General features: G+C 42.9%; 5 protein-coding genes across 7 annotated transcripts in view; 3 read left to right on the top strand and 2 right to left on the bottom strand.

Moving 5' to 3' along the window:
• The window catches only part of SPSB3 (splA/ryanodine receptor domain and SOCS box containing 3), a 12,327-nt gene extending 1,123 nt beyond the window's left edge, over nucleotides 1–11,204 (top strand). The window contains exons 2-8 of one of the 3 annotated variants that reach the window (XM_063430638.1): nucleotides 1,077–1,183; nucleotides 1,351–1,500; nucleotides 4,553–4,727; nucleotides 4,814–5,001; nucleotides 6,283–6,385; nucleotides 7,410–7,535; nucleotides 8,608–11,204. In XM_063430638.1, the coding sequence (XP_063286708.1) occupies nucleotides 1,372–1,500; nucleotides 4,553–4,727; nucleotides 4,814–5,001; nucleotides 6,283–6,385; nucleotides 7,410–7,535; nucleotides 8,608–8,963 (1,077 nt within the window). In that variant the 5' untranslated portion in view covers nucleotides 1,077–1,183; nucleotides 1,351–1,371 and the 3' untranslated portion in view covers nucleotides 8,964–11,204. Of the gene's footprint in view, nucleotides 1–954; nucleotides 1,184–1,350; nucleotides 1,501–4,552; nucleotides 4,728–4,813; nucleotides 5,002–6,282; nucleotides 6,386–7,409; nucleotides 7,536–8,607 lie in introns of those variants that run through there. The other 2 variants (XM_063430637.1, XM_063430639.1) reach the window with 2 other exon arrangements.
• Nucleotides 11,205–31,002: 19,798 nt separating this feature from the next.
• On the bottom strand, nucleotides 31,003–36,057 carry EME2 (essential meiotic structure-specific endonuclease subunit 2). The gene is made up of 8 exons (XM_063430615.1): nucleotides 35,112–36,057; nucleotides 34,527–34,663; nucleotides 34,012–34,104; nucleotides 33,133–33,257; nucleotides 32,748–32,844; nucleotides 32,374–32,489; nucleotides 32,098–32,287; nucleotides 31,003–31,413 (listed from the first exon to the last, which is right to left on the bottom strand). The coding sequence occupies exons 1-8, from the start codon at nucleotides 35,614–35,616 to the stop codon at nucleotides 31,183–31,185; spliced, it is 1,494 nt and encodes a 497-aa protein (XP_063286685.1). The 5' UTR covers nucleotides 35,617–36,057; the 3' UTR covers nucleotides 31,003–31,182.
• Nucleotides 36,058–36,668: 611 nt separating this feature from the next.
• MRPS34 (mitochondrial ribosomal protein S34) lies at nucleotides 36,669–41,310 on the top strand. Its single transcript, XM_063428995.1, has 4 exons — nucleotides 36,669–36,866; nucleotides 38,679–38,882; nucleotides 39,996–40,038; nucleotides 40,794–41,310. The coding sequence occupies exons 1-4, from the start codon at nucleotides 36,753–36,755 to the stop codon at nucleotides 41,078–41,080; spliced, it is 648 nt and encodes a 215-aa protein (XP_063285065.1). The 5' UTR covers nucleotides 36,669–36,752; the 3' UTR covers nucleotides 41,081–41,310.
• Nucleotides 41,311–46,559: 5,249 nt separating this feature from the next.
• Nucleotides 46,560–56,846, top strand: NME3 (NME/NM23 nucleoside diphosphate kinase 3). The gene is made up of 5 exons (XM_063430614.1): nucleotides 46,560–46,808; nucleotides 49,140–49,270; nucleotides 52,221–52,322; nucleotides 53,247–53,359; nucleotides 55,135–56,846. Exons 1-5 carry the CDS (start codon nucleotides 46,763–46,765, stop codon nucleotides 55,250–55,252), a joined length of 510 nt encoding a protein of 169 aa, XP_063286684.1. The 5' UTR covers nucleotides 46,560–46,762; the 3' UTR covers nucleotides 55,253–56,846.
• A 5,036-nt stretch (nucleotides 56,847–61,882) lies between these two features.
• MAPK8IP3 (mitogen-activated protein kinase 8 interacting protein 3) lies at nucleotides 61,883–140,110 on the bottom strand. Its single transcript, XM_063430612.1, has 32 exons — nucleotides 140,020–140,110; nucleotides 138,623–139,013; nucleotides 120,329–120,449; nucleotides 119,261–119,331; nucleotides 116,908–116,999; nucleotides 111,398–111,542; nucleotides 109,125–109,362; nucleotides 107,748–107,850; nucleotides 106,935–107,053; nucleotides 102,396–102,413; nucleotides 101,373–101,430; nucleotides 100,870–101,022; nucleotides 100,552–100,606; nucleotides 99,273–99,421; nucleotides 98,738–98,794; nucleotides 98,203–98,373; nucleotides 97,338–97,464; nucleotides 96,273–96,368; nucleotides 95,838–95,996; nucleotides 73,741–73,906; nucleotides 72,675–72,860; nucleotides 71,640–71,823; nucleotides 71,202–71,321; nucleotides 70,968–71,048; nucleotides 70,338–70,405; nucleotides 68,952–69,100; nucleotides 68,495–68,666; nucleotides 67,496–67,609; nucleotides 67,039–67,077; nucleotides 64,188–64,367; nucleotides 63,896–64,042; nucleotides 61,883–62,780 (listed from the first exon to the last, which is right to left on the bottom strand). The coding sequence occupies exons 2-32, from the start codon at nucleotides 138,929–138,931 to the stop codon at nucleotides 62,656–62,658; spliced, it is 3,972 nt and encodes a 1,323-aa protein (XP_063286682.1). The 5' UTR covers nucleotides 138,932–139,013; nucleotides 140,020–140,110; the 3' UTR covers nucleotides 61,883–62,655.
• Nucleotides 140,111–144,179: the final 4,069 nt, after the last annotated feature.

The raw sequence follows: 144,179 nt of genomic DNA, 5'->3' as shown, positions 1-144,179 counted from the left end.
GGGGGTTTGGGACATTGCCAACAGGTGGGGGGAGGTCATTGCCAGGTGGGGGGGTTTGGGACATTGCCAACAGGTGGGGGTCATGACAGTATAGGGGGATTGGGGGCATTGCCTATGGGGGGGGGGGGGTCATAACACAGTATAGGGGCATTGCCAACAGGTGGGGGTCATAACACAGTATAGGGGGATTGGGGCATTGCCAACAGGTGGGGGGTCATAACACTGGATTGGGGCATTGCCAACAGGTGGGGTCATTACACAAGATAGGGGGGGTTGGGGCATTGCCAACAGGTGGGGGGGTCATAACACGGGATTGGGGCATTGCCAAAAGGTGGGGTCATTACACAGGAAAGGGGGGTTGGGGCATTGCCAATAGGGGGGTTGGGGCATTGCCAACAGGTGGGGGGTCATAACACGGGATTGGGGCATTGCCAAAAGGAGGGGTCATTACACAGGAAAGGGGGGTTGGGGCATTGCCAATAGGGGGGTTGGGGCATTGCCAATAGGGGGGTTGGGGCATTGCCAACAGGTGGGGGGTCATAACACGGGATTGGGGCATTGCCAACAGGTGGGGTCATTACACAGGAAAGGGGGGTTGGGGCATTGCCAACAGGTGGGGGGGCTGTCTTGATAACACCGGATTGGGGTATTGCCAACAGGTGGTGAGTTATAACACAGGGTAAAGGGATTGTGGTGTTGCCAACAGGTGGGGGTAATAACCAAGGATAGGGTCTAGCACAGTCATTCTTATCCCCCAAACTGCATCCCATGCTATTTCTCTTGGTCTCCAGTTATGTTTATCTGGCCACATGCAACTGCACACAAATTTTTTTTTTTTTACTGTTGCCTTGCCTTTAGCATTACTGTTGAGAAGGGTATAATTAAGGTGTAGTATGAAATAAAATGATTTGTCAAAACATTGTTTGTAAGTTAATGTCGGTCTAAGCAAATGTTAATAATCGCTGGTCTAGCACAAATCGTGCTTTAGATTCTTTATATTTAAGGCCAGTTATTTCTTCTTCTTAGCTGTGGATTTACCTTTCAATCTGTGGCGTTTTCAATATCCTCTCTTTTAGGGGAACGACTTTTCCGGACAGCTATGGAGGTTATGTGAAATGAAGAAATTCTGAGGCAAGGTTTTAAAATTGCAGCAATTGGCAGGGGCGTTCAGTTTGTTTCCAAGGTAACTTCTCCACTTTTAGAATGTTCCCTAGAATTACTTCTTATCCATGACCCTTCTGTATTTCAAAGTATCCCCTCTTTCACCCCGTGTTGTAAAAAACAGAAATTGGTACGAGACAATATTATTTCTTCCAAAGTGTGTTAAGTCTAATCATTTATTTTTTGTAGCCTTGTATTTCGTCACAAAAAATGGCGCGCCGTCCACGCAACAGCCGAGCCTGGCGTTTTGTGCTAAGTGGAGTGCGTAGAGACCAGGATGCCAGGCCACCTGTTTTACCAGCAGGGGAAGAGTCTTGGGGTTATGATTCTGATGGACAGGTGAGTGGTGAATAAGAGTGTTAAAACATGTCATCAAAATGTAGATTGTGGTAAATTGCAAGGAAACTGTTGTGTATTGTATATATGTAGTTTAAAAGGACACTGTAGCAATGAATCCACTGCAGCACAATGTGGTTACCTAGAGTGTTCTAGAGCCATTTCCTGTTTAAGTGTCCAACTGTTTAAAAGTGGTTTGACAAACCAAGGCAATGAAAGTGCTCCCTCTTCAGCTGCATTAAAATTTCTCTATTATCATTGTCCAATCTGCAGAGTGATTGGCTGAAAGCAGGTTATGGTATTTTAAGCTTATCAATATTGGCGGTAATTCTTGAACAGTCAGTCGAGCTGAAGATAGGGTGGTCTCCTGGTGAGATGGAAAGACCTTATTTTTGGCAAACCACATCTAAACATTTTTTGTGTAAAACCTGGGAGTGGTGCTTTGAGATTCTAGGTAACGTAACTACACTAGGCTGTAACTGTTATACAGTGAGTTTAACCCCTTAAGGACACATGACGTGTGACATGTCATGATTCTCTTTTATTCCAGAAGTTTGGTCCTTAAGGGGTTAAAACTAAGACAAACATTACCCTGAAAAACATAATCCAGTTATACTGACTGATATTTCAGCAACAGCCCTTTGAGACATTGTGTGCCCTAATTGTTGCTGGCTAGACATGTTTTAACAAGATACAGTGGAACCTCGGAACTCAAACTTAATCTGTTCCAGAAGGCTGTTCGAGAACCGAATCAACATTTCCCATAGGAATTAATGTAAAATTGATTAATCCGTTCCAGACCCCCCAAAATTACAGCATTTTGCATGGGCAGACATGGAATACAGCATTCAACGGTGTTGCAGTTCCAAAGATATAAAAGTGATAAATGATTATTTTAGCAATGTATTGTTTGGAGTCATAAAGCCACAGTGTGGGATATAATATTTTGTACGGATAGCCACATTTTTATATTTACTTTACATATTGCCGTTTATAATTGTCCCCTGGTAACTCCCTACCGTACTCCAGACCTGTGACACTATTAGTTAAGTACATAAAGAGATGGCCCTTACAAACGCACCCTTTTCTGACTTGAAAATGAGACATGGCTCTTTGTTGTATGTTTGGGTACCGAAGATTGTTCGCGTACCGAGACATTTTTTTTTTTTTTTAACTCAACATTTTTGTTCAACTTCTGAATTATACAAGAACGTGAGCATGCGAGTTCCGAGGTTCCACTGTAGTTAGATAAGATTTGAAAGGCTTTATTTGGGGACTCTGTGAGATCTAAACGCATGTAACCAGAAGTGAGAACTTTATGAAAGTTGATGTACTGCTAAGCAAATGCTTACATTAACGTGTAAGTATTACACAGTAGCATAAACCCAAGCATGTGCAATGCAAAATAAAATGTAGCAAATAAAGCCTTACCCATTATCACCACTCAGTGGTACCTCGGTTTACAAACGCCTCAGTTAACATAATTTTCAGTTTACAAATGAAAATCCATTGAAAATGTCTCGGTTTACGATTTTTTTTTATATAGCGCTGCCCTGTGCATGCTGGAGTCTGTGGGTAGCACGTGGCGTTGCGTGTGGAGATGTTTTTGCAGCGGTTTTGGGATTTTTTAAAAACTTTTTTGGGGTGCATTTCTCAATCGGTGGAAAGGTAGGGAGCAGAGCTTTGTCGTTTGCATGCCTTTTACTGTGTGTTTTGCATTGTGGGTTGGTTTCTATGCTAGTTCATTTTGACTTTTTTTTTTTTTCTTTTTTTTGACCTCCGGAACATATTAATTGGTTTTCAGTGCATTCCTATGGGAAACCACGTTTCAGTTTACAAACCTTTTGCAGTAAGAAAGGTCATTTTAAATTCGTAAACAGAGGTACCACCGTAGATGCAAAACTTTTCCAAGGACCAGACAGACTGTGAATGGTGGCCTATCTAACTCTGCTGCAGTTTGGATTTGATGTAAATAACCAGTCTGAATCTTTTTTAACCCCTTAAGGACACAAGACATGTGTGACATGTCATGATTCCCTTTTATTCCAGAAGTTTGGTCCTTAAGGGGTTAAATCCTGTGGGTTTTTTTGGGTGTTTTTTTTTTTTGTTTGTTTTTTTATGTAAAGACTTATTCTTGACTTTTGTAATCTTTAATATTTGCCACTAGATGAAGGCTTCATACTTAAACTAATCAGAAAAGTTGTTATGCTAACCGCTATATAAGAAATAGTTTTGTTATATTCAATTAGAAGTGCAAAGATAACAATGAAAATATTGCAAGGTGAACTATGTCCGTTTAATAGATTAATCACTCATGTTTGGAGAACAACATAAAGGTGCTCCTTGTATATAGATTAGCATAAGAACAATTGGATTCATGTTGTTCTGAACTTTGTATGTTTTATTTTAGAACTAAAAAGTGATTGTCTCTGCAGACAAGCACTTGGATTAATGGAACTCATTTACTAAAAATGTCAACATTACGCGAATACATGCTGAATAACCTTTGGACTATAATATCCCTAAAATAGAAAACTGTATTTCTTCAAAAACATTTTTATTAAGAGAGAATCCGGTTTATTTATTTTACATCATCCACCCATCTGTGCTGTATCTTTTGTAGACCCATCACAGCTGCTGCTGAGCATCCAGCGTGTGGAGGTCTCGGCCCATATGAAGAAATATACTGGCCATTTTGTACACACAAAGACCTTAGAAATGCAGCTTCCTATACGTGTTCCCAGATAGGAAAATAAAATCCACAAGGTGGATTGGACAGATGCCCCAAAGCAAAAAGTTTAATGCTTTCAACGCGAACACAGCAGATCGTGTTGCATGAGGAAAACCTATAAAAATGAAGTTCTTTCCTTTCCCAATATTTGTCAGGCACCAAAAAAAATCTAATTGTTTGTGTATCAAATATGTGATGCTGGTAGTCTTGGATTCCCCCCTCGCCCCCCCCCCCCCAAAACAACATAGTAGTGAATTAGTTAAGTCAATAGCAATGTTGTCTAACCAACAGAGGTAAAGGTTTTAAATGAGTCTCTCTTCACAGCACAGTAACAGTGATTCAGACAGTGATATACTCCAGCTGCCTCCATCCATACCCAGCGCTGTACCGGTAACTGGGGAGTCTTATTGTGGATGCGACAGTCAAAATGATGCGTACTGCTCCAGCTTACTCACTTTTCACCAAATGAAAAGCTGCCAGTGTGGAGAGGAGGATGAAGGTAAGCTCCCAACATGTCTACATATTGTGTCCTAAAGGCTTGATAACCCTTCTTATCTTTTCCTTATTTCTGTTTTTTGCTTGCAGATTTTGATTGGGTGTGGGATGACTGCAGTAAATCCACAGCCACACTCTTGAGCTGCGATAACCGCAAAGTAAGCTTCCACATGGAGTACAGCTGCGGAACAGCTGCCATACGTGGAAACAAAGTGCTGTCTGATGGTCAACACTTTTGGGAGATCAAGATGACTTCTCCAGTCTATGGCACTGACATGGTATGGGAATGTATGACATCCTCATTCATTGCACCAGTTCACGTCACCCTAAACAAACATCACGTGTGAAACTACTGCTGTTCTTGCAGAGATGCACAAGACGAGGGTTAGAATTTGTGGTGGCTTGGGTGTAAGGGCACTTTTGAAAAGTGTCCCGTCTGAGTGTAGACCTCAGACATGCTCAGTCTTATTCTAGAATTTAGTTAAGAGGTAATCAATTAAAGCTAGCTTAACTGGTTATACAGAGTGTGTTTTTCTTTTACCAGCAGGTAACCGAGCCTTTCACATGGCTATTCAAAGGTTATGAGTTCAATCCTTGCTTGGTTATGAGTTCAATCCGTGGCTTCAATTGTCTCCCACTAATTCATGTTGCTAAATTTAACATCCATTATAGTCTATTGTAATTGTCCTTATCTGTATTTATATTGTAAAATGCCTTGTATGTATTTTTAGTTTTTGAATACTGAACAATAGCACAATCTGCTGGCTCAGATGTATTCCTGTATATTAAACTCAACTAGTGATGTCCGAAATTGGTTCTAGCTGCAGAGTGCAGACTGATCACGTCTAAGGCTTGTTTTCAGACTTGCTATGTCCCACCTGGTGGACATATTGAGTTGTCTGGTGTTTTTGGTTTTTTGGGGGGTGGTGGGGTGTCGACAGCATTGTAAATTAGGTGGTTCCTAATTGACCTCCACCTATTGTATAGAGATGCACATTATGTCTAAGTAGGTAGATTGTATATTGGCGTTTGTCTGCCAAAAGGTGTTTCATCAATACCAGCAGCACTATTAAAGCATGTCTGCCAGAATATGCCAGGATTTCAAGGCTTCCTTTTTAGTTTTAATTTTGAATAATGCCTAAATGTATACTTGGTTAAAAAAAAACAACAAAAAAACCTAATTTTAAGTGTGAGAGGTGTGAAGCATATTTCAAATTTAATTTATTTAAAACCTTTTATCATCCTATTCAATCATCTGAAAAATGAGGAACCTATGAGAACGCAATGCTACTAGCGAGAAGCCTGTAAGGTCCCTCTGTTCATTCCTCTTCCCTTTTGTTTGCAGTCAGCGAAGTGAAAATTACAAACTTGGTAGCGGAGGCTTTCCCACCTTGCAGTTGAGTTGTAGTACTGTGTTATGGGAAAACCTGTTTCCATGGTTTAATTATTCTACCGCATTGGGGATAAGCAAATACTTAACTGCTCCATTAATGTCTTTAACGATGGCTGACCATGCTGGCTGTAGCCTCTGACGCACTTTTTTTTTTTTCTTTTTTCAGATGGTCGGCATTGGGACTTCAGATGTGAACCTGGATAAATACCGGCACACCTTTTGTAGCCTATTGGGTAAAGATGCAGAGAGCTGGGGGCTGTCTTACACAGGTAGGTGTAGTATTACATAATCTCAATAGTTAATTTCCTTTCCTCTGCCTACAGCCGAGACCAAACCCAGGCAGCCATTAGGCAAGTGCAGCCAGTATTTTATTTAAGGGGCTTGTCTAAGCCTTAAAGCTTGCATGGGGCCCTGTGGTTTCTAGTTACGCCTCTGCAGCCACACACAATCCCACTAGTAGCCCCCGTAAACAGCCCACATTCATAGGTATCCTACACGATACCACAAACTACTCCTGAACATACAACGTACAATATAATAGCTCATATACGCACAAATACGATACAAAGCAACTGCAGAATACGGCAACATGCACACCTCAATTTAAATAAATAGGACCGGCGCACTACGAGACATCACAATCCTATATCGGCACAGTGCTGCTGAAAGGTTGCCTACTCCGGTTATAGGGTCAGGAACACAAACCTGTATTCCTGACCTTATAGTGTTTAAACCACTTAGGTGGCTTACCCCCCTTAAAAGGTAAAAACTTACCTTTTTTTTTCAGCGCCGCACGATCTACCTCCTTGGCTGACATCACAACTGATCTAAATTTTCAACAGAAAAAGCATTTGATTGGGTGAGATCAAGGTCTGTCCAATCAGCATCTCCTCATAATGATGCATTGAATGAATGCATCTCTATGGGGAAAGTTCAGTGTCTCCATGCAGAGAGTGGAGATGCTGAATGTCAGTGCTACACTGACCCAGAAAGCACCTCTAGAGGCATTCAGATGAGTAGCCACTAGAGGTGTCCTGGATACTAATGTAATTAAAGGCAGTGTTAACTTCAAAAAGCCTGCAGGGGCAGACTAGACACCAGAACACCACTTACCATTTTTGCTGTGCTTGAAAATGTTGCATTAGTGATAGCTCTGTACTCTTTAAGCCAGTGGTTCTACCCAGTGTGTTGTAAGGACAAACTTAAAATGATTGTTTTAGGCAGCATTGGATGCTGACTGTAAATATTTGAAACCGCTGACAAACTTATGTTGTCTAACCATTTATCTTTTAGGGTTACTCCAGCACAAGGGTGACAAGAACAGCTTCTCAACACGTTTTGGCCAAGGTTCAATAATTGGGGTTCATCTGGATACGTGGCATGGAGTCCTTACTTTCTACAAAAATAGGAAGTGCATTGGTAAGCATTGACTTTTTCTGTGTTTAGGTGGCTGACTTTACAGCCCGTTATGCCATAAAACCACTTCGGCAGAACTGAGTGGTAAACATCCGGTACACGTGGTCATACAGGAACTGGCTGGGATATCCAAGCCAATCATAGATCTGTCACTTGCCTGGGATATGTTAATGGGATACTCCTGGCTTGAGATGATTCCTCCTGTTTAAAGTATCGTGTGGATAACACTTTTTCAAATAAATAATGCAAAAAAAATCTATACAAAATACACAAATAAAATCCGTGTTCCTTTATGCAAATCTAAGGAGTCCCTCTGTGAGGTGCATGGCATCACAGAGCTCTTGCTAAATGTTGCCTCTCTCGTATGATGGCAAGTAAGTAGGTGCAGTTGTTGCAGGTGCCCATATGAACATCAATGCATGTACAATTACCATGGGATTTTAAAAGGCGGTCTTTTTTCCTTATGAAACTAATCAATTCTATAGTTTTATTTAACTTCAAAAAAACTACTTCCAACTTGTATATGCATGTAATGTGTGTGGGTTTTATTATTTATTTTTTCCTATTTCTGCTTCCTCTTCCTTACCCCAGACCAGTCATGTTCTCCCTAATAACCTGTGCTGGTAAAACTAGGTGAATTTAAGTTGGAAAGAATTAGACTGGCCAACTCCAAACTCCCATCACAGGGAGAAATGTAGGGAAAGGTGGTAAAGCTAAGTGAATCTTGCCTTTGGTATCTTGCATAAAAACTGTTTTTTTTAGCTTCACTTTATTTTTCTTGTTGGATCCTGTTCTGCCTGTTAAAAGGTTCAGTAATCTGCATATCCTCTAGACAAATTTTTATTTATGACTGGATATTCTTCGGCTAATAATGGCATTCGCCCACTCACATACAATGTTATTGGGTCGATGCAATTACGGGTGGGGTATTCTGAGCTACTGATGGAAGTAGTTTTATCAGGCACCTATACCTTTAAAATTCACGAGTGTTTATTCTTTTGATAATTGTCTAATGCAGATCTTCAGTTATGAGGTGTGGGGAGATGTTTACTTTTTATTTATTTTTCTCTTCCAGGCGTTGCTGCTACTCAGTTGAGGAACAAGAAGCTATTCCCAATGGTGTGCTCCACCGCAGCGAAGAGTAGTATGAAAGTGATCCGGTCGTGCTGCTGCCGCACCTCTCTGCAATACTTGTGCTGTGCCCGTTTGCGCCAACTTCTTCCTGATTGTGTTGACTCTTTGGAAGCCCTGCCTCTGCCCCCAGGTCTCAAACAAGTCCTTGGCAACAAGCTAGGATGGGTTCTTCAGATGGGGACCAGCCAGCAATACAAAGATGACACCCAGGCTACCGCGTCCTGCGGGAGTGATTCGGACAGCAACTGCCCACCAAGGCCAGAGGACTGTCAACGCAAACGTTGCCGCAGGATTTAATGAATCTTGATGGAGTTAGAGGTTCTAATCACAGTGCCTCTTTCTCCACCTGGCTGTACCATCACACAATGAACTTCTGGAAGGACACACATGGGGATAAAAGGTATTTCCTTATGTGTAACAAACAAGAAGCCGATCAGGATATAAAGGACAGAAGCAAGAACACGAGATGGGTATTTATGCCATTGTGTTCCTATAACTGAAAATGACGGTTTTAAAAAAAAAAGACAATGGAAATTACCGGAGTATGTTTCTGACTTGGGATTAATACAAACCCGATCGCTTTACAAAGGACAGACGTTTTAACACTTGCCATGGAAACCACCGTACATTAATGTCTTAAAGGGAAATAACAGAGAAATATAAAAACTGCACCTGTAGGAAAGCACACTTGTAACAAATATTTTACAGGTTTCCATACCAAGTCACTGTTTGAACTGTGTGATTGTCTCCATCTCCCCTTTTCCAGAGCAAGAGCCGGTTGTTCAGCCCACTTGCTAAAATAATGTAAAAGAAGCATGTATACCATTGTGCTCCAACTGGGGGCTGATCCAGCCACCTGCCAGATGTCATGATATGAAAATGACATTTGAAGGGGTGCATTCATAGGTGCTTGATGTGGCACTCCCTGTACATACACTGCAGTTTGCCATGTATATGGTGGAGAACTTTTAGATAGGGCTCTGTGTGAAGTGTTTTTATTTTTTATGTCTTGAGAGAAAGCATACCATGTGATCCGTTATCATACGATTTTGAGTTTGCTAGCAGTTTTGTTTTAATTATACTTTGGCTGACATGTTTTGATTCCGGTTTTATTATACAGAAGCCTTTTTGGTATTGTTACAAAATGTCTTTATATACTGGTGCAGTTTGTTTACTTTTTAACCTTTTTGGTTTTTCTTTTTTCCTCTTGAGAGCTTTATTTCACCACTTTGTTCAGTGTCGGCTGACCTTTGGTACTTCACCTGTTATTGACGTTTACTTGGAGACTCAGACAACTTAGCCACAACAGCTGTAATGCCAAAGCTCGGCTCCCCCAGAGATTGGCAAGCCAGCGTTTACTCTGCTCAGACGGACCATTCTCTTAATGATTTAACAACCTCTCATGCTGAGCTGAATCAGAACTCAGTCTAAGCTGTTGCAGGTAAACATGCATTCGGCTATAAAATAACTTGTCGATTCTTGATTTTAGTCAGGAATTGTGGGAAGTGACAAGGAAACTGCATATTCAAAGCCAAAGTGGCCAAACTGAAAAAAATCTCCAATTCTACTACTCTGGCCTATTTAATTAGCAATTGCCTTTTTTTGGTCAGATTAATTTAACTGGAAATTGTAAACAATGGTCTGTGATCCCCATTTTTCATAGACTTCTTGCTGGTTCCCAAGAAAACTAAACTATGCATTATGAGTTTAGAACAGGCCAGTAGTCTGAGTCTTCTCTTTTCATGACACCATATAACTGTGTACAAGGCTTAGTGCCCAGTCTCATGTAGTTAATTAGTACATGGAGGAACTTTATGTATAGTATAAAATATATAAAGACGGTATGGATGCAGGTGCATACACACAATGCTTGGAAAAGAAGAAATCATATGTTATAGCTTCAGAGATCCTGGGTGTGATGTGCTTAGTGACCACTTTGGTCAGACTGGACACTCCAAGTACCATAGAAAAATACTTCACAGCAAAACAAAGTGCTCGAGAATTTCTTACAAGATTATTTACTAAACCATAGCTCGGAATTCACGTAAGAATTGCACATCAGCCGTCCAGCAGAACTGTGGAAATTACATTGAACCGAATTTACAGACAGACTGCTGATTCTGTAAAATGACCTGTGTATGTGTGTGTGGTTATCATTTTTTTGTTTCTGGGTTTGTCATTCAGTTGCATCCAGATCGTCTGAAACATGGTCTAAATTCAGTGTAATTCACAACTGTATTCCAAAATCCGGACCTTGGTAAATCTCTAACAATATTTGAGTTTTGGAGTCCTAATATCACTAAAAGATCCTGAATTATTTTTGATCATTTGGAGTATGGGCATTCAGGCTTCAGTGATTTAGCCATGTGCGGTTTCTTTTGTAACCGTTGGATACTTTCTAAAGCTGTGGAAAAGGGATAGATTTTATGGATTTCTGTTAAATGCTGTAAAAGATATCACATGTTCATCAAAGTGACTTGTTTGTGTGCAAGGAAATGAACATCTGTAACCTGCAATAAAAGGGATGCTGTTGTGGAACACACTTCTGTGGCTTTTTTTTTATTGTCAAAGAAACTCAATCCAAACAGTTTGCTAGTTCAGAATATTCCAGCACAAAACGGTACCAATGGATGTAGTTTAGAATAGCTGGATCTGCTAGCTATGACCTCCTGATGCAATTTGTTTTTGCTCAGCACGTCTTGAACTCTGACCTGTGTTTCTTAAAGTGGTCAATATGTAACTAGGACTGATTTCACATTGCCATTCAAATTCCAGAGAGATGCATCTTGGGAACTATAGGAAACATTCTCTTACTGACCCACACCCAGTTCAGCAATCATGTGATATGCAAACACAGCTCTGAGACTGGATAGTTATAGACCATTGTTCTTTGTCTTTAATGTGGCTCTATGTTCTGTGGCTTGTTCTAGCATACACTGACAGTGGTACTGTCAGAGAAACAAACTCTCTGCCTGCTAAACACAATCCTCTTCAAATAAGCTTATACATTTATTCAATAAAATAAAAAAAATGCAATTTGTTGCAATAAAAATCTAGAATCACCCACATTTTATTTGTAAGGGGGAGGGGAATATGTCCACTTCTCCTTTAAGAGAGGCCTACCATAAAGTCATTCAGTCACTGATTCCAAAACTTGACCTGTTTACTTGATAGGCTTAAAGGAAAACTATAGTACTGGGAAAACTTTATTTTTTTTTCTAGCACTAGAGCTCCCTTAAGTCCACCCATTTCCTCCCCTGTGCTGGAGGGGTTAAAAACGCCTTCATCACTTATCCGATTCCAGTGCATATGTCCCTTGATCTTGGTTCAGGCATTGGGTAGACATAACACACGTGGTGCTATCAAAAACTGCAGTAATTAAAATTGCAGGGTTAAGGGGCCTTTGACACTGCACCCAGACCACTTAAATGACCTGAAGTGGCATGGGTGCTTACAGTGTACCTTTAACCTCTTAAGACCGCAGCCAAATGTACAAGTTGTGATCCAAAAAAAAGGTAAACAAAACCTGGCATTTGCGCTATATGTCTGTCCAACCGTAATTCACCTCTTTTTCATATTAAATGCACCCACACTTATTATATATCATTTTATTCAGGGGAAACAGGGCTTTCATTTAACATCAAATATTTAGGTATGGAACATAACTTAATATGAATACAATATAAAAAAAGAGAGAAAATAAGATTTTTTTTACATTTTCTTAGTTCTATGTGACATTCTAACTGTGAATGTCATAATACTGTTTGCTTTTACTGCAATAAAATACACATATTTGTATTCAGTGATGTCTCACGTGTAAAACAGTACCCCCTATGTACAGGTTTTATGGTGTTTTGGGAAGTTACAGGGTCAAATAAAGCATGTTACACTTTTCAGTTTTTTCACATTGAAATTTGCCAGTTTGGTTACGTTGCCTTTGAGACTGTATGGTAGCCCAGGAATGAGAATTACCCCCATGATGGCATACCATTTGCAAAAGTAGACAACCCACGGTATTGCAAATGGGGTATGTCCAGTCTTTTTTAGTAGCCACTTGGTCACAAACACTAGCCAAAGTTAACGTTAATATTTGTTTGTGTGTGAAAAATGCAAAAAACTAATTTGAAAGCCAATTTTGGCCAGTGTTTGTGACTAAGTGGCTACTAAAAAAGACTGAACATACCCCATTTGCAATACCTTGGGTTGTCTACTTTTGCAAATGGTCTGCCATTATGGAGGTAATTCTTATTTCTTGGCTACTATACGGTCCCAAAGCCAACGTAACCAATCTGGCGAATTTCATTGTGAAAAAACTGAAACGCAAGCCTTATGTTTGACTCTGTAACTTTTGAAAACACCCTAAAACCTGTACATGAGGGGTACTGTTATACTCAGGAGACTTTGCTGAACACAAATTTGTGTTTCAAAACAGTAAAAAGTATTACAGCAAAAATATCGTCAGTGTAAGTGCCGTTTGTGTGCGAAAAATGCAATAAATTTCACTTTCCTTGACGATATCATTGTTGTAATACATTTTACGGTTTTGAAACCCAAATATTTGTGTTCAGCGATGTCTCCCGAGTAAAACCCCCCCCATGTACAGGTTTTATAGTGTCTTGGAAAGTTATAGGGTTAAATATAGTGCTAGCAAATTAAATTCCCTATACTTTCGGCCTGGGTTGTTAGGCAGGTCCCGCTAATTGTAATTAATAAGGATACCTAATTATGTAAAATTATTACATAAATATATATGTAAAATTATTATATATATATATGTATGTATGTAATTTTTTTACAATTATTTTTATTTATATATAGGTATACATATAGTGATGTATACGTATATACTTAGGTATATACATATATATTTAGTTCTACGTGTATTTTGATATCAATATATATATTGTGGTGGAATCTCGGTAAAAATAAATTTAGTAGGCCGAGATTACCACGTGGCATGTGTACGTGCATATGCTGACGTATCGATCAGTTGGTTGCACGAGGCAAGATACGATCAGTAGTGTACGGAGCATGTGCAAGAATAGAGGATATAGTATTCCCCCTCCTCCATTGTGCTGGACAAGCCATGCGGTCAAACAGGAAGTTAATTCTTATTGTGTTGATTGGTTAAGAGAATGTGCGGGTGGAGCTTAATATGGGAGGAGTTATATGCCTATATAAGGAGCCTGCACTATTGTCCGGGGCTCAGAACTTGCTGTATTTTGGTGACATTAGTCCCTCTGAGTCCCGATCGGTGATCCAATAAAGAATCTCTTCCTTCCTGAAGAAACCTGTGTCCATCTCTCTGTGCTTGGCTTCCGTCAGTTTCTCCGGTATCATTTGGTGCATTGGCCGGGAAGCTCATCGTTCAACGGTAGCTGAGAGGCAGAGGCGTGAGACGGTCTATCTTTGCCCACGTTCTCTACGGCTGCACCCCTGAACTTCTGCGTGGACCTCCCTTCGTCTCGGCGCCACTGGTCTGTTGTCCAGGAGATCATCGGCCTCTACGTGAGAAGTGCTGGGGTGTCCCCGTCGATGAGTGTGAACTCAGGTTCAGGAACGAGGAGGTAAGACCCACTAGGGGTATACCGATTGTGCGGTAGGCCCAAAGGGGTTTTGAATCTGTGTATCTGCCCCCTCTGTCGGAGGGAAGGAGCGAAGGCGCACCGCTCGATCGAACGCTCTTTAGTCAGACCGTTTGATTTGGTTAGTCAGGCGGGGTCCTGGTGTAAATAGCCCTAGCCGGACACCGGTGTCTTGTCTAGACTAGCGTTCTAGGGTGTATATTACGTTCGCTAGGTCGGAGGGACCGGGAGACTAAGCGGCGCCTGTGTAAATTCGGTTCGCTAGTTCTCATCCTATCTGGGCTAAGTGGGAAGGCGTGTAAATTTGGAACCCACTAGACTTTTGATAGTGCGACTAAGAGGCGCCTGTGTAAATTCGGTTCTCTAGCTCGCTATATATGTGGTGATTGGGCAGTGTGGCTAACCAAAACGGGTGTATATAGTTTTAGGTAGTCCATTCAAGGTACTGGCCAATAGTTTAGTTGGGAATTGTAAATGTGTTAACGATTGTTTTAGTAAAGTGTATATCTTGTTAGATAGCGCGAGCTCAGCCGTCTAGCGAGAGTGTTAATAGTGTGTTGCTGTATTATAGTGCACGGTACCATAACCCTGTATATTTACTGACACTGTATATAAGTACTAATCATTGTCGTCCATTGCATGTTTAACACCATAACCACTAATAATTGTATTGTGACCTTAACTTGTGCTTTGACCTATGCTAACCGTACTTTAACCGCTATTTGTAAAAGACGATGTTACTGGGGTGTGTTATAGACGGGTAATTCGTATATAGAGAATTATAGCGTGGGTGACTGTATAGTTACGCCAAAGGGCATAATATTGATTATATAGTGACTGGTGTAACAGCTGTGTGTGTACGGGAATTCCCTGAGTGTTTATTGTGTTATTGTGTACGTTTCACTTGGTAACCGTACCACGTGGTGCTGTTGCCAGAGGAAACGGGTGTGATTGTTGAATAGTACGTGTGTATAGTATTCGTTGTCGACGACGTTACATTGTTAAGTATGGGTGCGTCGCAGTCAACGATTCCGGATCCCTTAGGTTGTATGGTGAAGAATTTTAAAAAGGGATTCAAAACTTGTGATTTTGGGGTTAAGATGTCTCCTGTGCGTTTAGTTACTTTGTGCACTAGGGAGTGGCCTACTTTGGTTGCGGCATGGCCGCCACGTGGCAGTTTGGATCTAACTCTGGTACAGCGCTTACACGTGGCTGTATCAGGTAGGCCTGAACTTTACGGCCAGTTTCCTTATATTGACTGTTGGAGACAGGCCGTAAATGACTCGCCAAAATGGCTCCAGACATGCCACGAGGAGCAGTGTCGCCTCATGGTAGCTAGGACTTGTTCGTCCACTAGGACTGGTGTTAGGCCCATTTTGGACACGCCCCCTGAGTCCGAGATCCCTTTGCCGCCCCCTTACTTTCCGTTAAGAAGAAGTGACGCAAACGCAGGAAGCCCTGCACCCCTCCCCTCATTACCCTCATCCACTTCCGCTTCCTCCTCCAGTACAGGATCCACCCCCCCTCGTACTAAATCTCCCCTTCCGGAACCAGAACCCACCCCCATTAGAAACGAATATCCTGATTTGGCGCCACTTCAGACTTCCGGTCAAGCTTCATCTAGCTCGGCTCGAAGTGTTTTATTTACGACCTTTTCCCAAAACCAACCTCCCACATCCCCATACCCTATCTCTCCCCGACCGGAACCCATGACTGACGCCTCTCTACGTAGCCCCATCCAAACCCGACAGTTGACTGGTGCCCAACAATTAAAGCACTATCAGATGCCTCTTCGCCTAAATCCCGGGTCAGCTTATATCGATGCCGCAGGTCAAATGGCACACGCTGACCCAGTCTTCGTATATGTCCCATTTACCACTACCGACCTTTTAAACTGGAAGACCCATAATTCCTCGTATACTGAGAAACCACAAGCCATGACTGATCTGTTCACCTCAATAGTACAGACGCATAATCCGACATGGGCTGATTGCCAGCAGTTATTAATGACTTTATTTAACAATGAGGAAAGGACAAGAATAAATCAAGCAGCCATTAAAGCATTAGAAGATAGAGCCCGTGCTTTGAACCAAGCTAATCCAGCAGCATGGGCCGCAACACACTATCCCAACACTGATCCCGATTGGAACGTAAATGGTGCTGATATGGTTCAACTCAGAGCCTATAGAGACGCTATAATTGCTGGCATGAAAGCAGGAGGAAAGAAAGCCATTAACATGTCGAAGACAGTTGAGGTGATTCAGAAAAGCGATGAAGCGCCCAGTGTCTTTTATGACCGATTATTGGAGGCATACCGCTTGTATACCCCCTTTAATCCGGAAGACGCAGACAATTCCCGAATGGTTAACTCCGCCTTTGTCAGCCAAGCATACGGAGATATTAAGCGCAAGCTACAAAAATTAGAAGGGTTTGCAGGTATGTCCATCACCCAACTAATGGAGGTAGCTAATAAGGTTTATATGAACAGGGATACAGAAAGTAAGAAAGAGGAAGAGCGCAAGATGCGTAAAAAGGCTGATATGCTAGCGGTAGCGATCGCAGGCGTAGATAAACGGGGCCCAGATAGAGGCAATAATAGATGGAATAGGGAGCCTTTGAGTAGGGATCAGTGCGCGTATTGCAAGGAAGAAGGGCATTGGAGGAACGAATGTCCGCAAAGAGAGCAGTACGAGAGAGACCAACCCAGGGCAGGCTACGGAAACTTTAGAGGCAGAGCGAGAGGTAGAGGAGGCCCCGGAGGGAGTAATGGTTATAGAGGGAGTAATGGGAACAGAGGAAGTGTTAGGGAAGACAGGTATATTCCAGCAGCGCAAAGGTCCCGCGATAGAGAAGGTAGGGACTTCGTAGGATTGGCTGACACGGTCATGGAGGACTATTGATACCGACCGGGCTCCATCCCCCTTGGTCGAGCGGAGCCTATGGTCGATGTATCAATAGGGGGAAAAAGGAGTGCGTTCATGATCGACACTGGTGCTGAACATTCAGTGGTGACTAATCTAGTTGCTCCTCCATCTGGAAGGACTATTACTGTGATAGGAGCAACTGGAAGAAGTGCTGAAAAACCGGTTCTTAAAAGTCGACTCTGTACATTGGGAGGCCACGTAGTAAAACACCAATTCCTTTATATGCCTGAATGTCCAGTCCAATTGCTGGGACGTGATATGCTATCAAAATTACAAGCGCAGATTACGTTCCTACCAAATGGAACAACATCCTTAAAGTTTAATGGACCTTCAGGTATTATGACTTTATCCGTACCAAAGGAAGAAGAGTGGCGACTTTATACAGTGTTGACTAGCCAAAACCCTAGGAGTGATGAGACATTATTTAACATACCAGGAGTTTGGGCAGAGAACAACCCACCAGGACTGGCCCGCAATATTCCACCTATAAAAATTGAACTGAAACTTGGGGTTTATCCAGTAAGCCTAAGACAATACCACATCCCGCAGAAGGCTAAGAAGAACATCCAATCCTATCTGGATAAGTTCATACGGTATGGTATCCTAAAATTCTGTACTTCCCCCTGGAACACCCCATTGCTGCCTGTTCAAAAGCCCGGTACAGATGAGTATCGACCTGTGCAGGACTTGAGAGCAGTCAATGATGCGGTTGTTAGTATACATCCAGTTGTACCCAATCCATATAACCTGCTTGCTTTAATTCTGGGCGGGGCTACTTACTTCACAGTCTTAGATCTCAAAGATGCCTTCTTTTGCCTCCGAATTGCCGCAGAAAGTCAATGTATTTTCGCTTTCCAATGGGAGAATGCTGTAACGGGCTCAAAACGCCAGATGACTTGGACAAGACTGCCCCAAGGGTTTAAAAATTCACCTACCCTATTTGGTTCAGCCCTAAGTCAAGATCTATTGGATTTCGAGTCCATCCCAGGAGAGTGTGTCTTGTTACAATATGTAGATGACTTGTTGATAGCAGCAGTTACAAAAGAAATCTGTCAGCAAGCAACGCACGATCTACTACACATTCTCTGGAAGGCAGGATACAAGGTGTCCAGAAAGAAGGCTCAGTTGTGTTTGCCAACTGTCAAGTATCTGGGATTCCATATCTCTGAAGGTCAAAGGATTATGGGGCCAGAGAGAAAAGAAGCTGTCTGCCAAATACCAATACCCAAGAATAGAAGACAAGTGCGAGAATTCTTGGGGGCAGCAGGCTTCTGTAGGATATGGATTCCCAGCTATGCGATACTAGCAAAACCTCTGTACGCAGCCATCAAAGGTACAGAGCACGACCCCTTCTTATGGACCCAAGAACAGCAAACGGCATTTGAAGATGTGAAGAAGGCTTTGATGAGTGCCCCAGCATTAGGTCTACCTGATCACACACGACCATTCTACTTATATGTACACGAGCAAAGAAGAATGGCTGTGGGAGTATTGACACAGTACTTGGGATCATGGCAAAGACCTGTTGCCTACATGTCTAAGCAACTGGATGCAGTGGCCAGCGGACTTCCACCTTGTCTAAGAGCCGTAGCTGCAGCCGCCCTGCTAGTAGCTGAAGCCGATAAACTCACTCTGGGTCAAGAACTTTATGTACGAGTCCCACATGCAGTACAGACGTTGTTGGATTACAAAGGAAATCATTGGTTTAGTAACAGCCGTATGACCAAGTATCAAGCAATGTTGTGTGAAAACCCAAGAGTGCATTTAGAGACTGTAAACACCTTAAATCCAGCTACCCTTTTGCCGCAACCTACTGAAAGTCAACATGATTGTTTGGAAGTAATGGATGAAGTATTTTCAAGTAGACCAGATCTTCGTGATTTTCCCATCCAGAACCCCGATGTTCAATATTATACCGACGGCAGTAGTTATGTGAAAGAAGGGATCCGCTATGCAGGATATGCAGTAACAACAATAGACAAGGTGATAGAAGCTCGGCCACTGGCGAAAGGAACATCAGCACAAAAGGCAGAATTAATAGCACTAACACGAGCGTTACAATTGGCTGAAGGTTTAAGAGTGAATATCTATACGGACTCTAAGTATGCGTTCTTAACCACTCATGCCCACGGAGCTTTGTATAAAGAAAGAGGACTACTGAATTCAGAAGGCAAAGAAATCAAATACGCAGCCGAAATCCTACAACTATTGGAAGCAGTGTGGGAGCCGAAAGAAGTCGGTATCATACATTGTCGAGCGCATCTGAGAGGAGATGGTGATGTAACCAAGGGAAATCGGATGGCAGATAGTGCAGCTAAGCGTGCTGCTGAATCAGGAAGACAGGAGTATGTGGGGCATATAGCTGCTCTAATACCAACCCCACTGTCCCAATGGACTCCAGTTTATACAGCTCAAGAAGAGGAGTGGTTAAAGACTGAATCGGGAAAGTATTTGGAGAATAAGTGGTATCAGCTAGAAGATGGAAGAATAGTCATACCAGCATCACTAGCGGTAGAAATTGTCCAAAATTATCACAACGGGACACATTCTGGGAGAGACAGTACTGAAGAATCTCTCAGAAAACATTTCTACATACCAAGATTGTCCAACTTGACTCAGGCCATTGTACGAAGATGTGTAACGTGTGCTAAGAATAATGCAAGACAAGGACCAGTAAAGCCACCAGGAGTCCAGTTTATGGGGGGACTCCCCATGTCCGATCTACAAATAGACTTTACAGTGATGCCTAAATCGGGTGGACATCGTTACCTGCTGGTAATTGTGTGCACCTATTCAGGCTGGGTAGAAGCATGTCCTACTCGTACAGAGAAAGCAGGAGAAGTTGTGAAATTCCTGCTACGAGAAATAATACCCCGATATGGACTACCCTGTTCTATAGGATCGGACAATGGTCCAGCTTTTGTTCATCAGTGCCTACAACAACTGACTCATATGCTTGGTATAAAGTGGAGGCTTCATACTGCATATAGACCCCAGAGTTCTGGTAAGGTAGAGAGAATGAATAGAACTATTAAGAACCAGTTGGCTAAAATGTGTCAGGAAACCCAACTTAAGTGGAACGTTCTCTTACCCATAGCTCTATTGCGAATCCGCAGTACCCCTACCAGAAGGATGGGCCTCTCTCCTTTTGAAATTATGTATGGGCGACCACCTCCCGTACTTGGTAACTTAAGGGGGGATTTGAGTCAGTTGGGAGAAGGAATTACCCGGCAGCAGGTTGTAGAGTTGGGTAAGACTATGGAGGAGGTACAGAAATGGGTACAAGATAGATTACCTGTGAATATTTATCCCCCTGTTCATAGTTATCATCCAGGAGACCAAGTGTGGATTAAAGAGTGGAATAATGTACCGTTAGGGCCCAAGTGGAGAGGTCCTTATGTTGTTCTTTTGTCTACCCCTACAGCGATAAAAGTAGCCGAAGTGACTCCGTGGATACATCACTACAGGGTTAAGCCAGCAGCAGTCGATTCTTGGCAAGTTATAGCAGATCCAGAGAATCCCTGCAAGATCCGGTTGAAACGCACTACTCAGTCGGAGTAACGAGGAATTATTGTGGATTACAAATTTTATTGTTACAGGTGTGAGTGAGAAGGCCATAATAAAGCCTGTCCGCTTACCAACACATAGTGTATAAGCCAGGAAAGTCTCGAAGGGACACCTGTGAAGACGAGCAGAACTCCATTCCCTGCAGCCCTCACATCCTGGAAGCTGAGGTTCCATCGCACGGACGAAGACTGAGGATGACGGCGAAAGATGTGCTTTTGATTGTGTTTATTTACATGTGTTTTTATATTCAGGAAGATAGAGGTACCGACACTCCTAGCTGTGAGGTATGCATTAAGACTACGAGAACAGGTAACCATATTTCCCAAACCCTAATTTGGCATTCACAATACGAGTGTAAAGGAGATGTATCGAGATGTAGATACTTAAATATAGACTATAGTGTTTGCCATTTAGGAGTAGGAGAACCTAAGTGCTTCAGTCCGGAGTATCAACCTCGTACAATTTGGTTGACTCTCAGGAATGGAGATCCTCAGGGGACCCTAATTAATAAGACGGTGTTAGAATCCGTACATTCTTCGGGTGTTCTGCTATTTGATGCGTGTAAAGCAATATCGAGTGGTAGAAAACCGTGGAATGTATGTGGGGATCTTAGATGGGAGAGGACGTATGGGTCTAATGATAAATATATTTGTCCCAGTAGTAAAAATAAATATGTAAGTCCTAGATGCCCAAATAAAGACTATAACTTTTGCCCATATTGGTCTTGTGTGGGGTGGGCGACTTGGGGACAGACAGTAGATAAAGACATGATAGTGACTAAGTTGCCGACTAGCCCATATTGTAAGTCTATGGAATGCAACCCAGTCCATATACTTATTAATAACCCCGACAAGTTCTTAGATAAGTATGGAAATTTATTTGGGTTTCAGATATACGGGACGGGTTTAGATCCTGGGACATTATTGTTTATAGGAATAGAGACTGATACGGTATCCTCCCAGACTCATCAAGTATACCATTCCTTTTATGAAGAGATGAGTATAGATAATAAGATCCCCCATAACGCTAAGAACCTGTTCATTGACCTAGCTGAAAGTATTGCCGGTAGTCTTAATGTTACCAACTGCTATGTGTGTGGAGGTACTAACATGGGAGACCAATGGCCTTGGGAAGCAAAGGAGGTAATGTCCGGTTCTGAGGCAGTTGACCAATTAATATCTACACAAGCCGATTATCATATGAGTGTTAGAGGTAAATCTGAGTGGAGATTAAAGACCTCCATCATAGGTTATGTTTGCATAGCAAGGAAAGGAATAATGTATAATACTTCTGTAGGAGAATTAACTTGTCTAGGGCAAAAAGCTTATGATGATGATACAAAGAATACAACTTGGTGGTCGGCTTCAAATGTCTCAGAACCATCTAACCCGTTTGCTAGATACGCCAATTTAAAGGACGTGTGGTTTGATTTATCCATCACATCTACCTGGAGAGCCCCAGCAAATTTGTACTGGATCTGTGGTAAGAAAGCCTATTCGGAGTTGCCACAGGACTGGGAAGGGGCATGTGTGTTGGGTATGCTCAAACCATCTTTCTTCTTGTTACCAATTGAAACAGGTGAGACTTTAGGTGTTAAAGTGTATGATGTGAATCATAGGAAGAAAAGGGGACCCATAGAGATAGGCACCTGGGAAGATAATGAATGGCCTCCCCAGCGTATCATAGACTATTATGGGCCAGCCACGTGGGCTGAGGATGGTACCTTTGGTTATAGAACCCCTATTTATATGCTCAACCGTATTATAAGATTACAGGCGGTGGTTGAGATTATCACAAATGAGACATCACAAGCGCTCAATCTTCTAGCGAAGCATAACACCAGGATGAGGACAGCAGTCTACCAAAATAGATTAGCCTTGGATTACCTTTTGGCAGTAGAGGGAGGTGTATGTGGGAAGTTTAACCTAAGCAATTGCTGTCTTCAAATAGACGACGAAGGGCAAGCAATAGCTGAGCTTACTAGCCATATGGTTAAACTAGCGCATGTGCCTACTCAGGTATGGAAAGGGTATAATCCAAGTAGTTGGTTTGGTAGCTGGTATGAGTGGTTTGGAGGGCTTAAGGCAGTGGTAGGTGGAGTCCTACTGATTTTACTGTTGTGTCTACTCCTACCGTGTCTTATACCCTTAGTAGTTAGGTCTGTGCAAAGCCTGATAGGAAGTATAGCAGAGAGGAAGGCTGCTGCACAGATAATGGCGATATATAAGTATAAGGCTCTAGATCAAAGAGAACCAATGCAGGAAGATGAGTGTTAAAAGATTCACATCATAAGATAAGTCTGGTCTGGTTCAAGGTAACTTGCGGTGTAAGCAAAACTAAGGTTATGTGATGCCTCAAGTAATTGTAAAATATCAAGAGGCATCAAAGGGGGGAATGTGGTGGAATCTCGGTAAAAATAAATTTAGTAGGCCGAGATTACCACGTGGCATGTGTACGTGCATATGCTGACGTATCGATCAGTTGGTTGCACGAGGCAAGATACGATCAGTAGTGTACGGAGCATGTGCAAGAATACAGGATATAGTATTCCCCCTCCTCCATTGTGCTGGACAAGCCATGCGGTCAAACAGGAAGTTAATTCTTATTGTGTTGATTGGTTAAGAGAATGTGCGGGTGGAGCTTAATATGGGAGGAGTTATATGCCTATATAAGGAGCCTGCACTATTGTCCGGGGCTCAGAACTTGCTGTATTTTGGTGACATTAGTCCCTCTGAGTCCCGATCGGTGATCCAATAAAGAATCTCTTCCTTCCTGAAGAAACCTGTGTCCATCTCTCTGTGCTTGGCTTCCGTCAGTTTCTCCGGTATCAATATTAATATCAAAATACAGTTAGAACGAAATTACACACATATAGATTTTTTTTTTTTTTTAATTCTTTATTTTTGCAGTGCGATGTTTGTTACAGGCATACACATGGTACCCCAACGGCATTCCATATGTAGGTTACGATACATTAGTTACATCAGGGTGTCGATAAGTCATGCACTTTTTTTTTTTTATAAGTGGTAGGCCAATATAAAGGTCATGCGCTTGGTTAGGCTATACGTGGCATTTAGGTGGGCTATGTTTAACCATGTATTAGCTTCAATATATTTACTCAGGAGTTCTGAGGTTTAACATGCTCTTAAGATGGGTCTAGATGAGTAGTATCACCCAGGTTGGTCTGATTTGCGCATGCTGGTGTAGGCCCTGGGAAATGTCCGTGGGACGGAGAAGCTGCCTCTTCGATATGCGTCGCTTCTTGCACAGCTGATGTCTCGTTGGGCTAGATAGGGTTGCCGGGTACACTTTTCCACCAGAGTGGGAGTTTGGGCAGAGTCCAGTGTTTGGTGTCCTGCAGGCCACCCGGGTCGGGCCTCAGCTTGGCAGAGTCCATTGGGATACATTTTAAGTCCGAGGAGGTCTGTCGCTTGGTGTCGTCTGCGCCCCTTCGTTTGGGCTGCCGCCTTGCAGAGCTTATGGTCAGCGGGCAAGCTTGTGGTCAGTTTGTGAGGGCATGTCGCTGCGTGTAGTAGTCCCTGTACGCCATGGTAGGTAAGCACATTCAGCAGTTTCGTCCCACTACGTGCCCCGCTTACCCGTGGTGTCTCTCGGTGGCGGGATAGTGTAGACCTCGCTTGGTGAGCTATGGTGCGAGGTATGAGGGTCGCAGGCCTCTCCGCTACATCAAGGCTCCTGCCCGCAGTGCTGATCTTTGCTGAGGGCTCGTTGTGGTGGTGGCCCGTTTCTCCCGCTGCAGTGCACATGGCGTCCGCCATTTTAGGTAGTGCGCCCGGGTCCCCATGCGGGGCGACAATCTCCCTGGGCCTTGCTCGTGTAGCCTTTGGGTGAGGACCGGGATCACCCCCCCCGGCCCATAGGGGGGGGGAACGGGGCCGGTTCCGCCCGGGGTTGGGTCTCTGGCCGGGTGCTTTCTGGCAGGATAGTGGGGCAGCGGCCGTCTGCCCCACTCACCGCCGGTGAAGGCCTCGCCCGGTCTGACGGCGACCTTCCCTCCAGGGGACTGAAACTTGAATAGCCGGCCTCTCCCTGGAACCAGCACCTCCTCGGCATTGAGTACTGTTGCTGTCGGTCCAAAATTAACATTTTTTGTCGATTTATGCACGGTTTTGGCTGTAGATTAGCAGGAGCTGCTCTCTCATGCGACTTTCCCGCTCGGCGGTCCGGCCCCGCCCCCCACACAGATTTTTAATTCTTTTTTTATTTTTTTAACGTATTTATATTTTTATTATAAAATATATATATATATATATAATAATTATGTATATATTTAATCAATATCCTTCTACGTGTATTTTGATATTAATATATATATATAATTATATATATATAAATATTAAAATACACTTAGTAAGTGTGTGTATGTATGTATATATATATATATATATATATATATATATATATATATATATATATATAAATGATCTAAGTATATTTGATGCGTAACTGTAATTTATTTTATTTTGTAACATTAAGGGGTTAAGAGGGGAGCAGAGGGGCAGAGACAGTGTCAGCCAGTGATTTTACATCACTGGCTGACACACAGGATCAGTGATCACAGTGACAGGCTGTCACTGTGATCACCTCCTGCAGATCACGGTAATTGGCCACAGGGGGAGTGCCTGGGTGGCCAGGCATGCCCCCCACCGTGATCTGCAGGGGGATCCTGCCTGCAGTTACTATGGGTCAGCCAATAGGCTGACACATAGTAACCTCTGATCGCAGTGACAGGCTGTCACTGCGATCAGATCGCAGGGAGAGGCTGTCTCTGCATTCAGATCGCAGTGACAGCCTCTCACTGCGATCAGACTCTGCAGATTGCGGTCACTGACCGCAGGGGGACTGCCTGGGGGGCCAGGCATGTCCCCCGACCGCGATCTGCAGATTGAAAATGCCGCGGCTCCATGTGTCAGCCGATTTTAAAATCGGCTGACACATGGTAAATACCGATCGCAGTGACAGCGTGTCACTGCGATCGGAAGCTGCAGACCGCAGTCCCCAGGCACAGGGGGCTGCCTGGGGGGCCAGGCATGCCCCCCCGACCGCGATCTGCAGCGGACATGTGCCGCCGGCCACGTGGGTGGTAAGACCGCCCAGGACGTACTATGCCGTCCTGCGGCGTTTAGAGCCGCCCAAATAAGGACAGCATAGTACGTCCTGCGGTCTTAAGGGGTTAACTAATTAATTTTATACGGTATGGGTTTTGCACAACCATTATTTATTTTGAGACTTAACTCACCCTGCTCCACAGATGTATATAAACTATAAACCAGCTTTATTAAAGGGACACTATTGTCACCAAAACAATTTTTAGCATAATGAAGCGGTTTTGGTGTAAAAATCATGCAAATGAAGTCTCACTGCTCAATTCTTTGCTGTTCAGGAGTTAAATCACTTTGTTTCTGTTTATGCAGCCCTAGCCACACCTCCCCTGGCTTTGACTAAAACAGCCTGCATGAAAACAAAATGGTTTAATTTTCGATCAGATGTAACTTACCTTAAAAGTTTTTAACTCCTGCTCTGTAATTTGAACTTTAATTACATACAATATGCTACACCCTGCAGGGTGTAGCATTCAAAATTAAACCGTATTTGCAGCAAAGGAAGTGTAAATATTAGATGACTCCTTATAAGAAGTGTTTAGCCTGTGTAAGTCACATGGAGGGAGGTGTGCCTAAGGCTGCATAAACCAAGTGATTTAACTCCTAAATGGCAGAGAATTGAGCAGTGAGACTGCAGGGGCATGATCTATACACCAAAACTGCTTCATTAAGCTAAAGTTGTTTTGGTGACTTGTGTCCCTTTAAATATCAGTATTCTGGGTGACATTGGGGGACACTATAATCACCAGAACAACGTAATGTGGTTCTGGTTTGTATAGCCTAACCCTTCAGTCTTAGCACTGGAAACACTGCCTTGTGTGTACTTTGCTGCCTAGGAACACATCTAGGTACAGCCACTATTTCAGTGCTTCATTGTGTGTAGCATCTACATTCAGCAATTCACCGCTCTGCCAGGAGATGCTAAAAGCCCCTGTAGAGATGAATTGATTCAGTGCAGCTGAGGAGATGCTGATTGTGCAGCGTGTCATTTTGACATGCAATAGCCTCACAATGCCTTCCAAGGGAAAGTATTGAATTGGCTGATATCGGCAAGAGCAGCGCGCAATGGAGAAAAGGTAAGTAAAATAACTTTTTATTCTATGCTGAGAGGGCTGGACACCTAAATAGGTAGTCCAACACTATAGTGTCAGGTTTTGTATTACAGGTAGTCCTCATTTTACTTACCTGTTTAACGATGACTCAGACTTACGACCAGGTATAAGGAATTCCCCACATTAGAGAGCTTGTCTATGTTCAAGGAAATTTCCCTGACAGACCTGCAGTGTAGCGCATCCTCCCTTACGACTAAGTTGTAAGAACGGAACCCGGTCGGTAAGTGAGGAGAGCCTGTGCTAACACTAGTGTATCTTTAAATATTGGATTTGGAGACTTTTTTTTCCCCCCGGTTTAGCTGTTTTTGCTAAAACTGTTATATTGTGAGTTGTCAAGTATTCACACTATGAAATAACCTTAAGTGCAGAGCCATGTTTTTAGTCCAGGCTGCAAAAGCATCATGAGAGATGTAGTTGCCACCTACCGGTACCTGAGAATCTTTCACTGCCAATTATCTAGGAAGGTATAGATTTCAGACTTTTTTTTGTCTTTAAAGGATCACTATAGGGTCAGGAACACAAACATGTATTCCTGACCCTATAGTGTTAAAACCACCATCTAGCCCCCTAGCTCTATCTTGCCTCCCTAAATATAGTGAAATCATATTTGTATTAAAGTCTGCAGCTGCTGTCTCTGCCCCGGTCTGCCACAGACCTGCCTGTTATCGGCTGACATCAGCAGTGGTGGCCTGAGCCAATCATAATGCTTCCCCATAGGATTGCTTGAGACTGACAAAGAGGCAGAGCCAGCATGATTCAAACACAGCTCTGGCCAATCAGCATCTCCTCATAAAGATGAAATGAATCTCTATGAGGAAAGTTCAGTGTATGCATGCAGAGGGAGGAGACACTGGATGTGTGGATGCATTTTAGGCAGCCATGACCCACAAAGGATCTCTAACAGCCATCTGAGGAGTGGCCAGTGAAGTTATCACTAGGCTGTAATGTAAACACTGCATTTTCTCTGAAAAGACTGTGTACAGCAAAAAGCCTGAAGGTAATGATTCTACTCACCAGAACAAATTTAATAAGCTGTAGTTGTTCTGGTGACTTTAGTGTCCCTTTAACCCCTTAAGGACCAAACTTCTGGAATAAAAGGGAATCATGACATGTCATGTGTCCTTAAGGGGTTCAGGGTCATTTTCAGGCTATTTAATAAAAGCAAAGAAAGCTTGATATAAAATCATACCAAGGAAGACTGGCAGCTCCGTTAATCAAAGAATTTGCATAAGTAATTGACTCAAGATCAAAACTGTATTCTGAAGTTTATTTTTTTGCTTTTCAAGATTGTTTTAAAGGAGAACTGTCCCTTGACTTATTTTTTATTTATTTTCAAATAAATCTTCATTGGGGTTCTGACTATTTGCTGCTTATTAAACTTTTATTTATTTTTTGTCTAGCATTTGCAAGCACGTGTCCATTCTTCACATTCCTGTTTATGCAAATACATGTTTCAAAATCTAAAGCCAGATCATAAACCTTCATTGGCACTTTACCTCTAAAATAAAATAATGATCTTTAATAAAAACACTTTCTGGAGTGGAGCTTCTTTTCACAAGCTCCTGAAGAGTTATGGAAGACCCTTAGTTCCCACTGGATCATCCTTAGTGCATACGATTATACCATGAGGGGTAGGTGGCACGCGTTTTACTAGTTCGGGAGAGGAAATGCAAATCGCACGTAAGCAAAGTTGTCAGTCTAGTCGGGTAAAGCTGTATCTAAGTGAAGCACGGTATGGCGATCATGTTTTGGGGCGTAAACTATAAATGAAAACTTAAGAAATCTATCCGCAAGATACTGCAATATTGAATGGAACTTTCTGTGTGACTGGTTTCAGAACATGGATCATCTACTTGAATAGTGTCCGAATTATCAAAACTGTCAGTTGCATTTAACAGCAACTTGTTAAAACAATGGCTTACATCCCTCCTGCAGTCTACCTGCCAACCAGCTTTCTATGCAGTTCTGGGGGAGTGGGAACGAGGACTTTTCTTTTTCATCTGACCAGCATGGAGGGCAGAGGTAACCAAGCCATATACACATGTATAATTAATACAAATCTTAGTATTATATTGTGTTCAAGGCGTATGCATTAATACAATGTATTTGTTTATACTTATGACAAACTAACAGTAGCCTAATTTAACAACCAATATTTTTACATACTTGTCTGTGTGTTTTTTTTCCCACAATCACTAAAGAATAACCTTGTAAGAGGGTCATAATTATTTTACAATAAGATACAACACATTATAGGAAGAAAAACAATGTATGAGGTATAAGTCTTGGTTCAATAGATACTAGAGCCAAAAATGACCATTTCAAGTTAAATACAGATAAGAAATGCATTTTAATCTAAGCTGAATTTAGTTTTTTTTAAAGGAACACAAACATGTATTCCTGACCACATAGTGTTAAGAACACCATCTAGTCTCAACCTTAATACAGTAAAATCATACCTTCATTCAAGTCTGCTAGATCTGCCTCCTTGGCTGACATCAGAAGTTGTGACCAAAGCCAATCAAAATGCTTTACGATAGGTAAGCATTGAATTGGTTGAGCTTGTCAAGGAGGCAGATCAGGGGCAGAGCCAGCACACGCCAAACACAGCCCTGGCCAATCAACATTGCAACATAGAGATGAACTGAATCAATGCATGTCTATGAAGAAAGTTCAGTGTGTGCATGCAAAGGTTGGAGACACTGAATGTCATTGGTGCACACTGTGCAGCACTGCCCCAGGAAGCACCTCAAGTAGCCATATGAGGAGTGGGCGGTGAAGGTATTTCTCGACTATAATATAAACACTGCATTTTCTCTGAACAGACAGTGTTTACTGCAAAAAGCCTGAAAAAAACTGACTATACGCACCAGAACAAATACAATAAGCTGTAGAGTCCTTTAAGCATTTTAAAATGATCTTAAACAGTAGTCTAGTTATGAAGCAGCGGTCTACTTGGAATATCAAAATGCGATTCCACCCCCAAAAACTTGACCCATTAGTCCCTGTTAGGGCTATCCCACAACATTCCCCTAGTACTTCTATGCAAAGGACTATTTCCTACATCCCTGCCTTTCGTCTAGAAAAACTAAAGAAGCAAAGCCATGAGCTGAGACGATTATGTAGTTAGCACAGAATGCACACCGTGATTCACAGTAAAACTCATGGCAATCTTGGCACCATATCTATCATAAACAAAGATAACAAGAAGAGTGAGAAAATGATTATTACAGTAGTAGATACAAATGTCCAGGAACACAATGGTGTCTTATAAAAAAAAAAAAGTGAAAATGTTCCAACTAAAAACTGCCTTTTAGAAGAGACCATCTGGTGTGCCTGGACATTTGTATCGATTTCCATTGGACATTTTGGGATACTTGCCCTCCCTGCCTGGAGTTCCTTGGTGGAAGTATTCACCCTTATTTAGTTTGTGCATATTATTCTCTTCTATTGCAAAATTGTATTATAGAATAATTTAATGAACAAATGATGAAAAGAAAAATCTGGGAAGTGGCCCGTTTTTAAAAAAAATATATACACAAGACAAGGTTAGTGAAGTCAAAACAATCTTCTGGTCTTAAAATTTCAACTCCTACACCACTGACCAGACCATTAACCCTAAATAGTCTCTGCTGCAAGCCCGCAGGGGCCCTGGCACATTCACTAGGGGTAAATCTATACTCGCCCGTGGCAAGTGAAAAATTTCAGCCCTGTTGTATTTGTAATGTGTTAACAGAGGCTTTACGAAACCCAAATTGACAACTTCCATATCTCTTTTCATGATAATAGAGTTTTGTTAACAAAAAGCATCTTCAGGTGTCCAGTTTGATACATTATTGAGCCCAATGGACACGGATCTTGAACTGTCATTTCTTTTAAGGATTTACTGTAAAATGATTCATTTTGGGGGTCTAATTGACCCCCAGAGGTGATGGGAGGACATCTCCCATCATGCTCTGCTTAGACAATTTGTAGATGTAATTCACTGCACTTGGAATGCAAACAATTACATCCGCTTGATCGAATGGCCCTGAAGGAAACTGTTCACCAAAGCATCCCTTTTTACACATCCAATTAGTAATCTCCACGGCCACTTGCTTAAGTGCCACATTCCAGGTAGAGCTGTCACCACTTGTAGCTTAAAGTCAGATGTCCATATCAGACCTGACTGCTCTCAAACCACATCTGCCTTGTGACCATCTGTGCTAGGAATTCAAGTCCAGCACAAGATCAGGATTGAGTGATGTCATGAAGAGCCAAATTCGGCGAGACAAATCAGGCCCTATGCGTCTTTCTTTTCCTGGGGCTTGGTCGACCCCAAAAGCAATCTCTGCACCCTCAACATCATCTGTGGCCCCTGCATTATGATCCTGAGGAACTCGGAGGTTGGAAAGCAGTGTTATTTTCTCACGCTCTGTGCCACATTTCTCATAGGCCTGGAGGAGAGGAGACAGGAGAAACAAAGCAGGTGGAGGAAAGCAAGAAAACTGGACAAACAAATGAAGTCGAAATGCATGAGGAGAAAATAAAATTGAGATTCTTCATTGGTTTTGACAAATAGACAAAACTTTTATATCATTTAAAAATCTCTTTGATTGTAAGCTCTTGGACCATCTTGCCAAGTACTTTGTGTAAAAGTGCTATATATCTGATACAGTCACATTATCTGTTCCTTTTCTACTGGTACGTTGTATTATTTTAAAGGATCTGTAATCCCTTAGTTGTGCCTAGTCATTGGGTTTCTTTTGGGGTCCTGTAATAGAGCTGTTATAAGGTACTTTCATTCCCCTTTTCTGGGGACAAAGTCACAGATCAGAAAACTTCATGCTAGTTAATCCCTTAAGGACACAACTTCTGGAATTAAAGGGAATCATGACGGAATAGTTCCGTCATGTGTCCTTATGGGGTTAAGGTTCTCTTCAGTATTGTAGGGTTAACCTGCTTTACTCGTTTCCATATTACTTACGTCAGCAGAGACACTTCTCTTCCTCAATAATGGTTCCATAACTATACAGATTTCTGTAGGGACCTCTGTAAGATTGAGTGATAGCGACATCCTACACTTGCATTGTTCTGCGTCATATCAATGTGCAGCCAGAGAGCATTTTATTGGGCCTCACCTTCATAAGCAGCTGGGGAGAGGGATAGGCATCTGTCACAGCTGCGGCCATTGCAGGACTTACTCTGTTGAGCTGTTGGATTTGTCTCTTCCAGGAGAGAGGCAATCCATTGAGGGCCCCTCGAGGGCCCCACCCTTTCCATGTGCCTGCCGAGGTGCAGAATGAGAAGCTCTGGGATTCCCAGTGCTTCCTGAGTAGAGACAGAGAGGAGTCTGAGTAATATGCTCCAACTGACCAAACCCCAGATTGTACATGCAAATGAATTGCTACACTCACCGGGAAGGTCGTTGTGCCAAGCTTTTGGTCACAGCGCACACGTGCTGTCCTAAATCTCTCCACGTGTCCATGAACAGCACCTCTGCTTTTAAAGAAAGCTGCAGAAAGACAAGGGCCTAGACCCCCAAACAAGGACAATGGTAAGCAAAGGAGATTAATCAGATCTGCAGCCAACAAATAGTTCTAGGAAGAACGATCAGTGAGGATTGCACACTAAAACCTGAAATGTAGACATAAATGCCATTGCACACCCATAATGCATTGCTTTAATACCACAAAGTATGGCCAACAGGCCCTGTCAGTCACGGAGTCATGTTCTTTAGAAAATGGAAGTGGAACTGTGAGGGAGAGAAAGCCACATTCTCAAAGTTTACCTCATTTATCTGCTTCCTTGTCACAGAGCCCTCATCAATGTCACAGTCCTTCTGCTCCAACGAGTGTCTTTCCATCTGACGAGAAAGTTTATGACACCTACAGACAGACACGGGGGTCACCTTTTATTACAAAAAAAATGTGTTTATTAAAAAAAAAGACAGTGAATTGCAGAGAAATGGTCTTTAAACGAAAATGTAGGTAGATATTTTATTCTAATAGATATTTGGGCAAATATTACAATTCAGCCGAGGAATCACAATCCACTGTTTAGTGTACAAACCTATCCTTCCTACATATACAATAACAAAAAAAAAAAAAAAACAGTTATGAAATTCCATAAAACACAGTTAAAATTGGACACAGTAGTTTTTGTTAAAAACCCACCATTGATATTCTTTAAATCCAATAACAACCAAGGTGGTTTTCTTTAGATGGAGTTGTTTTGATATCCCAAAAAGAGATCCCAAGACTTCAAAACTCTGATCCCCAATGCTGGAGTACTTTGAGGACTAGAATTGATAAATAAATGGTTAGAGTATATTAGTATGTACAACCCAGTATATACACACATAAAAGCAACGAGAATACTTAAATCGGCAATAGTAAAGGGTTTTAAAGGGAATCCAGATGATATGCAGGTTTATCTACTGTGTTAACCAAAGATCTTGAAATTGCAATGATTAACAAATATATTAAAAAATAAAAAGTACTAGTGTCTAGTAGCACAAAAGTTCTGCAAATGCTTCACCCGGTTTGCTATATCCGCTAACCTCTCCTGAAGAGCTTTTGAAGATCTAGAACATTAAATAAAGTCTGTTCATGTTTTCCAATAACGAGAAAAGAAAAAGAAAAAAACACAAAAAACAGACACAATGCTACATGCACTGTAAACTTTACGTCTAAAATCGATAAAACGTAAATAAAGACACATACACCAAGTGTTTCTGAACTTAGTTCGCACTACCCTCAGTCCAAAAAAAAAAAAAAAACAATATACTCAGAATGTACTTTTTTTTTTTTTTTTTTAACCTCTTATTAAAACTCACTGCAAATAATAAAATAAAAATAAGTAAAGTCACATGATGAAATTTAAGTAAGCATCCCTGATTTGGAAAAAAAAATTCTCCAGCGCAGTTAGTCACATCTTTGCTCTTCAAGTTTTAAATGCTTCTATTCAGATTTGAATTCAGTGTTTAGTGAATGAAGTCAATATGCGAGATCTCTAAAATTAGCCACTTACTAAAATCCCTCCTCGGGTACTACCTGAGCAAATCCGGAGACACTCCTTGAAAAGTCACCTGGCTGCACCACAATCAAAATGCAGTCCTCTTCTCCCACACTCAACTCCAGGCCCTCCTGAAAGTGAAATGAAGAAAGGCTTTGTATGTATCTCCAAAAATACCAAACTGAGAAAAGGACACTTTATCTTCATGGTATGTAGCAGTGGATATGGCCAGTGGATGGCACGGTTTCTGGATGTTTCAGAATTCTAGAACTACGTTCTAAAAGATATAAATGGCTAATTTGGAGCACTGTCGAAGAATCTTTTACTTAAGCAAACCAATTCTAAAAACACACGTACTGTAATTTAGAAATCTTCTGAAATTTGTCAGATTGCTTTGGGGCTCTATGATCTAATCATATACAACAAACCTTTGGAGCTCATAGAAAATGAGTGGTAACCCCGGTAGAAAAGAGGGATATTTGGGACACATGTTTTTATACTGTTGGATTTTACTTGCAGATAGGGAAACACTTAAAACACATTACCCACTTACAACACATGTCCAGTCTGAAGGCATCTCTCTTCTCCATGTGAAACTCTGGGGTACAGAATGTGGTTCTATTGAGTATGCATACCCAGAGGATCTCAGGACTTCCAAAACATCCTCTGACCCGGTGTCTTCAAGAAGACCTGGAAAAAAAGAGTTCATACTGTTTGAAAATGGCAAGGACTCAATAATGGTGCGTGTCTGTGTAGATAGATAGACAATCAGAGTTAGGCTTAAGACAGCATTCCCTGGTTCTCAGACAATCCATGTTTGATCCGACACACTCATCCAGTGAATGAGTTTGAAATGCGGATGAAGTTTATATTAATGTGGATGTGTAAGTTGAGAAATAGAAGAAGTGCAGGGTGTGTCGGCAGTGGGTGCCAATGGAAACAGATTGGAACAAACACTGTGGGTTTGCATCCTAATTGCACTGGTGGCATGCAGCATTTACAATGCTTAGGCTGCTCTTTTAATAAGGTTTTAATAGATACGAAGTAAAAATGCTGTTTTGGCATGGCTATTCCCCATTCCTTGACAATTCTTAATGTAGTGAAGACAAATGTGACTAAACTAAGGCTATATACTGACCTGCATCCACCTGAACAATCATGTACTTCACACACTGATCTGGTCTCAGAAGCTTCAAAGCTGCAGCAGTATGTTTTCGCCTCTCCTTCTCCAACCGCTCAAGATCCCTTTTCCTCGCTTTCTCTTGCTTTTTTGCCTCTCTAGCCTTTTTCTTTTCCTCTGCTTCTACCTTTTCAGCTTCCAATTCTTCTGAAGTCTTCTTCTTTCTTGTCCTTTTGACTGGACTAGGAGTGGTACCACCTGGAAGGGGTACAGGCAAGGCTGGACCACTAGACTCAACAAAAGGCACTGGTTCCTGAGCTTCTTCTTCAACACCACTTGACATTACATTTGGTTCATTTGTGTCTATCTGAAGAACAGGGCACGCATGGTGCTCTCTTGGGTCTTCTCCTTGATCTTCCTCATTTTCGGATTCAGAGAGCTCCCAAGTGATGGGTCTTTTGACAAGTTTGCTGGGAGATGCAGCAGAACCAATGCTTGAGAGATCGTTCGGCCCCTCTTCCATACTTAACCCACTTTACACCAATATTCAAGAACAAAAACTCTCTCAGGCTATTCACCTTTTGTAAAATATAACATACATTTATTTAGGTCATAGAGGACTTTTGTGTTTTATTTCATCAATAGGATAAAAATTAAAACAAATTAAAGAAACTTTAAAGCATGAAACCCCTAAATACCAAAAACAAAAATGAATTATTCTAAAGCACAATATTACAACAGCAACCAAAAGGCGACAACTTTCAACATATTTATGAAACGGAAGCAATACCAAACTTAACCTTTTACATGATTATAATGAAGCATAGATTCAATGATCACAATTCCATTGTTACAAATAAACTCTCTTGATACGTCAGATCGCTACATTTTTGCACAAATTCTAATTTCCACAATATGACCCTCCCTGGCCACCATTAAACAAAGATAAGAGTGAAGCTAGAGAACTAAAATAAATAATTACTACCAGTCTGGCCTCACACTTTTTTATCTCCATTTCCTGTGGGCAGGTGTGTAATATCCCAAATACTAGGAACCCAAATAACAGCCAGGTCCCTCCAGGTGTAAAGAGTGACTGCTCAGTCTGGGCCCAGGATGCTCCTTCCTGCCATAGAAACCCATCTTTAAGGGACATTGAGTCCTGAAATCTATCTCTATGAATTAGATGGAGCAGTAACCATTATGTTGCTCAGTTCTCTCCCCATGGTGTCTGCTTCCTGTAAGACCCTTTAAACCCAGCACAAACTTTAACACACGGAACCGGAAATGACGCGCTCTCTAGCAAACTCCTGCCCGCGCAATGCCCGCGGCCGCCATCTTTGTTATGGGCAATATTATCACAGCTTGCACAATTTCTCAGATTTAGAGCACATGAGAAAAAATGTTCAAATATATTCAACTGGTACGTTAATCGGAGTCTTATAGTATGCTGTGTACCCTCAGGGCAAGCTGAGGGAGGAATGCAACCGGTTGTTAATAAAGTTTGTTTAATTTTTTTTTTTTTTTTTTTTTTTTAAACGCGGATGCGTTCCTAGTTGCTAGGCACTGGGATCACGTGTGAGCGCGCTGACAGGACTCTGACGTCATCCGCGCGCGCCGTTGTGTGTCTGTAGCTAGGTGACCTCGCCGAGCTCGGGGACCATGGCCAGGAGGAAGAACCTGCGGCCCATCGCCGAGATGGCCAGGAAGATCCGGGCTTACCGGGAGCTGAAGGACCGGCCACGGGACAGCCAGCGCTATGCCTTGGACTACCAGGTGTGTGACTGCCCAATCCCTCCATTAAAGGGGCCGGGCAACGTGTCCACCCGGCCTGGGCACACCGGGCTATTCACTGAAAGGAGAAATCACAGCGGATCCCAAGCTTAACCCCTTAAGGACCAAACTTCTGAAATAAAAGGGAATCATGACATGTCATGTGTCCTTAAGGGGTTAAAGGACCACTACAGGCACCCAGACCACTTCAGCTCAGTGAAGTGGTCTGGGTGCCTGGCCCCCCTAGTTTTAACCCTGCAGCTGTAAACATAGCAGTATCAGAGAAACTGCTATGTTTACATTAGGGTTAATCCAGCCTCTAGTGGCTGTCTCATTGACAGCCGCTAGAGGCGCTTCCGCGCTTCAGTGAGAAGACGCCAGCATCCATAGGAAAGCATTGAGAATGCTTTCCTATGGACTGACTGCGCGCATGGCTTTTGACGCGCATGCGCATTCAGCCAGGGACGTCAGAAGAGGGAGGACAGTCCCCAGTGCCGAGGAAGCCCGGCGCTGGAAAAATGTAGGAATTTAACCCCTTCTTCCCCCTCGAGCCTGGCGGGAGGGGGACCCAGAGAGTGAGGGGGACCCCAGGACCCTATAGAGCTAGGAAAACGTGTATGTTTTCCTGGCACTATAGTGGTCCTTTAAGGTCAAAATAGCCAAACTGGAACAAAATGTGTGAGTCAGCTCTGCTCTCATTTTGATTACTCAGGCCTTACATAGGAAATTCACTCTGAATTCTCAATAAATAGCCCTCAAAGACCTGACTAAGGCCCTACCCGGTAGTAAAAACATGGCCAGGTCCACTAAATGGTGGAGTAAATGTCTTGCTGGTGTTACAGTTAATTTACTTTGTCAGCATTCTGAGGATCACACCTCACACTCTGTAATAAAAACTCAGAGAAGGGGCAGCAGTCACAATCTGAGGATAAAAGCAAACAGAATGTACAGAAATGCCACAATCTAACCAACAAGTAGAATAGCAGGCTGTAGCAGATACAAGTAAGCTGTGAAAATGGGACATCAAAATGTTATGAGGACAGCTATACAACACCCGAAACTAAATGTGACAGATGTATTAAAGAACACAACAAGAAAAACACATATAACATAAAATAAAAACATCTAGCGCACCAAGAATCCTAAAAAGAATGTTCAGAAACTAACCATTCTGTACAAAAGGTGAATAAAAAAAATGAATACGTTCACGCAAACAGAGTACCTGACCTCGGGGGTCCACTCCGCAAATGCAGACACCCTCAACCTTTCATTGGCCACCAATTCACAGAACTTTGGGATTAAACTTTTGGAAAATATTTTAACCCAACAAAGTAAGGCAGCGTTCAGGACCTCCAGACCGATAAAAACTTAATTGAGATTAAGTTCTTATGGTACCCGGAGCGGTCCTTTAATGTCAAGTTATCAATGTTTAGGTACACACAGACCAGAAATTATTAATGAAGTCTACGTATTAATGAATATACCTAGTCTGTGTACCTACCTAGACCGTGATACCAGATCTGTGTGTAGCCAGACATTAATTCTGGATTCTGTTGACCCCCTCAATATTAAAACTGTGGTCTCTGTGCACTTGGACTTAATTCCAGGTACGTGTATCCACATAGACATTGATGGATCTAAGCACACACACACACAGCAGTTATGCACATAGACTTATACACATTGATTACAGGTTATTTACCAGAACAAAATTAAGCACAAGTTCATGCACCGTACAAATGTACCATGCTGATTTAGTTTCAGAAATAAGGAATGCTAAGCAAGTCAATCTAATAATTGTTCCTTACACACTAGACCATGACTCGGCCATTTACTGGTAAGCGCTTGCCAGTGCTGGCTTGGGAGGACGTGAAGAATGAAAACCGCCTTTTCACATTGCTTGCCGGTCACAGGATGTTTGGAGTGGGAAGAATGGTAACCAGAAAGTCCTGGCTTGAGACGTACGAAGAACCCTGTTACTGGACAATCACGAAGGTCAAAGTAGATTACACAGCTGAGGTAAGAGAAGTGTGTTTGAGAAGCTTGTTATTGAACTTGGATTTCAAGACAAAGTCACATATATTTCTTACCATACCACTTTCTGAAACATCTCAGACGGTGTTAAAGTGGCACTGCTACATAAAGATTTGTTTGTATTTTACTTTAAAACATCAATCTATATAGCTTTTCATCTAATCTATCGTACGTTTAGCAGGAGTCACCTGTTAAAGATCTCTCGTTGTATTGTGGAGGCAGCCATCTTGGAATTGTATCCTGATTTTCAAATCTTGATTGACAATTACTGATGTAGAAATAAAACTAAAGAGCTCGTGTCGTGTCAGCTAGCCAATCAGAAACCATAATGTGCAAAGTGGCTCCCAATTTTTCATTGTGCATGAAGCAGGGAATGGTTGTTTGAGGTTTGTGGTATTGCTGGAAACCCTTTGTGATTTTGACAAAGCACTTTAATTTTGAACTTTAAAGTATTAATTTTATTAAAAACACTCTCGTGATATTTTCTGGCTGAGCATCATGGAGTTCATGCATCTACAAAAGATGGCTACTATACCTTTTGGTATTTCAATGCACAGCTTGATTTTTCTTCTCCAGCAGGGTCACCAGCACAAACCTCTAAAATAACCCTCATAATAGACCTTATATGACGTAATGCACTAAAGTGGCTACAAGACGTGATCACCAGAGAGAGTCACTTCCCAGCATTTTATGGCCACCCATATCTTGCAAGTCTGCAGTGTCTGGATGCTGCCTTTTCCTGTAGTTCTGCAAACTGATATGTTGCTTTTTAATTGGCTTGGAAGACCTCGAAGGTCTCTAAACTGGGAATCATGGTGTATTAGAAATGTTGGCCAAAAAATAGCCAAATTAGAGAGAACCCCCCACTAAACTAAACTACATTACCAGCACAAACATTTTACCTTGAATGTTGCATTTCATGTGCCATATTCCCAAAGAGCTCTGTTAAGTGCGTAAGCCAAACTGTAGTCTTGACTACATTTATATTAACACCATTATTCAAACAGTAATTGCCATTCTATTTATACAATATTTGCTACTTTGATATTCTTTTTCACTAACTCAACATTAAAATTATATATTTTAATTTCTTTACAGAATATGGATCATGGAAAGGCATGGGGATTCTTAACATTTCGAGGTAGGAAACCTTTAAAAGAACACTACCATAACCAGTACAACCCGCTGTAGTGGTTATGGTGCCAAGTCTGCCCTGGTGTCTTCCCAGGTTAAGTAATCATCAAATCATTTGAGAATGTAAAGTATTGCAGGACTAAGACTGCCTTTAGTGACTGTCAATCAGAAAACCACTAGAGGCACTTGCTAGGCCACTTTTGGTCGCCTGACGCTGGATGTCCTCACACTCTGCATGATGACTTTGAGTGTCAGTTGAATCCCCACAGGAAAGCACTCACGCACATGTGCATTAGCCCCCCACATGTCAGGTGACGTCGCAGCACCGAGGGGGATCAACAGTTGCATCGGCTAAGTGTTACAGAGGTGATCGGGTGGGGGGGTGTATTCCTTGCACTATAGGATCCCTTTAACAGTTTGAATACTAACAGACTGTGTAAAGCCTGCCTTTAACTATCCTAATGACTGTAAAGAACGCCTGCTAGGCACATCATTATTGTTTAAGCTTTATTAAAAGATGGACATGCATTGTGGTGAAACTTTTCTGGTAACGGTATACAGGGGGTGAAGGGAAGCAGTTTAGAAAAATGAGACGCAGTTTAAGGGACCAGCAACCACCAGGTCAAACAATAATAACCCTTGGGTGTCGGCACCCAGGCTTACGCAGCAATGGGAACAAACTACTGGAGCTGCAGAATTTGAAGATTATTTGAAATACAAAAAACACTATTTTGTTTATTATCTGCTCTTATTTTCACACAGGCAAACCTGAGACTGAAGTAAAGGAAATACCCAAAGTCATGTATCATGACTGGCGTCTTGTGCCACGTCACGAAGAGAACGACTTCAAGAAGTTCACCCCTGTGGCTGAGCCAGAATCTGTCCGCTATGTTCCATATCCTCCTCTCCTGCGAGCCATGATTCTAGCCCAGTGGCAGAAAGCAGGGAAGCCTTTAACAGAACCCATGCTTGACCTCCAGCGAAATCGCTTCTTTGGCAAAGACTACTTCGAGAAAGAAAGACAAGCGAAGGAAGGAACGGCGGTCTAACATGATCGATTGGACTCATTTCGGCCATGGGATACATGGCCAGGAGCAACACAAGAATTTAAACTGCCATATATTTCAGAACCTATGTATCAAACAAAAGACTTTCTCAACTGTTTATTACCAGTATCTATCGTAAATCTGAATATAATGCATTTAAACCCCTTAATATCCAGAAAGATACATCATGTATTGTGTAACTTCCATTAAAAATATAATTATTTTCATTATAAGGTTTTTCCTTACTGACTTTGTGCCACATACAGGGCAAAATAACAGAATTTGTTAAATTAATTTCAGCTCATTCAATTTGCAAAGGTTTTTGCCACTGGACTATTTTGGCTGAAATATTGCCCGGTCCCTCTTAGTGGATAAACCTATATAAATCTTCAGAGCAGTGATTCTTGACGCAGACCAGTGATCTAGGTTTTGTTAATACCCCTATAGGAAGAGAACATAATGTGTAAACCCAATACTGTTGTTCGTGGATAGATAGAGAACCACTGGCTTGGAGAAAGGCCAGGCAGCTGCGGCCTTTAGCTGTTCTTAGCATCATAGATTCTGGCTGAGGTTGATGGGAGATATAGATCTACGAGATAAACTATATACCTGATATTTGGTTCCAGTACTGGGGAGCGGTTAGAAATGGGAACGTTTCTTGCTCATGATTGTCTTTCCAGTTAAGTTAATATTTTATACGCTGTACCTAAAGAACATCCATTTTGATAAAACACTTGGTGTCACAATAAGAGACAAGTTTGCGTAAAATATTTTCTTTTGTTGCTTACATAGCTATACTGATGGCTGTCTTCAGCAACTTGGTTCTTTCAGAACTGCATTACCGGTTATCCTTAGCCAGCCTTACAATTGAGTGTTCTACAAACATCTCCATTTACTGCTCCATCCTGAACATCATTTATTGCAAACCCAGTCTTCATATATAGAAACAATTCCTGTTTTTAGGCTAGTTGGTATAAATTATCTTCAAATGATGGTCATATGAAGCACCTGAAATCAGAGGCGTAGCGTGGGGGGTGCAGGGGGGGCCGGGCGCAACATCTGGGGGGGCGCCAGTGCTCGAGTCCTGCAGAAGCAGGAACGCCGTTCCCGTTTGTGGTCCTGCAGGCACTCAGGGGCTGCAAAAAATGCCGCCCCCAAATGCCCCTGTGTTCCCCCTGTCATGGGGGGCCCAAGAGGTGGCCTAATGGCCACCTGAAGGACCCCCCGGCCGGCTCTTGTCTCGCTGTCAGACACGGCGAGGGAGCTGTGTCCTCTCTGCTCCCTCTCGCCGCGCTGTTTGCTGATGCTGGGAGCCGGAATATGACGTAATTTCCGGCTCCCGGCATCAGCAGACAGCCCGCGCGGCGAGAGGGAGCAGAGAGAACACAGCTCCCTTGCCGCGTCTGACAGCAAGACAAGAGCCGGCCGCACTGAAGCCTCACTAGACCCCAGGGACAGGTCCACGCCAGCTCTCCAGATAGGGAGGCTGGGTGGACATTTTTAATTTTAAAAAAAATATACAAATGATTTTTGTGTATGTGTGTGTGTGTGTGTGTGTGTGTTTGTGAGTGAGTGTGTCTGGGAGTGTATGTGTGAGTGTGTGTCTGTGAGTGTATGTATGTATCTGTGTGTGTGTGTATGTGTCTGGAAGTGAGTGTGTGTCTGTGAGTGTATCTATGTGTGTGTCTGTGAGTGTGTGTATGTATGTGTGTATGTGTGTGTCTGTGAGAGTATGTGTGTCTATCTGTGAATTTGTGTGTGTGTGTCTGTGAGTATACGTGTGTGTCTGTAAGTGTATGTGTGCACCTGAGTGTGTGTACGCGTTTATATATGCATACAAGTTTTTTTTTTGGTGGTGGAGTGGGGGTGGAACTCGAGTGAGTTCCCACACTTTATTCCCCAGGACTTGACCCCTGGGGGGCGTGCTCGCACTTGCAGCTCTCTCGCAGCTCTCTAGTATTTTCATAACAAACAATACATGTGCTTGGGGGGTAAGGGTTTCTTTAACTAATCTAGTGGAAGAGACTCGAGTGCTAAAATCCACGGGTTAGGGGGCGCAAATTACTTGCCGTGCCCCGGGTGCTGACAACCCACGCTACGCCACTGCCTGAAATTAAACAAACCGTAAAGATAGTTTTATGGACAATCAGTCTTTTATCCAACCGAGTTCTAGCCACAACCTTTCAATTTGGATTCCATTTGTGTAGTAGTTGTGTTTTGTCTAACCTAAAACATGATCTTGGCAAGTTCCAGACTCGAGTATCAGGTATTTATACTATGATCTTAGCAAGTTCCAGACTCGAGTATCAGGTATTTATACTATGATCTTGGCAAGTTCCAGGCTCGAGTATCAGGTATTTATACTATGATCTTGGCAAGTTCCAGGCTCGAGTATCAGGTATTTATACTATGATCTTGGCAAGTTCCAGACTCGAGTATCAGGTATTTATACTATGATCTTGGCAAGTTCCAGGCTCGAGTATCAGGTATTTATACTATGATCTTGGCAAGTTCCAGACTCGAGTATCAGGTATTTATACTAGGATAAGAAATACAATATGTGTGGGATTCAGCTGAATATGTGCGCTCTATTGGTGCCTCCCCCGATGTTTTGGGGGGCTAGTATCTCCCTCTTAGGATCAAGTATCACCCGTTATCAGGAACCATTCAGGACTCCGACAAGTAGATAGGTAAAAAGGAGGATTATTGGTATAAAAAGGATTGGTCTTACGCGTTTCGTACACCAGGGGACTTCTATAGCAGGAAATATTACATTTCTAAAACTGTATTATGCTATGTTTTATTTGATTCTAGATTCATCAGTTGAATCCCACACATATTGTATTTCTTGGCTTGTTCAGACGTAACACTACTTGGGAGGTATTCAGTGGGAAGCTGTTTTTCTGTTTACTAATAAGTATTTTATTTTTGTAGTTTTTTTCCTGTTGTTGATTTATACTATGATCTTGGCAAGTTCCAGACTCGAGTATCAGGTATTTATACTGTGATATTCTCTACAGTTTACACAGCAGCTCATATACAGTAGACGGCAGTTCCATGTCATGGCTGCCACCTTTGTGCAAAATGCCAAACACACTATATAATTCATGATCAACAGTTGAATAAATAATTATTTGTTTGCTGGGCAAACTTACCAACGCAAACATGGAATTTGGATTAAATGGGTTTATTCACTCTAAATACCAAATTGTTCTATATTAAAATTCAAATATTAACGTTTGGGGAGAAATGGTAGGATTTGTAAAGGACAATGTGAAATAATGTTTTTACTGTAAAATAGCGGAGTTGCAGAATTTTTCATGCTCATCTATTTTGGGCTAAATTTCAGATTTATCCTGTGAATTCCCTTATGGCATTCTTTGCAGTTCATGTGAATAAGCACTACCTTCTTCAGTTGCATTAACACAATCCTAGAAGGCTTATAGTGTTAAACGTGTTTAATCCCCAGATCTCCTTTACTAGAACACTGGTATTATCCCAGCACAGAGAGGCTGCCATAAGTGCTTTTCATTCATTACCACTTTTCATGTCAAAATGAAATCCTCTGACCTGTTTTAAATAGAAAATCACATTAAGTGGATACAAGCGTGTGCGACCCACACTGTACTTCTTAAGAAAAACTGCCTCTTGCTGTTTCAACAGACCAATGATTTTCTCTGACCTTCTGATCCCCGAGTATGTCTGCTCTGTCAGACAGGGATGGGAGGAATTAGGGAAAGTGCAGAGTGTGAGCATGATTAAACGCATTTACAATGCACTTTTGATGAGTTTCAGGGTATTTAAATAAGCACTCCAGGCACCATAATAATTTAATCAGAATGAAGTTGTTATGGTGCGAGGAGGTCCTCGGGCATGGTTTATGTCAAGTGGTTAAACTGTTAATGAATGGTTTAATCCCAAAGTGTTGAATTTGAGGTATGATCACTCTGCCCATGACCATCTGCCGCAATCAGAGGCTTTAGTCATTCGTCATGAATGTGTGTGTATGTATGTTTATGAATGTGTGTTTGTGTATGTGTGTGTATATGAATGCAAGTATGAGATGCGTTAAGTGCACAGTGAGTCAAAAAATTATTCTACAGGGGTGTGATTCAATGCATTTCTACGAGGAGTTGCTGATTTTTCTATGGGAAAGCATTGGATTGTGTGAGATCATGAAGAACTGGCGTAATAGCATAGAAAAGGTTCTTAAAATCACCTTTTAATTCCACAGAGAGGGGGTTCCGAGTCATAATCATGTATCCCAGCACTATAGTGTTCCTTTAAAGACACATTACTGGGAGTATTATTGCTGTAGAGCTCTGTTATACACTCAGACACATTACTGGGAGTATTATTGCTGTAGAACTCTGTTATACACTCAGACACATTACTGGGAGTATTATTTCTGTAGAGCTCTGTTATACACTCAGACTCATTACTGGGAGTATTATTGCTGTGGGGCTCTGTTATACACTCACACGTTACTGGGAGTATTATTACTGTGGAGCTCTGTTATACACTCAGACGCGTTACTGGGAGTATTATTGCTATGGAGCTCTGTAATACACTTAGACACATTACTGGGAGTTTTATTACTGTGGAGCTCTGTTATACACTCAGAAACATTACTGGGAGTATTATTACTGTGGAGCTCTGTTATACACTCAGACACATTACTGGGAATATTATTTCTGTAGAGCTCTGTTATACACTTAGACACGTTACTGGGAGTATTATTACTGTGGAGCTCTGTTATACACTCAGACACGTTACTGGGAGTATTATTGCTATGGAGCTCTGTAATGCACTCAGACACATTACTGGGAGTATTGTTGCTGTGGAGCTCTGTTATACACTCAGGCACATTACTGGGAGTATTATTGCTGTGGAGCTCTGTAATACACTCAGGCACATTACTGGGAGTATTATGGCTGTGGAGCTCTGTTATACACTCAGACACATTACTGGGAGTATTATGGCTGTGGAGCTCTGTTATACACTAAGACACATTACTGGGAGTATTATTGCTGTGGAGCTCTGTTATAAACTCAGACACATTACTGGGAGTATTATTGCTGTGGAGCTCTGTAATACACTCAGGCACATTACTGGGAGTATTATGGCTGTGGAGCTCTGTTATACACTAAGACACATTACTGGGAGTATTATTGCTGTGTAGCTCTGTTATACACTAAGACACATTACTGGGAGTATTATTGCTGTGGAGCTCTGCTATACACTCAGAACCCCCAACAATATGGAGCTCCTAGAAAAGAGGGACATTAGGACAGAAAAGAAGGACAGAAATTTGGGCCCAATATAGGGACAGTTTGGGGGTATGCGTACCTAGATTGTAAGCTCTTTCAAGTAGAGTACTGAGCTTGCTTACAGGTCTGTCCATCGATCCCCATTATTGCAGGGATACTCTTACTATTGCTTGTACACACACTGATATTCCTATTAGTCCTATTATACATCAAGAAGTCCTCCAAACATGAATGCAACTCCCATCACAGGCTGACGGCCATGAGACTTGTAGTGCCCATGTATGGCCTGGCTCTGGCACTCCTGGGATCAGCATCCCAACCCTGTCCTCCCAGTAATGCAGACTATGCCGCACTGCGCATGCGGTTACTTTAAGAGGCGGCGTGCGCGCTCCCGCTTCTCCTCGTTGTTCTCGCCATGATCTGCCTGGTGCTCACCATCTTCGCTCACATCTTCCCGACAGGTGAGACCCCGCAGGGTACCATGGGAGCGTGCTCAGAGGGACCCCCGCAACAGGGAAACACGGGGAGGAACACTGAGGGGATCCCCACTCACACAGTGAGCATTTAAAGGGATACACACCCAGTATCCGGGGCGGGGAGTGTCTGCCTCTCGGTATTCATAGTATTAACAATAGAGCATATAACCTGCAGGATATTGGGGTACACTTAGGGACAAACAGGGGGGTGGTAGGATAGCACCTAAACGGCCTTTACACCCCTCACTCATGCTCACGTTGTTTAGCTTTTCTTTAGAGTGGGACCCTCACTCATTCTCAGTATTTATTTATAGTGTGACACTCACTCTGTTTTTATTTGTAGTGAGACCCCTCACTCATTCTCAGTATTTATAGTGGGACCCTCACTCATTCTCAGTATCTATTTATAGTGGGACCCTCACTCACTCTGTTTTTATTTATAGTGGGACCCTCACTCATTCTCAGTATCCATTTATAGTGGGACCCTCACTCATGCTCTGTATTTATTTATAGTGGGACCCTCACTCACTCTCAGTTTTTATTTGTAGTGAGACCCCCTCACTCATTCTCAGTATCTATTTATAGTGGGACCCTCACTCATTCTCAGTATCTATTTATAGTGGGACCCTCACTCATTCTCAGTATTTATTTATAGTGGGACCCTCACTCATTCTCAGTATTTATTTATAGTGTGACACTCACTCTGTTTTTATTTGTAGTGAGACCCCTCACTCATTCTCAGTATTTATAGTGGGACCCTCACTCATTCTCAGTATCTATTTATAGTGGGACCCTCACTCACTCTCAGTTTTTATTTATAGTGGAACCCTCACTCATTCTCAGTATCCATTTATAGTGGGACCCTCACTCATGCTCTGTATTTATTTATAGTGGGACCCTCACTCACTCTGTTTTTATTTGTAGTGAGACCCCCTCACTCATTCTCAGTATCTATTTATAGTGGGACCCTCACTCATTCTCAGTATTTATTTATAGTGGGACCCTCACTCATTCTCAGTATTTATTTATAGTGGGACCCTCACTCATTCTCAGTATCTATTTATAGTGGGACCCTCACTCATTCTCAGTATCTATTTATAGTGGGACCCTCACTCATTCTCAGTATCTATTTATAGTGGGACCCTCACTCATTCTCTGTATGTATTTATAGTGGGGCCCTCACTCATTCTCAGTATGTATTTATAGTGGGGCCCTCACTCATTCTCAGTATGTATTTATAGTGGGGCCCTCACTCATTCTCAGTATTTATTTATAGTGGGACCCTCACTCATTCTCAGTATTTATTTATAGTGGGACCCTCACTCATTCTCAGTATTTATTTATAGTGGGACCCTCACTCATTCTCAGTATTTATTTATAGTGGGACCCTCACTCATTCTCAGTATTTATTTATAGTGGGACCCTCACTCATTCTCAGTATTTATTTATAGTGGGACCCTCACTCATTCTCAGTATTTATTTATAGTGGGACCCTCACTCATTCTCAGTATTTATTTATAGTGGGACCCTCACTCATTCTCAGTATTTATTTATAGTGGGACCCTCACTCATTCTCAGTATTTATTTATAGTGGGACCCTCACTCATTCTCAGTATTTATTTATAGTGGGACCCTCACTCATTCTCAGTATTTATTTATAGTGGGACCCTCACTCATTCTCAGTATTTATTTATAGTGGGACCCTCACTCATTCTCAGTATTTATTTATAGTGAGACCCTCAATCATTCTCAGTATTTATTTATAGTAAGACCCTCAATCATTCTCAGTTTTTATTTGTATTGAGACCCCTCACTCATGCTCACCTTGTTTAGCTTTCCTGGAGTCCCTCACAGATATTTTACATTCCCCCCTAACTCATTCTCTGCTTCTGTGATGTATCCAGGTCCCCTTACTCATACCCATCTTGGTATCATTGTATCCAATAAACATTCTCAGCTTGATCAGTCAGCCAGAGATCCCACAATGAGATGAGAGGCCCACAGGCAACCCTGACCTTCACTACTTCCAATCCCTCTGAAATGAACCGGGTGGCATAGGATGACCAAGGCCTAGTCAGTCCTGCTGCTTGTCCTGAAATCCAATTCTGATATCTGTGTTCCTACATCGGCTGGAATATCTTCCCAGAATATTGGTCACTATTCGGAGATAGATGGCCCAGCTCCATATTAATGGCCATACATTGTCACTGTCCATATCAGTGACAATGTGGTGTATTTGTAAAGTGTGCATTATGTTACAATGCTTTTCAAAATCTACTTCCACACCCTGCATCTACTGTCACCATCTCTTTCCAGCATGGACCGGGATAAATGAGCGCACTTTCCTGGCCATAAAGCCTGATGGGTGCCAGCGGCGCCTCGTTGGCGAGATCATCCGACGCTTTGAGCGGAAGGGGTTCCACTTGGTTGCGATGAAGATGATGCAGGTTGGTGTACATCCAACAGATTACAAACACTGACTTACAATTCACTAATGTCATGTTTACTAATAACAAGTGGTTTTGTGATGCTATAACTTGACAGGGAACTGTCACTTGTGATATAGATTATTTTAAAACTAAACAAATATGTTCAAATGTCTATCTGTTCCTGTCCAAATCTGAGATGATTAAATTGCGTATACGCAGAAGTAAATTCACACTGACACACGGAGTTCAGGTTAAAATAACTTCGAGGAAATTTAATGGCATCTGGTTAAAAGTGGCTCGCAGACCCTTATAAGAGCAAAATTACATCATCATTGAATATCAAGATAACAACAAATAAACATCATTAATTGGATTAGGTGTTAAGTGGCTATGTCAGTGTCCACCCATCAATATTATTAATTGGCTCAAGTACTAAGTGGCTGACTAGGTGTCCTCCCACCGGGAGGTGGCGTCATTTTGGACACGGGTGTGGACAGATGGCTCAAGCGCCATCTTACCCAGCACGAGGCTTACTCGGTGGGAAGGGGTGCTTGGGCGTCATTTTGGGTAGTTAGTGATGTCAGACTCTGGGTCAGGTTCAGGGTCTTTTTTATGAAAGAACATTTCATTAGAGCAGTTTTCTCATGGCCTAGCTATAGTATACTTTGTTACATATTACAGGAACTTGGTAATTCCGGTGTTAGTCATGTCCTTCTAGAAAATACATTCTCTATCTAGTATTCTAAATGCTGTTAGGAAATCTGTCATGTAATGAAATTAAAATGGAGTTAGTACAGAAATTCAATACAGGATTAATAGAGGTTTTTAATAATTCTACATCACTTGTGTGCTTGTTACCCCATGGAATAAAACATTAAAAATAACAAGTGACTGTCCCCACTTAAGGAGGGGACCCCCTTGGTATCAGAACTGCAACCCTGAATCTTCTAACATGCTTCCCCAAACTCTGGCCCTCCAGATGTTGCTGAACTTCAACTCCCATGATTCTACGAATGAAATAGGCTGAGAATCATGGGAGTTGTAGTTCAGGAACATCTGGAGGGCCCAAGTTTGGGAAAGCCTGTTCTAGAACCTCATGCAAGAAATCCTCTAAGAAAATGTTACGATAAATGTTTTATGGAAAAAATGTAAATATCTCTGGCACCGTATCATCGCTCCCTTGTCATATTTCCAAAGACAACTCTGCCGAGTGGTTTGTCCTTCACGTGCATGGGATGTAAAGTAAGACCATTTTCAGGAGTTTCGAACTTACTTGGAATAAAATGAAGTAGAAACGCTTGTGTAAGTAAATAGCAGTTTTAATCACATGATCAGAGTCTAGGACTGTGATGGCTGCCATTGGTTTCCATGACGATCTGCAGCCTTGAGAACGTTGTTCTCTAGCAATAGAATCATTATGGTATAATATCAGGTCTATCGACTGAAGTGTGAATTCACATTCAATTTCCAACAGTGTTTTTGATTAACCCTGATCTACACATTTGCTCGAGGTCTGTTTGGCTGACTGTATGAATGAGACAAAACTGCATTGTGATGCATTGCTGAGACCCTGAAATGCTAACCTGCCCCCTCGGATGCCATGCAGTGTGAGAGAATAGCTTAGAATGCAGATTATATAGCATTGCAACTGAAAAACCTTAGCCTGTCTGGTCATTTTATATCTAAACTGTTCTTTCTTTTTGCAATCAAGTGAATAAGGCAGACGTACAAGAAGCATTGAGTAAATACACCATTTGCAACTTCCCTGAATTTGTAGCAGAAAAATAACCAGTTTTATACAAGGAAAGCAATGCTATATTTTTAATGCTCCGACCTATACCACAGCGCAGTCCAACATTAAATAACTTTCTTACAAGTTTATATTGATATGCTGTTCGTCCTCCAACTTAAATCATACCAGTGTAGCTGGATATTTATACTGCATTGTGTAAAATAATGTGGTTGTTTTTTGTTAATTTTTTTAAAAATCTTTTTTTGGGAGGGTGGGATAAATCTCTTAAAGGAACACTATAGGGACAGGAACACAAACATGTATTCCTGACCCTATAGTGTTAAGACCACCATCTAGCCCTCCTGACCCCCTCTTGCCTCCCTAAATATAGTAATATCTTACTTGTATTAAAGTCTGCAGCTGCTGCCTCTGCCCCTGTCTGCCACAGACCTGCCTGTTGTCTGCTGACATCATCAGAAGTGGTGGTCTGAGCCAATAACAATGCTTCCCCATAGGATTGGCTGAGACTGACAAAGAGGCAGATCAGGGGCAGAGCCAGCACAAGTCTAACACAGCCCTGGCCAATCAGCATCTCCTCATAGAGATGAATTGAATCAATGCATCTCTATGAGGAAAGTTCAGTGTCTGTATGCAAAGAGAGGGCGGAGACACTGAATGGCAGTGCTGCTTACCCTGCAGCACTGTCCCAAGGAAGCAGCTTTATCAGCCATCTCAGGAGTGATAGGTGGAGGTATCCCTAGGCTGTAATGTAAACACTGCAGTTTCTCTGTAAAGACACCGTTTACAGCAAAAAGCCTGAAGGGAATAATTCTACGCGACAGAACAAATGCAATAAACTGTAGTTGTTCTGGTGACTATAGTGTCCCTTTAATTTGGAAGAAATTCATGAGTACTTCACTTTAAATTTCCAAGTGTTTTTCACCTGGATGTATAGTAGAGACATTTTAAACACCCCTGAGTCATGAGAAATTTAGATTAATCTGCGGTTGAGTGTTCCTGGACAAGCTGCTGCTTTGTCCCTTTAGCGGAAGTGGAAATCTCTTTGAAGTTTTATTTTATTTATTTCCGGTATTTATAAAGTGCCAACAGATTCCTCAGCGCTGTACAATTAGTGGATATCGTATAATATACAGATTGTGTTCTATTTGTTGTTGTCTCTGTGCTATTTACACAATATTTCTGGCTTTGTGTACTGATATAGCTGTCTGTTTGCAGGCGTCCGAGACACTGTTAAAGGAACATTATTCAGCTCTGCGGGACAAACCGTTCTATGGCCGCCTGGTGAAGTATATGAGTTCTGGACCGGTTGTTGCTATGGTAAGTAACTGCAGCATTTACTATGACAGTCATCCATATGGACACAATCATATCCTGTACCACTTATTATTATTATTATTATTATTATTATTTTATACATATGGTTTTTATTATTTATATAGCGCCCACATATTCCGCAACGCTTTACAATTCTAGAATGGGAATAATTGATATAGCAAATATTAACAGAGACAAAAGCTGAAGAAGACGCAGCTCAAACATGCTTACAATGTATAAGGAAGGAGCAAAGACAACGAGAGAAATAACAGCATGTCAGAGGGGAGGAGGGACTGATGGATAAGACGCCCGTGTCGGAATATCCTAGTAACAGTGGTGTTTGGAAGGAGGCAGAGTGAGCTGGGTAATTTTAATAAGAGGAGTGTCACCCAGGAAAAATGCTATTACTTCCTAAAGAGGGGTGTTTTTAGTGACCTCTTAACGGGCTGGAGGCTAGGGGATAGTCTGATGGCATGGTGTAAGGAGTTCCATTACAATAGGCCAACCTTGACAAATCCTGCAGATGAGAGTTGGCAGGGTGGGAACGAGCAGATGTGACATGTGATTGTGTTTAAGTCAGGCCCTACAGGATAAGATGCATGCCGAAATAAAAAATACAATTTACTCCTACCTATAAAAGTCCACTAGATGGTGCTACTGCAGGTCAGAATGGTCAGGAACTTCTCTACCCAAGTATTGCATCATACAAAACACATGATTGCTAAACTGGCTGTATTAAAGGGATTCTATAGTTTTAGGAATACAAACACAAAATAGTGCCCTCTGGTGCCCCCTCCCTGGTAATGCAGAGCGTTTATTTATTTTTAGTCTATGCTACATTTTAAGAATAGAACGGTTTACAAATGTTGCTATTTATGAAGCACATTACATGGTTTCTTACAATTGTTGTGATAATTTATTGCACAGGTTTGGCAGGGTTTGAATGTGGTGAAGACTGCCCGTGTTATGTTAGGGGAGACTAATCCTGCAGATTCCTTACCAGGAACTATCAGAGGAGATTTCTGTGTGGACATCAGCAGGTAAGAAACACATTTTATTATTATGTTATTTATATAGCGCCAACAAATTCTGCAGCGCTTTACAGTGGTTGGACGAACAAACATTTAGTTAAAGGAGAACTCTTTTATATCCCAAAATGCGTTGTGGTTTTGTTCTTGTGATTTTAGGTAAATGTATAGAACTGGAGCTAAATATACGCATTTTATTTAACCCCTTAAGGACCAAACTTCTGGAATAAAAGGGAATCATGACATGTCACACATGCCATGTGTCCTTAAGGGGTTAAAGGGACACTCCAGTGCCAGGAAAACAATCCGTTTTCCTGGCACTACAGGTGCCCATCTCCCTCCCACCCCCCAATCCCCGGTTGCTGAAGGGGTGAAAACCCCTTCAGTCACTTACTTGAGACCCCTGCCGGTGTCCCTCGGCGGTGGTTTCTGCTGGCCGCCGCTCCTCCTCCTCATTACGTTGGCCGGTGGGCGAGACTGATCCTGCCCGCCGGCCGTGGAGACCTAATACGCAGCAATGCTGCGCATTAGAGCTCTCAATAGGAAAATGCTTTCCTATGGGGAATTGAGCAACGCTGGAGGTCCTCACACAGCATGAGGATGTCCAGCGACGCTCTAGCACAGGTTTTCTGTGCCATGGACCAGGAAGTGCCCTCTAGTGGCTGTCCTGCAAGGTAATTTATTGCAGTTTATAAAAAAAAAAAAAAACTGCAATAATTACACTTGCAGGGTTAAGGGTAGTGGGAGTTGGCACCCAGACCAGTCCAATGGGCAGAAGTGGTCTGGGTGCCTGGAGTGTCCCTTTAACAGGTTCTGGTGATTATGAAAATCCACCACTTCGGCAATAACTTAGTTTTTATAGTTGATCGATCAATGAGAGGAAAAAATACAAAATATATATTATTTAAAAAATAAAAATCATATTATTAGGGCTCTGTTAGATCAAGTGCTGTGAAGCCGTTTTTAACTCCCTCAGCCATGATCAGAGAAGGTTTTCCTTTGTCTGCATGTCCCAAATCCTCCCCTTTAGTTGCAAGATTTAAACTAAAAGCTGTGGTTATAGCTGTTGCAAAAAAAATAAAATTCCCGATCTCTAATTCTGGTTTCAATTCGCTACAATTTGTATTTCTGAAATTAAATAATAAATTGCACAGAGTCCCTAAAGTTGTTAGGAATAATTTTGTTTTCAATAATAGGCAGCCTCTAATAAATAACCCTCTTGGTGAGTTAAAGGAACGCTCCAAGAACCATAACCACTACAGCGTGCTGTTTTAGAACAGTTTGACTTTTTCCTTGGGGTCTGCCAGGTGCCACTCCCTGCATCCATTACCATCGGCCCGGCCGTGTTGTCTCTCCTGAGCTGGGCCCTGGAAAGCGGAGCTTAACTCATTGGCTGAGAGTGTCTAATGATCAGTCCGTTAGTTAAGCCTGGTACTGTAGGAAGTACCTACCTATGAACTTTAAGCAGAGAGTGGTACTCTTAAACTATTTTCAGACCTGTATTTCAACTTTTCTTCATTTGATACGAATAGGACGGACGATTGAATGCTTTACACACGACACACAGCATTATTTCCTCTGTCTTCTTATCCAGGAAAGCCTTGTGAAAAATACTCTGAGCTTAGTGTCACTTCTTAAATATGTAATGTGTATTTCTTATTATAAAGATGGTAAATTTTCCTGTAAAAAAATAAATGATGACTTTTTTTTTGTCTATTCAGTTTCACCTGCCTCTTACAACTTCTCACCTGATTTATAACTGATCCCTCTTTCTTTCCTTCCTCCAGAAACGTGATCCACGGCAGCGACTCGTTTGAGAGTGCCCAGCGTGAAATCTCTCTGTGGTTCCAGCCGGAGGAGTTAGTCTGCTGGCAAGGCGCCTCTGAAAGCTGGATCTACGAGTAAATGAAGCGCTCTCTGGAACATTTTAAGGAAGGGGTTGGGGGTAGGGCATTCTAGAAAAGAGCATCATTATGGTAGAGCGGTTTGTTTAAACCGCAGCAAATTTTGAGGCTATTAGTTGTGGGGTTGAGAAGGCAGTCTTTGGCTGTAAATTATGTGGGGTTAAAAAAAATAAATCAAAAAATCAATTATTCCGTCCTACAGACGAAAGCATTAATTTACTGTATCCAAAGCCAGACCTCCTGTGGCAGTGATGGACATCCATGACACTAAATTCTGGCTAAGCATTATGGGAAGTGTAGTTCAGACATATTTGCAAGGTTAACAATCATAGGGTTGCACTAATTAGCATCTCTGTACCTCTGTTTACCAATTAGCACTTTTTTGATGCAAATACAGGGGGCAGTGGTACCTGTTCTAGATCACATGAATGATTTATGTAACTTGCAGATTGGAATGTTTTAGATCTTCTCGTTCTAAAGATGTAAGTATAGTGATGTATTTATGGCAATATTGTTTCTCAGGCAGCGAGCGCTTTATTCCCTCCTCATAAGAAAGCATTGACTCAATGCTTTAATGCTTTCCTATGGGGATTCAACTGCCGCTGGATGTTCGCGTGAGGACGTCCAGCTTTATTTAGGCAACCTATAGTTCAGTAAAATCCACGAGAGGCTGTCTTAGTGCTGCAATGTAAATGTAGTTTCTCCAAAACGGCAATGATTTACATTGCAGAACTAAGTGTGACAGGGACGCTGCTCTCAGACCACATCAACGAGCTGCAGTGGTCTGGGTGCCTATAGTGTCCCTTTAAGCCGTTCTGTCAAGGGGGATTTAATGCTCGCCATTTTTAAATGCTGAGTTATATACATGAATGGCAAAACATTTGCATCAGGGTTTCATGTAAGTCCTACAAGAAAATGGAGAGAGAGCTTGAAAGAGTTAATAATTAAGTGCACTAACTTAACCTGAAAAAAATGGAAGAACCACTAATTTTTTTTTTTTCTCTAAGCGTCAGGGTTAGATGGATCTGGTTATAGTTCAATAAATCATGAGATCCATGATTGTATACGCTCCTCTGTATCTAACGAGTCATCAAACATCTTGGAATTGAAGGGAACTACAAGTTAAAGACCAAGGTGGCCAAACTGGAAGAATTCTCCAGATATTATTACAAAAACACTGAAACAGAAACATTCTCCAACTAGCTCGGCTAGTATGGCCTTAATATAACTTGTCTAATGCAGTATTCACTATATACATGTATAGAATGTCTGTGCAAGGCTGGAAAGGTATCATTGAGATTTGCCAACTGAGGGAAGTTGTCTCAGGTCAGGAGAGCAGAGTTACTGACAGACTGAGGCGTTTATCTAGGAAACAGCGAGTTTGTTACTTCTAAAAACATTGGATGACATGTTAACGCAAACACCCACAGAGAATATGAATGTAACACCCAGCTTTGCACATTCTGGCTTCAGATCTGACATGCATTTAGCAGTTTATGGGATAAAAAAAACAGGAATTTGTTACTTGGGCTGCAAAGAAAATAACTTTCGTATTTTTTATTTTTTCTTTTGTAATAAAAAAAATTGCAGAGTAACTCTTTCCATGCTTGATTTTTCTGTCGGTGACTGGATGGCTCTGTGTAAATGGTTTATGTATGCGTATGTGTGCCTTTTTATTTTCACAGGCACATCTTTTCAGGATTTCAGATCTTGTATCTTCATTACACTATAAATATATAGATCTATGTATTTATGAAGATGGAGGTTTGTGACAGCGTATGTGTGGGGTTCCTGATATCAAGGCGATACTCAGACATATGTCCTGACTTTCCAAGGTTAGAAGTTACACTAGTCTCTTTATGATGTGCAGGTAGGGGCTGGGGAGATGGTGGCAGGTAGATTTTATCTGCATATCCCTAAAGGGAGAGGGGCTGAATTGAAGACAGGATTGTAACTCCTGCCAATCTTTTGCAGTCTGGGGTATGTATCTGGTGTGGCCCTACGTATATAAAATCATAGTATTGATGGCACCTGCTGATTGTAGCATTCAATCCATTTTATAACGGTTTGACTTCTTACATAGGGTAAGACCTGATCCTGATGAAAGTCCCGAACGTTGACTGAAACATTGGTCCCATTTTAAATGAATTCTCATTAAAGTCTACAACTTTTCAGCACAGGCAGTCCTCCTGCAGGCAGATACTTGGACGCCTATTGCTGTTAGAGCGATCACATGGCCGCAGGGGGCCTAATTTGCTGAGGGGGAACTGTCTGGGCTGTCAGGCAGTCCCCCCACACCGAGAGCAACGCCGATCTCCGCCGTGGCGGTCCAGTAAGTAAATATTAGCGTTCTGAAGGTTTAGGACCGTCATCGGTCCTCAAGGGGATGTTTCCGATTACGGTCCTAAACCGTCATCGGTCCTGAAGGGGTTAAACAAATGGAGGTTATTTAGTTTCTCCAATGGCCATGAGAGCGTTTAGCCCACCTGCCACGTCAAGGAAAACCTCTCAGGTGGGTCCTACACTAACCTTTCACCTTGCTGCCTTGAGCTTCTGGCAAATATATTTCTAATGAGACAGGAAGCGGGTATTTTTTTTTTATATATATACACCCCTACATGCTTATTAATACCCACCTGAGAAGTTTGCCTTGACGTGGCAGGTGGGCTAAACTCTCATGGCAATTGGAGAAACCAAATAACCCCCATTTGTTTAAATATGCATATTAAATTCCCTTCCCCTTTAAACCTGACTAAACAAATACTTTCCTTGCTGAATCAGGAAACCGCGCAGCGATCTGTCTGCTCCCGCTTTGAAAGACATTAAGATAGAATGATATATATATTAGATATTGTGTTTATATGTCCAAACGAGCGTCAATATGCCCACTTTGTGTGTGAGGTGGCTTATTTTGAAGCAAGCTGGGATAGGACATTTTATTTCCTCAACTATTACGTATTTGTGAGGTGTTAAAAATAAAATGTTATGTAGAATTTCAAATTTCTTTATCCTGCAACTGGGTGTTTACATCTTAGCTCACTGTCAATCATTGTTATAGGTTTTGTCTGCCACGTTTTATTCCTTTTTGAGATTTCTGCTCCTTTTCTTCCTGATAATTTTTATTATACATTGGCAAAATATGACTAATGGTTAGAAAAGTCACACTTGCAGGGGAAAAGTCACACTTGCAGGGGAAAAGTTACACTTGCAATCTGAAGAATTTTTCAACCCTTAAACAAAACGCAAGATTGCCAAAGCTGCCGTCTTGTCACAGAAAACCGCCACACTGACAGTGGTTGGCAAATTGTCAGAAACACAAGGGACGCTCTAGCGACTCTTTTTTATATAAAGTGTCAGCGCTACTATTTAAAAACACAAAAAAGAGGAGCAGGACAACAAACCTTTTGTGAAGAACCAAACAGGAAAAATGCGGAGCACTTGAGAAAAAATATTGGCGCAAACAAGATTTTGGTTTGAAAATAGTCACAACACTTTTATACATATGCCGCAATGTTTCTATTCATCTTATTAATTCATAACGTCTATCGCGACTTTGCCTGAAATCTAGTCTGAAATCGAGTCTGACTCACTACTAAAAACATTGTAGAAACAAGATTTCTGGAGTTTCTATGCCCATGAAGGACTTCTCAAAGTCCAGCTTGTGATATGCAGGTGATACATGACAATAACAGTAATTTATGTATTTTGACTGAGGGGAGTTTTATTGTCTTTGGTCTCAACAAGATTTTTTTTGGTGTATGCTCTCACAGAGACTTTAACTTACAGACCAGAGCAGACGCCATAGCTGGTTTCTGGTCACTGGATTATGATGTCATTTGTTAACGCTTTAATATACATTTTAAAGAAAACAGAATCTGAAAAAAGGTTAGCACAAGTTATATATGATTTTTAATGTTGTATTCTGTGGTGTACGTTCTGCCTACGTGATGGTTTCTCTTTAAATAGGTTCTGCATGCTTAGAAAGAGTTTGTTAAATGTTTCTGTTGCATCTGTTCAAAAGCATGTTAAAACATACTTTATGTTTATTTATTTTTCAAAAGACCTTCGGACAACTTACTGAAGGATTTTTTTTAATCAACCAATTCTTTCCTTTTGCGGAGGGTAGCTGCTGATATGTCGGGGAAGATCTATACCGTGGTGTAATCTTCTGGCGGCTTGGGTTTGTTTCTGCTAGCGCGTAGGATGTGTTAATGTGGTAGTAATGTGCGCGCAGGAGGATGTCCCTAGTCTGGTAGGTGGCGCGGGCGAGGTACTCGGTGCACCCTGTCCAGTAACAGCATGTCGGACGGGACCTCTGGAGCATAAGCACTCAGCAGGCATCTTACATATGCTTGCAGCTCAGTCGGGAGTACTGTCTCTGGAATGCCCCGCAGCCCCAGGTTGTTTCGCCTTGATCTATCCTCCATGTCCGCTAATTTTGATTCTGTGAGTAGCAGTTTTTCTTCTAGGTTTTCCACATGTGCTGCTAGGTAGTTATGTGCTGCCGCTACTTCATCCATTTTCGATTCCATGTGCGATGTTCTTCTGCCTATTTCTTGGACATCCTTACGAAGGGAGTCCATGGAATGTTGCCAGTAGCCAATTAACTTTTGGGAGAGGGTCTCCAACGCTTGGGTTAAGTAGCCTTTCATCAGAGCTTCCCCAGGTCCTGGGTGGCTGTGTTGTGTGCTTTCATCGTCCGTGCCGTCGTCGCAATCTTGGCTGGCAGTTTGTAGGCCCGAATGTGGTAGATTAGTTTTTTTGGCTGAAGAAGTTCAGTTTTTCTGCTTTTGTCGTACTCTTCTTGCCTTTGTGTTGCGACATATTTCTTATTGGGGTTTTGATCGTGTTCTGTGTGTTAAGATTGAGTCGGATTGTCAGCCCTTGTGCCGGAGCTAAGGATTATGCATCCATCTTGTCCGGTGGTTAGCCACGCCCCCCAACAAGTGTTTTTTAACCTGCACTAAGATGTGTTGGTGAATAGCACTGTATACTGAAACTCTTGGGGTCGGTTTATTCACAAACCTTTTGCAATTTACAGAGCTCCCAGTTTAGCCCCGCCATTTTTTTCCACCATATTTTCGGCCAACCTGCATTTTGCCATCTCCGACACAGCGCAGAACACGCTACTGTAAGTCAAGAATAACGCTCAGCCGTTTGTAATACATTTATTACATACATAACAATTACATATTGTTCATGTCACAAGGGGGAGAGAAAGCAGAGGTTGTTATTCACACAGCTGTTTTTACATAATGCCACCATTAAGACCAGAAGACAAACGACACACACTGCGGAGTTTACAGGCTTTAAAGAGACACGTTGGGTACGCCCCTTGTGACACATACAGGGAACCTTTACACTGCTCTAGGTAGGATGAGCTTAAACCAAGCAGATTACATCTTGTTGGCTGCAAAGAATGTGCTTTTGTATTAACCCCTGATCTCCCAGGGGCCCCGCAGCAAACTGAGCCATAGGCTGCTCTGGCAGTGCAGGGGTAAGGGGATTTCATGCAATAAAATAATCTAGGAAAAAAATAGCGCTTCTAGATTAGATTGAGTCTTTCCCAGCAGCATTACCCCTGGTATTAGTACAATTAGAATTAAATGCGTCGACGAGCTTATAATGTAGATTTTTCTTACCGAAAATGGTGTTAATGCATAGAATTTTTCACGCATCCATAGTTGGTACATTTTAAAATGTTTCTTATAGCTTAATCAGCTTGGAAAGCTCATGCGTAGAACAAAAAACAAAAAAAATCTCGTTTTGTATTTATCATATTAATAAAAACGTCAGAAAGGTGTCTTGGTTTCCGCAGTGAGCCATTATTAACCCTTTCCCAGCTAAAAGCCAGCAATCTATTTAGTGCACAGCAGGCCCACCAGTCAACAAAGATAATTACAGGATATTACATCGGCTGTATACAGTAGAGAAATACAATTTGGGATATGAAATCCTGTCCTAGACGAAGCAAATTTGCTAATTAAAAAATTGGCAATACTGTCAGAACATGGCAAATATTATTTCATTGTTCAGATGGGATATTGAAAACTGATAAACTGGTGGCGATAATGATTGCTATAAGACAGGTGCAAATTAATTGTATTTCTTACAGGATTGGTGCGTTAATCTCTTAAGGCTAAGGTGCCTCTGCAATAATTGTCGTTTTGTAAATGTTGATCTGTGGCAGAACTTAAGTATGACCTATATAATATACGGTTGAGTTTTTGTTTTGTTTTTATAATCACAGTGCAACCATGTTTGTGGGGCTCTCTCAAGCCACCAATAATGGTCCCCCTGGGCAAAACCAAGCTCTTCTATAAGGCACACATTGCCCTTGCCTAACGTTCTGCTTTCAGGGTGCAGTGATAGGCAAACGGGTGTGTATTAAAACAATCAAGATCCACACGTTCTGCCAACTGCTTTTGGCAATTCATATTTTTTTACTTTTTCTTTTTACCAACTTTCACATCATTTTTTTTCTTTCAAGGGTTCGAAGGGGACCAGCAGTATTTTTCCCCATGGGGGTACCAGGACATAGATTGGTTAGAGTCTGTTTAACCCCTTAAGGACACATGACGTGCCTGACACGTCATGATTCCCTTTTATTCCAGAAGTTTGGTCCTTAAGGGGTTAATATCATGCACCTAGTTATGATGTGATCAGATGTTCCTTATAAGTATTCTTAATTTAAGTAGGAACACAAGTAAACATCTTGCAGGTCAGCAATGATTTACAAAGCGGACCCACAGAGTATATTTTACACAAATATCCCCTGTAGAAGATGTTATCTGGTTCCCCGACATAGGAGTAAATTTTACTTTACATTTTTTTAATCATTATAACTCAAGGGAACATGACAATTGCTTTATGGTTGATGCTGACTTGGTACGTTCAAAGGATGAGCCTTAACGATTATTGTTAAATAAGGCAACGTAAGATAACATTATATCCTTCAAAACATCATAACTCCTTCCAATGAACCGAAGGCTAAGGCCAATGGCAAAATAGAGGGGTCCACCATTGACCACTGTATGGTATACTTTTGTGAAAGGAAGCAAAGATTACACCAATATAACTTTCCAAAACCTTTCAGATTGTCACATCCAATTGCACTGAAGGTGTTCGATTGCTCAAGTTTTGGTGGGTCCTCTGACACAGATAATCACAAGAGTCTTCTTAATGTAACAGATTCTCTGGATCTTCTCATTATTGTGGGTTTACCGAGCTTCAAAGCTTAGGGAGATGCAATAAAGGCAGACTGTAACAGGGAGAAAATTGATCAGTGTGAGCCATGAACCTACACCGATTGGGGTCAAAGTCTGAATTTGGTTTTTCCAGCAGAAGGAGGGATGCAGGAGGCGTTATGGCATTCTGGGTCGAGGGATAAGAGGAAGGCTGGTCTCATTCTGGAACGTACGACACCTGCCATACAATAATGTGGCTTCTTTCTGCTTTAGAGAGCATGGGTTTGGTTTGGTTCTCATCATCAGTTGGATGTTCTTCTGTTTCGTCATCTTCTCCATCACCTAAGAAAAGGAAAGAACATACTCCATTATACCTAAAATCATGATAAAATGGATGAAAATCCTACTCCGTCCCATAAATGTCAGGACAAGTATTGAATGGATTTATCAATAGGCAAACCTTGACACTTTCTAAATTTAGCCTGGAGGTTTAACTATGTAGTGCCAGGAGTTGTACAGTATATTAATGGTGCTTGGAGCATCCTTTTAAGTTAAAGCGAATGACACAAGCAGAATTGACCAATGTCCAGCTTAACTGAAAGTTTGAGAAGTGCTAACCCTACTTTTGGGCAACATGAGTACACCCAACCACAGCATCCAATATATAATATATTTTATATATATATATATATATTTATATATAAAAATGTTATAAAGGAGTGTCATTAGAGCATGCTACATATAGGATATACATTATTATTATTATTATGATGATGATATTTATATAGCGCCATCAAATTCTGCAGCGCTTTACAATGGGTGGACGAACAGACATGTAATTGTAACCAGACAAGTTGGAACACACAGGAAGAGAGGGGTTGAGGGCCCTGCTCAATGAGCTTACATGCTAGAGGGAGTGGGGTAAAATGACACAAAAAGGTAAGGATAGTATTAGACTGGTGACAGTTGCAGAAGAGGAATCAGTCAGGAGCTATTAACAGTTTAATTGATACGCTTTTATGAAGAAGTGGGTTTTTAACGATTTTTTGAAGGAGTGGAGACTGGGTGAAAGTCTAATGGAGGAGGGAAGCGAGGTGGGAGTACAGACAGAAGATAGACGTATCCGTGGCATTAGTATATAGCTTATAAAGCCATGGCTTTAGAACATCCTATATATAGGCTAAAAAAATATAATTTTACCAATAGCTTTACAAATAGCCATTAACTGTTTGGAGTGCTGAATCATAATACTGATGTAATATACACGTAAGACTGAGGTTTGGTAAGATCGAGAAGTTGTGTAATCCACTATACCACAGAAGGATTTCTAAATAAAACTTGTTTTGAGCCAGAACCTTAAGAGGTTCTGGCTCAAAACAAGTTTTATTTAGAAATCCTTCTGTGGTATAGTCCTCATCCCAAAACAAAAGTATGTCCCTCACAGAGTGTGCACTTACCAATGCGGAAATCAATATATCCCTCTCCTCCACTTAATACCAGGACATTCTTGAGTTGTTGTTGTACTTCGGTCTCTGCGGATGGGGTACCTGGGTTTTCAGATGGGCTGTCTAGAACGCTGCCATTCAATGTTGCAAGAACATTTCCTGAGATTGAAAGAAACTAACCAGTTTGAAGACAGAATGGATAAATAATCCCCTTTGAATCAGAAACATAACATAGTATCGCTGGCTACAACTTATCATAGGAAAACCCACCCAGACTGGATAGGTCCACATTTTGCACAATTACCTGGTACAGATACAAAGAACTTGACGGCATCCCGGTGTCCATGGAAACACAGCTGGGCCTGTGCCATCGAGCAGTAAGGAATGAAACTACCGGCAGATTTATCGCTGTTGTCGTCACTATACACGTGAATGACACCTCCTGGTCTCGAACCTTCCCCAGACGTGGGAGACGTTTTGTTGGCTGGAGATATGGACATGGGATTAGTTTCACAGAAGTATCTCAATGTTTATTCAGTAAACATAGCTATCTGGGTGAACGTCAGAGTAATCTTAAATTATAGCTCGAAATCAGTGGTTTTAGACTGGTTTCTGTTTACAGAAATCCCCTTTAGATTAAATCTAGCAATGCTTCAATCTTCAGGTGTTTTCGTAGACTTGACACATTGCTCCCCAGAACATTTCAGTTTAGGCAGAGGGTCATTTTTGATTTCGTTATACGACTAATTTGCTAAAATTCTAGATATCTGGCTCATTTTTGGCAGTCTGATCCAGACTTTCGCCCACATTAAGTGACTTGGACATTAAGATGATATTTGATCCATCAAATGTGCAAAATAATAACAGGACAGAATCAGTGTTATCAAGCACACAACACAATTCACTCCACTGTTAGAGCTGTCTCTACCAAAATGGTACTGTATGCACGGATGCATGCGCGTTCATGACACCATACATCAGTGGTTCCCGACACATTTCTCAGTTTTGAACCAATAGTTCAGGATTTCGGTATTTCACAGTTCTGATACTCAGGGGCCTTGAGAACAGGCTGAAAACCACTGAAATGGAATGTTAGAAGTAATCTTGAGATCTCCTGCTGTTCCTAATGCATGTCTTACCCTGGTTGGAAAGTACATAGAAGCTGTTTGTCTAAACATCTAATCAGAACAATTTCACAGGTCATGTATGATAAAAACTATACCAAAACCCATCACCACGGCATGATTATGATTTTAAAAGAAAAGAGACTATATCTGCCTTCAGGGTTTGTGACAGAGTTGACAACGCACATTTAACCAATAGGAACTCCCCAAAGGGAAATAATTGCCTTGCTGGAGATAATGTTAAGTAAATGTGGCGCAGTAAAAAACAAAAGTATGTGTATATCCATGGTATGGATTTGGGTTCTTTTGGGTGGGAAACAAATCCAACTCCAATATAGTGACAGCTTGGCTATTTAAAAAAATAAATAAATATTCACTGGCTTTTCAATTCAGTATTTAGTGGATAAAACCCCAGACACAAAATTAAATATGCTATATTAACACAGTTACACAAAATACTTAATCTCATAAACCAATTAATGGCTGCTTTGTCTTACGTCTTGGTTACATGTTCCACTAGCTAAAATTTGTGAATAGTGAATGCAATCATTAATGAATGAGCTGGGATATGTTTTATAGAAAACTGCTGACTTCTCGATTGGCTAACAACAAAATGCTTTGGAAGTATTAATATTTAATTCTTCAGTAATATGGACACGACTTTTTATTATGTCCAGCCAGCGAACAAAGACTACAAAGGCTGGAAAGCGGAATGTTAGCGATAATTGTACATGCAATCCACGAATTCATAATGCATAAGTATGGGGATTATATCAACACACAGAATGGAAGGTACAACGTTTTAGGAACCATATGTGTTGCAAATCTCAAAGTCCATTTCTAATTTCGAGAGTAGGAACGTTCTAGAAAGGGTGGTTTTATCTCCGATACCTGAACAGTATCTAGTCTCTTTTCTTTAAGATGGGTTTGTATGATAAAGAAACGGCCAAAACACAATGTGGGTGATGCATTAGTGAAGCATTGGGAAAAGATGTGACCTTGTTAAGAAATGCAGATCATCTTCGTAACAGACAGTGCAAGATTTTAATGGCTAGACACCAGAATTCAAGTTATAAATATTAACTGTTATAAGCTAAGTCTGCTTAACCCCTTAAGGACCAAACTTCTGGAATAAAAGGGAATCATGACATGTCACACATGTCGTGTGTCCTTAAGGGGTTAAAGGAACTCTCTAAGCAAAAAAAGACAACAACTTTAGCTTAGTGAAATGGTTTAGGTGTATAGACCTGGTTCCTAAACCAGGCCGTCCTACTAGCTCAATTCTCTGCCCCTTTTTTTTTATGCACAGCTAGTCACACGTTCCCTGCATGTGACCTACACAGTCTCCCTACACACTGACTGCAAAGAGAGATCTAATGTTTAAACTCCCTTTACTGCACAGTCTGTTTAATTTAGAATTTCGTACTACTCTGTTAATTGTCTGCGTGTGTTATTAAAGTTCAATTAACAGAGCAGGATATAAGAGTGTCTAAAGTTAACACACTGTGCTGTCACATCTGATTTATAATGAAACAATTTTTTCATGGAAGCTGTGAGAGTGACAGACAGGAAAGGTGTGGTTCGGGCTGCATAAACAGTAACAAAAATGATTTAAGTCCTAAATTTCAGAGAATTAAGAAGTGAAACTGCAGGGGAATGATCTCTACACCAAAACGGCTTTATTAAGTTAAAGTTGTTTTTGATGTTGTTTAGAGTGTCCCTTTAAACATTTCTTGTGTTTATTTGTACAGGGCCAAATGTGTTTGATGCTCTGCATGGTGTAAGAGTCCTGGAAGTCAGGTATATTCTATTGTATGACTTTTAACATGATCGGCAGAGCTTCTAAAAGGTAGTTGTTTTAATGAAACCTGGAGTGAGTCCATCGATATAATAGAAGTAAACTATATAACTATATACAAGTGTTCTCTTAGGTTTGAAAAGGTTTATGAATTATGAGCGTAGAAAGAGAAGGTTGTATGGAAGGATGGGATGAGGTGAGACTAATGGAAAGATAAAAGGTCCTGGACTTACCCCTCAGGCCCAGCAGCTGGCCCCGGTGTAGGACTACCGCTAGCAGAGGTGGAAGGGGGTGGGGATAGTCAAAGGGAAAGGAGGAAGAGAGGGAACAGCCAGGGAAGGTAGGATAAGCATGGAGAACACAAAAGAAGAATACATTATTGCAAGGGCTTTCAGGAAATCATTTTTGAAATTTGGGATTTCACTTTAACTTGCTTAATAAAATTCTAAATCCTCATACAGAATTTAACAAATGTAAATGACCGTACATTATACGCATCACTCAAGTATTCTGTTTACAACTGTGACAAGAAAAAATTGGAAATATTGATAAAGCTACTGAAATCAAACACACTCCATAATTTGCAGTCCAGAAACCTTCCAATGCTGACTCATTAGAAAAAGCCTAACAGAAAGAGATTAATCAAAACATTTAGAAGATCCACGATCATGACGTATCTCCACTACTCACTTTCTGTAAGTGGGATCGAGATGACGACTCCATTGCCCGTCCCCACCCAGAGGCGATTGCCAGCAATCAGAAGTGCCGTAATACGGACAAACGAGAAACCCAGCTTGCCCGTGCCTGGAAAACATCACATTGTTAGTTAGCGCTACTGGCTCTGCGGGGAAACACCACAACCTTTATACTGAGGGAATATAAGAAGTTCAAGACGTAGGACAGATTTTCTTTAATGGAAATCAGGAATAGGCATTAAAGTTATTTGTCATGCAAAAAAAAATCCCATCTTTATTTAAAGGGTTACTCCAAGCACCATGACCATGTCATTTGTTTGAAATGGCCATGGTGGTTAAAGTCTGTATGAGCAGGATTTTGCATTGAATGCTGCACATATGGAGTTCAACCCCACCTGTTGCCAGAGGTGTAATTACTCCCCTGATAGCGTCATTGGGGTGACATCCGCAGACTATTGTGACGAGTCATTGCTGGACCACGAATGGCAGCGGCCGCATGGTGCCCAAGTAAAGGGGCAAACCGTTGCTAATCTGGCTGTAGTGGTTACGATGATTTAAGATCATCATCAGTTTCACTTTATCAATGTGTAGTACAAGCCAAATTGTAGCAGGTGTCTAGATACAGTGTTAATGGCAAACTTTCAGGGTGATTCACTAACTGTTATTTACAAATTTAACATCACAATAGCCAAAAAGGGAGAAAAAAAATAAATCTCAAAATCATTTAATTTTTAGCTCAGCTATTTTTCCATAAAATGTCAAATTCTTTGTTGAACCTCCAGTTGTTCCTGGTTTAGTGTATGGCCCTCTTTGTTTTCAAAATTGACATCAATGTATTTACCATAAAGATAAAAACTACAAATATGGCCACCAACATGAGCATGTGTGCATCCACTCCGGCGTTCAATTTAAGGGAAGAAGTAGAATGTTTGGCATCTAATTTTGTGACATTATACATAAATACATATAGAGGCAAATATATAAAAGCACGCACCTAACATTTTGCTAACATAAGGTTCAATATCTACATCCTGAAGGTGCTGATGAGTGTGTGCGTGGTACAGCCGTAATGTTGAGTCAAGCCGTATGGATACCCATACACCATCTCCGATCCATGCCAGCTGCCGTACCTGGCTCTCTCTGCGAGGGTGAGCATCGAATGATTTCTGCAGAGAAGGACAAAGACTTAAAATTGGTTTCTGAAATCTCAGTAAAATTTGTAAAGACATCCAATGATATCAAATAACTCCACGTTTACTTAGACACAAATTCCCAAAAATTCCACAAAACATGGATGTGAGAACATTCTTTAACAATATGAAAGGAACATATTGCACGATATCACCAACTAAGAGACGGGATGGAAAACCACAGAACCGCTTTCCACATTTTGGCTCAATCGGGAGTTGATTGGATTTCCCACCTCGGTTTAAAAAGGTTGGGTGACGTACCTCTATTTGCATGGTTTTGGGCTGAATCACATGTATTTTGTTCTTGTACCCACACCAGACTCGATCATACACTACAGCCATGCAACGGATGGAGTGATGCGTGTGTCCTAAATCCATCAGATGGTAGTTACTGAGATCCCACTGTCGGTCTAAAAGAAAGGAAACCAAGAGGGAATGTTAGTGAAATTAAGTCCTATCAGCTGCTTGGTGACACATACATCTTTGTTAATCAATTTAGGTTTATTGTTCTGATTACTAAAGATACAAAGGGACAGAATTTATAAGAATCTCACTCACATAAAAGAAGTACCGATATATATATAGTATTAGTTCTAGAATTGGGGAAATCACCATGGAAACCAATGATATCAGGAACATTCTACACGTTTCCAAGGTGATTGCTCTATTTGTAGAACATCAATATGAATATTCTACACGTTTCCAAGGTGATTGCTCTATTTGTAGAACATCAATATGAACATTCTACACGTTTCCAAGGTGATTGCTCTATTTGTAGAACATCAATATGAACATTCTACACGTTTCCAAGGTGATTGCTCTATTTGTAGAACATCAATATGAACATTCTACACGTTTCCAAGGTGATTGCTCTATTTGTAGAACATCAATATGAACATTCTACACGTTTCCAAGGTGATTGCTCTATTTGTAGAACATCAATATGAACATTCTACACATTTCCAAAGTGATTGCTCTATTTGTAGAACATCAATATGAACATTCTATACGTTTCCAAGGTGATTGTTCTATTTGTAGAACATCAATATGAACATTCTATACGTTTCCAAGGTGATTGCTCTATTTGTAGAACATCAATATGAACATTCTACACGTTTCCAAGGTGATTGCTCTATTTGTAGAACATCAATATGAACATTCTATACGTTTCCAAGGTGATTGCTCTATTTGTAGAACATCAATATGAACATTCTATACGTTTCCAAGGTGATTGCTCTATTTGTAGAACATCAATATGAACATTCTATACGTTTCCAAGGTGATTGCTCTATTTGTAGAACATCAATATGAACATTCTTCACGTTTCCAAGGTGATTGCTCTATTTATAGAACATTAATATAAACATTCTGTTACTGCTTTACTTATAAAACATTATTATTGCTATCAATAGGAACATTCTACTGGTTTCCAAGGTGACTACTTTACTTCAATACGAAGGTTCTACTGGTTTCCAAGGTGACTTTTCTACTTAAAGAACTTTACCCAACTTGCCCCTTTTATTATAATGCTCATTTAACGCTGTAAAACAAAGTGATTGAACTATCAAACCAGCTGTTATATTCTGTATCCCTACTAGCTGAGCATTTATACAATAGGAGGACTGTTACAAAGTGAAACACAATTACCTTCTCCCCGATGGAATATAGCAAGGGTTCCATCCGCAAGAGCCACGAGAACCCGTCCTTTTACATGTCTAAGAGTCAAAGAGTCAAGACATCATTAAATAGGGCAGCTTTAAAAATCTGCCACATGATACCGGCACAAGGTACATCTGGCACATGTATCGTACATATTAAACTTCAATCTGAACTGAGATCTATGTGAAGACGGACATTCGGCTCTCTGGTAATTTAAGGTGTGATTGTCTGGGTGCCTCAGAGCTTCCCTCCCTAATGCAGCATTGAGATAACTAATCAACAAAGCTCTTTAAGGATCTTTCCTTTATTAATGGATTGATTCCCTCCCTGCAGCATGCAAATTCAATGTACTGTCGAGAAGCACCCTTCATACAATTCTTAATGATACATAGACGTGAAATATTTTCAGAAAAGCAACGTGGATCAGGGAACCAAAAACTAAATAGACAATTTTTACAGACTCTTATATTTTTACTTTAAATAATCCATTCTGGGATCACCTCTTTGTCATACGTATTTTTATCCCACTTCCCCATCACAGAACATGTGTCATGGCTGGATGTATACCTGTATATGGGCCACTAATATAAAGAAAAAATGTTCCGATTTGATACGTACACAAGACTTAGCACGGAATCTTTTAGTTTAATGGAATGCAGGCACTTTTTCCAGTTGGAAACCGCAGAGTGTACATACAGCCTGTAACGAAAACCATGTATTAATATCAAGTGATCTCATGTTGCTGATACTTGGGACTGTCTTGGTGACATTGACATATTTATAGACTGGTCCTGTGTTTCCAGTTCAAAGGTTAAAATGGACAGGCACTTAGTGGTGAGACATGGATCATACCAGCCGTTCTGGGCTCCTAGCCACATTGTGGGGGCAGCACTGGTTCCTGAGACGTTCTCGGCGTTTTGCTCACTTTCCTGTTGCGTTGTTGTCACCTCTGCTTTCAAAAGGCCATTTTCACTGGATTAACAGATACATAGAACATTTTAATATCTGCACACCAACTGCTGGCTATGCACCTCCACCTACAACATCATAATTTGTATGTTTTTGACCATCTCTTTATTCAGAACAGGATCATTGTGACAATTTATAAAGATTGACAGTCTTTGGAACATAACATTTGTATCATACTACAATATATTGCAATGTAACATAAAAGACATGCCTTTCAACATATGCAGGGTTTGCACTATTAACGTGTTCTGATTATTAAAACTAATCTGAGCTTGTTGGTGATTCTATAAGATAAGTTTCAAATCCTGCATATCCTCGTACCTGCATAGACGGCCATTGGCCAAAGGAGCTGGGTCTGTGAAGACATGTTCGGTCAGGAGCCCAGGCCGCACCTGGGCAGGCTCTGCTTCATTGGCTGAAGATTCTGGAACCTCGAGTGCTTCTGTGGCTTCCTCTGCAGACTGGTGTTGGTTCAGTTTACCGTTGCTGACTGTAGAAACTTCTCCTGGTTTTAACAATAGATGCTATTATTAGATGCTGTTATTACCCAACTTAGTAATGCACGTCTAATTGACCTTGGAAGGATAAAATTAAAAGTTGACCCAACTTGGAACTAAATGTGTGACTCTTAGATACTACTTTTGGAGTTTTACCCACTGAGCAATTTCTTTGACATATTGGTGTTTTTTCTGTGGGTTTGCCATTTTTCCACTGCACTTTTTTAATACAACTGTGCCTGTCTATTTTTCTCTGCTTCTAATTATTATCCACGCTAGTGCTGGCAGAACTGATATCTGCCTTGTTCATGATGCTGATGGAGTGATAAGTCATCTGATGAAGAGTGCAGATAGTGAGAGACATCATCTGTTGAACATCCAATGTGCAAGCATGGTCACAACTTAGCACAGCTGTACAATGTAACAACAGCACAATCTCGAGAAAGCTGACGAGGCCACGCAGGATTGTGCTAACCTTCCCGGCAATGCCTGAGGCAGGATGGGAGGAATTTGCGAGCTGATAAGGCCTATGCTCAGATTAAAACCTGGTTGGGTAAAACACAACTATATCTTTTTATTGTTTAGTTGTACAGTTTTATGTAGAAATTACATTAATCATTTGTGATAGCATGTGACCTTGAAATATCCAATGTGTACAGAAAACATTTTAACAAAATGAGATTTCATTTGTGTCATGCAGTTGTACAAAGTTCGTAACAGGTGGCAGAGCTCCTGTATAGGGGCGCTCCACCATAATGCAGCTCTTTGTAGTGGTTATGGTGCTATGACTCTACAGGCTAACCTATTAGGCATGGGTGATGGAGGTTATAGTTCTTTCATTGTCTCTTTGACTACTTGCCTTGTCCCTTGTCCAAAATAGGTGTATCTCCTCGGGATGAGCAGTTGCTCCGTGGTACATTGCATCTTGTGGCACATCCCACGAGGGTAATTCCTGCTAAAACTCCATCGGTATCCCCAGTGTCTTCCGGATTCACATCCCCCTCCAGGAATATCTCACCAGGTGGATAATCACCATCGCTGGCAGCTGTAATAATATAAATCCCACATTATATAGATAACATTGATCCGAGACAGGTTCAGCTTTTAATAATACAATATATTGCAAATAATATAAATCAATTTTTTTTTTTTTTTTAAAGATTTGCCTCCCTTGGTTAATAGTGGATTCAAATAGAGCAGTAAATTATGTTTAATTTAATTTGTAAAATAGTGTGAGAGAGCAAATCAGACCCCAGCTTGTATGAAAGGGTGAATCTAACTGGATTAGTGTATGTCTGCTCCAACAACATTTACGTTTTACAACCCAGAATTAGCTTTTTTTAGGCTTCTGAAACCACAACACCATCTAGTAAACAGCCCATGAAGCGCTCAGAGCTCCTAGTAAGACTCAGTACATGAATGGCATGTGGGTAACAAGGCCCAAACTGTACCAGACCAACCAAATACTGGATTGTTCTGAGCATGTTACAGCCAAGGCGATTATGATCATATCACGTAATCTACTTAAAGGGGGAGTTATGAAGAAGAAAACATATTCAATTTAGCAATGTGAAGCAAAGACCCAAACGCCTTTCTAGCGAGGTAATACAGACCCCAAAAACACAGTTTTGGTTGGAGCACACTCGTATAGTATTGTGCCACATCACAGCAAAGTTTCTATAAGCCCTGTTTCCTTTTTTTTTTTTTTACAAGTGTGAATTAGTAAAAAATCTCTGATTTTAAACTTAAAGAGACACATTGGAAAAAAAATCTTGTTTGGAAAGTTCAGCTAGGATTCTAGTTCAGCTGTTTTATCGTACGATGTAAAATTCACTGTGAATTCCTGACAATGCTGACTTTTGTAAATAACGTAGTGTATTTTGGAAATGTGGTCAGCAAGAGGATATCCGTGGCTATCCACATACCAGGAATACTGGAGATGCACAGGACGTGTGCGTTGCAGACAGTAAACTGGTCCACCAAGGTGCCAGGCTGGTTGGCATCGATGATCACCACCTTGCTGGTAGACAGGGTGCTGGTGAGGATCCACACACGGCTGGAAGTGGCATCAAATTCATGCAACTCTTTACTCTGCAATGAGATGTATTAGACTAACAGTGAAGACATGTCCATTTGTACTTCGTGCTCCAGCTCCCCACACCTCCTATAACCCACACTACCTGCTCCAGCTCCCCACACCTCCTATAACCCACACTACCTGCTCCAGCTCCCCACACCTCCTATAACCCACACTACCTGCTCCAGCTCCCCACACCTCCTCTAACCCACACTACCTGCTCCAGCTCCCCACACCTCCTATAACCCACACTACCTGCTCCACCTCCCCACACCTCCTATAACCCACACTACCTGCTCCAGCTCCCCACACCTCCTATAACCCACACTACCTGCTCCACCTCCCCACACCTCCTATAACCCACACTACCTGCTCCAGCTCCCCACACCTCTTATAACCCACACTACCTGCTGCAGCTTCCCACACCTCTTATAACCCACACTACCTGCTCCAGCTCCCCACATCTCCTATAACCCACACTACCTATAACCCACACTACCTGCTCCAGCTCCCCACATCTCCTATAACCCACACTACCTATAACCCACACTACCTGCTCCAGCTCCCCACACCTCCTATAACCCACACTACCTGATCCAGCTCCCACAACTCCTATAACACACACTACCTGAACAGCATGCTCACTCCAGCTCCCCACACCTCCTATAACCCACACTACCTGCTCCAGCTTCCCACACCTCCTATAACCCACACTACCTGTCCCAGCTCCCCACACCTCCTATAACCCACACTACCTACTCCAGCTCCCCACACCTCCTATAACCCACACTACCTACTCCAGCTCCACGCACGTCATATAACCCACACTACCTGCTCCAGCTCCCCACATCTCCCATAACCCACACTACCTACTCCAGCTCCCCACACCTCCTATAGCCCACACTACCTGCTCCAGCTTCCCACACCCCCTATAACCCACACTACCTGCTTTAGCTCCCCACACCTCCTATAACCCACACTACCTGCTCCAGCTCCCCACACCTCCTATAACCCACACTACCTACTCCAGCTCCCCACACCTCCTATAACCCACACTACCTGCTCCAGCTCCCCAAACCTCCTATAACCAACACTACCTGAGCAGCACCCAACACCTCCTATAACCCACACTACCTGCTCCAGCTCCCCACACCTCCTATAACCCACACTACCTGCTCCAGCCCCCCACACCTCCTATAACACACACTACCTGAGCAGCTCCCCACACCTCCTATAACCCACACTACCTACTCCAGCTCCCCACACCTCCTATAACCCACACTACCTGCTCCAGCTCCCCACACCTCCTATAACCCACACTACCTGCTTCAGCTCCCCACACCTTCTATAACCCACACTACCTGCTCCAGCTCCCACAACTCCTATAACACACACTACCTGTTCCAGCTCCCCACACCTCCTATAACCCACACTACCTACTCCAGCTCCCCACACCTCCTATAACCCACACTACCTACTCCAGCTCCACGCACGTCATATAACCCACACTACCTGCTCCAGCTCCCCACAACTCCTATAACCCACACTACCTACTCCAGCTCCCCACACCTCCTATAGCCCACACTACCTGCTCCAGCTTCCCACACCCCCTATAACCCACACTACCTGCTTTAGCTCCCCACACCTCCTATAACCCACACTACCTGCTCCAGCTCCCCACACCTCCTATAACCCACACTACCTACTCCAGCTCCCCACACCTCCTATAACCCACACTACCTGCTCCAGCTCCCCAAACCTCCTATAACCCACACTACCTGAGCAGCACCCAACACCTCCTATAACCCACACTACCTGCTCCAGCCCCCCACACCTCCTATAACACACACTACCTGAGCAGCTCCCCACACCTCCTTTAACCCACACTACCTACTCCAGCTCCCCACACCTCCTATAACCCACACTACCTGCTCCAGCTCCCCACACCTCCTATGACCCACACTACCTGCTTCAGCTCCCCACACCTTCTGTAACCCACACTACCTGCTCCAGCTCCCACAACTCCTATAACCCACACTACCTACTCCAGCTCCACGCACGTCATATAACCCACACTACCTGCTCCAGCTCCCCACAACTCCTATAACCCACACTACCTACTCCAGCTCCCCACACCTCCTATAGCCCACACTACCTGCTCTAGCTTACCACACCCCCTATAACCCACACTACCTGCTTTAGCTCCCCACACCTCCTATAACCCACACTACCTGCTCCAGCTCCCCACACCTCCTATAACCCACACTACCTGCTCCAGCTCCCCACATCTCCTATAACCCACACTACCTATAACCCACACTCCCTGCTCCAGCTCCCCACACCTCCTATAACCCACACTACCTGCTCCAGCTCCCCACACCTCCTATAACCCACACTACCTGCTCCAGCTCCCCACACCTCCTATAACCCACACTACCTGCTCCAGCTCCCCACATCTCCTATAACCCACACTACCTATAACCCACACTCCCTGCTCCAGCTCCCCACACCTCCTATAACCCACACTACCTGCTCCAGCTCCCCACACCTCCTATAACCCACACTACCTGCTCCAGCTCCCCACACCTCCTATAACCCACACTACCTATAACCCACACTACCTGCTCCAGCTCCCCACACCTCCTATAACCCACACTACCTGCTCCAGCTCCCCACACCTCCTATAACCCACACTACCTGCTCCAGCTCCCCACACCTCCTATAACCCACACTACCTATAACCCACACTACCTGCTCCAGCTCCCCACACCTCCTATAACCCACACTACCTGCTCCAGCTCCCCACACCTCTTATAACCCACACTACCTGCTCCAGCTTCCCACACCTCTTATAACCCACACTACCTGCTCCAGTTCCCCACACCTCCTATAACCCACACTACCTGCTCCAGCTCCCCACATCTCCTATAACCCACACTACCTATAACCCACACTACCTGCTCCAGCTCCCCACATCTCCTATAACCCACACTACCTATAACCCACACTACCTGCTCCAGCTCCCCACACCTCCTATAACCCACACTACCTGCTCCAGCTCCCACAACTCCTATAACACACACTACCTGAACAGCATGCTCACTCCAGCTCCCCACACCTCCTATAACCCACACTACCTGCTCCAGCTTCCCACACCTCCTATAACCCACACTACCTGTTCCAGCTCCCCACACCTCCTATAACCCACACTACCTACTCCAGCTCCCCACACCTCCTATAACCCACACTACCTACTCCAGCTCCACGCACGTCATATAACCCACACTACCTGCTCCAGCTCCCCACAACTCCTATAACCCACACTACCTACTCCAGCTCCCCACACCTCCTATAACCCACACTACCTGCTCCAGCTCCCCACACCTCCTATAACCCACACTACCTGCTCCAGCTCCCCACACCTCCTATAACCCACACTACCTGCTCCAGCTCCCCACACCTCCTCTAACCCACACTACCTGCTCCAGCTCCCCACACCTCCTATAACCCACACTACCTGCTCCAGCTCCCCACACCTCCTATAACCCACACTACCTGCTCCACCTCCCCACACCTCCTATAACCCACACTACCTGCTCCACCTCCCCACACCTCCTATAACCCACACTACCTGCTCCAGCTCCCCACACCTCCTATAACCCACACTACCTGCTCCACCTCCCCACACCTCCTATAACCCACACTACCTGCTCCAGCTCCCCACACCTCCTATAACCCACACTACCTGCTCCACCTCCCCACACCTCCTATAACCCACACTACCTGCTCCAGCTCCCCACACCTCCTATAACCCACACTACCTGCTCCAGCTCCCCCCACCTCCTCTAACCCACACTACCTGCTCCAGCTCCCCACACCTCCTATAACCCACACTACCTGCTCCACCTCCCCACACCTCCTATAACCCACACTACCTGCTCCAGCTCCCCACACCTCCTATAACCCACACTACCTGCTCCAGCTCCCCACACCTCCTATAACCCACACTACCTGCTCCACCTCCCCACACCTCCTATAACCCACACTACCTGCTCCACCTCCCCACACCTCCTATAACCCACACTACCTGCTCCAGCTCCCCACACCTCCTATAACCCACACTACCTGCTCCACCTCCCCACACCTCCTATAACCCACACTACCTGCTCCAGCTCCCCACACCTCCTATAACCCACACTACCTGCTCCAGCTCCACGCACGTCATATAACCCACACTACCTGCTCCAGCTCCCCACACCTCTTATAACCCACACTACCTGCTGCAGCTTCCCACACCTCCTATAACCCACACTACCTGCTCCAGCTCCCCACACCTCCTATAACCCACACTACCTGCTCCACCTCCCCACACCTCCTATAACCCACACTACCTGCTCCACCTCCCCACACCTCCTATAACCCACACTACCTGCTCCAGCTCCCCACACCTCCTTTAACCCACACTACCTGCTCCACCTCCCCACACCTCCTATAACCCACACTACCTGCTCCAGCTCCCCACACCTCCTATAACCCACACTACCTGCTCCAGCTCCACGCACGTCATATAACCCACACTACCTGCTCCAGCTCCCCACACCTCTTATAACCCACACTACCTGCTGCAGCTTCCCACACCTCTTATAACCCACACTACCTGCTCCAGCTCCCCACATCTCCTATAACCCACACTACCTATAACCCACACTACCTGCTCCAGCTCCCCACATCTCCTATAACCCACACTACCTATAACCCACACTACCTGCTCCAGCTCCCCACACCTCCTATAACCCACACTACCTGATCCAGCTCCCACAACTCCTATAACACACACTACCTGAACAGCATGCTCACTCCAGCTCCCCACACCTCCTATAACCCACACTACCTGCTCCAGCTTCCCACACCTCCTATAACCCACACTACCTGTCCCAGCTCCCCACACCTCCTATAACCCACACTACCTACTCCAGCTCCCCACACCTCCTATAACCCACACTACCTACTCCAGCTCCACGCACGTCATATAACCCACACTACCTGCTCCAGCTCCCCACATCTCCCATAACCCACACTACCTACTCCAGCTCCCCACACCTCCTATAGCCCACACTACCTGCTCCAGCTTCCCACACCCCCTATAACCCACACTACCTGCTTTAGCTCCCCACACCTCCTATAACCCACACTACCTGCTCCAGCTCCCCACACCTCCTATAACCCACACTACCTACTCCAGCTCCCCACACCTCCTATAACCCACACTACCTGCTCCAGCTCCCCAAACCTCCTATAACCCACACTACCTGAGCAGCACCCAACACCTCCTATAACCCACACTACCTGCTCCAGCTCCCCACACCTCCTATAACCCACACTACCTGCTCCAGCCCCCCACACCTCCTATAACACACACTACCTGAGCAGCTCCCCACACCTCCTATAACCCACACTACCTACTCCAGCTCCCCACACCTCCTATAACCCACACTACCTGCTCCAGCTCCCCACACCTCCTATAACCCACACTACCTGCTTCAGTTCCCCACACCTTCTATAACCCACACTACCTGCTCCAGCTCCCACAACTCCTATAACACACACTACCTGTTCCAGCTCCCCACACCTCCTATAACCCACACTACCTACTCCAGCTCCCCACACCTCCTATAACCCACACTACCTACTCCAGCTCCACGCACGTCATATAACCCACACTACCTGCTCCAGCTCCCCACAACTCCTATAACCCACACTACCTACTCCAGCTCCCCACACCTCCTATAGCCCACACTACCTGCTCCAGCTTCCCACACCCCCTATAACCCACACTACCTGCTTTAGCTCCCCACACCTCCTATAACCCACACTACCTGCTCCAGCTCCCCACACCTCCTATAACCCACACTACCTACTCCAGCTCCCCACACCTCCTATAACCCACACTACCTGCTCCAGCTCCCCAAACCTCCTATAACCCACACTACCTGAGCAGCACCCAACACCTCCTATAACCCACACTACCTGCTCCAGCCCCCCACACCTCCTATAACACACACTACCTGAGCAGCTCCCCACACCTCCTTTAACCCACACTACCTACTCCAGCTCCCCACACCTCCTATAACCCACACTACCTGCTCCAGCTCCCCACACCTCCTATAACCCACACTACCTGCTTCAGCTCCCCACACCTTCTGTAACCCACACTACCTGCTCCAGCTCCCACAACTCCTATAACCCACACTACCTACTCCAGCTCCACGCACGTCATATAACCCACACTACCTGCTCCAGCTCCCCACAACTCCTATAACCCACACTACCTACTCCAGCTCCCCACACCTCCTATAGCCCACACTACCTGCTCCAGCTTCCCACACCCCCTATAACCCACACTACCTGCTTTAGCTCCCCACACCTCCTATAACCCACACTACCTGCTCCAGCTCCCCACACCTCCTATAACCCACACTACCTGCTCCAGCTCCCCACATCTCCTATAACCCACACTACCTATAACCCACACTCCCTGCTCCAGCTCCCCACACCTCCTATAACCCACACTACCTGCTCCAGCTCCCCACACCTCCTATAACCCACACTACCTGCTCCAGCTCCCCACACCTCCTATAACCCACACTACCTGCTCCAGCTCCCCACATCTCCTATAACCCACACTACCTATAACCCACACTCCCTGCTCCAGCTCCCCACACCTCCTATAACCCACACTACCTGCTCCAGCTCCCCACACCTCCTATAACCCACACTACCTGCTCCAGCTCCCCACACCTCCTATAACCCACACTACCTATAACCCACACTACCTGCTCCAGCTCCCCACACCTCCTATAACCCACACTACCTGCTCCAGCTCCCCACACCTCCTATAACCCACACTACCTGCTCCAGCTCCCCACACCTCCTATAACCCACACTACCTATAACCCACACTACCTGCTCCAGCTCCCCACACCTCCTATAACCCACACTACCTGCTCCAGCTCCCCACACCTCTTATAACCCACACTACCTGCTCCAGCTTCCCACACCTCTTATAACCCACACTACCTGCTCCAGTTCCCCACACCTCCTATAACCCACACTACCTGCTCCAGCTCCCCACATCTCCTATAACCCACACTACCTATAACCCACACTACCTGCTCCAGCTCCCCACATCTCCTATAACCCACACTACCTATAACCCACACTACCTGCTCCAGCTCCCCACACCTCCTATAACCCACACTACCTGCTCCAGCTCCCACAACTCCTATAACACACACTACCTGAACAGCATGCTCACTCCAGCTCCCCACACCTCCTATAACCCACACTACCTGCTCCAGCTTCCCACACCTCCTATAACCCACACTACCTGTTCCAGCTCCCCACACCTCCTATAACCCACACTACCTACTCCAGCTCCCCACACCTCCTATAACCCACACTACCTACTCCAGCTCCACGCACGTCATATAACCCACACTACCTGCTCCAGCTCCCCACAACTCCTATAACCCACACTACCTACTCCAGCTCCCCACACCTCCTATAGCCCACACTACCTGCTCCAGCTTCCCACACCCCCTATAACCCACACTACCTGCTTTAGCTCCCCACACCTCCTATAACCCACACTACCTGCTCCAGCTCCCCACACCTCCTATAACCCACACTACCTACTCCAGCTCCCCACACCTCCTATAACCCACACTACCTGCTCCAGCTCCCCAAACCTCCTATAACCCACACTACCTGAGCAGCACCCAACACCTCCTATAACCCACACTACCTGCTCCAGCTCCCCACACCTCCTATAACCCACACTACCTGCTCCAGCCCCCCACACCTCCTATAACACACACTACCTGAGCAGCTCCCCACACTCCTATAACCCACACTACCTACTCCAGCTCCCCACACCTCCTATAACCCACACTACCTGCTCCAGCTCCCCACACCTCCTATAACCCACACTACCTGCTTCAGCTCCCCACACCTTCTATAACCCACACTACCTGCTCCAGCTCCCACAACTCCTATAACACACACTACCTGTTCCAGCTCCCCACACCTCCTATAACCCACACTACCTACTCCAGCTCCCCACACCTCCTATAACCAACACTACCTACTCCAGCTCCACGCACGTCATATAACCCACACTACCTGCTCCAGCTCCCCACAACTCCTATAACCCACACTACCTACTCCAGCTCCCCACACCTCCTATAGCCCACACTACCTGCTCCAGCTTCCCACACCCCCTATAACCCACACTACCTGCTTTAGCTCCCCACACCTCCTATAACCCACACTACCTGCTCCAGCTCCCCACACCTCCTATAACCCACACTACCTACTCCAGCTCCCCACACCTCCTATAACCCACACTACCTGCTCCAGCTCCCCAAACCTCCTATAACCCACACTACCTGAGCAGCACCCAACACCTCCTATAACCCACACTACCTGCTCCAGCCCCCCACACCTCCTATAACACACACTACCTGAGCAGCTCCCCACACCTCCTTTAACCCACACTACCTACTCCAGCTCCCCACACCTCATATAACCCACACTACCTGCTCCAGCTCCCCACACCTCCTATAACCCACACTACCTGCTTCAGCTCCCCACACCTTCTGTAACCCACACTACCTGCTCCAGCTCCCACAACTCCTATAACACACACTACCTGAACAGCATGCTCACTCCAGCTCCCCACACCTCCTATAACCCACACTACCTGCTCCAGCTTCCCACACCTCCTCTAACCCACACTACCTGTTCCAGCTCCCCACACATCCTATAACCCACACTACCTGCTTCAGCTCCCCACACCTTCTGTAACCCACACTACCTGCTCCAGCTCCCACAACTCCTATAACCCACACTACCTACTCCAGCTCCACACACGTCATATAACCCACACTACCTGCTCCAGCTCCCCACAACTCCTATAACCCACACTATCTACTCCAGCTCCCCACACCTCCTATAGCCCACACTACCTGCTCCAGCTTCCCACACCCCCTATAACCCACACTACCTGCTTTAGCTCCCCACACCTCCTATAACCCACACTACCTGCTCCAGCTCCCCAAACCTCCTATAACCCACACTACCTGAGCAGCACCCAACACCTCCTATAACCCACACTACCTGCTCCAGCCCCCCACACCTCCTATAACACACACTACCTGAGCAGCTCCCCACACCTCCTTTAACCCACACTACCTACTCCAGCTCCCCACACCTCCTATAACCCACACTACCTGCTCCAGCTCCCCACACCTCCTATGACCCACACTACCTGCTTCAGCTCCCCACACCTTCTGTAACCCACACTACCTGCTCCAGCTCCCACAACTCCTATAACCCACACTACCTACTCCAGCTCCACGCACGTCATATAACCCACACTACCTGCTCCAGCTCCCCACAACTCCTATAACCCACACTACCTACTCCAGCTCCCCACACCTCCTATAGCCCACACTACCTGCTCTAGCTTACCACACCCCCTATAACCCACACTACCTGCTTTAGCTCCCCACACCTCCTATAACCCACACTACCTGCTCCAGCTCCCCACACCTCCTATAACCCACACTACCTGCTCCAGCTCCCCACATCTCCTATAACCCACACTACCTATAACCCACACTCCCTGCTCCAGCTCCCCACACCTCCTATAACCCACACTACCTGCTCCAGCTCCCCACACCTCCTATAACCCACACTACCTGCTCCAGCTCCCCACACCTCCTATAACCCACACTACCTGCTCCAGCTCCCCACATCTCCTATAACCCACACTACCTATAACCCACACTCCCTGCTCCAGCTCCCCACACCTCCTATAACCCACACTACCTGCTCCAGCTCCCCACACCTCCTATAACCCACACTACCTGCTCCAGCTCCCCACACCTCCTATAACCCACACTACCTATAACCCACACTACCTGCTCCAGCTCCCCACACCTCCTATAACCCACACTACCTGCTCCAGCTCCCCACACCTCCTATAACCCACACTACCTGCTCCAGCTCCCCACACTCCTATAACCCACACTACCTACTCCAGCTCCCCACACCTCCTATAACCCACACTACCTGCTCCAGCTCCCCACACCTCCTATAACCCACACTACCTGCTTCAGCTCCCCACACCTTCTATAACCCACACTACCTGCTCCAGCTCCCACAACTCCTATAACACACACTACCTGTTCCAGCTCCCCACACCTCCTATAACCCACACTACCTACTCCAGCTCCCCACACCTCCTATAACCCACACTACCTACTCCAGCTCCACGCACGTCATATAACCCACACTACCTGCTCCAGCTCCCCACAACTCCTATAACCCACACTACCTACTCCAGCTCCCCACACCTCCTATAGCCCACACTACCTGCTCCAGCTTCCCACACCCCCTATAACCCACACTACCTGCTTTAGCTCCCCACACCTCCTATAACCCACACTACCTGCTCCAGCTCCCCACACCTCCTATAACCCACACTACCTACTCCAGCTCCCCACACCTCCTATAACCCACACTACCTGCTCCAGCTCCCCAAACCTCCTATAACCCACACTACCTGAGCAGCACCCAACACCTCCTATAACCCACACTACCTGCTCCAGCCCCCCACACCTCCTATAACACACACTACCTGAGCAGCTCCCCACACCTCCTTTAACCCACACTACCTACTCCAGCTCCCCACACCTCATATAACCCACACTACCTGCTCCAGCTCCCCACACCTCCTATAACCCACACTACCTGCTTCAGCTCCCCACACCTTCTGTAACCCACACTACCTGCTCCAGCTCCCACAACTCCTATAACACACACTACCTGAACAGCATGCTCACTCCAGCTCCCCACACCTCCTATAACCCACACTACCTGCTCCAGCTTCCCACACCTCCTCTAACCCACACTACCTGTTCCAGCTCCCCACACATCCTATAACCCACACTACCTGCTTCAGCTCCCCACACCTTCTGTAACCCACACTACCTGCTCCAGCTCCCACAACTCCTATAACCCACACTACCTACTCCAGCTCCACACACGTCATATAACCCACACTACCTGCTCCAGCTCCCCACAACTCCTATAACCCACACTATCTACTCCAGCTCCCCACACCTCCTATAGCCCACACTACCTGCTCCAGCTTCCCACACCCCCTATAACCCACACTACCTGCTTTAGCTCCCCACACCTCCTATAACCCACACTACCTGCTCCAGCTCCCCAAACCTCCTATAACCCACACTACCTGAGCAGCACCCAACACCTCCTATAACCCACACTACCTGCTCCAGCCCCCCACACCTCCTATAACACACACTACCTGAGCAGCTCCCCACACCTCCTTTAACCCACACTACCTACTCCAGCTCCCCACACCTCCTATAACCCACACTACCTGCTCCAGCTCCCCACACCTCCTATGACCCACACTACCTGCTTCAGCTCCCCACACCTTCTGTAACCCACACTACCTGCTCCAGCTCCCACAACTCCTATAACCCACACTACCTACTCCAGCTCCACGCACGTCATATAACCCACACTACCTGCTCCAGCTCCCCACAACTCCTATAACCCACACTACCTACTCCAGCTCCCCACACCTCCTATAGCCCACACTACCTGCTCTAGCTTACCACACCCCCTATAACCCACACTACCTGCTTTAGCTCCCCACACCTCCTATAACCCACACTACCTGCTCCAGCTCCCCACACCTCCTATAACCCACACTACCTGCTCCAGCTCCCCACATCTCCTATAACCCACACTACCTATAACCCACACTCCCTGCTCCAGCTCCCCACACCTCCTATAACCCACACTACCTGCTCCAGCTCCCCACACCTCCTATAACCCACACTACCTGCTCCAGCTCCCCACACCTCCTATAACCCACACTACCTGCTCCAGCTCCCCACATCTCCTATAACCCACACTACCTATAACCCACACTCCCTGCTCCAGCTCCCCACACCTCCTATAACCCACACTACCTGCTCCAGCTCCCCACACCTCCTATAACCCACACTACCTGCTCCAGCTCCCCACACCTCCTATAACCCACACTACCTATAACCCACACTACCTGCTCCAGCTCCCCACACCTCCTATAACCCACACTACCTGCTCCAGCTCCCCACACCTCCTATAACCCACACTACCTGCTCCAGCTCCCCACACCTCCTATAACCCACACTACCTATAACCCACACTACCTGCTCCAGCTCCCCACACCTCCTATAACCCACACTACCTGCTCCAGCTCCCCACACCTCTTATAACCCACACTACCTGCTCCAGCTTCCCACACCTCTTATAACCCACACTACCTGCTCCAGTTCCCCACACCTCCTATAACCCACACTACCTGCTCCAGCTCCCCACATCTCCTATAACCCACACTACCTATAACCCACACTACCTGCTCCAGCTCCCCACATCTCCTATAACCCACACTACCTATAACCCACACTACCTGCTCCAGCTCCCCACACCTCCTATAACCCACACTACCTGCTCCAGCTCCCACAACTCCTATAACACACACTACCTGAACAGCATGCTCACTCCAGCTCCCCACACCTCCTATAACCCACACTACCTGCTCCAGCTTCCCACACCTCCTATAACCCACACTACCTGTTCCAGCTCCCCACACCTCCTATAACCCACACTACCTACTCCAGCTCCCCACACCTCCTATAACCCACACTACCTACTCCAGCTCCACGCACATCATATAACCCACACTACCTGCTCCAGCTCCCCACAACTCCTATAACCCACACTACCTACTCCAGCTCCCCACACCTCCTATAACCCACACTACCTGCTCCAGCTCCCCACACCTCCTATAACCCACACTACCTGCTCAGGCTCCCCACACCTCCTATAACCCACACTACCTGCTCCAGCTCCCCACACCTCCTCTAACCCACACTACCTGCTCCAGCTCCCCACACCTCCTATAACCCACACTACCTGCTCCACCTCCCCACACCTCCTATAACCCACACTACCTGCTCCAGCTCCCCACACCTCCTATAACCCACACTACCTGCTCCACCTCCCCACACCTCCTATAACCCACACTACCTGCTCCACCTCCCCACACCTCCTATAACCCACACTACCTGCTCCAGCTCCCCACACCTCCTATAACCCACACTACCTGCTCCACCTCCCCACACCTCCTATAACCCACACTACCTGCTCCAGCTCCCCACACCTCCTATAACCCACACTACCTGCTCCACCTCCCCACACCTCCTATAACCCACACTACCTGCTCCAGCTCCCCACACCTCCTATAACCCACACTACCTGCTCCAGCTCCCCCCACGTCCTCTAACCCACACTACCTGCTCCAGCTCCCCACACCTCCTATAACCCACACTACCTGCTCCGCCTCCCCACACCTCCTATAACCCACACTACCTGCTCCAGCTCCCCACACCTCCTATAACCCACACTACCTGCTCCAGCTCCCCACACCTCCTATAACCCACACTACCTGCTCCACCTCCCCACACCTCCTATAACCCACACTACCTGCTCCACCTCCCCACACCTCCTATAACCCACACTACCTGCTCCAGCTCCCCACACCTCCTATAACCCACACTACCTGCTCCACCTCCCCACACCTCCTATAACCCACACTACCTGCTCCAGCTCCCCACACCTCCTATAACCCACACTACCTGCTCCACCTCCCCACACCTCCTATAACCCACACTACCTGCTCCAGCTCCCCACACCTCCTATAACCCACACTACCTGCTCCAGCTCCACGCACGTCATATAACCCACACTACCTGCTCCAGCTCCCCACACCTCTTATAACCCACACTACCTGCTGCAGCTTCCCACACCTCTTATAACCCACACTACCTGCTCCAGCTCCCCACATCTCCTATAACCCACACTACCTATAACCCACACTACCTGCTCCAGCTCCCCACATCTCCTATAACCCACACTACCTATAACCCACACTACCTGCTCCAGCTCCCCACACCTCCTATAACCCACACTACCTGATCCAGCTCCCACAACTCCTATAACACACACTACCTGAACAGCATGCTCACTCCAGCTCCCCACACCTCCTATAACCCACACTACCTGCTCCAGCTTCCCACACCTCCTATAACCCACACTACCTGTCCCAGCTCCCCACACCTCCTATAACCCACACTACCTACTCCAGCTCCCCACACCTCCTATAACCCACACTACCTACTCCAGCTCCACGCACGTCATATAACCCACACTACCTGCTCCAGCTCCCCACATCTCCCATAACCCACACTACCTACTCCAGCTCCCCACACCTCCTATAGCCCACACTACCTGCTCCAGCTTCCCACACCCCCTATAACCCACACTACCTGCTTTAGCTCCCCACACCTCCTATAACCCACACTACCTGCTCCAGCTCCCCACACCTCCTATAACCCACACTACCTACTCCAGCTCCCCACACCTCCTATAACCCACACTACCTGCTCCAGCTCCCCAAACCTCCTATAACCCACACTACCTGAGCAGCACCCAACACCTCCTATAACCCACACTACCTGCTCCAGCTCCCCACACCTCCTATAACCCACACTACCTGCTCCAGCCCCCCACACCTCCTATAACACACACTACCTGAGCAGCTCCCCACACCTCCTATAACCCACACTACCTACTCCAGCTCCCCACACCTCCTATAACCCACACTACCTGCTCCAGCTCCCCACACCTCCTATAACCCACACTACCTGCTTCAGCTCCCCACACCTTCTATAACCCACACTACCTGCTCCAGCTCCCACAACTCCTATAACACACACTACCTGTTCCAGCTCCCCACACCTCCTATAACCCACACTACCTACTCCAGCTCCCCACACCTCCTATAACCCACACTACCTACTCCAGCTCCACGCACGTCATATAACCCACACTACCTGCTCCAGCTCCCCACAACTCCTATAACCCACACTACCTACTCCAGCTCCCCACACCTCCTATAGCCCACACTACCTGCTCCAGCTTCCCACACCCCCTATAACCCACACTACCTGCTTTAGCTCCCCACACCTCCTATAACCCACACTACCTGCTCCAGCTCCCCACACCTCCTATAACCCACACTACCTACTCCAGCTCCCCACACCTCCTATAACCCACACTACCTGCTCCAGCTCCCCAAACCTCCTATAACCCACACTACCTGAGCAGCACCCAACACCTCCTATAACCCACACTACCTGCTCCAGCCCCCCACACCTCCTATAACACACACTACCTGAGCAGCTCCCCACACCTCCTTTAACCCACACTACCTACTCCAGCTCCCCACACCTCCTATAACCCACACTACCTGCTCCAGCTCCCCACACCTCCTATAACCCACACTACCTGCTTCAGCTCCCCACACCTTCTGTAACCCACACTACCTGCTCCAGCTCCCACAACTCCTATAACCCACACTACCTACTCCAGCTCCACGCACGTCATATAACCCACACTACCTGCTCCAGCTCCCCACAACTCCTATAACCCACACTACCTACTCCAGCTCCCCACACCTCCTATAGCCCACACTACCTGCTCCAGCTTCCCACACCCCCTATAACCCACACTACCTGCTTTAGCTCCCCACACCTCCTATAACCCACACTACCTGCTCCAGCTCCCCACACCTCCTATAACCCACACTACCTGCTCCAGCTCCCCACATCTCCTATAACCCACACTACCTATAACCCACACTCCCTGCTCCAGCTCCCCACACCTCCTATAACCCACACTACCTGCTCCAGCTCCCCACACCTCCTATAACCCACACTACCTGCTCCAGCTCCCCACACCTCCTATAACCCACACTACCTGCTCCAGCTCCCCACATCTCCTATAACCCACACTACCTATAACCCACACTCCCTGCTCCAGCTCCCCACACCTCCTATAACCCACACTACCTGCTCCAGCTCCCCACACCTCCTATAACCCACACTACCTGCTCCAGCTCCCCACACCTCCTATAACCCACACTACCTATAACCCACACTACCTGCTCCCGCTCCCCACACCTCCTATAACCCACACTACCTGCTCCAGCTCCCCACACCTCCTATAACCCACACTACCTGCTCCAGCTCCCCACACCTCCTATAGCCCACACTACCTGCTCCAGCTTCCCACACCCCCTATAACCCACACTACCTGCTTTAGCTCCCCACACCTCCTATAACCCACACTACCTGCTCCAGCTCCCCACACCTCCTATAACCCACACTACCTGCTCCAGCTCCCCACACCTCCTATAACCCACACTACCTACTCCAGCTCCCCACACCTCCTATAACCCACACTACCTGCTCCAGCTCCCCAAACCTCCTATAACCCACACTACCTGAGCAGCACCCAACACCTCCTATAACCCACACTACCTGCTCCAGCCCCCCACACCTCCTATAACACACACTACCTGAGCAGCTCCCCACACCTCCTTTAACCCACACTACCTACTCCAGCTCCCCACACCTCATATAACCCACACTACCTGCTCCAGCTCCCCACACCTCCTATAACCCACACTACCTGCTTCAGCTCCCCACACCTTCTGTAACCCACACTACCTGCTCCAGCTCCCACAAATCCTATAACACACACTACCTGAACAGCATGCTCACTCCAGCTCCCCACACCTCCTATAACCCACACTACCTGCTCCAGCTTCCCACACCTCCTATAACCCACACTACCTGTTCCAGCTCCCCACACATCCTATAACCCACACTACCTGCTTCAGCTCCCCACACCTTCTGTAACCCACACTACCTGCTCCAGCTCCCACAACTCCTATAACCCACACTACCTACTCCAGCTCCACACACGTCATATAACCCACACTACCTGCTCCAGCTCCCCACAACTCCTATAACCCACACTATCTACTCCAGCTCCCCACACCTCCTATAGCCCACACTACCTGCTCCAGCTTCCCACACCCCCTATAACCCACACTACCTGCTTTAGCTCCCCACACCTCCTATAACCCACACTACCTGCTCCAGCTCCCCACACCTCCTATAACCCACACTACCTGCTCCAGCTCCCCACACCTCCTATAACCCACACTACCTGCTTTAGCTCCCCACACCTCCTATAACCCACACTACCTGCTCCAGCTCCCCACACCTCCTATAACCCACACTACCTACTCCAGCTCCCCACACCTCCTATAACCCACACTACCTGCTCCAGCTCCCCACTCCTCCTATAACCCACACTACCTGCTCCAGCTCCCCAAACCTCCTATAACCCACACTACCTGAGCAGCACCCAACACCTCCTATAACCCACACTACCTGCTCCAGCTCCCCACACCTCCTATAACCCACACTAACTGCTCCAGCCCCCCACACCTCCTATAACACACACTACCTGAGCAGCTCCCCACACCTCCTATAACCCACACTACCTACTCCAGCTCCCCACACCTCCTATAACCCACACTACCTGCTCCAGCTCCCCACACCTCCTATAACCCACACTACCTGCTTCAGCTACCCACACCTTCTATAACACACACTACCTGCTCCAGCTCTTCACACCTCCTATAACCCACACTACCTGAACAGCATGCTCACTCCAGCTCCCCACACCTCCTATAACCCACACTACCTGATCCAGCTCCCACAACTCCTATAACACACACTACCTGAACAGCATGCTCACTCCAGCTCCCCACACCTCCTATAACCCACACTACCTGCTCCAGCTTCCCACACCTCCTATAACCCACACTACCTGTCCCAGCTCCCCACACCTCCTATAACCCACACTACCTACTCCAGCTCCCCACACCTCCTATAACCCACACTACCTACTCCAGCTCCACGCACGTCATATAACCCACACTACCTGCTCCAGCTCCCCACATCTCCCATAACCCACACTACCTACTCCAGCTCCCCACACCTCCTATAGCCCACACTACCTGCTCCAGCTTCCCACACCCCCTATAACCCACACTACCTGCTTTAGCTCCCCACACCTCCTATAACCCACACTACCTGCTCCAGCTCCCCACACCTCCTATAACCCACACTACCTACTCCAGCTCCCCACACCTCCTATAACCCACACTACCTGCTCCAGCTCCCCAAACCTCCTATAACCCACACTACCTGAGCAGCACCCAACACCTCCTATAACCCACACTACCTGCTCCAGCTCCCCACACCTCCTATAACCCACACTACCTGCTCCAGCCCCCCACACCTCCTATAACACACACTACCTGAGCAGCTCCCCACACCTCCTATAACCCACACTACCTACTCCAGCTCCCCACACCTCCTATAACCCACACTACCTGCTCCAGCTCCCCACACCTCCTATAACCCACACTACCTGCTTCAGCTCCCCACACCTTCTATAACCCACACTACCTGCTCCAGCTCCCACAACTCCTATAACACACACTACCTGTTCCAGCTCCCCACACCTCCTATAACCCACACTACCTACTCCAGCTCCCCACACCTCCTATAACCCACACTACCTACTCCAGCTCCACGCACGTCATATAACCCACACTACCTGCTCCAGCTCCCCACAACTCCTATAACCCACACTACCTACTCCAGCTCCCCACACCTCCTATAGCCCACACTACCTGCTCCAGCTTCCCACACCCCCTATAACCCACACTACCTGCTTTAGCTCCCCACACCTCCTATAACCCACACTACCTGCTCCAGCTCCCCACACCTCCTATAACCCACACTACCTACTCCAGCTCCCCACACCTCCTATAACCCACACTACCTGCTCCAGCTCCCCAAACCTCCTATAACCCACACTACCTGAGCAGCACCCAACACCTCCTATAACCCACACTACCTGCTCCAGCCCCCCACACCTCCTATAACACACACTACCTGAGCAGCTCCCCACACCTCCTTTAACCCACACTACCTACTCCAGCTCCCCACACCTCCTATAACCCACACTACCTGCTCCAGCTCCCCACACCTCCTATAACCCACACTACCTGCTTCAGCTCCCCACACCTTCTGTAACCCACACTACCTGCTCCAGCTCCCACAACTCCTATAACCCACACTACCTACTCCAGCTCCACGCACGTCATATAACCCACACTACCTGCTCCAGCTCCCCACAACTCCTATAACCCACACTACCTACTCCAGCTCCCCACACCTCCTATAGCCCACACTACCTGCTCCAGCTTCCCACACCCCCTATAACCCACACTACCTGCTTTAGCTCCCCACACCTCCTATAACCCACACTACCTGCTCCAGCTCCCCACACCTCCTATAACCCACACTACCTGCTCCAGCTCCCCACATCTCCTATAACCCACACTACCTATAACCCACACTCCCTGCTCCAGCTCCCCACACCTCCTATAACCCACACTACCTGCTCCAGCTCCCCACACCTCCTATAACCCACACTACCTGCTCCAGCTCCCCACACCTCCTATAACCCACACTACCTGCTCCAGCTCCCCACATCTCCTATAACCCACACTACCTATAACCCACACTCCCTGCTCCAGCTCCCCACACCTCCTATAACCCACACTACCTGCTCCAGCTCCCCACACCTCCTATAACCCACACTACCTGCTCCAGCTCCCCACACCTCCTATAACCCACACTACCTATAACCCACACTACCTGCTCCAGCTCCCCACACCTCCTATAACCCACACTACCTGCTCCAGCTCCCCACACCTCCTATAACCCACACTACCTGCTCCAGCTCCCCACACCTCCTATAGCCCACACTACCTGCTCCAGCTTCCCACACCCCCTATAACCCACACTACCTGCTTTAGCTCCCCACACCTCCTATAACCCACACTACCTGCTCCAGCTCCCCACACCTCCTATAACCCACACTACCTGCTCCAGCTCCCCACACCTCCTATAACCCACACTACCTACTCCAGCTCCCCACACCTCCTATAACCCACACTACCTGCTCCAGCTCCCCAAACCTCCTATAACCCACACTACCTGAGCAGCACCCAACACCTCCTATAACCCACACTACCTGCTCCAGCCCCCCACACCTCCTATAACACACACTACCTGAGCAGCTCCCCACACCTCCTTTAACCCACACTACCTACTCCAGCTCCCCACACCTCATATAACCCACACTACCTGCTCCAGCTCCCCACACCTCCTATAACCCACACTACCTGCTTCAGCTCCCCACACCTTCTGTAACCCACACTACCTGCTCCAGCTCCCACAACTCCTATAACACACACTACCTGAACAGCATGCTCACTCCAGCTCCCCACACCTCCTATAACCCACACTACCTGCTCCAGCTTCCCACACCTCCTATAACCCACACTACCTGTTCCAGCTCCCCACACATCCTATAACCCACACTACCTGCTTCAGCTCCCCACACCTTCTGTAACCCACACTACCTGCTCCAGCTCCCACAACTCCTATAACCCACACTACCTACTCCAGCTCCACACACGTCATATAACCCACACTACCTGCTCCAGCTCCCCACAACTCCTATAACCCACACTATCTACTCCAGCTCCCCACACCTCCTATAGCCCACACTACCTGCTCCAGCTTCCCACACCCCCTATAACCCACACTACCTGCTTTAGCTCCCCACACCTCCTATAACCCACACTACCTGCTCCAGCTCCCCACACCTCCTATAACCCACACTACCTGCTCCAGCTCCCCACACCTCCTATAACCCACACTACCTGCTTTAGCTCCCCACACCTCCTATAACCCACACTACCTGCTCCAGCTCCCCACACCTCCTATAACCCACACTACCTACTCCAGCTCCCCACACCTCCTATAACCCACACTACCTGCTCCAGCTCCCCACTCCTCCTATAACCCACACTACCTGCTCCAGCTCCCCAAACCTCCTATAACCCACACTACCTGAGCAGCACCCAACACCTCCTATAACCCACACTACCTGCTCCAGCTCCCCACACCTCCTATAACCCACACTACCTGCTCCAGCCCCCCACACCTCCTATAACACACACTACCTGAGCAGCTCCCCACACCTCCTATAACCCACACTACCTACTCCAGCTCCCCACACTTCCTATAACCCACACTACCTGCTCCAGCTCCCCACACCTCCTATAACCCACACTACCTGCTTCAGCTACCCACACCTTCTATAACACACACTACCTGCTCCAGCTCTTCACACCTCCTATAACCCACACTACCTGCTCCAGCTCCCCACACCTCCTATAACACACACTACCTGAGCAGCTCCCCACACCTTCTATAACACACACTACCTGCTCCAGCTCCTCACACCTCCTATAACCCACACTACCTGCTCCAGCTCTCCACACCTCCTATAACACACACTACCTATAACCCACTCCTCCTATAACCCACACTACCTGCTTCAGCTCCCCACACCTCCTATAACACACACTACCTGCTCCAGCTCCTCACACCTCCTATAACCCACACTACCTGCTCCAGCTCTCCACACCTCCTATAACACACACTACCTATAACCCACACCTCCTATAACCCACACTGCCTGAGCTTTAGTTTCACCTTTGAATCATAGATCCTGATTCAATAAAAATGTACGTAATAGAACCTTCCATACACTCATGCCATTGTCTACAAGTCTTGGGAACCGTGGTTGCAAAACTTGCCTTCCCATTTAGATCTGCCTTTTCACCATTCCTTTGTACCTTAGAAAATCATCAGTATTCTCCTTCCAATACTCATATCTAGAATAGGCATGCGTTTATGGGTCTCATTGCCAATTAAAATAACACTTTCCATCCACCTTTTTCTTCTCTGGGGATGTGTGCGTGCTCTTGCTTTCTCCTTCCACTTCTCGATCACAAGTCAAAGGATCGCGTCCTGATATTGGTTTGGTTCCGTTCAAGCATTCTTCCTCAGATGGCTTCCAGCCTGCCAAGTCTACTCCAGCAGCACACCACAGCTGGGAGAAAGATCACAGTAAGCACTACCACTTTTCAAATTGTTTGACCAAAATCCAAGTTCACCCAGTACACTAACCGCATCCCCTATTGCTGCCGCTATCTTAGTAAGTTCACTTCCTCATTATCTGCTCAGGTTTGGATGGCCATTAAAGTCTGAGATCATGGGGGGTTGCATAGACTAGACATTTTACGTTTTCTCATGGACTTAAGTTATTTTAAACATACAATATAAAAACGCCAAATTTTCAGCCAAATATTGTTTGTTGTACTATTACCTTCATGGTGGGATCCTTCTCTACCAGGGGCCTGCAATATACCGGGACGGGCACATTCTTCATACGGTTGTCCTCTTGACCTCCATTTGGACTTAGCTGCCATAGTTAAGGAAATTGAAAATTTACTGGTATGAGGTTGGTAAAGTCTTCTCTGTGAAATAGTCACAAAAATGTCCAATGGACTGGTATTCCTGCTTGTAGAACCATGTTGGGAAAGGATTGTAACTGGAAAACTCATCATTCTCTCTGAGGCCATCAGAATGATCAGGTTTAGGATAAAGTGCAGAATGGGGTTCGTGGTCAACCTGTATAATGGCTAATGTAACACATGTAGAGGAAACTGAGATATTAGAAAAAATACACCAGGGGTAGCCAACCTTCATCACTCCAGATGTTGTGGTCTATATCTCCAAAAATAATATTGGCAAAGCATCATGGTAGATGTGATCCATAACATCTAGAAAAGCCTACCCCGGGACAACCCTTTCAGAAAATTAATTTAAAGCAATTGCTAACCTTGAATACTGCTGGGTGATCCGTGTGGCTATACCAGTGCTCATGAAATTGTTATATAATACAATGATTAATTAACTATTTAGGGTTTATTCATTAAATGAGGAGTGATGGAGAGCTGACAAAGAATTGCAGGTTTTAGGTCCAAATTTGTGAAATGGAAACACTTTTTTACCACTTTGGCTGTATTGGTCTAAAATCTGCAATTCTCTTGTCCGTTCTCCACAATTTTCAGTTTAAAGAATACATCTATTAATACATCTGTGGGCATAGGCAGCACTATTGTCCATGACAATGAATTAAAAAATGTGCCTTTATCCCCACAGATGTCCAACTAAGTGGTGGTCACTATTCGTGAACGTGGACATAAGTGGTGTGCAGCCATTAAAAGGAAGTGCTGACCACGGAAACCTGTTTGTATTTTTTTTGCCGCAAACATCCAAACGCTGTTGGCATTAACAATGCCTGACGCCTGTTTTTTACTTTCTTGAAAAATAACACTTTGAAGAAGAAACGTGGGCAACAAAACCCACGTAGGACTTTATCACTAACCTGCTTGTATTTAGCAGGGAGGCTCCAGCCACAGGCTTGGAGGCGCCCATCATCATTGCGCACATGCTCCCGCACTTGGCGGTACTGCTCACGTTTTTGTTCCCGTCGAGCAGTAGACGTGCAGTCACTGAGGAGAGAAGCCACAGTGTTACTTCTCAATCTATGTGGAGAGAAGAAAAGAGAGAGAGGGTGCAGAGCGTCAAGGGAGAGAGCCAAAAGCTAAGCAGCAAGGATTAGTGGCGGTAAGTAAGCCGGCAAGCGGAGGGGACCGAGTGCAAGAGGAAATAAAAATCAAAGCATCGTCCAATCAGCCTTTAGAAATGCTCAGACATATGTGAAGGTGTTTTCTTTAATAAACATAATGTCACTTTTGTCATCATTAGAAGGAACATCAAAAACTTATTTTACACAGAATGATATTCATTCACTAAACAGAGAGCTTTAGAGAATTGACAACAAATTTCAACTTTAGACCAAAATAGTCAAATTGGAAAAACTGATTCAATCTAGCCAAGTTGGAAAATTAGTTTCCTGCTCAGATACTTTCGTCTAAATTTTCCAACACTTGTCAATTCCCTAAACTTACTATTTACGGAACAAAACCATGTTTTGAGCTCATTACAACCATTGGCTTCCTTAATGGAGACTAGAATGGAAGCTTTAACGTAATAATTAAATGAGATGTTCTGTTAATGCTTGCTGATATTTTTTCCTTTCTTTGTGGCGTACCCAAAAATGTATATCTTATCCATAAAACGTTAAAGGTCTCCATGTACCATGCCACCTAATACCCAATGATGTAAGTACGGTAGTTAATGGTTAGTAGCGGTACATTATGAAACACATGACTACGTTTAGAACTTACTCGTCAGGGAAGAACTCGATGGTGCGGCCCCCAGAGGAGATCTGGCACATTGTGTGACTGCGGCGCTGGCTGAATCCTGCAGGAGTGGGAGACTTGTAGTGGATGTTGACCGAGGGGTAAGACCTCTTAGCAGGAGGTGGGCTGGATGAGGAACTGAACAGTCTGCTGAAACTGCAAAACAGAGACAAAATGTATATGAGTTCTCTAGACTTTTATTCTGTGTCAGAAGATGACCTGTAAAATGAATTCACAGTGTGTTAAAGTGGAGCTGTGCAGCGTATGAAGTGACATTTCTTTAGACCATCCTTTTCCCGTAAATGTGAGCAGGTCAAGCATCAGCAGAGCAATGCTGTACGAGCGCCTTTGATGGTGCTATGCATCCATGCACTCATCCTGCACTGAATGGATTAAATAAATGTATAAGTCATGCCAGGGCAGTGCCAGCACTGTCAGGAATGCCATATCATTAAGAAAAGAAAAGTGAATGGAATTAAAAAAAAAAAAAAAAAATAAACAGAAAACTCAGAACACTAACAATTGCCAAATGGTTGACTTCTTCTTCTCTTGGACAGACGGGTGTTCCCGGGAGGCTCTGCAATAAAAAAGATAGTTGGAAACCAATAAATAAATATATCGGTAATTTAATGGATTTTCTTACAGATCGAATTGGACACATATTATCATCGATAAACATAGTTTACTGATGGGATATCATGTTAAAACCGGTCATAACCTATTGCTTTATGAAATGAATTGTATACCTCGTATACAGCGATAGATTTAAGATGGAGTAGACTAACGCATTCAGTTCAGACACACCAATAAAACACACCAATAAAATAAACATATTTTACAACAATCTTCTTTTTCACTCTTTTGGGATAACATGAACCACATACGTTTAAAGAAACACTAAGCACCGTAACCATTCCAGAACACTACACTTAATTCTTTACCACAAGCTACACTATGTATAACATTTGCGTGTGCTTTGAGTGTCAATTTAATGAATCCTTATCATTCCTGGATCATGGGTCAGAGAAAGGACAAAGTGACACATTTGTTTTCACCTGATCATTTCCGTCCATCGAACAGCCTCCTGTAGCTCCATGAGTCTTTCCTTATACTGGTTTCTTTCCATCAGAACACGAGCCATCTCCACTCGGGTGAACCTTCTACGCTGCGCTATGGGGATGTTATCCTGCAGAGGTGAGGAGCTCTTTGATCGGGGAGAGTGAAAGAGTAAAAAGAAAAAATATTCTATTAAACAGAATTAGAATCTTCTCAGGAATCCTCTTTGTCCATGCTCCCATATTCCCATATTTGTGGTTCCACCATACACCATGACACACCTTTTATCCTATGCCAGGAAGCAGGATCAAGTATACGCCATTTATAAGATCTAAGTACATTTAAGGGCTGAAGAAAAGGAGACTTCCTCTACTCAATGAAAATTGGGTGGTATTTGGATGAATAAAGAGTGGTGTACGGGCTGGGACTATCAAAGTGAAGCTACACAAATACTCAGTGCTCAAACAACGGGGCAACGCACAAACCATTAACCATGTATTATAACCATACATCACTAGAATTGGCCAAGACATTCCAGTTCTTCACTAAACCCCAGAATAAATTTATAGTATGTACAACATACATCCTTAGGATAATTTGTGAAGCTCTCGGATAATAAAACTAATGTACACTACATTCTACAATATTGGCACCCAACATGCACATATCACTCAGCTGTCAGTGTGTTTAAAGGACCACTCTAGGCACCCAGACCACTTCAGCTTAATGAGGTGGTCTGGGTGCCAGGTCCAGCTAGGGTTAACCCATTTTTTTATAAACATAGCAGTTTCAGAGAAACTGCTATGTTTATTAATGGGTTAAGCCTTCCCCCAAATCCTCTAGTGGCTGTCTCATTGACAGCCGCTAAAGGCGCTTGCGTGATTCTCACTGTGAAAATCACAGTGAGAGCACGCAAGCGTCCATAGGAAAGCATTCATAATGCTTTCCTATGCAACCGGCTGAATGCGCGCGCAGCTCTTGTAGAGATCTCCCCGCCCAGCGCTGGAAAAAGGTAAGTTTTACCCCTTTTCCCCTTTCCAGAGCCGGGCGGGAGGGGGACCCAGAGGGTGGGGGCACCCTCAGGGCACTCTAGTGCCAGGAAAACGAGTATGTTTTCCTGGCACTAGAGTGGTCCTTTAATCAACAGACACATGTCTATGTTCATTCTATTGCAATTTACCATCGCCATACCCATTCAAAATTGAACAAAAAATGTAAACTGGAAGGGGAAGTATGTACGGAAGTCCATAGTAGAATTGCGAGGGAAATTATACTCACCTCTTCTACCTCCTCTTTGGGTTCTTGTAGGGCCACAATAGCTTCTGATTTTACCCTTTAAAAGAAGAAAGGTTATCAAAAACACACCTAAACTAAATGACATCATGAGGAACTGTTTGTTTACAGGAAGCACAAAGCTTCTCCAACTGGGTATGTTTTATACAGTTTTATAAGAATACAGTAACAGAATAACATCAGAGAAAGGGAAATAAGGTAATGGTTTTACAAAGCAGCCGCTGTAAGCCTTGTTCTACATAAAAACTTCAATACACGAACCACCAAAACGTGATGACTTTACAGACTGCATGAGGTCCATACCGTTTAAGTTCTTCCTCCAGCTCTTTAACGCGGGTCTCAATTTTCAACTTGGCCTGTTTTGTCGCTTCCAGCTCCCCCTTTAGTACATCATGCTCCCCATTGAGCTGGTCCACCTTTGCTATTAAATCATTCTTAACCACATTCAAAGCATTCCTATCAAAAGTGAAATACAATAACATTTGAGAGGAATATATCATATACATTATTCAGTGATGACTAACATTCAGTATTCAGTCAACAGAGTCTAGGCTATAGTGCCATATTAATCACCATGGACATAAATAATAGCAAAAAGTATATAGTTCCATTTGGTGTTCCGAAAACCGAACCTTGTGGGCTTCTAATGGAAAAGAATATTATCGCCTACTGGATGGATAGCATCTAACAGTCCATCAAAAATATATCAAAGCAAATTCGAAATGCCATTAATAACTTCCTTATTAAAAACACACATCTAAGTAAACTTAATTTAAAATACAGTGGTATATTGAATAGTCCCTTACTTGGTCTCCAGTAACTGGGAGTTCTCCAACAGTAGATTGCCCACCTCTTTTCCCATTCCTAAAACGGTAAAGGTGTAGTAAATATTAGTTGTTTCATTTTGAAAGGTTGCAACGGAGACTAGAGCCAGTATATCAGTAGCAATCGATTAGCCTACACACCCCTAAGGTAGAACAAATTGTGTGACTATGGTATGGGGGTGACAATTCAGTATAATGCCATAACACCCCAATAATAGCAAAACAAAACCCAGAGAGATAAAAGATGTTATTATGAGGCAACATTTTGGATGGTTTAATATCATTTAAAGAGTCAATATTTTTTTTTTGCTATTGATTCATTGTTGCCACATTAACGAAAACTCAGAGTCACAATTAAGAAAACGTCAGCAGCACAGACTTGCTGCCACACAGTGTGTTAACACGAGTGGCAAAAAACGGTTCCAGAAATTAGTGTTTCAGTGGCTGCCATTACTGGAGAGATTTCAAGAGACCAATATGAGGCCATCTTGTTTTGTGAAGTGGCTTTTTATTGGCTTCGAGATGTGTGACGGATGTTGACATTTATACTTGGGGTCTATATTTGATTCTAGTTAATGCGGTTTGTTTGTTTTTATTGAGAATGGGCTCAACTTATTGCTTCAGGTGTATTGTTTTCTTGTGCATACAGCTCTCAGAGATGCCAAGTTGAGATGGGTGAGTTGATCCTTCAAATTACGTTTTAGTTGGGACGTAATGTTATTTTGCTGCACCACTGACGTCAAAAAACAGACCATAATACTTCTCAATTTTTGAACTATGGAATTTTATAGAAAAACAAGCTAGAAGCCAAAAATCAAACACCCACTTCACTACCTAAATCAATATCCTGAAATCTCTGTGGTTTTTCACATCTCGTATATAAAAAGGGATAAAACGTCCCCACTCAGCAGCAATGAAAATTAGATTGAATAGCCTCTCTTACAAGCAGAATATGCAGCAACATATAGAAAGCTTGAAATACAGATACACAGGCATGGGCCTTACCAAAGAAATCATCCCGCACTGCCAGAGCAGCCCACACAAGGAGAGAGAGGGAAGCAGTAGAGAGGAAAAGGAAAAAAGAGCAGCTGTTAGGATAAGTTGGATACCAGCCATTATGTCCATGCAGCGGAACCCTTGAAGTGCACGTACGTCTAGAATTCTATTACGCATGTTCCACCACTGGCCAACCCAACAGGCTGAACACACTGTGTGAGTCCTTATGGGAGTCCACCTACTCTAGTCTAATAACAGAAACAGGTTTAATGTTTTTTTTCAAGTTGATCAGTCACGTTATTATTTTGAAGGGTTTTTTTTTATATTACAAATTAATTAATAAAAACTATTTGACTATGTGTTCACTCGGAAGGCTTATTAACTTTCAGTGCTTAAATCCTACTCAGATTTGTCACAAGTAAGTTAACTTGACTGCTGGTTGACATCAGCTTTCCAGTTAAACAGCAGGGGAAGTCAGTGGACATTCAATCAGTACTACCAGAAAGTGAAGACTATACATTTATAGGGTTCTTACATTTAAAACAATATGTCAAAAGAAGAGAATAAAAAAAAATGATCAGATATAATTGTAATCCTAAAGAAAAATAAAGCTTTACTAGTCCTACGTGTTTTACAATATAATATAGAATGTTAGTCCCATCAAATGTCAGATCTAGATTGCTTAGCACATTAATTTTAAATATTTACCTATATATATTGTATATATTTTTACATACACCACTAGAAAAATGTGCACTCTTTTTTTTTTTTTAAATTAAGGTTTTAAAGATAAATGGCCATAATACATTACAAATGAGTACACCAACTGGCTGCTATAATAATCTTCCCGCAAACCATTAAACTGGCCAACAGTGTATGAAATGTAGTCTCCTAGTATGAGTTTCACAGCCAATACAAAACAAACTGGAGTGAAACGCGTCAGCACTAGCACAGTTGATTAAACAGATCCCATCAAAATAGAGTGAGCAAAAAGATAAAAAAAGTTGAAACGCACCAGCTGTAGACCAGACGGAAGGAGGGAAGAATGCCATTCGCTTGGGAATCAGGCAGAAGAATAGGAGAGGGGGAGGACTAAATTAGGAATGGTCCAATGGAAAGACAGTAGAAATACACACCTGAAAATTCTCCTACAAGGCCCGTCCGTCGATGAAGAGGGTGACATGAGGGTAGTGTAAGGAGAGAGGGAGAACAGAGGGAAAGAGTGGGTCAGTCAGTGGATTGAAACATAAAATAAATTATAGAACTATTCTAATACAAAAGAGTAGAGATGCCCAAACCTGTCTCTCCAGCGGTAGTGCTACTACAATACCCATAATGCTGGTAAACGAAAGAAGCTGATTTATGGGAATATTAGCTCAATAACTGCTGGAGAGTAATGTTTGGGCACCCCTTAAATTAAGCATTTGTTATGTAAGTACTATGAAACTGCCTAGCAGCGACCCTGCTTGGTCGGTATTGTACATTTTGACAAGTGATGGTTAAAATCCACGAGCCATTAAAAATCAAATAGGAAATTGACCAATATAAACAAAGTTTTGCTCATTTCAGTGAAGGGTGTAAACCTGAGATATGCAGTCATTGTTTGTTATTAAAATTAAATCAAAAAGAACAACAAGCTGCCTTGAAGTGCCTGATAAAAAATATGTCTGGGCTTAGCCAATGACAGACTGGCATCCTGTGGATTTAGTGTACATGTAGAGGTCCATCATTTTTTAACAAACTCCCTTGAATATCATTTGGGCAATGCCACTTGATATGCATATTTACATCCCATGGTCTTATTATAATATCAACCTTTTCCAAGCTGCAGCGCAGAATCAAACATGGTCGAACGGCCGCAAAGCACTGTCAGGTCACATGGTCAGTGCTACCACACATAATACAAGTGGCGCCACCAAGCACGGCATCTCCATTGAGCGGTGGAGATAGAGTAGCAGAAAGCTATAAAATGGATTCTTTTCATGCTGCTGACGTGAAATAGATAGGGGCGTTTTTGAGATTTTTGTTTTTGCAAAAAAAATTACTATTTCACACAAAAAAATGGTGTAATGATGGCATAATATGTGTACAAATCTTGTGTGATTTTACATTTCGCTAGCCCAAAAGAAAAATGTTTGACACTCTACCATTGAAATCTTGGTCTACTGATAATACTGACTCACTGTTGGAAGACATATTTAAAACCCATAATGCTTTGTTATGACAACTCGTATCATGAGGAAATGAAGACAATTACAGTCATAGTCAGAACTGTGTTATGTTTGTCATGACCCTCAGTCAACCATATTGCAGGTTGAGAATCATGGCAGACATAACACACAACAAATTGAATACCAATTATTACCATTAATGTAGTAGAGCCTATCAGGCATAGGCAACCTTCGGCACTGCAGATGTTTTGGACTACACCTCCCATGATGCTTTGCCAGCATTGTGGGTGTTAGACCATTATGGGGGATGTAGTCCACAACATCTGGAGTGCCGAAGGTTGAATATCCCAGGCCTAGATTGTAGCCGAGACCCGGTGACACATTCAAAGAAACATGATTAACAGCATAGTTAACTATAAATATCTATGTAGTCTGTAAATTAAAATCAAGATAGAAGCATCCATTTTGATTTTACATTAGATATTACTATGGGCGTGTTTATGCTTATAATATTATTTAGAATGAAGAAAATAACTGAAATTACATTGATTCATATATTTAAATTGCATTTTACCAAACAATACTATCACAATGAGAGACATTTTTATGTGTGGCAATATAATTTCAGAAAGCTGAGTTGTGGCCTGCTAGATAAACAAAATGGCTGCCGGTTGCTGGATTTTATTTGCATTCATGAGGAGATTGATCAGACCAATTAAGCAAACATTATTCAAACAGTTAAGATTAAACATTTCTAAATTATTTTGTTGGTACATTGCAAAATATGCAAAATTGTCAAGGCTTACTAGGTTATATGTGAGATTGTATTGTTTCCACATTTTTTACTACACTGTGTAGGGAAATGACACTTGTATTGCACATTTTGCGTGATCATATTGGAAAAAAAGCTCCAAATCACAATCCAGGACATGCAAAATGAGAACAGTGCAGAAGGACAACAGCTGGCCAGGTAAAATTGATGGCACCCCCCCAAAAAAAAACATTGCTCAGCTGAAACCACTGAATCAATGCAGCCAATAAATATTTATTGTTTTATATCCAAAAAGCCTAAAATACAAAATAAAACAATAAAACCGAATGCAGATAATGGTGATACAGCCATCAGGGGCAACTCACGACTGCAATTTAGATGATAAGGTTAACGCGTTTCGCACCACACAGGGTGCTTACTCATGAGCAATATGACTCAACACCATATGTGGTGCAAAACCACACTGGGTGTGAGGATTTTTTTATTGAGAATTTCGGCTACATTGATTCTGTGGTTTCAGATAAGCTATTTTTATTGTCCATTGATGTTTGGAGCTATGACTTGTCGGCAAACTACAACAAAGTATGGGGTTAAACATTACATGAATTCTGTGGATATTTTCTTTATTTGTGCAAAAACTATGACCAACCCACAAAGAATTACTATCTTGCACTCAACACCATCTGGCCTGGGACATGTGCCTCATTTGCTCCATCCATACATTTGCCCACAACAAAATGATGGAGCTGGGCTGAAGTGTATTCAAATCCAAAGCATTTTAAACATTTGTCATATCTGTTCCATTCATTATGCCTTTTTATTAATCGCTCAATGCATCACATTTTTCATTTAAAAACCACAGTGCTCACTGATAGAGCCTCCGGGCTCAATTGCCATTCCTAATAACATCTTATCTAATACATATATGTCAGCCACAGTTATATTCATGATGTTTATTATGTGTTGTTCATATGCTTTGCTTTGTTGTTTTCGTTAACCACTTTGACGTCCTTAAGTAGCCAAGGGCCCACTTACTACGCCTCACTACATTTACGAGAGCAGTTCGGCACTTCTTAATATTCAGTCCTACGTACTGCGGACAGGACTCGACCACCCCCCACTGTGTTTAGGGGTCTACACTCAACTTTATCTAGAAATTACATAGCTAGACTACATACCCTCTACTCACCCCATAGAAAGTGGCATGGATTTACCCTCACCACTTAAGCTAGCTAGACATAACACACATAGGAGACCACAGCCAGAGGAACGACAACAACCTCCTAACCCTCAAATATAACCATGCCTAAGCAAACTCAGATGGACGTAGAGGGTGTAGTACACTTATTAATTATGGTGTGCTTAAACCCCGTGATAGAGAGAACACAGATAACCACACCATATGGCCTACCAATAGCATAGACGGGCGTGACCTTTTAAAATAAAAATGGTGCGGTATGTTAATGTTCTTCTTATATGAAAATGGAATGTATGATACGGTCTCACCTCCTGATCGAATTTCCTCGTTATACCATGCATAACCTGTAACCTACAACCTGCACTACCAAAATAACGAATTATAAAAAAACAAAACACAGTGCTTACCAAGAAGATCTGCCCCTTCGTCAACATCACCGATTACCGCTGACCCAGCTGTGGCCAACTCGTGATACAAAGAATCTGTGTTGATCCCAAAAGCTTTGTTCACGATCCCTTGAGTTGGACTGTCCGAAAAAGTACATATCACATATTAGAACACTATTGTAGTATAGAAAACAATGTGACAAATGTACTCCTTGCCTCTACGAAGACCCCTCTACAGGTCTCCCAGCTAAACCTGCTTATTTTTCAATAATTTGCCTATCATGGCTGATTTTCTAATACACTTTTGATCCATTTCAAGAACTATCTGACCAGGTGGGACCTTGTCTGCTTCCATAAGTGGCATACTCTGTGTTTTTAAAGCCAGGCCCTGGACATCTCAACTCACACAATTAACCAAGTTTGTAACAGAGTTTTTATAGCAACGTTCCATTCAGTTTCAGTCTATTTAACAAGCCTTTTCAAGTTTATGTGGCCATTCTACCTAGTCTCTTAATCTTCCAGCCTTGGACCCTTCCATGACACTCTAAGAAGGGGAGATTTCCAGGTTCCCAGTCCATCGATATTTATAGGTCATGTAGGGTAATCATACAGGGGGAAACAAAGCAGAATCAAGTAACGAGGACTGATAAACTACCTACAAAAAACATTTACAGTCCATTGCACACAGACCATTGTTATTGAGGTTATCTTTGAAAAGGCTTGATCCCATATAGTAAAAAAAAAAAAAAAAAAAAAAAAAGAAACTAAAACAAAAAACAAATCATAATTTGGTGACAAATACTATACTGTTTCCTGTGTGTTTTGCTTGTTCACCTGTTTCCTGTGCGTTCCAAACGGGAATCTGGACACATGTCTAACTCTGGGGTGGAATCGACAATTTCTTGGACATCGGACCACTCATCACTGCTTCCCATTCCTGTGGGAGAGACACCAAGTGAGGTCTGCTACCATTTGTACTTTGGAAACAAAGTTCTTGAAATTCTTAATGAGTCTGAAAATAAACTTAGTTATTCACTAAAGTGTAAACTATTAGGAATTCAACAAGAATTTCACATCTTAGGCCAATATAGCCAAAATGAATGCATATCCGACTTGGGGATTTTTCTGATTTGCCTTCTTTTAGCTTAGCATTTTAAATTCACGCTAAATTTCCTACTTTTCACACTTCAGTATTTACACAGTAAATACACCTGAAAGAGTTGAATAGTGGATTGATCAGTTATGTAACTATATACACCAGTTTTTTTTTTTTTAGTTTCTAAACATGTTTTTGATAAACATATTCATAATTTCTATGCATGTACTCCAATTCCCTAGAATCATAAAGAAAACAATAAAACCAGATCCTAAAAAATTATAAAATGTGAACTTTTAATCAAACTTGTAGTTTAATTGTAGAATTTATCTGGATTTCCAATTTGCAACACAATGAGAATTAATTTAAAGGGACACTGTAGGCACCCAGAACACTTGAACTCATTGAAGTGGTCTGGGTGCAGTGTCCCTTTGGTCCTGTATCTGACGCTGGACACCCTCAAGCTATTCATGAGGACACCCAGTGTCAGTTATTCCCCATAGGAAGACATTGATTCAATGTTTTCCTGTGAGGAGGTCTAAAGCGCGGCACAACATTTGCCGCCCGTCGCGGGACATGGGTGGGGGCGGAGCAATGGCCCAGGGCCAAGGGACATTGGGGCAGGGATCAGGTAAATTAATAACGGGTTTTTAACCCTTTATTTACCCGGGCGGGGGGGGGGGTGTAAGGTAGGGGTAAAGCGAGCAATAGTGCCAGGATTACAGCTGTGTATTCCTGGAACTATAGTATCCCTTTAATATAGAAATATTTCTTAAAGGGACACTAGCACTAATACGGTCCCTACTGATGTTTTTCAGAGAGACTTTACAGAAGGAATCCTTCTGCATAACAGCTGCTTTGGACTACAACTTCCTTGACAATAAGCTATTCATTTTGCCACCTACTCATCCAGTATTCCACAGCAGCTGGGATGCTTCAGCTTCATAGGTAGGGAATGAGACAAAAAAGAGATTTTAAAAAAATGTGATCCGCAGTTAGCTACAGATCTCAAAACCATTGTCTTCTCAACTGAATCTGCAATTCCTAAATTCAAGTTTGTTACATTTCTACATTGTCTCTTCTTTTATAATGTAAGGGAAATATAGAGGTCTTACCTATGCTGACATTCCTCATCTCTTGATTCACCTGGACCTCCATGTTATGGCTGTTCCTTTTGTCCCTCGACCTCTTGGTCTTACCGGTCATTCCATAGTCCTGGTGGGGCTGTAGGCTTTCGTGCAGTGGGGTGACAGCCGCTGATGGGACGGATGAGGTGGGGGTGTTAGATTTGGTTCCAGTCGTGCTTGGGGTGGCTGCCACCGAGGACTGACCAGACTCTGACATCTCATCCTGCTAGCACGAGATTAGAAAAACGTTGTCTTAAACTAAGTCTCTTGATGTGATATAAAAAAGACCTTCAAGTATGTAAACTAGATCTCAATTCTAGATCTTACCTTTACCAGACAGATAAGAATTAGAGTGTAAGCCATGGGATGTCTAGAAGATAACTGTGTTGCTACTTAGGTGAGCATTCTAGAGGTGACATCAGTCAAAACTTCTTAAAAACATGATAGGGGTCTTGCCAGACATAATATGGGACCCTAAAGTATTGCAGCTCATTGTCAATCTTCTCCTTCTCTTGTACCCCAACCTACTTCTACCAGAAATCTTTTCTGGGTAGCTTCACCAATTATCACCTCTTTCCCCATTAAGACTTGGACTTTTTATTTTAAGTAATGGAACAGATCTCCACATATGTATTTGCCCTATGTAAATTATTGCCCTCTTTCCCAAAAATAATAAGTGGAAGCTCCCCAGGCATGCTTATAAAGTCCTCCATACAGATTGCACAGAACATTTACAAGTCTTCTTTTAACTGTTTCAGTGATCACCTTACTTTGGGGTCACGAATAATCCAAAATTAAAGGGCTTGTGTTTCTCTTTAAAAACACCTGTTCTATACATTCTGATGCTGAATTTTCCCCCACAATATATTTTAATCTCTGCCATGGAATATGAATTGATCAGGAAGGAAAGGCTATGTGCGTGGTGGGAGATCGTGTTCTAAAAACCAGAGAAGGTTAATGTAAGTGTAAATACGTATGTTGTTAAAAAACATTTTGCAGTTGCCGACTGCTAATACAACACCAAGACAGTGATTTATACTCTATTCTTTACTGTGACAAAAATAATTATTTTCTCATTTTTGAATATTATGTACATTTTGCCATAAAATGTGTATTGAATTCACACTCACCTGATGCAGAGGACAAGTTACCTGCCCAAAGATTAACCAAAACTAAGCATACTTCTATGCTTAAATATCCCGTCCATTTTATATTATAATTATATTTGAGAGACACTGAACAAATGCGGTGAGTGGAATGTGGTTGGAATTGTATCGAAATGGCTTATTAGAGGAGGATACAATGTACAATGGGGTGGGTGTGCCTATCCCAATATGGTTTTAATGAATGTCTAGTGAAAGAATGACAAAATGGTTAATCTCTAGCTGAATCGGGCAGCATCGTGGTCTATAGTTTGTACAGAACAGGTTCTTGTCATCATGGAGCATTGTTACTCTGCAACGTATAAAGAAAACGTTTAATGTCAAGTACTCCTGTTGCTCTGTAATATTACGAGTATACAAAGGGTTTGAATGTAAAGGAGCGTTAACAAACACTCTTGCTCTGTAACGTGTGCGGCAAAAACTTTGGATATTAAGTAACATTGTTACTCTGTAATGTGTATAGAAATAGTTTGGATTTTAAGTACCATCGTTACTCTGTAATGTGTATTGAAACACCGAAAGCACTTTAGATTGCCGAATTGCTTTATGTGTGAAGAGTGTGTCCTCTTTTTTCATTTTAATAAAAGTGCATATTTTGATAGAAATTGGCATTTTTATAAATTAACCTTGTTAAACCCACCTGGCTGTCAATCATACAACTGGCAGCGATTGCCCAGAGCACCTGCCTTGCAAAGGCTTCTCATTGAGCTGCATTGGGAAGTCTGTGATTGGGCGGCCACAGAAAGTCTGGGTGGGGTTAGAAGGGGAGGGCTTACAAAGTCTGCAGAAAAGAGATCTGAAGTTTTTGCAAGCTATTATATATATCCCCAATGAAAAAATATATAATTAAATGCATGCATGTTTTCATTGTTTATATATCTACTAAACAGTGTTGTTGTTTTTTGTTTAAAAAAATGTATTTGGGCAGTGGCACGTCCCTTTAAAGAGCATTATTACTCTGTAATGTGTATAGAAATAGTTTGGATGTTAAAGAGTATTGTTACTCAGTTACTTTGTAATGATATGACACGAGTGAGATGGATCTGGTTGATGGAGACATGTGGAGGGAACTCTGCTCCCATGACTGTCAGAGCCAACCTTGTAGCTGAAGCTGGACTTTAGCTGGCTGAGGTCACTCAGGTGCCAGTGGTCCGAGCTTGGGGTGATTTTTCCACCCATCTGCCCACGTACCATTCCGTCAGCCAGTGGAAAGACGTTTAGCGAGGTCGGGCGTTCCTTCCGGCTGCAAAATAAAAAAAGTTGAAAAGAGGTATATCAGTGATGGCCATCATTACATCTCTTAGTCAAGCGGTCATTGCAATATAAACCTCATCATCCTAAGACAGTAAAAGAATGGCAACGCATGATAATAATGACATGATGTAAATTCTGGCACATTTAGGGACAACCTTGGCAGATATTATGTTGATGGGAATCATACTTTTGAGCACTTCAAATGACTTCAATTTTATCATAATAAGGAAGGAGGAAAAATATTTTTTGTAACCCATATGGGCAATAAGATTTGAACATTTTTTTTATAATGCACATATGATCTAATATAGACCTAAACACCATGTTTTGCACAAAAAAAAGAGCAACCAGACCTGCAAGCATCTACAAATTTGATTTAAAAAACAAACAAAAAAAGCCTATAAGAACCCATTTCCTCTACTGTCGGTGAAATTTCCTATCATCACGTCTCGGTGGATGACCTCTTTGTACAGTTCTGCTAGAGAAGAAATAATGATCGATAGCAGCTTAGACGCCGAGGCTGGACACACAAGGTCTTGGGAAATATAACTCTTAACTGTTGTCTGGCCAGGGACAGGCCAGCTATTGACATGGGAATTTCCATTTTAACTTGAAATGTCAATTATCTTTACTTTGTTATGGTGCTACAATGTGTTTTAGCTTAATTGGTTGAAGATTTGAACAGCTAAATGGTTGTTTTTGCTAAGCACTTTATTAGTGGAGAAGGAGGGTGTTCGAGGAGTTAACATCAAGTGATCAGAGACCAGGGTGTGCAAACACAGACAGACAGTGGAAACGTAAAACAGACAGCAGAACAAGGGGCTGGATGCTTATTGCACATAAAATCTTATTAAGGGACCGAGGGTGTAAAAACCAATATGGACATAGTATATCCCCTTACGGGTTATTCACTAAAACCAGAAAATATCTCTAATTCAGTTGTGCTTTCACATTGGCCACGTCAACATTAAATTTAAATTTTACTTTATTGAACAACCCTGTATTTATTTTCAACTCTTAATAAATTGCTAAATCAGATTATAAAATAATTACATGAATTCAAAATGAACAAAAAAGAAAATATATATATTTTTTAAGTGCTTTTACACACTATGGTTTAACCACTAAACCAGGAAATGTGAAGAACCGGCAAAGGAATTGCACATTTTAAATCAATTTATTTGAAATGAAAATAATTGAACTGGAATAATTTGTGAGTTTAGCTATTTTTCCAGCTTGGTTCATTTGGTCTAAAATGAGCCATTCTTCACAATTCCTTTATTAGCAAATGAAATGCCAGCATGTTTGACTCTGTTTTCTGCATGGTAAAATGTATGTGGAGTATGTGAATATCCTTGTTACATACATCTGAAATTCCTAACTCTACAGTATTAATGTCCCTACTTATTGTTAGGCCCCCACCACCTACTAATTTAAAAACAAAATCAAATAAAAATAAATGTTCTACTCACCTTCTCACCAGTGCCAGCCCCCTCATGGCATGTCTCCAGGATGAGAGTCCAATCCAATGCTCTTCATAGAGGAGCACTGGGGACCGCGATGCACCTAAGATTCTGCGGTGCAATGATTCTCTATGGAAGCCCCTGTTGGCTCTCATACCCAGAGGGCTTGGAGGTTTGGTTTGAAGCCGCACTACCAAGCCTTCTAATTACTATACTATTTAACTCTGGGGTCCCTAAGGGGAGGAGCAGGGGAGGGGGGGGGGGGGGGGGGCAGACAACTGTAGGCACTAAAACAACTTTGTCTAGATAAAGCTGTTATAGTGAATACAGTGTTCCTTTAATTGAGTTACAGTTACCGACCATATTTTTGTTTATAATGCTGATAAACAAATAACATTCACAGAAAAGAAATGATAAGGTCTAATATTAGAGTCAATGTAACAAATAGATAAGAGCATTGGGTAAGTATATTCTCCCCTAGCTTACACCATGCAAGCGTACATGTCACTTGGGTTTTTTTGGGGGTAAAAACAAGCAACTTCCACAAATGACAGGGGCAAAATCTGGGGAAAGACAGGAAGTGAGTCAAAACTGTGGTCAGGGGAGAGTCTGAGAAGTTAAGAGGCGTAGCGTGCAGGGTTTAGGGGTGGCACCGGGGAGCAGCCAAAGGTGTGGATTTTTGGGAGTGATCTTCTACTTCCATTTTGGGCTCAAGCCTAGGTATTTTTGAAACCTAGATAAAGATAATGTTTTTTTGTTTTATGGTGCTTTAATAATTAATTAGCAAAACATCAAAAGTGCACATGTTGCTCTGAATAGCAAGTGTCTCACACACCCAGAACATATAGCTAAACCAACATATAAAGTATGCCTAATGCTATACACATACACTATACAAATAGCGGTCTTAGGTATTTGTCTTTTATACTTAATACCACTATTTGTGGTGGGTGTCAATAGCACTAGGCGCCCTTTATTTGTTGGCTTATCTATATTTTTTAAAACCTAGAATTGTCCCTGACTTAGCTAGAGACATTTTCAATTGTCAGCCTAAAATTTGCAGCTTCTTTGTCAATCAGTGGAAGTTGTCTAACAAAACAGAATAGTTCTAGGTAGTACAGGCCTTTGGTAACTGCTAGCTTTAGTGACAGCGCAAACGGGATTTACCTCTTCCTCCAGGACTGGCGGTGGCTGGAGTTACATGTCACAGACAAGACACCCAAAAACACAGCGGTCACAGCACAAGAAGCAAGACAAGAAAAACAGCTGTTAGATGCAATGGTTCATGCATACAACAAGTGTGCAAAAGGATGAGCAAACGCAGTGGCGTGACGCAGCAGGTGTGTTCTTCAACATGCATGGACGCCAAACTTATAGCTTCGGCAGAACTCACACGCTAAACAAATACTGTGAAAAAAAGATAATACATATATATATGTAGCTAGACCTCCAGTGGGAAGCTTGCCCTCTCTCTGACAAGAAGGTTAACAGGGATACAGCGTGACCAAATTCTGCTTAACTTTTTTTTAGTATTTTAGACAAATAATGAGGAAGTGAAGCTTCCCCTCTATGATGTCCTCAGCTGAGAGGGTGCTCAATCTGCACCCCAGCTCTCTCTCCAGAGAGAAAAGAACGAGCCTTCCATATTGAGTGTAGGGAGGGCAGATGACTGATTTTTACCTTTCAAAACTAGTAAGTTTTTCTCTAGTCGTGTCTTAGAGTCCTCTCTGCCGTTAACCTTTCCTTTACCTAATAGGATATCATAAAATATTTTATATTTCTGTTAATGGAGAGCTAGATTATATCAATATTTTAACAACCATATCAGCCCCCTTTATTTCAGCACGCTTGTAAATCTGGTAATTTGTTAAGAGTTGCTAGAAAAAGACTAAATATGTTCACCTAAAGTATATCTTATTAAAAAATGTTGCTACACTTGTCTAAAGCTTCCGAAATACTCATGACTCATAGTCGCAACGCAAGCCGTATATTAATCCTAGCACAGTAATGGTTAATGTTGTAACTACAGATGTTTGTGAAATGCCACTAGGTTAGCAAAGTATCATGGGAAAAAAATGCCTCAAATCATTTGCAAGGGGTCGAGGTGGGTCCATCATTGAAAGTAGGGATGCGTAGTTACAGCGTTACATGAAGGTGGAAGAGAATTCGAATAGCTCATACCATGCATTTCCGTTTTACAATACAGGGAGTGCAGAATTATTAGGCAAATTAGTATTTTGACCACATGTTGTCTTACTCTGAAGCTGTATAGGCTCGAAAGCCTACTACCAATTAAGCATATTAGGTGATGTGCATCTCTGTAATGAGAAGGGGTGTGGTCTAATGACATCAACACCCTATATCAGGTGTGCATAATTATTAGGCAACTTCCTTTCCTTTGGCAAAATGGGTCAAAAGAAGGACTTGACAGGCTCAGAAAAGTCAAAAATAGTGACATATCTTGCAGAGGGATGCAGCACTCTTAAAATTGCAAAGCTTCTGAAGCGTGATCATCGAACAATCAAGCGTTTCATTCAAAATAGTCAACAGGGTCGCAAGAAGCGTGTGGAGAAACCAAGGCGCAAAATAACTGCCCATGAACTGAGAAAAGTCAAGCGTGCAGCTGCCAAGATGCCACTTGCCACCAGTTTGGCCATATTTCAGAGCTGCAACATCACTGGAGTGCCCAAAAGCACAAGGTGTACAATACTTAGAGACATGGCCAAGGTAAGAAAGGCTGAAAGACGACCACCACTGAACAAGACACACAAGCTGAAACGTCAAGACTGGGCCAAGAAATATCTCAAGACTGATTTTTCTAAGGTTTTATGGACTGATGAAATGAGAGTGAGTCTTGATGGGCCAGATGGATGGATTGGTAAAGGGCAGAGAGCTCCAGTCCGACTCAGACGCCAGCAAGGTGGAGGTGGAGTACTGGTTTGGGCTGGTATAATCAAAGATGAGCTTGTGGGGCCTTTTCGGGTTGAGGATGGAGTCAAGCTCAACTCCCAGTCCTACTGCCAGTTTCTGGAAGACACCTTCTTCAAGCAGTGGTACAGGAACAAGTCTGCATCCTTCAAGAAAAAACATGATTTTCATGAAGGACAATGCTCCATCACACGCGTCCAAGTACTCCACAGCGTGGCTGGCAAGAAAGGGTATAAAAGAAGAAAATCTAATGACATGGCCTCCTTGTTCACCTGATCTGAACCCCATTGAGAACCTGTGGTCCATCATCAAATGTGAGATTTACAAGGAGGGAAAACAGTACACCTCTCTGAACAGTGTCTGGGAGGCTGTGGTTACTGCTGCACGCAATGTTGATGGTGAACAGATCAAAACACTGACAGAATCCATGGATGGCAGGCTTTTGAGTGTCCTTGCAAATAAAGGTGGCTATATTGGTCACTGATTTGTTTTTGTTATGTTTTTGAATGTCAGAAATGTATATTTGTGAATGTTGAGATGTTATATTGGTTTCACTGGTAAAAATAAATAATTGAAATGGGTATATTTGTTTTTTGTTAAGTTGCCTAATAATTATGCACAGTAATAGTCACCTGCACACACAGATATCCCCCTAAAATAGCTATAACTAAAAACAAACTAAAAACTACTTCCAAAAATATTCAGCTTTGATATTAATGAGTTTTTTGAGAACATGTTTGTTGTTCAATAATAAAATTAATCCTCAAAAATACAACTTGCCTAATAATTCTGCACTCCCTGTATATTCGCACACATCAATGCCAATTTTCTCGACTCCTTGTCAAAATTGAAGCCACGCTTCCATCAATCCCAATATTAATGGTATTGGCAGGATAACTTCAGCTAAACATTTTAAAAGTTAATTAATATTAAATTATTTTGGATAGTTCAACAATTCTGCACCTTCTGCCAGTGACGCCAACATCTGATTGGCTGTTTCCTGCCACCTGCTGAAGTTTGGACCTTTCAATATGTTCCACATACGTTTGGATCATCTGTGAGACAAAACAATGTGTTATCAAAAAGAAGCAATCGCTACTTATTGCAACTGATAGCAAACAACGGGGCCAGAAAAATGACGTAAAAAGCTAATTTGTTTAGAAGTATGCTAAAATATTAAATCTGGGAAAATGGTGCAGTTGGATAATTTTTTTTAGCGCAGCATGTTTGTTTGACGGTAACATATTTGGGTTAAAGGGACACTATAGTCACCTGAACAACTTTAGCTTAATGAAGCAGTTTTGGTGTATAGAACATGCCCCTGCAGCCTCACTGCTCAATCCTCTGCCATTTAGGAGTTAAATCCCTTTGTTTATGAACCCTAGTCACACCTCCCTGCATGTGACTTGCACAGCCTTCCATAAACACTTCCTGTAAAGAGAGCCCTATTTAGGCTTTCCTTATTGCAAGTTCTGTTTAATTAAGATTTTCTTATCCCCTGCTATGTTAATAGCTTGCTAGACCCTGCAAGAGCCTCCTGTATGTGATTAAAGTTCAATTTAGAGATTGAGATACAATTATTTAAGGTAAATTACATCTGTTTGAAAGTGAAACCAGTTTTTTTTCATGCAAGCTCTGTCAATCATAGCCAGGGGAGGTGTGGCTAGGGCTGCATAAACAGAAACAAAGTGATTTAACTCCTAAATGACAGTGAATTGAGCAGTGAAATTGCAGGGGAATGATCTATACACTAAAACTGCTTTATTTAGCTAAAGTAATTTAGGTGACTATAGTGTTCCTTTAAGACTCGTCCTAAAGCAAAACTTAGTAAACAAATCCCTTAACATTGCTGTCTGACACAAGAATAAAACATCAACATGTGGAGGATGTCAAAAGCAAAAATACAAAGATAAAAAAATAAACACAAGAAATGTTTAAAATCATATAACTTATTTTTTTTTACAGGACAAGTCTTCTTTAAAATAGTTTATTCCATGGTGTGTTGGGATTTACATTACAATATTATTTAATAATGTTCATATAAAAGAAATGTATAAAAAAATATATATAAATGTTTAATATTCTTTAAAGAAACACACACCCAAATTCCTACAAATGTTTTTAAATTTTGCTGATAGATGTGGGGGATTTCTACTAATTAAAGGATGCCTATATAAATGCTAAAAACTCAAATAATAATTTTATACACAAAGTATATATGTTAAAGTCAGTTAAGACAGATATTTGACGACTGGACCTAAAGTGGTAATGATCTGCTGAGCAATTATTTGCTAAATATAAGCCAGACTATAATGAAAAGTATACCAATGTGGGTTTTTGTCAAGCACTGAACCTTCTCCAAAATCTTATCAGAATTTAGGCAATTGGAGGAGGGAAAAACCCCATGAGGGGGCATAGTGCAAAACGCACACACAGAACTAAAGTGTCAAGCTGACATTGCATGGCACACTAATTTGCAAAGAAGCTGTTATGGGCAAAATGTACACGTTTTAGAATGCAAAGTTGTATTTTTTAAACTGTGTACTTTGTCTTTAAGATATTACAAACTGACAAGGTGTTAGAAATTAAACATATAGTTTTTCGTACATGTTTCTTTAAGCAATAATCTCTTACCTACTTTAGCTTAATACAAAAACAAGTAATGAATAACATCTTCAAGGCTATGCTACGTCATCCTGACTTACGCCATTTTGTCCTAGGATAATGGAAATTCCCTAAGTCATGGAATTTCCCATGACGTGTGCACCCTTACGTTTTAGTTACGGCATTGTATCTTTGCCAAGTTAACGGAGGTCCTAAACTGAACATCTAAGATATAAATATGTGTACTTTTTAAATGTTAGCACACAGGGGAGAGATTTGGAGACAGAAACGCTGCTCCATCTTATAATGACTGAGAGAGACTGACATGTTGACATGTTCAGGAGGGTATGTTATACTATTTTAATGATATTGCAAGCATATACATTAATCTTATAAACTATGCTAGAAATTATTGTAATGTATTTTATAAGTCTATATTTATATTTTTATTTAATAAAATATCTAAAAAGACAAAACTTTATTGCTTCAAAGACAATCCTTATTTTATATTGTATTCTCAATTATTTATATCTATTTTCGATAGAGGATCTCTTACTAACCATATAATATTTTAGCTAAGATATCTGTATGGTTAGCCCTGCTAAGTTCTATGCTTTAAGACTTTATAGTGGTAAATATGGGAACTGGCTGCAGTTACAAAGGGTTGGCCTTGTGTCTTCCTCCAAGTTATTATTGCGTGTTAGAGATGTACCTCAGTATGTCGCTGATGCAAAGCGTTATATTCCTTCTTCATATCTGACTCACGTTCTTCTAACCTCGAAACTGAGAAAAAGTACAAGCACATTGAATTTTAGGGTGCTAATACACAAAAGGAAACATGAAGATTTCAGGTTGCAGGTTAAAATGAAAGGCAGTATTTTACTTTTTGGTATTATTGCTATGTAGAGACAGTTAAGGCCTTCTCCTTTACTTGATACCATATGCTCCCCAACAAATTCCAAGATTCACAACGTAGGTCCTGCCAGTGTCCAAACCACAACTCACAATGTTAACATACACAGTCCCGTCCCTCACAAATTCAAGACCCAAACAACAGCTCCTTACAATGCTCACACCCCAGTTCCTCACAATTCAAAGACCCACATCCATCTCTCCACAATGCTAAAAGGCAGCACTTCCACTCCTCACAAGGTTCACACCTCCACCCACATCCATCTGTGCACAATGAAAAAGACTTACAAACCTACTCCTCACAATGCCAAGAGCAGCAAAGCAGCTCCTCACATGGCCAAGAACAGTGACACAGCTTCTCACAACATCAAGAGTAGCTAGACAGCTCCTCACAATGCTCACTTTACAGCTCCTCACAATCCCAAACCCACATCTATCTCTACACAATGCTAAGAGCAGCACTTCCACTCCTTAAAAGGCTCATACCCCAGCCCACACCCATCTGTGCACAATGGCAAGACTTACAACCCTGCTCCTCACAATGCCAAGAGCAGCAAGACAGCTCTCACATGGCCAAGAGAAGTGACTCAGCTCCTCACAACATAAAGAGCAGCACGATAGCTCATAACAACACCAAGAGCAGCAAGACATTCCCAATTCCATGATTCACACCCAGGCTCTGCATAAAGCTAAGACCCGCATCCCAGGTATGCACAATGCCAAGACCCACCACCCAACACCAAATGGTGTCAAGATTTAATCCATTAGACTTTATTAACTTTCCACGTTGCCCTACTGCCACAACCAACAGACCCACATTCAATGCTGCACACAATGGTACCACTATTGGACATTTCATGGAACATACTTTGGTCAGCATAGTTTTTGGTCTTTAGCTCCAGTTGCCGGGACTGAAATTCGAGGCTTTCCACTTGGTTCTGAAGATCCTTTTTGTCTTGCTCCAGAGCATCTTCAAACTCAATGAATTTCTGGGGAAAAGTAGGGAAAAAAATGATGAAAGAATAATATACAGTATATAAAAACATTAATGAGGCTGTTTAGTGATGAACCTCAAACTTGAGTTTTAATTACAAAATTAGTTATCTCAAAATAAATCTAGATTGACAATGATATGCCTGTAGGCAGGATCCAATTTACACAGGTTTTCAGACCTACACATATCTATAGTCCAAGGAAAATGGTTTACTCTTGTAGCCAGGCGCGAGGAATATGTTGCTTCCGCAATATAGTTCAGAAAGTACTAGGAAGGACAGGAAACATAGGCATGAACAGAAAGATGTATTATTGTTCCTAAGATTGGCTTGGCTTAACGGAACATCCACTGATGTAATGATTGACTGTATCTGATTGCAGGCTAATGTAGCAGCCTAGATAAACAAGCCAAGGTTAGGATTACATAGCTTAGAACTAGCCACGGTCAGAATCACAAAAATCCACAGGGAGATACCACTGGGTACCTTTAGACGGAGCCTGCGCTAGCACACAGATGCCATGGGGGATGCACTGTGAGGGCCCCAAGTTGTGTTACACAAAGTCCCACAGTATAGCCTTACAAAATATATCTAACTGAATACAGAATTAGAGTTCTTTAAAGAGGAACTGTTAGCTTTATATTTCTCACTCCAATAAATGCTGCTGAAGTGAAATGCAGTGGAGGTAAATATAAAACGGACACTAACCTGGGTCCCTCCGGTGTCTCCAGTATGGCCTCCGTTTCTGAGATGGGAAAGTTCTAACATAATTGAATAGCTGAGAGCAGAGAACCCCTGGCACCATAACCACTACAATAGGCAGCACTAGATATGGTGCCTAGAATGTCCAAAATATTGTGGTATGTTCATGGTAACTGTCTCTTGGAGTTCATATACTCTAATATGACCACATGTTATGAATGCATTCTATTTGTTTTGTTCTTGGCTTATTACCCATCCAAGGGCAAGCCCTTAAGTCCGATGTGTGCACACCACTAAATGTAGACAGTCGTTTCCAATTTACAGATACACTGCTAAATTAACAAAAAGAAAATAAATAAATATGCTTGCAAATGAGACCATTTAAAAACACCACTGTTTGTATTTGGCTTTTATAAAGTGAAATGTCCAAAAAGGTTCTGGTTTCTTCAACAGAACTACCTTCTTAAGAAAAGTCATAAGAAATTCAAGGGATAATCGTGGTCATTGTGATGCTTGCTAGACAAGTAACGTACTATTACAGAGGCTGTTTAAGGTATTTCAGGTATCATTCCTCTGGGTCTCTACAATGAATGAGATTAACCAATTTTAGCCTAATCCTCTGCTCTGGCAGATAAAACATGCCCTCATCTAAGCCTCATGTTCTTACATAACTTATTGTCCTGATGAGAGTTCTAAATTTAAACTGAAACATTGACTGTTGGATCTATGTTGAAATAAAGAAAACAATTTTTTTCTAAAGTCATAGAGCGCTGTCTCATCTTGGATTTATTGAGGATATCTCTGCAGGGCCACCTTCCAAAATCCATTAGACCCACTTGGGGCTAGACTGGTTTCCTGTGGTGCCAAAAAAAGGAAATGTTTGTTGGGGAAAAAAAAAATATGATTAATATAATTACTGGTTGGGAGAAAGTCTCTAAATGTTGACTGTATTCACAGTGCATTAGAGAGGAAACAGAATAAAAAAAAAAAAACTCAATTTATATATCATGACTGTCCAATGCCTGGACTGCTCTATTGTAATGACACTCCAAGGCCACTATATTTACCTATTTGGAAAACTTATAAAAACTTTTTTTTTTAAATGAAAACATTGTTTAGATATTATATCCTATTGTACAGCGCTACGGAATTTGCTGGCGCTATATAAATAATAAAATAATAATAAAAATAATATTATATTTAATTAATATGTCACACATACATATCGATTTCTTTAATTGCTCCTACGGGTTTCCCTTCTAGTGGTTAATTAATCTCACTTGATCTATGAACCAACAGGCGGAAAGCGCTCCTATTAGTGTTCTGCCAAATACAGACATTATATTATATGATGTATATTTTTCCCGCATACTGATTGGAACATTTCCCCACATTTTTGGTTGAACTGAACAAACATCTAGGTGTCCCGAAAAAAAATGTTCTATCTCCAGAATAATTATTCGTCAGAAACCCTAATTTCTCGCATCTACTAGGGGCTCAGTGAAAGTTGTGAGAAAATGTCCCTTGATAAATGATTTTATGTCAATGGTCTGGCCAATATATTGCAGGGCATAATGTAATCCACTCATACATTGTTTGTATTTGCTGTAATACAGTACCGCGAGCTCTGCCCTACTTAATGAGAAAAAACACTCATAATTGTTTGAATTTTTTTTTTTTAACCCCTTAAGGACACATGACATGTGTGACATGTCATAATCCCCTTTTATTCCAGAAATTTGGTCCTTAAGGGGTTAAATAACTCGGGCCTTGATTTAATATTTTTAGATACGCATTTAAAATAATGTAAAATTTGCTAGACATTTTTTTAATCAAATTATTTATTTGCAGAAGTCACAATTAAACTCTCTGAGAAGTATTGTGGATAAATCACACAAAAAAAATGATTTTGATTATTTGAAAAACTTATCCAAATATTGTATATTGAATTGAGGTTGGAAAATAAATTAAGTTTAGTATATAAACCCATGTGCCCTCTGCCTGTTTACATGTATCCTTAGGAGTCCATTCATTATATACCGAATTGTAGTGAGCTTTTTTTTTTTTTTTTTTTTTTTTTTTTGCTTAAAGGGACGGTATTGGCACCAAATTTTTTTTTAGCCTTAATGAAACAATTTTGGTGTATAGATCATGCCCCTGCAGTCTCACTGCTCAATTCTCTGCCATTTATAAGTCAAATCACTTTGTTTAAAGAAGCCCTATTCACACCTCCCTGCATGTGTCTTGTACAGCCTTCCTAAACACTTCCTGTAAAGAGAGATCTAACGTTTAAACTTCCTTTATTACACATTCTATTGGATTTAGAATGGCTTGTCTCTTGCTCTGTTAATAGCCTTCTGGACCCTGCAGGAGCCTCATGAGTGAGTTTACAGTTCAATTTACAGAGCAAAAGAAAAAACTTCTAATGCAAGCTAAAATCTGTTTAAAAATGTAACAATTTTTTTCACGCAGACTTTATCATTTATAGCCAGGGTAGGTGTGGCTAGGGCTGCATAAACAGAAACAAAAGTGATTTAACTCCTAAATGGCAGAGATTTAAGCAGTGAGACTGCTGGAGCATGTGTAAGACATCAATGCAGCTTCATTAATCTCAAGTTGTTTTGATGCCTTTAAATTTTGCTCTCGGGATTATCATTCATTACTACTCACTGACAGCAGACAACAAAAAGGGAATTTTGCACAGGATGGCAATAAGCCAGGCACAGCCCGCATTGTTAGCAGTGTGAATGAGGACGCTCCGGCCAGCAAGTGAAAATTCACCAATGCAGAATCAAATCTCTCAAAATATTACAGGTGTACGTTTTAAAATTGTTTTTTGTTACAGAATATACTTTGTAATGATATTGAAAAAAAAAAATTGAAAAAAGAATTTTTTATTTTTTTTTGCAATATAGTCCTGAGTAACAGATGAAGCCTAAAAATTGCAGAGTGTGGTAATATGAACCAGTGTATAAATAATTAACACAGAGAGTAGCAGTCATAGCTTTTTTCCCCAGGCCTTTTATTTAGAGCAGGGAGATGTATGATATTACAAAACGTTACAATGTGTGATGCTATAAACCTTTTTACAGCTAAATTATAATTTATTTATTTTTAAATGCTGAATATTTATTTAACAGGAAATCTTCCCTAAAGACACATACTTTGCAGTACCCTAGAAAAACTGTGAAAAAAAGAACTTCACAACTTTAAAGACATAGGCTCTATTATAGCCATTTAGAACACAGAAAAAATATATACCATTTAAAGAGACCTACGACTCTCGTGAAATCATAGTACCATTCATTATGTTAGCATACCTCCCAGCATTTCAAATGGACAAAGATGGACACTTTCGTTTTTAGGGGTGTGAGTGGAGGTGTTCTCAAAAAATTTAAGTGGCGTACTAATAACAATTTATAGAACTAAAATGTAATATAGAGAAAGAACAATGTATCTTATTTACTCAGATTGATTTCTAAACACATTTATTGCAATTTAAAGACACGTTACTGAGAGTATTATTGCTGTGGAGCTCTGTTTTACACTCCGACACATTACTGGGAGTATTATTGATGGAGCTCTGTTATACACCCAGACACATTACTGGGAGTATTATTGCTGTGGGGCTCTGTTATACACTCAGACACATTACTGGGAGTATTATTGCTGTGGAGCTCTGCTATACACTCAGACACATTACTGGGAGTATTATTGCTGTGGAGCTCTGTTATACACTCAGACACATTACTGGGAGTATTATTGCAGTGGAGCTCTGTTATACACTCAGACACATTACTGGGAGTATTATTGCTGTGGAGCTCTGTTATACACTCAGACACATTACTGGGAGTATTATTGCTGTGGAGATCGTTATACACATTACTGGGAGTATTATTGCTGTGGAGCTCTGTTATACACTCAAACACATTACTGGGAGTATTGTTGCTGTGGAGTTCTGTTATACACTCAGACACATTACTGGGGTATTATTGCTGTGGAGCTCTGCTATACACTTAGGCACATTACTGGGAGTATTATTGCTGTGGAGCTCTGTTATACACTCAGACACATTACTGGGAGTATTATTGCTGTGGAGCTCTGTTATACACTCAGACACATTACTGGGAGTATTATTGCTGTGGAGCTCTGTTATACACTCAAACACATTACTGGGAGTATTATTGCTGTGGAGCTCTGTTATACACTCAGACACATTACTCGGAGTATTATTACTGTGGAGCTCTGTAATACACTGTTATATACTCAGACACACCAACAATATGAAGCTCTTTGAAAAGAGGGACATTACGATAGAAAAGAGGGACTGTCCCTTTTAAATAGGGACATTTGGGATATATGTTTTGGGCATCTAAAACTTCATAGTAGTTTCAATAAGATTACTGACCATTTAACAGCGGCAAAAGGATGTGAGCATTTAAAAGTCCCAACACACCTTTCTGGGCACCTGTTCTAAAGGAGGATTTTATGGCATTGGAAAAAATGCAGAGGTGGGCTACAAAATTAATAAAAGGAATGGTACATTTCAGTCAGTATCTTATGAAGAGATGTTAACAAATTTTAGACCTCTTTAGTTTAGAAAAACCGAGCCTCAGGTCAGACATGATAGCATTATACAAATATATTTAGTTCCAATACAAACCAATTGTCTGGAAAGCTATTCATGAATACATAGGACACAAGGCCACACATTTAGACAGGAAGAAAGGAGATTTAGTCTAAGGCAAAGGAAAGATTTTTGACAGTAAGAATAGAGAATTATCTGCCTGAAGAGGTGGTTTTATCCGAGTGTGCACAGATGTTTAAACAGCAACTGGACAAATTCTTGTAAAAACATAATATTCAGTATATCATTTTAAATTTGTGGGATAATAGCTTCTTGATCCAAGGAGAGATCTGACTGCCATTCTGGGATCAAGAAGGATTTTTTTCCTAGTTTTTTGCAAAATTGGAAAGCGCTTGAAAGTATTTTTTTTTTTTTTTGCCTTCCTTTGGAACGGCAAAAACAGATGTGAGAAAGGCTGAACTTAATGGCCGCATGTCTTTTTTCAGCCTATGTAACTATGTAAGGCCTAATTACTGCAAGATGGGGGAGCACTGTTACAGATAATGGATTTGCTGAGAGTGAACAGAGCAAACAAGAGCCAGCTGTATTCATGTGTTGGCTCGCATGTCTCTGGTACTCTCCAAATACACCCTGTCCATCCCTCGAAATCAGATTAATGATGTCACCTCACAAAATATATTTCTAGGAAACAAACAGCTCTAATTATAGTATATAATGTAAACCTTTAAATATTGTTACCAACTGTCTCTATTTAGGAGGGACAGTCCCTATTTTGGGTCAAAATCCCTATGTTACTCTTTTCTAGGAGCTCTGTATTGTTGGTGTGTCTGAGTGTATAACAGAGCTCCACAGCAATAATACTCCCAGTAATGTGTCTGAGTGTATAACAGAGCTCCACAGCAATAATACTCCCTGTAATGTGTCTGAGTGTATAACAGAGCTCCACAGCAATAATACTCCCAGTAATGTGTCTGAGTGTATAACAGAGCTCCACAGCAATAATTCTCCCAGTAATGTGCCTGAGTGTATAACAGAGCTCCACAGTAAAAATACTCCCAGTAATGTGTCTGAGTGTATAACAAAGCTCCACAGCAATACTACTCCCAGTAATGTGTCTGAGTGTATTACAGAGCTCCACAGCAATAATACTCCCAATAATGTGTCTGAGGGTATAACAGAGCTCCACAGTAATAATAGTCCCAGTAATGTGTCTGAGTGTATAACAGATCTCCACAGCAATAATACTCCCAGTAATGTGTCTGAGTGTATAACAGAGCCCCACAGCAATAATAGTCCCAGTAATGTGTCTGAGTGTATAACAGAGCTCTACAGCAATAATAGTCCCAGTAATGTGTCTGAGTGTATAACAGAGCTCCACAGCAATAATACTCCCAGTAATGTGTCTGTATAACAGAACTCCACAGCAATAATACTCCCAGTAATGTGTCTGTATAACAGAACTCCACAGCAATAATACTCCCAGTAATGTGTCTGAGTGTATAACTGAGCTCCACAGCAATAATACTCCCAGTAATGTGTCTGAGTGTATACCAGAGCTCCACAGCAATACTACTCCCAGTAATGTGTCTGAGTGTATTACAGAGCTCCACAGCAATAATACTCCCAGTAATGTGTCTGAGGGTATAACAGAGCTCCACAGTAATAATAGTCCCAGTAATGTGTCTGAGTGTATAACAGAGCTCCACAGCAATAATACTCCCAGTAATGTGTCTGAGTGTATAACAGAGCCCCACAGCAATAATAGTCCCAGTAATGTGTCTGAGTGTATAACAGAGCTCTACAGCAATAATAGTCCCAGTAATGTGTCTGAGTGTATAACAGTGCTCCACAGCAATAATACTCCCAGTAATGTGTCTGTATAACAGAACTCCACAGCAATAATACTCCCAGTAATGTGTCTGAGTGTATAACAGAGCTCCACAGCAATAATACTCCCAATAATGTGTCTGAGGGTATAACAGAGCTCCACAGCAATAATACTCCCAGTAATGTGTCTGAGTGTATAACAGAGCCCCACAGCAATAATAGTCCCAGTAATGTGTCTGAGTGTATAACAGAGCTCTACAGCAATAATAGTCCCAGTAATGTGTCTGAGTGTATAACAGTGCTCCACAGCAATAATACTCCCAGTAATGTGTCTGTATAACAGAACTCCACAGCAATAATACTCCCAGTAATGTGTCTGAGTGTATAACTGAGCTCCACAGCAATAATACTCCCAGTAATGTGTCTGAGTGTATAACAGAGCTCCACAGCAATAATACTCCCAGTAATGTGTCTGAGTGTATAACTGAGCTCCACAGCAATAATACTCCCAGTAATGTGTCTGTATAACAGAACTCCACAGCAATAATACTCCCAGTAATGTGTCTGTATAACAGAACTCCACAGCAATAATACTCCCAGTAATGTGTCTGAGTGTATAACTGAGCTCCACAGCAATAATACTCCCAGTAATGTGTCTGAGTGTATAACAGAGCTCCACAGCAATACTACTCCCAGTAATGTGTCTGAGTGTATTACAGAGCTCCACAGCAATAATACTCCCAGTAATGTGTCTGAGGGTATAACAGAGCTCCACAGTAATAATAGTCCCAGTAATGTGTCTGAGTGTATAACAGAGCTCCACAGCAATAATACTCCCAGTAATGTGTCTGAGTGTATAACAGAACTCCACAGCAATAATACTCCCAGTAATGTGTCTGAGTGTATAACTGAGCTCCACAGCAATAATACTCCCAGTAATGTGTCTGAGTGTATACCAGAGCTCCACAGCAATACTACTCCCAGTAATGTGTCTGAGTGTATTACAGAGCTCCACAGCAATAATACTCCCAGTAATGTGTCTGAGGGTATAACAGAGCTCCACAGTAATAATAGTCCCAGTAATGTGTCTGAGTGTATAACAGAGCTCCACAGCAATAATACTCCCAGTAATGTGTCTGAGTGTATAACAGAGCCCCACAGCAATAATAGTCCCAGTAATGTGTCTGAGTGTATAACAGAGCTCTACAGCAATAATAGTCCCAGTAATGTGTCTGAGTGTATAACAGTGCTCCACAGCAATAATACTCCCAGTAATGTGTCTGTATAACAGAACTCCACAGCAACAATACTCCCAGTAATGTGTCTGAGTGTATAACAGAGCTCCACAGCAATAATACTCCCAATAATGTGTCTGAGGGTATAACAGAGCTCCACAGCAATAATACTCCCAGTAATGTGTCTGAGTGTATAACAGAGCCCCACAGCAATAATAGTCCCAGTAATGTGTCTGAGTGTATAACAGAGCTCTACAGCAATAATAGTCCCAGTAATGTGTCTGAGAGTATAACAGCAATAATAGTCCCAGTAATGTGTCTGAGTGTATAACAGTGCTCCACAGCAATAATACTCCCAGTAATGTGTCTGTATAACAGAACTCCACAGCAATAATACTCCCAGTAATGTGTCTGAGTGTATAACAGAGCTCCACAGCAATAATACTCCCAGTAATGTGTCTGAGTGTATAACTGAGCTCCACAGCAATAATACTCCCAGTAATGTGTCTGAGTGTATAACTGATTTTTTTTTTTAATTTCCGGCGGGGGCGGAGCTTACCGTGCGGCGGGGGCGGAGCTAAAATCGCCGGAAAACTGATGCAGGGGAAGCAGGAAGGAGTCCCTGCTTCCCTACCAAACAGTCACCAGGAGCTGCACTGCCTCCACAGGTAACTGTGTGATTGTCTGGTGAGTGTGACTCTCTGTCTGTGTGTATTACTGTCTGTGTGTGTATGACTGTCTGCCTATGTGTGTCTGTGTGTATGACTGTCTGCCTGTGTGTGTGTATTACTGTGTGTGTGTGTGTGTGTGTATGACTGTCTGCCTCTGTGTGTCTGTGTGTATGACTGTCTGCCTGTGTGTGTGTGTGTGTGTGTGTATTACTGTCTGTGTGTATGACTGTCTGCCTCTGTGTGTGTGTATGACTGTCTGCCTGTGTGTGTGTGTGTGTGTGTGTGTATGACTGTCTGCCTGTGTGTGTGTGTGTGTGTGTATGACTGTCTGCCTGTGTGTGTATGACTGTCTGCCTCTGTGTGTGTGTATGACTGTCTGCCTCTGTGTGTGTGTATGACTGTCTGCCTGTGTGTGTGTGTGTGTGTGTATGACTGTCTGCCTGTGTGTGTGTGTGTGTGTGTATGACTGTCTGCCTGTGTGTGTATGACTGTCTGCCTCTGTGTGTGTGTATGACTGTCTGCCTCTGTGTGTGTGTGTATGTATGTATGACTGTCTGCCTCTGTGTGTCTGTGTGTATGACTGTCTGCCTGTGTGTGTATATGACTGTCTGCCTGTGTGTGTGTGTATATGACTGTCTGCCTGTGTGTGTGTGTATTACTGTCTGTGTGTGTGTATGACTGTCTGCCTCTGTGTGTGTGTATGATTGTCCGCCTCTGTGTGTCTGTGTGTATGACTGTCTGCCTGTGTGTGTGTGTGTATATGACTGTCTGCCTGTGTGTGTGTGTGTGTGTGTGTGTTTGTGTATATGACTGTCTGCCACTGTGTGTCTGTGTGTATGACTGTCTGCCTGTGTGTGTGTATTACTGTCTGTGTGTGTGTGTATGACTGTCTGCCTCTGTGTGTCTGTGTGTATGACTGTCTGCATGTGTGTGTGTGTGTGTGTGTATTACTGTCTGTGTGTATGACTGTCTGCCTCTGTGTGTGTGTGTATGACTGTCTGCATGTGTGTGTGTATGACTGTCTGCCTGTGTGTGTGTGTGTGTGTGTGTGTATTACTGTCTGTGTGTGTGTGTGTGTGTGTATGGCTGTCTGCCTCTGTGTGTCTGTGTGTATGACTGTCTGCCTGTGTGTATGACTGTCTGCCTGTGTGTATGTATGACTGTCTGCCTCTGTATGTGTATGACTGTCTGCCTCTGTGTGTGTCTGTGTGTATGACTGTGTGTGTGTATGTGTGTATTACTGTCTGCCTCTGTGTGCGTCTGTGTGTATTACTGTCTGTGTCTGTGTGTATGACTGACTGACTGTCTGCCTGTGTGTGTCTGTGTGTGAGACTGTCTGCCTTTGTGTGTGTGTGTGTGTGTGTGTGTATGACTGTCTGCCTGTGTGTGTGTGTGTGTGTGTGTGTGTGTGGATGTCTTCCTGTGTGTGTGTGTATTACTGTCTGTGTGTGTGTGTATGACTGTCTGCCTCTGTGTGCTACCATGTGCGCAGGGGCCGGGGAAAGGGAGTGCGCCCTCGCAAGGGGCAGAGTAACACAATGGGTCTCTGGACAAGGGACCAGGGGGCCGGAAGAACTCCAGCTCCACACACTAACCACCGCAACCCCACAAGCGACCACTTACCAGCCCACCACGCTGACCTCACCACAGGCGAGCAGCAGGGGAGGCCTAGTGCGAGCCACAAGAGCAGCGGAACCAGCCCACACTGCACCCGGCCTTCCACCAACAGAGAATGCCGACCGCGCAGCAAATCGAGGACACCCACAGTAAGGCCGACCACAATTGCAACCCACACACACCTCCTGATCACCGGCGGCCATAACAACAGTCTCACCCAGCAGCCAACTGCATCACACAGGGCCCAAACAGCCGTCCTGACAGGCGCTCACCTCGGGAACTCCAGGAAAGGTACCCATGGCACACCGCACAGCGACTACCCCCGACAGCGACTTCCAACACAGCAGTCAAGCAAAGCACTCCCACAGCGAAACCAACGCAGAGTCCAACGGCACACATGGTTGGACCTTGCTCGGATCCCTGCTCTGGCGGACACTCATGCACTGTCACACGGACACAGCAAAACTGTCTGCCCCTACCAGCGAGATGTCATACCCGCCCTACAGTCAGCCCCTGGAGCCAGTATCAATACATGCCTTTTAGACCAGCCAGGGTGATATTTTTTGCGAAGATGTAGAAAAGTTAGGAAACGTCCTTATTAAGCCTTATTAAGCGTGTCTTTACCTGAGCTTTACTTAAACAATGTCAGATTGTTTCATTCAGACGTATTTAGCACCTGCATTGCTTCATAGATGACAGGATAGTTAAAATAGCATGTATTTACTAGTACAGTGCAGCAGTGTTGTAAATGTGTTAAATGCTACTACGTATTAGCTCTACTTAGTTAGCAAGCTCACGTTGGGCACATTAAGACAACGCCAACTCAAATCTGCCTTAATTTTATGAATAGCACCCAGTGGCTACTAAGCTACAGAAATAGATATAATTTAACATGTTCATAGATTCACTTATTTTAAACACTGTTATCGCTAGTCTTCTCGATATGTTTAACATGTGCTCACTGCCATCTCATTATCTGCCATACTGTGTTTCTGCTTGTTTATTACTCTTGAAAAAAAATTAAAAAAATGTGCGTTTCTTCTTAATTGCCACAGAAATATGTCTTTTGAAATGCATGTAACTATTATCGTGGCATGTTAAACCTGTATGTCAAGCTTTTGCACAAAAAAAATAAAGAATATAAAAAATAAAAAAAAATAAAAAATGTTTTCAAACATTTTAGAGAAAACAAGGGGTTGGCTGCACCCACCTAAACATGCTTAAATGGGGTGCTGCTGGGGGCCAATAAGTACAGTAAAAATGAAAATCCAGCGCACTCGCTTATCTACTAAACAGCTACTTTGGTGCTGACCAATTTTGCTAGTTTTATTAAAAACTAAAATAATGGGAGTTTAGTTACATTATATGATCATACATTGCATAAGCCTGCCACAATGTCAATGGACCCCATCTTTAGCAGATCCTACTCTAGCAGCCAAAAAATGTGGGAACCATTTATTTCCAAATAACACGTGATAAAACTGTATGATCTAAAGTGACTGAGCTGATCAAGTCTCCCAGATCTGGTCTCTGGCTCAGAGAACCAAAACAGTGAGAATGTCGCTAGGCAACCATTAATGGGGCAGGGGGCACCAGCTGGCTTTATCAGTGATATAAGGTTAATGTCTGATGGCTGGACTACAGGATATTTTAAATAATGTTGTTATCAATAAGAATGATATCATTACTAGTTAAAAGGAAACAGTCACGTCTCCAGAAATTACACGATTGAATAAAACATTGACAATCACCACTTGTGTTCATCTTTTTTTTCGGTCATGGTCAGCTTCATTTTAAATGTACATTGAAGAATTAGCAAATGTTGTCACTATTCATTTCAGTCCTGACACAGGGCACAAAGTGCATTAAAATACGAGAAACAAAAATACCGGTACTACTGATCTCTAAACACATTTATTGTAGTTTAAAGACACATTACTGGGAGTACTATTGCTGTTAAGCTCTGATTTACTCAGATACACCATCAGCATGGAGCTCCTAGACAAAGAGGGACAGAGGGATTTGGGCAGAAAATAGGGACTGTCCCTCCTAAAAATGGGACACTTGGGAGGCATGGTGTATGCATGTCATGCAACGAAGTGGGTCACTATAAAAAGCTCTATAGAAAGCTTGCTGGTTTTAAAACATAAAACATGTACATCACTTTAGCAGGACTACTTAGCAAAGTCTCTGCATTATTTATCACCTGCAAACCAGTCATGGAAGCAATGTACTCAAACGCTCAATAGTGACTCAAAGACATCTTTACAAATCTAATCAATGACGGTAAAGAAACCTTAGACATGCATTTAGAATGGAAAATGCATATCAGAAGTAGCTTGATGTATGGGTTTAAATGTCAAAGAGCGAGTGAGAGAGAGAGAGAGAGGTGTGTGTGTGTGTGTGCGCGCGTGCATGCGTGTGTGTGTGTGTGCGTGCGTGCGTGCGTGCGTGCGTGTGTTCTACCATATGCTCTGCTGAAAATCCCAAGGAGAAAAATATTATGTTTGTAAAACATACTATAATCCTATACATGTATATTGAGCATGAGAAATGTGATATAATGTGAATAATGTTCTTCATATCAGGGGTGTAAATAAATAGAGGTTGTGGGAGATGCAGAAAGATGTTTTCCTTAAAATGAATCTAACTGGAAACACTACAATTTCCTCTACAAACCCATTAGTGAATGTAGGTGTCCAGGAGGTAAGTGAGGGATATTCTGTAGCTGTCAGGATGTTTCCATGTAAGGCATGATATGTTAGAGCAATTATTTTTCCCGTTGAACCCTTTGACATAGTGTATCAACATCATGGACCACCCCCCTTTCGTCCCAAAACCCCCCCCCCCCGCCCCCCTTTGGCCCGAAATAACATCAACCTCATATGTGCCGTTGCGTAAACCTTTCAATTAGCAAATGTTGCTAATTTTTGTTTTTACTATATATACACACTAATAAACAGATTGCAGTACTTTGGAGCAGGTGTGTATTTGTGTGTAGAGTTGGTGTTTATTTGTAATTTTAACGTTTTAATACAAGGATGTGTTTGTATGGAATGTTAGCATTTGCGTGCAGAGGTGTTTGAGTGTTTCTATATAAAGAGTTAGAATTCAGGGGGGTCTTTTTACATGATGTTTGTGTTTGCAGGAGTGTGTGTTGTGATCGTGTTTGATTGCTGGGATGTCTGTACATGTACTGTCACATACATACTTACACATTAACAAACAGAAACGCACCGAAACATACACAGTCATATACACACAAACACAGACACACACACAGACACAGATACACACATCTTGACACACAGTGTGTATCTGTGTGTGTATGTATCTGTGTGTCAAGGTGTGTGTATCTGTGTGTCAGTGTGTGTATCTGTGTGCCTGCGTGTATCTGCCAGTGTGTATCTGTTTGTATGTGCTGGTGTGTGTATTTGTGTGTCAGTGTGAATCTGTGTGTGTGTGTGTATGTATCTGACACACAGATACACACACTGACAGAATCAATGACACACAGATACATATACTGACAGATACACACACCTTGGCACACAGATACACACACTGGCACAATGATACAGACATTGGCACACACACACTGACAGCTACACTAACACACAGATACACACTAGCACATACATACACACTGACACACACATTGACACACACACCTTGACACACAGATTCACACACATTGTAAAAAAATAATAAGAAGTCTTAGGAGAGTCCTTTTACTGCATAACAAGGAGGGCATATTGCAAGATGGTGCAGATTGGAGCTTGATTATGTTAGTGGAGTTCTCAGAATGTGCTTCCTGCTTGGCTGACAAATACACACCTCCCAAGTGTCTCTATTTAGCAGGGACTGTCCCTATTTTGGGCCCTTATCTCCCTCTTTTTTTAGAAGCTCCATATTATTGGTGTATCTGAGTGTATAACAGAGCTCCACAGCAATAATACTCCCAGTAATGTGTCTGAGTGTATAACAGAGCTCCACAGCAATAATACTCCCAGTAATGTGTCTGAGTGTATAACAGAGCTCCACAGCAATAATACTCCCAGTTATGTGTCTGAGTGTATAACAGAGCTCCACAGCAATAATACTCCCAGTAATGTGTCTGAGTGTATAACAGAGCTCCACAGCAATAATACTCCCAGTAATGTGTGTGAGTGTATAACAGAGCTCCGCAGCTATAATACACCCAGTAACGTGTCTGAGTGTATAACAGAGCTCCACAGTAATAATACTCCCAGTAATGTGTCTGAGTGTATAACAGAGCTCCACAGTAATAATACTCCCAGTAATGTGTCTGAGTGTATAACAGAGCTCCACAGCAATCATACTCCCAGTAATGTGTGTGAGTGTATAAATGAGCTCCGCAGCTATAATACACCCAGTAATGTGTCTGAGTGTATAACAGAGCTCCACAGTAATAATACTCCCAGTAATGTGTCTGAGTGTATAACAGAGCTCCACAGCAATAATACTCCCAGTAATGTGTCTGAGTGTATAACAGAGCTCCACAGCAATAATACTCCCAGTAATGTGTATAACAGAGCTCCACAGCAATAATACTCCCAGTAATGTGTCTGAGTGTATAACAGAGCTCCACAGCAATAATTCTCCCAGTAATGTGTATAACAGAGCTCCACGGCAATAATACTCTCAGTAATGTCTGTGTCTTTAAACTACAATAAATGTGTTTAGAAACCAGCCTGAGTAAATAAGACACATTGCTCTTGTTATAAATGACATTTTAGTTCCATAAATTATTAATAAGTCACCTAAAGTGTCCCAGAACAGCTCCACCCCGTAGCCAGACCCACACTCATATCCCTTAAATTAAAGTGTCCCTCTTTGTCCATTTGAAATGTTGGGAAATATGCCAAACACGTCCTTTTACGTGCATTTAGAATTCTCCCATTTGATCCTGCGATTTAGAGTCTGGATGTTTGTTTTTTCCCACTGGGTTATATATTTAAATATTAATTGACTGGGAAATAAATAATATGTAAATATCTGGCAGTGTTTCTGCGTATCGACTCTTCCTGTTGATATATACTTTTGTGGGTTTTATGCTGAGTAAAGATCTGTTTACAGAGTCTTAGACAATCAAAGGAGTTATTTAAACAGGCCCTCAGAAAAAGAGCTGGCCTGACACCTGTGTGCATGTTTTTTTTTGTGTTTTTATATATATATATATATATATATATATATATAATTGGGAAATTATGGGTAAATACATTGAAGCAATTTACTCTCAGTTTGGTTTGCCAGGAAATATATTATTGCACAGGGGGTTATTTATTGAAGTGTGAAATATGAGTGAATTTCAAACAATAGCCCAAAATAGCCAAATTGGATAAAACCCTCAACGTCCGTTCCGTCACTTCACTTCTTATTTTGGCGTTAAAACTAATTCACTTTGAATTCTCAACAATACATAATCCTGGCTATGTGACTTGTATTGTGACAAATGATTGAGGATATTAAAGTGAACTCAGTTATTAGAATTCATTGAACATACCGAGACTGTAATATGCATCAAACAATAAGTGGCAGGAAACATAAGCCATCAATGTTTATGAAATTACTGGTAGCTCTCACTAAAGGAAAATCCAAAATGGCTGTTGGTACCTCACGTCAACAACTTGTGCAAGAAGTGAACGCTCACGTTTAAGCCAAACATCATCCCTTCTGGCTCGCACAAGCCATTTATTTCATAGAAGCAAACACGGTTTGGTAACCAGTAGAATGTTGTTGAAACTATTTGTCTTTTGTTTAAGTAATGACATCATTGCCAAATTCTTTACACCTTACAACTTGACCAAATAAAGCATTATCTAGACAACACGACTTACTTTATATAGTTAATAACATGAACTATGATCCTGTTTAACGTGGCAAAGCCTGCACCTAACAACCATAAAGTAAGTCACAGAACACATATCGCCCCTCACATACACAAACACAAAGATTAGGATGGAACTTAGGATCAATTCTGTCGATTACTACATTCGCTTTCAGTTTGTTGAGTTGTCATGTCCATTTGCAATTCACCTATTTATCAAAGTCGCATCAAATTACATTTTCATAGCTATCCTGACATTGAAAAAACACTGGTCAATCACTATTTTAACAAAATGTTTACACTCAAATCTACACCATGCAATGTCATCTCAAGATTGTGGAAGTAAACTTTATCTGTGGTCGAAGGATTCTGGAAGTCTGAATCATATCTGGAAAGGACCATGAAAACATATATATTTTTTTTTAATACAAGCTCTAGTGTTTTCCTTTAATTACAAAGATTATATTTAAAAAGATAACGTAACATTTAATGCAAACTTAATTGTTCCTATCATGCACAGAATTCTAATCCTAATCTCTGATTTAGATATACAGCAATCACCCAAAAAATTGGGAGCTAAATTCTCCTCAAGTGGGCAACTTCAATTTAGTAAATATTAGAGTTTACATAAACGACCTCCTAAATTCTCTAAAACTAGGATGACTAATTTACTCTGCGACTTTTGGTGTTTACACTTCTGGACCTTCAATCCTTACACGCGGAGTTCAACTAAGGCACTCTGATGATGGACATGACACCACACATGTCGAAGTGTACAGTTTCCCGGAGTTGGGACAAGTACATTGCCCATTGATGGTCTTTTTCTGACAATTAGGTACAAGTTAAGTTTGGGGAAGCTTGGAGAAACAGACTTGAGTATTGAACTCAAGTTAAAAGAGTGTCCTTTGTTGGTTTAACCTATGTTGGGCATTATTAAAAGTGAATGCTAATCTTTAACAATAGAACTTATAGCAAAGTCATTCAGTAAGTCTGGCTCACTGGTGTACACCAGGACTTCAGCTGAAAGATACTATAAAGCAAACGTGATCAAATGGACATTAGAAGTTCTATCAACATCAGTAATGCATGATGTAGGGTGCATGCCAAACAATTTCAATAATTACTTTCAACAATGAATGAAATTAAGCAATTGACAATCTGTGTATATAGCCTTGAACAAGAACCAACAAAATCCCTGTTTATCCATTAAATTCCCATAAATGTTCATAAAAAACTGCTCCAAAGAAGCCATTTTTTTAGTTTTCAGCTGAATCCTCATCTTCGCAAAACTCAACAACCTGGGCTCCAAAAACGGCAAAAAGTTCTGTTCCATGCATTCATGTTATTCAAAAGTCCATTCGTTTAAAAAAAAAAAAGAAAAAAGAAACCTTAAAGTCTAGACCTGAATGGTCTTCAAGCACCAGTATCATACAGTATCATTGTGAAGCCACTAGTTTCTGAGATACTAGAGAACCAAGAAAGAATGTGGCCTAAAATAGTGTAATCTTAAATGGATTATAAGATGTTTGGGTCAATATAAAAGGAAACTGAAAATGTTTTCATGTAGACACCATCAACAGTAGTACAAACTTATTAAGAAGTGATATAAGTTTTTCATTGAAATTACATTAATACCTATTTTACACAGAGCCTTATTTGTTGATTAAGAAGGTACCTACCTCCTCTGCTTGTTTCCGAAGGGCTTTTTCCCGCTCGTACTGGGTCAGCAACTGCTCGTTGTCCTCCTTCAGAAGCTCGAGCTCCACTTCATGCTCCTGGTTCTCTGTCAAGACTGCATCAAGATTTTCCAGAACATTGACCACCAATGGCATGAGTTCCTTTACCACCTCCTCGTCGTAACATCGTATCAGACGCTCAAACTCACGGTAGATGCTGTTAGCCAGTCCAGACACCCGCTCCGACATAACTGACCCAGAGCAATAGTCATCTTGGTACACCACCCCATCGTCAATTTGTATCTCCATCATCTTGGCGGCGGGGAAACAACCCTCAAACAAGAGTGGGGTAATAATACAGATGGTAGAATCAGGGGAAACCCCCTTCAGGTGCCTTTAATTTCAGGGGAAAAAATAAAAATACCATTTAATTAAAATGAGAATTTTTAAAATGTATTTATGGATGAATCAAATGCATGAAAACAAGGCAACTTCTCTCAAGATCTTATTTAGAATTTATATTAAGATGTCCAACTGCTTCCAAATGCCCTTTATAGGTTAATAGAACATTCTGAACAATTTGTCCTGTTCATTCTCCTTTGACTATCAGTTCCTCGTTCCAATGGCCTAGTCTAGTGTATACATTTACAATAACTACTACCTATGTACATTGATAAAGCAATGACTAATCTGAGTCTGAGTAATTAAGCGATTGATTGGTATAAGACGGTGATTCGATACTACTAACTATATGTATAAATGTACATTATTTACAGTGGACTGTACATTAGGATGCAGGCCTACTGCCACAGTGTGACACTATCTCCGTGCTAATGCATCATCTTTACCTATTTAAACACAGAGGGATGCTTTATATAAGGAGGCAATTGCGAGGCCCACGACTTTAAACAAACAAAAAAAAAAACAACAATAATTATTATTATGATTATTTAGCGTCTAGTAATGTTTACATCATTGCAGCTAGCATAATAGCTGCCTCTCTGATCATCTAACAGAAGCAGTTATAGAAACAGATCATTATTAAATGTTATTCTGCAATTTTTCCTACAGTCATTACAGGGTCACTATATACCTTTAATGTATGCAATGTCTCTGTAAATAGGTGTCTGCATAGAATGTATGCTTTACACACTGTGGCAGGGTTTACATATTTTTGTCTCATTTCAGCAACATAGAGAGCTATGGTTTGATTGTATCAGAGATAAGGGGTATAGCATGCATCCTAAACCTGACCAGGGTTTAACCAGTATACAAATATATATATATATTTCTTCCATCTGATAGTGGATGCATGCACCTGATTCCTCCCTCCCCCACCATGGAAGAACACCCTGTACCCACTGAGAGATGCTGTTAAATTTAGGATTTAAGGAACACACCTGCATCAGTCCTGATGATGAGAATCCTTTTTGATGATGCTCTGCTCCCCCTGCTTAGCTGTTAGAGGAACCCCTCCATGTCATTATAGAGGTGATGGTGGCTGGACCCTCCCAGCTCTGCTGTGAGTATACTGAGAGCCAGCCTCACCCCTCCCTCCCTCCCTTCACCAGCAGAGGCTGCTGATCTGACGTCAGGCTCCCTGCATTGTGGGTAGAGAATACAGCTGATTCACTCTCAGCATCTCCTGCAATGCCATCGGATACATTGTTTACTATTGGCTGAAGGAGGGACTGCCTGCCTACCTAGTGTATCAGACACCCCATACACAGTATATGTAGCTAGAGACATATATAGGCCAGTGAGGTGATCTGTAGCTGGCTGGGGAGATGCAATACTATTATTATAGCTATAAATTGCTCTAGCAGGTGGACCATGGTAGTCCTGTTAAATTACTATTGCCTTTTAATGGAGATTTATATTACAGAACTCATGGAGGTTTTGTGATTCTGTTATTAACTCTTTGGAGTCCAGAACAGGATTCTGAGGGGCCCATAGGGTGTTCTGGGCTGTAATGTGTAATGGAGGGCAGAGGGAATACAACATTATTTATGTGAGAGATTTGGAAAAGTGTCAGAAGTAATGCAAGCTTGTAAAAGGGGATCAATCACCATGGAAACCAATATGATGTAGGTGCCTGCTAATTCCATTGATCCCAAAAAAAGTTCAACCTGTTCAGTGCTAGTAACGTGTTAGATATGGCAGAATGGCAAAGGATTGGTCCAACTGGAGACTGCAGGGGGATAAAGCTGTAATGGGATTATGTCCCCTTGCCTGGAAAATTAGGAATATTTTTAGGTTTACTGAAGCTCCCCATTATGATTAACCAGCGAGGAGCTGCATAAACCTCGGTACAGGCAGCCACTGTTTCCTTCTACTCCCATTAACTTCATTCAGACAATGATTTGCACAATTAGCAGGCAAAGAATGAAAAATAAAAATGAATTAATAAAAACAAATATCAACCAGAATTTCAGGAGGATGCCAGGATAACTGTCTTCCACCCCACCGTCTGCCCTTACTCAATGTACAGGGAGCAAAGGGTTTAAAATGATGCCATCGCCCCAGGGACTTCATAGTATGTGACTCAGGGGGTACGGGCGCTCTACTATAGGAGGGCCCATGTAGTGGGACTTCGTAGTATGTGACTTAGGGGGTATGGGCCCTCTACTATAGGAGGGCCCATGTAGTGGGACTTCGTAGAATGTGACTCAAGGGGTATGGGCGCTCTACTATAGGAGGGCCCATGTAGTGGGACTTCGTAGAATGTGACTCAAGGGGTATGGGCACTCTACTATAGGAGGGCGCATGTAGTGGGACTTCCTAGTATGTGACTTATGTAGTATGGGAGCTCTACTATAGGAGGGCCCATGTAGTGGGACTTCCTAGTATGTGACTTAGGGGGTATGGGCACTCTACTATAGGAGGGCCTATGTAGTGGGACTTCCTAGTATGTGACTTAGGGGGTACGGGCGCTCTACTATAGGAGGGCCTATGTAGTGGGACTTCGTAGTATGTGACTCACGGGGTACGGGCGCTCTACTATAGGAGGGCGCATGTAGTGGGACTTCCTAGTATGTGACTTAGGTAGTATGGGAGCTCTACTATAGGAGGGCGCATGTAGTGGGACTTCATGGTAAGTGACTTAGGGGGTATGGGCTGTCTATTATAGGGGGCGCATGTAGTGGGACTTCCTAGTATGTGACTCACGGGGTATGGATGCTCTACTATAGGAGGGCCCATGTAGTGAGACTTCCTAGTATGTGACTTAGGGGGTATGGGCACTCTACTATAGGAGGGCCTATGTAGTGGGACTTCCTAGTATGTGACTTAGGTGGTATGGGCGCTCTACTATAGGAGGGCCAATGTAGTGGGACTTCGTAGTATGTGACTCAAGGGGTATGGGCTGTCTACTATAGGAGGGCGCATGTAGTGGGACTTCCTAGTATGTGACTTAGGTAGTATGGGAGCTCTACTATAGGAGGGCGCATGTAGTGGGACTTCATAGTAGGTGACTTAGGGGGTATGGGCTGTCTATTATAGGGGGGCGCATGTAGTGGAACTTCATAGTATGTGACTCACGGGTACGGGCGCTCTACTATAGAAGGGCCCATGTAGTGGGACTTCCTAGTATGTAACTTAGGGGGTATGGGCACTCTACTATAGGAGGGCCCATGTAGTGGGACTTCACAGTATGTGACTCACGGGGTACGGGCGCTCTACTATAGGAGGGCGCATGTAGTGGGACTTCATAGTAGGTGACTTAGGGGGTATGGGCTGTCTATTATAGGGGGGTGCATGTAGTGGAACTTCATAGTATGTGACTCACGGGGTACGGGCGCTCTACTATAGAAGGGCCCATGTAGTGGGACTTCACAGTATGTGACTCACGGGGTACGGGCGCTCTACTATAGGAGGGCCCATGTAGTGGGACTTCACAGTATGTGACTCACAGGGTATGGATGCTCTACTATAGGAGGGCGTGTGTAGTGGGACTTCACAGTATGTGACTCAGGGGCTATTAGCAATCTACCACAGGAGGGTGCGCATGTAGTGGGACTTCATAGTATGTGACTCCGGGGGTATGGGCGCACTATTATAGGAGGGCATATGTAGTGGGACTTCATAGTATGTGACTCAGGGGGTATATGTAATCTACCACAGGAGGGTGCACATGTAGTGGGACTTAATAGTATGTGACTCAGGGGTTATGGGCGTGCTACATTAGGAGGGCACGCATGTAGCAGCCTACAAGCTCACTCACCCTGTTATATTAACTTCCAAGTGGGCCTCGATTTAATTACTTTGGATTCATTTTTTAAATGATCACAGTCTGTTAGAAAAACGTAACTAGCAAGTGTAACTAACTTGTCTTGCCTTCACACATCTCTCATATTGATGCAATGGGCTTAATGGTTATCGTTTGTAGTGGTGTTTGCTTGTTTTTTTTGGCATTTTTATTTAATGTCACAATCCAAGTACTGGAGGTGTCTACTGTCTGACGTGGAATGGATGGAATGTTTGAATTGTAAATGGTGAACTAGCCTTGGGCTTTAAGTGTCAGTGTCAGATTGAACTATGTCCCAGCTATTACATACAAAAAAACAGATATAATGCAATGTATAAAACATTCCAAATATACCATCCCGTAGATATAGGGGTTTTAAAAAAGCCAAAAAGAATATATTGCACTGTATGTCTGTATAGTTAGATATTTGGAAGGTGATTATTACAGCGAATGGAAATTCATGTTTTCTGAGCCTTACAATACCGGTTCACATAAAACAGCCTAATGGATCCCTAACCAACAGGAAGAACAGGAATCCTCAGGTCACCAAAATTTAGGCAGGATACAACTAATTATTGCTGTAACGTCCGATGATTGGCGCTGTAAGTAGTTGCAGGTGGGTCTGTGTATGCAGGGCATTGCTTGTAGTTGGTGAGGGACTTACTCTGGAGATCTGGTGAGAAGACACATGCAGTGATGTAAGTTTTCTAACATTGTATATCTGCAGTAACACACACACACAGAATGATACATTATAACTACAGTAATGCTGCATCTATCACACACAGTGATACATTATAACTACAGTAATACTGTATCTATCACACACACACAGTGATACATTATAACTACAGTAATGCTGTATCTATCACACACACACACAGTGATACATTATAACTACAGTAATGCTGTATCTATCACACACACAGTGATACATTATAACTATAGTAATGCTGTATCTATCACACACACAGAGTGATACATTATAACTATAGTAATGCTGTATCTATCACACACACAGTGATACATTATAACTACAGTAATGCTGTATCTATCACACACACAATGATACATTATAACTACAGTAATGCTGTATCTATCACACACACAATGATACATTATAACTACAGTAATGCTGTATCTATCACACACACACAATGATACATTATAACTATAGTAATGCTGTATCTATCAAACACACAGTGATACATTATAACTACAGTAATGCTGTATCTATCACACACACAGTGATACATTATAACTACAGTAATGCTGTATCTATCACACACACAATGATACATTATAGCTACAGTA

This window comes from Pelobates fuscus, chromosome 8 (assembly GCF_036172605.1).
Source record: "Pelobates fuscus isolate aPelFus1 chromosome 8, aPelFus1.pri, whole genome shotgun sequence".
Lineage (NCBI taxonomy): Eukaryota > Metazoa > Chordata > Amphibia > Anura > Pelobatidae > Pelobates > Pelobates fuscus.
Note: the sequence above shows the minus strand (reverse complement) of the source record. Positions and strands in the feature narration are given on the sequence as shown.

Bases quoted from the DNA above. Each gene is read 5' to 3' on its own strand.
- MAPK8IP3 (XM_063430612.1), bottom strand. From the start codon at position 138,931: ATGATGGAGATACAAATTGACGATGGGGTGGTGTACCAAGATGACTAT. The intron at 100,607-100,869 runs GTATGGACCTCA...CTTCTTTTAAAG, and splicing joins CTGGAGGAAGAACTTAAACG to GGTAAAATCAGAAGCTATTG. The intron at 71,322-71,639 runs GTACGAGGATAT...CTGTTAATCCAG, and splicing joins GCCAATGGCCGTCTATGCAG to TGAAAATGGCCTTTTGAAAG.
- EME2 (XM_063430615.1), bottom strand. From the start codon at position 35,616: ATGGAAGAGGGGCCGAACGATCTCTCAAGCATTGGTTCTGCTGCATCT. The intron at 34,664-35,111 runs GTCAGTATATAG...CTTTTTTTCCAG, and splicing joins GATTGTTCAGGTGGATGCAG to GTCTTCTTGAAGACACCGGG. The intron at 31,414-32,097 runs GTGAGGCCCAAT...CCTCTCCTCCAG, and splicing joins CTCCCCAGCTGCTTATGAAG to GCCTATGAGAAATGTGGCAC.
- NME3 (XM_063430614.1), top strand. From the start codon at position 46,763: ATGATCTGCCTGGTGCTCACCATCTTCGCTCACATCTTCCCGACAG. The intron at 49,271-52,220 runs GTTGGTGTACAT...GTCTGTTTGCAG, and splicing joins TTGCGATGAAGATGATGCAG to GCGTCCGAGACACTGTTAAA. The intron at 52,323-53,246 runs GTAAGTAACTGC...TTTATTGCACAG, and splicing joins CTGGACCGGTTGTTGCTATG to GTTTGGCAGGGTTTGAATGT.
- MRPS34 (XM_063428995.1), top strand. From the start codon at position 36,753: ATGGCCAGGAGGAAGAACCTGCGGCCCATCGCCGAGATGGCCAGGAAG. The intron at 38,883-39,995 runs GTAAGAGAAGTG...ATTTCTTTACAG, and splicing joins AAGTAGATTACACAGCTGAG to AATATGGATCATGGAAAGGC. The intron at 40,039-40,793 runs GTAGGAAACCTT...ATTTTCACACAG, and splicing joins GGGATTCTTAACATTTCGAG to GCAAACCTGAGACTGAAGTA.